Source organism: Musca domestica, unplaced genomic scaffold (genome assembly GCF_030504385.1).
Source record: "Musca domestica strain aabys unplaced genomic scaffold, Musca_domestica.polishedcontigs.V.1.1 64, whole genome shotgun sequence".
Taxonomy (NCBI): Eukaryota; Metazoa; Arthropoda; class Insecta; order Diptera; family Muscidae; genus Musca; species Musca domestica.
This window is the reverse complement of record NW_026712373.1, coordinates 3540608-3683231: the sequence shown is the minus strand read 5'-3', so window position 1 is coordinate 3683231 and position 142624 is coordinate 3540608. Positions and strand designations below refer to the sequence as shown.

Here is a 142624-nt window from a genome sequence, read left to right as displayed (position 1 = left end):
TCTTCTTATCGGCCACTAGTGAGTTATCTTCATTGCACAATGGGTGGATTTTGTCTAAGAGCGGAAAGGTGTTGAGACAAACATGGATGAATTTTAAAAATAATTAGATTTTTTAATAAAAAAGTATTTTGTAAGAGAGGCAAAGCTATACACGCCGCAAACACAAAATGCAATAAGATAAAAATAATTTTAAGGGGGGGAGTTAGGGCTTTTCAGTGGAAGCTAAGGGCTTTCAGGGCCATTTCAGCGGATCAACGAAACTCCAACCGAATACATTTGTTGAATTTTGTGATGCACAATCAGAGCTCCTAACACGAACTAAGCTAAAATTGAATTTTTATCGGAATTTTGTGAAGGACAACCCTGGAGTAGCTAAATCGAATCGGTGATTTTTAAATTACATCCCATGTCATAGATCTTCATGGTTTTTTTTAATGAACCGAAATATCTGCAATCCCGAAGTAGGGATAGGGATTTTTTGGCAGTTTTGGAATTTAATCGAGCTTCAAATATTGTGGACCAACTAAATTTCAATCGTGGATTTTTCATTGGAATTTTGTGGTGGACCAATCGTGGATTTCGAAAAAATTTTAAAGAATTTTGTAATGCATCAACAAACTTCCAATAGGAGATTATAAAATATCTCATATCTCTCTCATGGATCTCATGGGAATTGTGATCAAATCTTTGTTATGGACATTTCGTAATGGGCGAATAGAGCTTCTGTCCTTAGTCTATTATGAATTGAAAAATTGAATTTTGTTAGAGTTGTGGCAGTCATGTCATGGGGGAAATTTTATCAGAAATCCACAAAATCCATAAAATTCTCCCGATATTCGGTTTTTTTTTTATTGTTTTAGCTACTTATTCATCGATTTTTTTTAGTTTGAATATTCTAATGGCTTATGACAAAAGTTACCTGTGCAGGTCCATATCGTTGTATAGTCCCTAATATAACAGCAACATTTGGTATTTTTAAGATTTAACAGATTTCGTTCTAAATGGTGGATAGTATTCAAAGTAAACGTGAATTGTTAGAAAAAAAGTGTTCATGATTTTTATTAGATTTTTTAATCGTGAATTTCATAAAAATCATGAATTTAATCGTGAATTTTTAGAAAAAAATTTTTATTCGTGTATTTTTATTAGTTTTTTTAATAGTGGATTTTTGTTAGGTTTCTCTAATCGTGGATCTTAATAAAAAAATATTTGTTGTTGCAAAATGGTCAGGCTTAATCCCTTATTGTTGTTTAAAAAAAATAAAATCGTTAACAAAAATATATTAAAGTATTTTTTACTTTAAAATTTTTTTTTATTATAAAAACTTTAAAACTTTTTTTCACTAATCATGGATTTTTATAAAAAATGTTATTTTATAATTTTTTTGTAAAACTTATAAAAAAAATGTTGAAAATATCTCTTAAGAATTTATAAATAATAAAAATTTTTAAATTATTTAATTATTTTTCTTTTAATTGTTGAAAAGGAATTTTTCATTTAAAAATTATTATTATAACAATTTTTTCTATAATCATCAATTTTTATGAAACATTGTTCTTTCTGGATAATTTTTTATAAAGAAAAATATTTTTAAAGATTTTGGTATAAAACAAAAAATTCAAAAAAAAAAATAAAAATAATTTTTTTCAAAACTATTTTTAAGAATTTTCCTTTTATAAATATTTTTTTACAAAATATTTTAAAAGCCATTTCCTTTAGTTCTGGATAAACTGTTATAACAGTTTTTTTATAAAGTCATGAAATTTTATAAAGAATTCTCCTAATTTTTGTAAATAATTTTTCTGTTATAAATAAGTTTTACTAAAAATATTTCTATATTCGCAAATTTTTAGTTATACACCTGTTTTTTGTACAGAATTTTTTAAAAATATTATAAAGAAATTGTTCAAAGATAACTTATAGCGGATTTTAATAAAGATTTTTTTTATTTTAACGATTTTTATCCAACTTCTGTTTTAAATTCCTCATAAAGAAAATATATTTTTTTTTACTTTCGGTATTTCAAAAACATTATATATTTTTCGTTTTTTAAACAATTTTACTACAGAATTTATTTTATAAATCGTGGATTTTTCAAAGAACTTTTAATTTTTTTTTAAATTTCGTTCAAAAGCTCCCATCAATAGCTCAACTCTTCCAATGTCAATAACTCGACTGGACATAACAAGATGTAGATGGATTACATTATTAAATGACTGCTAATCATTGATTGTCAATTCTTAAACCCCAGGTCCTTAAAGAAAACATTGTGAAAGATCCATCTTTAATATATCAAGTAGTCCTTGAGACAGTATTCTTTAGCAACACATGTTTATTAGCTCGACTGAATTTTAAATATAATAATATAAATAATATAAAAAACTGTAAGTTTGGCCGGGCCGAACTTTGACTACCCATTTGGAACGAATTTGGCAATTATCAAAAAATAAAATCCTTTAAAAATTTTGTTAAAATCTTAAAGTACCGAATATAGTCCTCATATGAGGTTTCATACGACGACGTGGACCTGCATAGGTAACTTTTGTCATAAGCCATCACAATATTCAATGGGAAACTTGAATAAAAAGTTACGTGAATAATGTCGCTAAAATCATCAAACTACCGAATATCGGGAGGTACCGCTATATGGGGGCTATACGAAGACTTGGACCTGAACAGACAATCCCTGTATAGGCTTTGTAGCATCCATTACGAACTTCAAATACCAAATTTGAAAGAATTCCGGCGAATAACGTCGCTAAATCATCAAAATACGAATATCGGGAGGGTGACACTATAGGGGGCTATACGAAGACGTGGATCTACACAGACAATTTTCTCTCTTGTGTTGTAATATCCATTTCGAACTTCAATACCAAATTTGAAAAATACCGGTGAATAATGTCTCTAAAATCATCAAAATATCGAATTATCGGGAGGGTACCGTAATATGGGGACTATACGAAGACGTCGACCTGTACAGACAATTTCTGTTTTAGGCTTTAGTATTCATTACGAACATCAAATACCAAATTTGAAAGAATTCCGGTGAATAATGTCACTAAAATCATCAAATACCGAATATCGGGACCGGTACCGTTATATGGGGGCTATACGAAGACTTGGCACCTGCACAGACAATTTTTAATCCACAATAAATAACCTAACGTAGCATTAATTATTAAAATTATAGAAAGAAATTAAAAGCTATACAAATTATGGATAGCCTTTGGAATCTCGGTAATGCTTTCCGTCCGATCCAGCTTGATATATCTTCAATAATTTTCACATCATTCCTGCTTTATTACAAAACATTATAAACTTAATTTTATCGGGTATGTACAGAAATCCAGGCCATAATTAAAAACTCATATAAAACAGCTCAAATAGCTTAGTCTTCAGTAAAGAACATTTCTAATAGATCGGGCTTTTCACATTGGTCACCCTCCAGACGTATGACCGTTTGCCAGCGAATCAGTGTGGGAATAACCATCAACTTGAGGCGGGCATCTTCACGGAAGGGATTTTTCATGTCTTTCCAACTAAAAAAATTTAAAATTATATAAATATATTAATTGAATCACAGAAGATTAGTTATTTTACCTCACAAAGGTCTATTGCCCACGTCGACAGTTAGGAAACAGAATCATCATCGGCAAATTCTTTGACGGCAGCCTCAACTTGGGGTCCAGCTAATAGAATTATAATATAATTTGTTATTATTCTTATAAATTGAATTTGTTATAAATTACAAACTGTACCTACCCACATTGCAATCGGGACACCAGCTGACACCATTTTCATCCTTCTCACCGGTGAAATAGACAAATAATTTTTGCCACATTTGCTCAGTTCTTCGACGGATTTTTCGAAGCCATCAAAACCTTTGGCATGTTCCACTCGCACCATTTTCCCTGTTGTTAACCTACTTTGTTACTGGATCGAATGGTAAGAATATTTGGTTTTATCTCACCGATAGATTTACTAATCAAGTGATTTTTTTGTTTAACTTTTATTGAGCGAGATAAGGGTATTGATAATGACCGGTAAATATGTTGTCAACAAGGCGTAAACATAAGGTGACCGTGTTGAGTAAAGTGTGGAGTTAGCAGGTGATACTAGGTTTACATTTACTGTGAGAGTTGGTGATTTGTTTTGTGAGACTTTTAAAATTAAAGAAGAAGCTTAATGGCTGGTAAGGAATTTTAATGTAAATCCGACTTTAGAATACTACTTACTTAATAATATGAATTATTATACCCTCCGGTATGGAGAATGGCAGAAGATACAGGTAGATGCATTAACGCTTTGGAGCATCAAAATTTTAATGTTTTTTTGTTTATTGTGTTTTTTTTAACAATTTTTACAAATTTAAATAATTTTTCATTCAACATTTCAATTCCAAATTTAGTTTGACAGTTCATTGTCCCAGCAGCTGTGTTGATGTGTCTACCCATGGTACAATGAAGAGAAGGTAGGTCAACTTTGAAAAAATTGCAAGTATAGAGGTCTACCTGTTTGGCTTGTATTGTCAGAAATAGTATCAAATCAATAACAAAATCAAACAACTTGTTGCATTTATTTGAATAAATAGTTGAAAACCGCGAAAACTGAATAAAAGGTCAACACTTCTTTTCAAAACCAGGTTCTATATATCTCTAAAGGTTTATTTCGCTACAAAAACTCTAGATTTTGTCGAAGCATACGATGAAATAAACATTTTGAAAACATCCGAATTTGAATGTTTTCTGAACAATTTTTTTGTTATTGAAAAGAAAACACATACATAAACAATAAAGATGACATATTAAGCCAAGAAAATAAAAAAATTGAAATCATATGTATCATAGCCCTACCTTGATATCATTGTACCATGTGTCTACCTATATTCTTCTACCATGGTATGGAGGGTATATTAAGTTTGTCATTACGTTTGTAACACTGCGAAATATACATTTTAGGCCCCACAAAGCATAAAATTCTATGTCGATCTAGCAAAGTCCGTCCCTCTATCCGTCTGTGAAATCACTCTTGCTTCCGAACGAAATAAAGTAAGTTGATAAAAATTTACTCAAATGTGTATTATGTCTGCAGGACTTTGATATTGAAATTGGGCCATGTAGGTCGACGTCTTCGTATAGACCCCATGTACCTCCCGATATTCCGTATTTTGATGATTTTAGAGACATTATTTAACGGAACTATTTCAAATTTGGTATTTGAAGTTCGTAATAGATACTACAGCATAAGACAGAAAATGGGCCATGGGCCGTCTTCGAATAGCCCCCATAAAATGGTACCTCCCGATATGCGATATTTTGATGATTTTAGCGACATTATTTAACGGAATTATTTCAAAATTGGTATTTGAAGTTCGTAATGGATGCTACAGTATAAGACAGAAAATGGACCATGTAGGTCCACGTCTTCGTATGGCCCTCATATAACGGTACCTCCCGATATGCGGTATTTGATGATTTTAGCGACATTATTTACTGGAACTGTTTTTTTTTTCGTATTTGAAGTCCGTAATGAATACTACAGCTTATTTTGTTTGTGCAGGTCAAACATGTTCGTATAGCCCCCATACAGCAGTGCTTCCCGGTACTCGGTATTTTGATGATTTTAGCGACATTATTTACCGATTTTTTTTCAAATTTCGCATTTGAAGTTCGTAATGGATACTACAGCCTATGCCAGAAACAGGTCAACGTTTTTTAAACCCCATGGTTCCTCCATATATTCGGTATTTTGATGCTTTTAGGTACATTATAAACAGATTTTCTTCAAAGTTTCGCATTTGAATATTGTAATAGCTTACGACAAAGTTGCCTATGCAGGTCCACGTCGTCGTAAAGACTCTAGTATACGGCTGCATTCGATATTTTAAGATTTTAACAGAATTTTTAACGGATTTTTTTATTTTTATTTATTATTTTTTTTTTCATATTGCCAATTTTTACCAAATGGTGGAGGGTATTCCAACTTCGGCTCGGCCTAACTTACAGCTTTTTTACTTGTTTTAAATATAAAACAGAATCCAAAGTTCCAATTGTTACAAAGAAGAATAGCCAATGTGAATGCAAATAAAATGATATAAATAAGAATGGCTCAAATAGAATGAAAAGTAAGCAGAACTATTAGAATTGCACAGTTCACAAACGAACTACATTGATACGCCAAACAATTTAAAAAAGTTTTTCAAAAATATTTAGATTTTATATGTTTTCTTATAGGACGCAAATCGGAGGTTGTTATGATATTCATTTTTCAACAATTTTTACAAATTTCAATAATTTTTTAATTAATAATTTTTCATTTATCATTTTCAATTCCAAAATCGGTTTGACAGTTCATTGTCCCAGCAGCTGTGTCGATGCGACTACCTGTATTCTTCTACCATGGTTTCATTCTAGTCTAGTTCAGTTCAGCAGTTTATTCACATATTAAATTACGGCTTCCACTGTGCTAAAGATTTTATTAGACGGTATTTTTTTATAAATATGTGCTGCCGATTTTACTATCTATGTGCATTTCAGTTTAATTATTTTCCATCCCACACTTACATTTGCTTTTTATTTCCTTTGATTACATTGTTTTTATATTATGTTTACATCACCACAACACATACTTGAGCGCCATCTACATAATATCCCAAATCAACATTGGTGAAAGTTTACCACGTCAAACAATCGAGTAACATTCACAGTGAATTGATAACTCACTGATTTTTGTTTGCCGGCTCAACTCGATAAAAGTTTTTTCCACAGCGAATCAATCAAACGAGACCAACACATACAGCCCCGTGGAGAAGAAGAAGAAAGAATTACGTGTCATTGTAGTAAACAGGCAAGATTCTAATCGATAATTAGTAGTCAAGACCTGAAAGTGATATAGTTTTTTCTTCGTCGTGGTCAACTGGCGGAGCGACATGAATCGTCCTGCGTCGAAAATCTTCAATAGAACTGCCGGTTACAGCAGTTTGATAACCTTTGCGGTCCTATTGATTGCCTGGTTAGCCGGCTTTCCTCGCGTCTCTTTGCTGTAATCCGGTTCGAGTCGATTATTCATGAATTCGATCCATGGTTCAATTACCGGGCCACAGCCTATATGGTGCAACATGGTTTCTACAAATTCCTGAATTGGTTCGATGAGAGAGCGTGGTATCCGCTGGGTCGCATTGTGGGCGGCACCGTTTATCCCGGCCTGATGATAACATCGGGCAGCATCCACTACCTGCTGCATGCCTTGAACATTCCAGTGCACATACGTGATATTTGTGTATTTCTGGCCCCGTTTTCAGTGGCCTAACAGCTATTTCCACGTATTTGCTAACCAAAGAGTTGTGGTCGTCGGGTGCTGGTCTATTTGCTGCCAGTTTTATTGCCATTGTGCCGGGCTATATCAGTCGCTCGGTGGCCGGTTCATATGATAACGAAGGCATTGCCATCTTTGCCCTACAATTCACCTATTTCTTGTGGGTGAGAGCTGTGAAGACAGGTTCAGTGTTTTGGTCTGCCGGAGCTGCCTTGTCATATTTCTACATGGTATCCGCCTGGGGTGGCTATGTGTTCATCATCAACTTGATCCCTCTGCATGTGTTTGTGTTGCTGATAATGGGCCGGTACTCGTTGCGTTTGTTGACAAGTTACAGCACCTTCTATATCTTGGGATTGATCTTATCTATGCAGATACCATTTGTGGGTTTCCAACCCATTCGCACCAGTGAGCATATGGCTGCCTTGGGTGTATTCCTGTTGCTGATGGCTGTGGCTGCTTTGAAACATTTACAATCGGTGCTGTCGAAGAGTGAATTCAAGAGGCTGTTTATTGTTGGTGGCCTGTGTGCAGCTGCTGTGGTATTCCTCGGTGTGGTGACCCTGACTGTCATGGGTGTCATTGCTCCATGGAGTGGTCGTTTCTACTCCTTGTGGGATACTGGCTATGCTAAAATCCACATTCCAATTATTGCCTCGGTCTCGGAACATCAACCCACACCTGGTTCTCATTCTTCTTCGATCTACACATTTTGGTGTGTGCCTTCCCGGTGGGTGTGTGGTATTGCGTCAAGAAAATCAATGATGAGCGAGTATTTGTGGTGCTGTATGCCATTAGTGCGGTATACTTTGCCGGTGTCATGGTACGTCTCATGTTGACCCTCACTCCTGTGGTTTGTATGTTGGCCGGTGTTGCCTTCTCGGGACTCTTGGATGTTTATTTGAGAGAAGATAATAGCTGTCCTGCAGCAGCAGCCGCCGTGTCGAACAGCGAAGAGAATGATGAAAGTCCTGCGGAGAAGAAATTACTTTACGACAAGGCTGGTAAACTGAAGCACCGTGTAAGCATGATCCCCAACAGCAAGAAGGTACCAATGGTGTGGGCTCCAATCTTCGCAGCATTGTGATCTTGGCCATACTGATGATTCTAATGATGTTTGCCGTCATTGTACCTGGGTAACCAGCAATGCCTATTCCAGTCCCTCTATCGTTTTGGCCTTCCACAACAGCCAGGATGGTTCCCGCAACATTTTAGATGATTTCCGTGAAGCTTACTATTGGTTGTCGCAGAACACCGCTGACGATGCCCGCATCATGTCCTGGTGGGATTATGGTTATCAAATAGCCGGCATGGCAAATCGAACTACTCTGGTGGACAATAATACTTGGAACAACAGTCACATAGCCTTGGTGGGTAAGGCCATGTCCTCCACCGAAGAGAATGCATATGAAATTATGACATCTCTGGATGTGGATTACGTTTTAGTAATCTTTGGCGGTGTCATTGGCTATTCGGGTGATGATATCAACAAATTCCTGTGGATGGTACGTATTGCCGAGGGTGAACATCCCAAGGATATCAAGGAAAGTGATACTTCACAGATCGTGGTGAATTCCGTGTGGATAGTGAAGGTGCTCCCGCTCTGCTCAATTGTTTGATGTACAAGCTGAGCTATTATCGTTTTGGTGAACTAAAATTAGACTACAGAGGACCGGCTGGGTACGATAGAACCCGCAATGCTGTCATTGGCAATAAAGATTTCGATTTAACCTACTTAGAGGAGGCATATACCAGCGAACATTGGCTGGTACGCATATATCGCGTCAAGAAACCCCATGAATTTAACCGACCCGCCCTTAAGGCTGACGATCGTCTTGTCTCGCCGACAAACTTTGTGTCGCGTAAGAACTCAAACCGCAAGCGTGGTTACATTAAGAGTAGACCTGTTGTAGTCAAAGGAAAAAGAAGTCAAAAATAAATAAAACAAAGTTTTTTGTAATTATTTATTTTTCTATAGAATTCTTTTTAATTTGCAACAACAACCACAAAAATGGTAGAATGCGACAGTGCAGTAGGTTTGCCTGACTGACTGAAATAGAATATAATTGGTATTGAATGAAGCAGTGCATTTCTGTTTGCAAGTTTATATGTTATATAAAGAAAAACAAAAAACAAAAACACAAATAAATATTATTTCCAATTATACAATCGATGTGTGTGTGACTTCAATTTAATAAATAAATTAATAAATGAATGAGTTTTTATTCACAAAGTAATAAAATCAAAGATATGGTGTTGCTTTTACTTTTAATTATGGATTAAGTGATAAGAAGTGATTGGCTGTTAAGAATATAATTTTAAAGGAACGCGAGAGCATGACTAATAGGAAAGAGAGGTAAAATAATGAATTTTTCAAAATTTCAGAAAAAATCTACAGGAGGAGTCAAAAATAAGCTGCAAAGAGCGTCCTAATTCTACTTTGGTAAACTCTCGCATTTTTTAATTTTTCTTCAAAGGTAGGTAATTTGAACCCCGATTCCCGGAAAGTGTTTTTTCTTTGGGAACGAACCAGGTTATCCAGATGTCTGGGTTTAAGACCATTCGTAGAATAGTAGTGAAATAACTCACTGACCGAGACTAAACGAGTGAAGCTAGAATATTGGAATTTTGCACGAAGAACAGTCTTGACCTCCCCCACCGGTCTGTCTTTTGTCTGCAGGCAGGTTAAGTTCAAAGATGGGCTACATCGGTACACGATACCCCCCCCCCAAAATTCTACACAAGGAAGTCTCTGTGAGAACTTTACCCCGGAAAAGAATTGTCTATATAGGTCCACGATATATGCGGTATTTTGCTGATTTTAGCCACATTTTTCAATGGAATTGTCCGAAATTTAATATAGCACCCATATAACGATACCCAAGATATTCGGTATTTCCAGGATTTTTGCGGGATTATTCACCGGAATTGTTTGAAATTTAGTATTTGGATTTCGTAATGGATTTTATAGCCTATGACAGGTCCACGTCTTCATATAGTCCCCATATTTGATGATTTTCGCAACAATATTAACCGGAATTGTTTCAAATACGGTATTTGAAGTCTGCAATGGATATTACAGCATATGTCTGTGCAGGTCGTCGTATTGCCCTCATATAACGGTACCTCTCGATATTCGGGATTTTGATGAGCTTAGCCATTATTCACAGGGAAATTTTCAAATTTAGTATTTGAAGTTCGTAATGGATACTACAGCCTATGACAGAGAATTGTCTGTGCAGGTCCACGCCTTCGTATAGCACCCAAATAACGGTACCCCCCGATATTTGGTATTTTGATGATTTTTAACGACATATTCAAAGGAATTGCGTTAAATTTCGTATTGGAAGTTCGTGAGCAGGACCTGTATAGTACCCATACAACGGTTTTCATTAATGTGGTAGTTATCGGATTTTTTTTTTTTTTTTTTTTGAAAAATGTCAAGTTCCTTCCATTTGGTAGTCCAAATGGTATTAAAAGTTCGGCTCAGCCGAACTTAGCTGCTTTTCAACTAGTTTTCATTTACAGCCCTCATAAAATGTGAGTTTATTCATCAATCTATTGCGAAGATGCCTGTATTTTAATAAATAGTTATATGTTGAGAATATATATCCCGATACCCCAATACAACAGAACTAGATCAAATATGCCTGGGTGAGTCTATTTAAAAATTAGATCTACTATATTTATTATTGGGATCTCACATTCCAAAAGTTTTTCTCACAGAGATGACTACATTGGGTCCGAAAAAAAAAAAAACTCGCCACAATGGCCAGAGAAGTTCATCAACGTTTAATTATTTGAATGTAAACTTGAACCTCAACTTCAAGATTAAACATGTGGTCATATTACATTGCATCGCTCTAGTAGAAAGTTACGTCGCCCAAAATTTGTTTACCGAGCGAAAAAAAATCATAGTAAAAATTATTTGGCATCAGCAGATTTTTTTCTTTGAAAGAACTCTAGACATGATGTGATGAGTGATGGCGTCCAACTATTTAGTCTTAATGGAAATATAAGCATGCTAAAGATTAGCCGAAGAATACAGTCTACCTTTAGAAATGGGTAAGTAAACTATACCAACGATTTCTCTTGAAATAAGAATATAAAGACCTTTCCAATTTTTAGCCCAAATTAAGTCATCAACAACACCAATCTCAACATGGAAAACCATGTTATTTTTCGCCGTCATATATCTAGCAGTCGCGGATGCAGTCATCACAAAAATACCCTACAAAAAGACAATTTTGTCTGAAGATAAATCCCTAAAGAAACCGCTGGGTCTAAACGAAAAATCAACAATTAACCCTTTATCTACAGAGGACACAAATGACAGTACAACCGAATTAGCTTCCGAAGAGAGTTTTGAATCGTCTACAGATTCAAAGCTGTCTCTTACCACGGCCGAAGAGGAAAGAATTCTAAAGTTCACAACTTTACCCACAAAGATTTCGGTAAAATTACCAAAGAAATCTCGCTTAAGCAGTAATCGTTTGACAAATTCAACCGAACTTGTTCAATGCACCTGTGGTATTTTTCTAAATTCCCAGTTTACCAAAGGATCCGCAGATCCTCCGCGTGGCGAACCAGTTATATCGAACTTATTGGATCGTACATTTCCCTGTAATGGAATCGGACAGAGGCAGTGTCAAACTAAATGTCTGGAACAGGTAAGACGGCAGGGAGGTAATGAGAACGCATATGGGAAGGATGTATAGCCATGTATTTGAATTGAATCCGCTTCTTAAAAAAGCGAAATGAGTTGTTGCTTAAAACCTCTTACATATAAAAGAAAAATCAAGCTTTCATTAAATCTTCTATTTTTATACCCTCCACCATAGTATGGAGGGTATATTAAGTTTGTCATACCGTTTGTAACACCTCGAAATATACATTTTAGACCCCACAAAGTTTATATATTCTAGATCAGCATAAAATTCGATGTTGATTTAGCGATGTCCTTCCGTCTATCCGTCTGTGGAAATCACTCTAGCTTCCGAAGGAAATGAAGTAGATTGATAAAAATTTACTCAAATGTATATTATGTCTGCAGGACTTTTGGTATTGAAAATGGGCCATATATCTCCCGATATTCGGTATTTTGGCGATTTTAGCGACATTATTCATTGGAATTGATTCAAATTTGGTATTTGAAGTTCGTAATGGATACTACAGCCTACGAGAGAAAATTGTCTGTGCAGGTCCTCGTCTATAGCCCCCATATAACGGTACCCCCGATATTCGGTATTTTGATGATTTTAGCTACATTATTCACCATTTTTTTTTAAGTTTCGCATTTGAATATTGTTATGGCTTATGTCAAAAGTTATCTATGCAGGTCCATGTCGTCGTATAGACCCTAATATAGCAGCTACGGATTTTATTGTTTTTGAGAATTGCCAGATTAATTCCAAATGGTGAAGGGTATTCAAAGTTCGGCCCGGGCGAACTTACAGCTTTTTACTTGTTTTATTCATACCCTCAGCCATATGGCTAGAGTGGGTATATATCGTTTGATACGGCCAAAACCTCATCGAAATAACGGTTTTAGACCGTAGGGTCTTGTAATTTTGACCATGCGAATATCTTTATCTGTATTAGATGAAGTATGAAAATGGAATACTTCGGTCGACAATATCTGGCACTTCATGCACATTTTAACATTTTCTCATATACGAGTAAAGTGAAGGATAATATTACAAGATTGAAGGACATAATACCCAATATACCTAAAATATTTACTTTTTCCATATTTTTTCTGTTTAGATTGCCCGCCACCTGCCGAATTCGGCCAATATTCTTTGCGCTGCCTTGGATCATGATATACACAAGCAGCGCGCATATTTATTCACCAAAAACTGTCAAGATGTTTGGGTCAACACCAATTTAGCTGCCGGACGAGAATATTGTTGTAAAAATCGTGAACCTTATAGTTGTAAAAAATAACACTGCACACAATTCAAAAGCTAAGAATCAAATATAAAATATCAGTATTAAAGAATTAATTCCATTAATAAACAAAAATAAATAAATGAGAGAAGGATAGTCAGGATTAATTCGAGCGTTGTTTAAATATTTCTATATAACCATCTAGTCACACGAAGAAAGATATTACGCTTGGGATATTTGATATTAGAAATGGCATATCTGGGCCAAAGAAAAGTCAGGTCCAAATTCAGGTATTTGAATGCGCCTGCCAACCTCCAACATATAATAAAGGGTAAATTTGTCATTTGTTATTCCATTTGCAACACCTCGAAATATTCGTCGGGGACCCCAACATGTAAAAAAACATTAAGTTCGACCGGGCTGAACTTTTAATACCCTCCGCCATTGGCTAAAAAAAAAACATTTTTATATAAAATTATCTGACAAAGACCTAAAATGGTAAAGACTAGACAAAATGCATTTTGAGCAAATGGTTTGTGTCTACAATACAAAGAGTAACAGCTCATGGCAGAGACATGTTAATATAAAAACCACAATTACAGAAAGGAATAACAAATAAAAATTTGAAAAATCCAAAATTTTGGTTTCAAAATTGTATTCCATAAATTTTCCAGTTAATTGCATATTGCCTTAGCGGTTTAAATCACTTAACATTGGTAACTATGTTGTTACGATATCATGACAACAGAGTTATTTTCAAAGGGTTGCCATATTTTACTCTGTCTTGTCCTATCTTTATACTTCTATGTCTTTGTATCTGAGTTCAAAAGTGTTCTATAAATACCAGTAAGACCGTTTGGATAATGCTGTTAAACTTTTCAAAAAACCATAGATTGGGTGAGGTTATTCTATGGAGGCCATACCAAAACGGGAAAGGCTATCGACAATTGTATACTTCTAGGATTGCCATCAAATTTGAAAAAATTTCGTGGGTATATGTGACTAGGAGTATCAAAATACCGAATATCGGTGGTTATCGTTTTATGTGCGCTATAGGAAAACATGGACCTAGATCAGCCTTGCTCATAATATATGCATTAGTAGTGGTAATAGACTCTCTCGCTCTGCCAAATCAATGGTAAAAGAGAATCGAGAGAGAATACATGTGCCAGATATTCAATGTTCTGCCACCGGATCGAGGACCCAATAAGAACTTCAAGCACAAATTTTTAGATAAATTCGTGGAAAAACATGGCAAAAATCATCAAAACACCGAATATCGGGAGGTACCGTTGTATTGGGGTTATACCAAAATTACCTTTTTTCTTATTTTATTTTTAATGTGTGTCGAAAATGTTTATATACATATGTTTATATGAAAGTAAATGGGAAAGAACCACCAATTATACGTGTTTTTTTTTAATTTTTGGAATTTTTTTCAAAAATGAAATCAAAATTTTTAGAATTTTGATTTTTCTTCACACACAAAAAAAATTAAAATTTGGTGTTTTTCGCATTAATTTTCCGTTGACATGCAAAAACAGGCTGTCAAATAATGAATTCTTGTTTTATTCTTGACATCATTACCCTCAAATTATTAAATATTTACTCTTACATATTGAAATGTCACTTCTTACATACTTCAATAACTATGCGATTTTTTTAAAAAAGCATAAAATCAACTTACCTTTAGGATCGATAAAACCAATCATTGAAATTAATCATTACACAAAAGTTAACAAACTGGCGATTTTTCTCCTGTGTTAAAGTAGACCACACTTGTATTGTTTGCTATTTGAACATTTCCATTTTTATTTTGCTGAGCTTTGTGAGACAGAGATGCACGTATTTCGTTGGTTGACAGCACACACCAACGAACCAACTTCATAACACACGAACACATATACACTTTACTTTTCATTTCTATGTATCGATAAATTCCCGCCAAAATGAACAAATGGTATGCCTTTCTTATGGCAAAAGAAGGAAATGGAAATGCAGATCTTCTTCTTTTAACAACACTACATAAACTTGCAAAGATTTTACTTCCAAGACGTTTTAAAATCAAATAACATAGAATTTTTTTAATAAATTTCAATTTTGTGTAAGGGAAATTGTTCAATTTTCCATATACCTATTATCCACCTATATTAACACAATACCAAAAATGTACCATGAAAGCACTCACTTGAATTTTTTTGCGAATATTTAATATTTAAGTTTAAACATTTTAATTTTAAATTCACTAAAAGTCACCAGAAAGTATTTGCACTTATTTCTTGTAATTTCCATTTTTGTATTCCTCTGTTTTAATGTTTTAAACACCCGTTCGACAAAACACGTCCGTCCATTTTAACACCCGACCGATAACTAATGTTTCGTTTTTTTTTTGCTCTCAAATCTTCTAATGAGATTTTAAATCGGAGTAATAAATGAGAATATTTACATACAAGAGGATAAAGGAAATGAGCAATTTACTTTAAAAACAGTAATGCCAACAACAAATACCAAAAGTTGCATTGCAATATCTACATGACACCCTTTTTCAATAACGAACAAACAGAGAGAAATATAAAGTTTTAGACTTTTCTTTCCTCTCCTATTTTTTAATGCAATGGATGAGGTCGATACATACAAACATGTTCATATGGGCTCATATGGCAACTACTTACTTACTACTTTAAAAGCCGAATAAAATTTTCCTTCAATATTGGTTCAACCCAATTAACAAAACAACCAAAGTTCTACCATCTTCTACCATGAGGGAAAAATCTTCGAAAATATGAATTTTCGGCGGCTTTTCCGGTAAAAATTGCTTAGTAACCTGTACTTCCTCTGTACCTATACTTCTCCTGTATTCCACACATGTATTGTTTGCTATGCAACGTTTCCTCTTTTATTTTGCAAAGCTTTGTGAGACAGAGATCCACGTATTTCATTGAGTGCTAGCACACACCAACCAACAGACTTCAAAACACATACACACATATACACTTTACATTTAATTTCTATGCATCGATAAATTCCCGCCAAAATCAAACAAATTTGCGTCTTTTGTGTTAAAACAAGAAAATAAAAATTATGAAACGGCCACAAGTTAGCAATACAAAAACATGCTTAGATTTGACTTACCACAAATAAATTTCATGTTACCTTACTGTGTGTGAAAATTTGTTGGATTTGCCAAACTTTTTGATGCATTTATTATAAAAAATGCAATTTACAAAACACTCACTTGAAATTTCTGTTAGTATTTGCGATAATCAGTCCAAATAATTTGATTTTTAATTCACTAGAAGTCGCCAGTCTTTTTATTTAATTTTTTTAATTTCACTTTTGATTTGTTAAACATCCGCGTTCGACAAAACACGTCCGTCCATTTCAACAACCGACCGATAAACTAAACTTTTATTTTCTCAATTATTCTAAATGAGATTTCAAATCAGAGCATCAAATGAGAACATGTGCGAACACATGTACGCACATAACTCTTCAAGAGGATAAAGGAAATGAGCGATCTACTCCAAAAACAGTGAAGTCTACACAAATTGTTAAAAGTTGCATTGCAAAATCTATATCACACTTCAATGTAAGAAAAAAATCTGCAAAAGAGAGCGATTCAAGAGAGAAACATTTACAGCTCTTTTGCTGAGAGTTTGCGAATTCTTGCCGGACAATCATTTGCAACTCTTCTTCCTTTTAAATCAGCGGTGCTCAAGAAGAAATATCTCTTTTCAGTCAAATTTCTCTTTGCTTATTTAAATCAAGAACAAAACAGTGTTAAGTCATTATTTATACAAATATTTTTTATCCATTTGCTTTATAAATTATTTTGGCAAACATTCGTGTTTAAAAACAATTAAATAGAACCGTAAAATATAAAGAAAAACAGAATTTTAATTTTCTCCTAAATTATCTCTTTTTTCTGTTCATGTTCTAGAACACGGTTTTGAGCACCGCTGTTTTAAATTCACCGGTTATGTGTTTTTTGCGCAAGCAATTTAAAAATATTTTTATTTAGAGCAGCCCTGCTCAAACCCGTGTTCTAGAAAATGAGCCAAATAAGAGATAATTTAAGATAAAATTAAAATTCTGTTTTTCTTTATATTTTACAGTTTCATTTAATTGTTTTTAAACATGAATGTTTGCCAAAATAATTTATAAAGCAAATGGATAAAAAATATTTGTATAAATAATGACTTAACACTGTTTTGTTCTTGATTTAAATAAGCAAAGAGAAATTTGAATGGAAAGAGATATTTTTTCTTGAGCAGAGCTGCCGATAACTAACGTTTAGCTTTTTTCTCAAATTTTCTTATTGAGATTAATAAATCAGAGAAATAAATGAGAATATTTATATACAATGGGAAATTTACTTTAAAACAGTGATGGATGTCAACAACAAATACCAAAAGTTCCATTGCATATCTACATGACACTTTTCTTTAATGGCGGACAAACAAAGAGACATTTAAAATGTTTGACCTTTCTCTCCTCTCCTATTTTTTAACGCAATACAAACATGTTCATATAGACCACAACATCACATTAAGGTAAAATTGTAAGGATAGATGCTTTGCGAATGCAAACCTCTTTCAATTAAGTTTGAGAGATCGCACATATTGAAACATCGTCGAGAAAGGGCAGGTAAACGTTGCCAAACTTCAAAAAAGTGTGTTAATGAAAATTAAATAATATTTGCCGTCAATTTTGGTTCAACAAAATTTAAAAAAAAAAACAAAGTTATACTATCTTCTACCATAAGGAAAAATCTTTGAAATTTTGTATGTATGGCGGCTTTTCCGGTAAAATTTACTTAGTAACCTGTACTTCCTCTGCACCTATACTTCTCTTGTATGATTGTATTCCACATATGTAATGTTTGCTATACAACGTTTCCTATTTCATTTCGCAAAGCTTTGTGAGACAGAGATGCACGTATTTCGTAGTGTGGCAGCACACACCAACGAACAAACTTCATAACACAAGCACACATATACACTTTACACTTCTTTCCTATACATCGGTAAATTCCCGCCAAAATGAAACAAAGTTGCGTCTTTTGAGTTAAAACAAGAAAATGAAAATTATGAAACGGCCACAAGTTAACAATACAAAACATACTTAGATTTGACTTAAGACAAATAAGTTTCATGTTACCTTGCTGCGTGTGAAAATTTGTTGGATTTGCCAAACTTTTTGATGCATTTACTATAAAAAATGCAATTTACAAAACACTCACTTGAAATTTCTGTTAGTATTTACGATATCAGTCCAAATAATTTTCTTTTTAATTCACTAGAAGTCGCCAGTCTTTTTGTTTCATTTTTTTTATTTTCACTTTTGATTTGTTAAACATCCGCGTTAGACAAAACACGTCCGTCCATTTCAACAACCGACCGATAAACTAAACTTTTACATTCTCAATTCTTCTAAATGAGATTTCAAATCAGAGCATCAAATGAGAATATGTGCAAACACATGTACGCACATAACTCTTCAAGAGGATAAAGGAAATGAGCGATCTACTCCAAAAACAGTGAAGTCTACACAAAATGTTAAAAGTTGCATTGCAAAATCTATATCACACTTCAATGTAAGAAAAAATTGCTAAAGAGAGCGATTCAAGAGAGAATCTTTTACCAATCTGAGCCAAATAAGAGATAATTTAAGAGAAAAATAAAATTCTGTTTTTCTTTATATTTTACAGTTTCATTTAATTGTTTCTAAACATGAATGTTTGCCCAAATAATTTATAAAGCAAATGGATAAAAAATATTTGTAGAAATAATGACTTAACACTGTTTTGTTCTTGATTTAAATAAGCAAAGAGAAATTTGAGTGGATTGAGATATTTTTTCTTGAGCAGAGCTGCCGATAACTAACGTTTAGCTTTTTTTTCTCAAATCTTGTTATTGAGATTAATAAATCAGAGAAATAAATGAGAATATTTACATACAAGAGGATAAAGGAAATGAGCAACTTACTTCAAAAACAGTGATGCCAACAACAAATACCAAAAGTTCCATTGCAATATCTACATGACACGTTTCTTTAATGGCGGACAAACAAAGAGACATTTAAAATATTTGACTTTTCTCTCCTCTCCTTTTTTTAACGCAATACAAACATTTTCATATAGGCCACAACATCACATTAAGGTAAAATTTTAAGGATAGGTGCTTTGCGAATGCAAACCTCTTTGAATTAGGTTTTAGAGATCGCACATATGGAACATCGTCGAACAGGTAAAAGTTGCCAAACTTCAAAAAGTGTGTTAATGAAAATTAAACATTATTTGTCTTCATTTTTGGTTCAACCAAATTAAAAAAAAAAAAACAATGTTCTACCATCTTCTACCATAAGGGAAAAATCTTCGAAAATATGTATTTACGGCGGCTTTTCCGGTAAAATTTACTTAGTAACCTGAGCTTCCTCTGCACCTATACTTCTTTTGTTTGCATGTATTCGACACATGTATTGTTTGCTATGCAACGTTTCCTCTTTTATTTTGCAAAGCTTTGTTAGACAGAGATGCACGTATTTCATTGAGTACTAGCACACACCAAAGAACAAATTTCATACCACAAGCACACATATACACTTTACATTTCATTTCTATACATCGGTAAATTCCCGCCAAAATGAAACAAATTTGCGTCTTTTGTGTTAAAACAAGAAAATGAAAATTATGAAACGGCCACAAGTTAACAATACAAAAACATGCTTAGATTTGACTTAAACAAATAAATTTCATGTTACTTTGAATTTTTTTGAATTTGATAAATATTATTATGCAGTTATTAAAACAAACTGCAATTTACTTTAAAACACTCACTTGAAACTTCTGTTAGTATTTGCGATAATCAGTCCAAATAATTTTCTTTTAATTCAGTAGAAGTCGCCAGTCTTTTTGTTTCATTTTTTTTTATTTTCATTTTTGATTTGTTAAACATCCGCGTTCGACAAAACACGTCCGTCCATTTCAACAACCGACCGATAAACTGAACTTTTAAATTCTCAATTCTTCTAAATGAGATTTCAAATCAGAGAATCAAATGAGAATATGTGCAAACATATGTACGCACATAACTCTTCAAGAGGATAAAGGAAATGAGCAATCTACTCCAAAAACAGTGAAGTCTACACAAATTGTTAAAAGTTGCATTGCAAAATCTATATCACTCTCTAATGTAAGAAAAAGTTCTCCAAAGGAGAGCGATTCAAGAGAGAAACTTTTACAGTTTTATTGTTGAGAGTTGGCAAATTCTTGCAACTCTTCTTCTTTTAAAATTGTATGGTCAATTAAAAATTATTTTGAAACTAAAAAGCCAAATTGTTTTTTTTTAGTGCAAAAAGAGAGATCGTGCTCAAAGTAAAATCTTAAATTATTCCTTTTTTGGCTCATTTCCTCTTTATTTTTTAATAAAACACAATTTTCGCGAGCTTTGTTTCTTTGTATGGCGTATTATTTTTAAGAGAATAAAACCACCTTCCCTACTCTCGCAGTAAAAAAAAAAAATCTGGACAATTCCTGCAGAAAAAGAAACCGAGCAAACGACAGATGGTAAAAATAAAGTTAAAAAGGCTTTTACTTGTAAAAAATGAGCATGTGAAAGACATTAAATTCGGCAAGCAGATCATGTGATACCTCCAAGGAGGTATGTTGCTGCTTCTTTTTTGCTTTGGCTACAACTGTAAAAATATTTTTGTACTTTTCAAATATCGGATCTCAGGTGGTACCCATCCATATAAAATGGTCAGAATGGTCTTATTCGAAACAATTGACTCAAGATGAGGTACACTCTCTTAGACGGGAGTGTAGAGTAAGAGGAATTGTAGAGTATTCCAAATTTTCACGATCAGGACAGCAGTGGGGAATTAGTTACTTTTATTCAACAGATGGCGTTGGTTGTGGAAAAATATGTTATGTCACGATATCGATATTATGTTGTAACTTAACAGAGCTGACGCATTTTAAGGGTTGTTGGCGATTTTTATCGATTTATATCAAAGTACAAGGAAATGCTCTGGAATAGATATTTGAGAGCATATCTATCATACCTTATTTTTTCCGCGTATTTCCGCCATTTTTCGGCGATATCGGAATAACATATTTTTTTTTTGTAAATTTCCATTGCATTTCTGTTATGTGGTCTGCCATCTATTACCTGATAGAGAAAGTAAAGCCCATATGCATTTTGTCCAATCTTTGTAGTTTTATGTCTTTGATTATTTTCATCCCTTTTATAGCAGTGAAATATAAACTGCCGAATTTCGTTTTCTCCAATGAAAAATATTCGTTGTCCAGCAGTTTTTAAACAAACAAAATGTTCGTGTTTTCTTGCCAAAGAAGTCAGCTGAAAATGTGCACCTTCGGTTGGCCACCAGAACTCAAGCGCCGACCATGGTCGCTCTCCGCTCAACCGTGGCATCAGAATGAATGGCGAAAATATTCTGGAGGGTGTATTAAAGCCTTGGGCACGAAAACATTTTGCTCGCAGACCTTGGAAACTCCAACAGGGCTCAGCACCATCGCAGTCAGCACGCACCACTTAAGAATGGTTACAAAATGAGGTTTCTCGCTTCACTTCCAGCGCACAATGGCCACCAAAAACTCCGGATACCAATCCGTTGGACTATTGTGTCTGGAGTATTTCGAAAGCAAGATTGGCACTAAAAATACCAAAGGGTCGATAATCACCAGCAAGCAAGCGCTTCGCTGGGAATGGGCCAAAATACTGCAGAGCAACATTCGGGCAGAGTTTGACGGCCGTTTGAAAGCCGTTTGAAGGCTATAATTCGTGCCAAAGGTGGCCAATTCGAAAAAATCTAAACTTATTTTAAAATTTTGTTGCTATTTGCGACATTTGTTTAATAACAATAACATTTAAAAAATGTAAAAACTATGGCGTTTGACTTTGTTGCAGTTTTTTATCTCCCTGTATACACTTTGTGGGGTCGAAAATGTATATATTTCGAGGAGTTACAAACGGAATGACAAACTCAATATATCCTCCATACTAAATGGAGTAGCTTTTATTCAGCAATTTTCCTGCCTCCCTTTGTAAAATAATTGTGCACATTTTTGGTTCCATATAGATATTTAAAAGAAAACCCATATATTTATTTGCATTTATAAAAATATTTAATATAACTAAAGAACTTAAAACTATTTATTTATAAACTAACTAAAAATACTCTGTTTTGTTCGTAGCAAATGTTTTTTTTATGAACAATGATGTTTCTTTGATGAAAACAAACCTGATGTTGCAATGGAATGAACATAAGTTTGTATTTTTAAAACAAAAAATGGGCAAGATGGAAGTGTTAGTAATTCTAAACAAAAAAATGCAGGTATACTATAAACAATTTATGTTTTTAAACATTTGAGTTGGGGATACGCACAAATAGTTACATATATAAATAAATAATTAAACTAATATATGTTAACGATGACAAATCGAAAAATGACATATTTGTAAAAATTTAAAAAAATAAACAATGTTAGGAGTGAAGATGTGAATGAAGATGAAATGCGAGGGGGTTAATTGTTGTAAATTACATAAAACACAAATCCAGTTAAGGATTATGTCTCTTATTATATAGACATCATGGATTAAGAAAAAAGAAATTATAAGGGCTTGAATACCATTATAAAAATGTATGTAAACCCTTACAATTTCCCTCAATTAAAAATAAGTTATTCTTTTTTTTATAAAAAAAATTAAAGCATAATTTAAATTAAATGAGATTTAAGTAAACAAACAAACATGGTAGAACACCGATGAACAAATATTAGGGGGGATGGATAATAACTATTGGTTTGTGGTAAAGTATTTCATTTGTATAACAAATTCATGTGGTATTGTTGATTAGGCACTTATGAGGTTACATGGAGAATTAGTCGTTGAAAAATTTCTTTTTGGCCGTTGCAGTCTCAAAGTTAATGGTGGAAAGTCTGCAAATGAAATTGAGAGGTATGTTATATTATTGATTTTAATTTGTGTTGTTTTGAATTTACCTAGCCATTTTCGGTGTTAAATACGATGTGGAATTCAAAGTGGTTTTTGTTGTAACATATGTATCATCGGTATTATTGCTTTTGTTTGCATTTTCATTATCACTATCCGCTTCGTCATGATTGAGGGAATGTTTTGTGGGTGTGCACTTTTCGGCTTTAATTTTACATTGTTTGCCTGCTGCGTTTCATCCATTTCATCGTCGGGATTCTCATTCAGCGGCCATATACGATTCCGACAATTCGAGGTACAACCACAATTTACCGTACATTTCTGATCGAGCGAATTACATCCGCAACGCTTGTTGCGGCAGTCACCACGGCATTGGCAGCCCTTGGACTTCCGCTTGTGCTGACCCTTGCCAGACGTTTTTGCAGCTCCTCCAAGTGTTCCTGAATGAGTGGAGTCAATGGAGATCTGTTGTTGGTCTTCATCCATATTGTGGGAGATGTCTGATTGGGAGAGGGACTTGGAGGATCTAACACCGGTCCGCCGCACGTTCTGAAATCAAGTCGTACCTTTTGTGATCACATACATATATTATTTTATTCGATTTGTTAATTTTTTGATGGGAAATGGGAGGGAAGGTAGATTTGTTTGGAAGGTGGAAAGAACAAGTGATTGGTGGTGGTATATATTGCATACTTACATTTGGACGTTTTTTGCGTACCATCGGTGTCTTGGACCAATCGGGATCATCAGAACTACTTCCATCCACTTCATAATCATCACTATCTTCGATTTCTTCTATATCTTCTTCTTCCTCTACTTCTTCTACGTCTTCGATAGGCTAAAGGAGAGAAATGAAAAATATTGAGTTGGTTATTGGTTAAAATATTAGTATTTTGCGGCGATTGCAAATTATGCCATAAAATGTGCAGATGAAATGAAATTAGCTTTAACAGAAGTGACAGGGCGGACTTTCACGTGTTTTCTGAACATAAAAATAAAATGTTAGAAAAATCGTTGAAATAAATTGTGATGTGAACATTATTGTTTAGTGTGTAACCAAAACCTCAATTGAGTTTGTTGTTTATTTTTTTAGAAGAATACTTTGTTTTATTTAAAAATAAATATTTTGTCTATTTTTTTTTTATCTAAAATCGCTGACTTGTTTCACAACTTTGACAGATAAAAGTATTGAAAATTGTCACCCTTCGTGGGTCTTGTGTTAGTTAAAATGTTTATATGTGTGAAATTTAAGAGCGTTTTGTTTTCTTTGAGCGTTTAGTTTTTCAAAATCTTGAACCCTATGTGGGAGAGGTGCCAGAAGGAGTGGGCCTATATATCCCATCTTCACAGCAGACCTTGTGTTAGTATTTCGAATTTTGGTTATTCAAAACTTTGACCCTTTGTGTTGGAGTTACCAGATCTCTACCATCTTTATAACAGATCTTGTGTTGATGGAAATATTGAGATGTGCCAAGTCTAAATGGAATCGGATGTTTAATTCGCATTTTATGAGCTTCATGAATTTTCAAAATGTTGGCCTTTTTGTGGAGGAGGTACCAAAAGCAATGGTCCGATCTCTACAATCTTCATAGCAGATCTTGTGTTAGTAGATATAATGGGATGTGCGAAATTTGAAGAACACCGGATGCTTATTTGGGAATTTATGATCGTTTTGCTTATTCAAAATGTTGACCGTTTGTGGGGGAGATACCAGAAAGAATGGTCCGATCTCTACCATCTTTATAGCAGATCTTGTGTTGATGGAAATATTGAGATGTGCCAAATCTGAATGGAAACTGATGTTAATTTCGTGTTTTATGAGCTTCATGAATATTTTAAATTTTGACCCTTTGTGGGGGATGTACCGGAAGAAGTGGATCGACATATTCCATCTTCACACCAGACCTTGGGCTAATAAAAATATTGTGATGTGTGTAATTTAAAGACAATCGGACATTTACATCCCATTCTATAAGAGTTGTAATTATTCAAAAAGTTCACCTTTTGTGGGGCACCGATATTGTCCATTTTTGCACCTGACCTAGCACTGATGCAAATATTAGGATTTGCAAAGTTGGAGCAAAATGGGATCATCCTTTCTCTTTCTGTGCAGTAAATTATTTTCTTTGAAAATGTTGACATTTTGTGGGGGAGGTACTAGAATGATACTCCCTTTGAGAGTTATCGTTCTCATCAACCAGACAGACAGACGGAGGGAGGGACATCGCTAGATCGACTCCAAATGTTATGAAACGTTTTTGGTCCAAAGGGTCTAAAACACTTATTTCGATGAGGCACGTTTGGCCGTATCAAATGATATATACCCTCTGTGGCCATATGGCTGAGGGTATACAAATAAAAATCCGATACGTTTGGCCAGGTAAAATAACATATTGCTAATTCGTATTAAAACTCAGAAAAAGATTTAAAGTAGTCAGTCAACCAACTAGTAAACCCTTAACCCACATTTATATTTGCGTTTTCTTCAGATTTCTACGTTTGAATTTCAGTCTCCATAACATTGTATTTTTAAATATATATTTTTTGTTCCCCAAAAAGGGTTTTTAATCAAGTTGTTTCAACTCCTAAGATACCACATAATAATAATGGAAGTACTCAAGAAAAGCTGCGTTAAAATACATACATAAGTTTATTAACACCTGGCATAAGAAGTTTTCACGCCCTCGTATGTTGACGTTTAAAAATTAATAAACAGAATTAGCGATTGTCAATTAATCTACAATATTGGCCTGATAACACTATTTCAAACACCCAAACCTATTTATCGATGGGGAAACACACAAGAAATACAAAAATGCTATGTAAGCTTATGTGCTATTCATCACGTTTCTTGTTTGAAAGTCACTACCAAATGGTCTTTTTCTTCTACCTTTAATAATTAACTTAATAGATAGATAAGAAGTTTTTGCATAAAACTTAATATTCTTTTCAGTTTTTTGATTCACTTGACTAATGAAAATATACTGCGTCAATCAAGTCAATTGCATAAGTTATTTAAAGTACAATAAACCTAACTGTCTGTCTTCCTAATCTATTTTTTTATTTATTTTTTTTTTTTTTTGTTATCACATATATTTTTGTTTACAATACAGCTTTTTTTATCAAAAAAAAAAAAAAAAAAAAAAAAAAAAAAAAAAAAACTACGTCTGTCGAGTATTTGTTTTTTATCAATACTTTTAACAGAAATTGAATATGAATGGCGTTCTTGGTAAAATAGATTTCAATAGCTTACATTACCAGGAAACACAAAAAGTTATATATGAAAACAAATTTTGTTAGATTGAAGAAATGTTGTATAGAAAAGAGATTGCTTTGCGAACAATTAAGGTATTTTGTGATATTAAGAAGACGAAAATTGAAAAATTTAATACAAAAATGGTACTGAAGAAAACCCCTAAGAAAATTTTGCAGGTGAGAAGCCAAAAATAAGACATACTCTTTAAATCCCACGGCAAAGTTTTGGATTAATTGCGAGCGCCATTATCAATTAAAAAACGACCTCTCAATATAAACAAAAAATCTTGGATAATAACAAAGCCTCAGATATGATGGATGAAATTTCATATTTCCAATTCATATGAAAAGCTAGCTAGGGAATTGATTTTTGAAGATCAAGTAGGCAGCATTCAATTTATATTAGAAAAATTCAGAAGCATTCGAATTGCTACTTATAGATGTAGTAACATTGAAATCTTATTTGCACCTTCCTTTTTTCCAATTTTAACTAAAAAAGCGGAATTATGGGACGAGGAAAGTGTTACTGTCTTCTATTCGCCGGTCTTACCAATTTTTGGGCTATGTTATCTGGGAATGGCGTTTCGGAACTAAATACTTGGTATTTTCACTTATTCGGTATGAAGATGTCTTACACACCACTGTGATTTAGGTGAATCCAGGATAAAAAATTTAATTACTTAAAAATGAAGTGATACTTTTTCAACTTCTCTTGAAACAGTCCACTTAGTGAGAATGTGGCTTGAGAGAGAAATTTTGTTCCCATATATCATCAACATCCGAGTTGAGAGCAAGTCATTTTCTTTATTACACAAGGCTTCTATAAATGTTTTTTCTGACGCAGCTCTAAAATACCACTACTACATGTTTGTACCACCCACCTTGAAAAGGAGGGTATATTAACTTTGTCATTCCATTCGTAACATCCCTAAATATTCGTCGTAGACCCCATAGAGTATATATTCATAATCAGCATACAATTTTAAGTCGATTTAACGATGTCCGTCTGTCTGTTAAAAATCCATAAACCACATTATTTGACGTAGAGTTTCAAAATTTGGAAGAACAATTTGTATTTTGTCAAGAATGGTTGGTATTGAAAATGAGATATATCGGTCTACCTTTTGATATAGCTGTCATATAACGGTACATCCCGATATTCGTTATTTTGATGATTTTCGCCACATTTTTATTCTCGGATTTGTCTAAAAATTGGTATTTGTAGTTCATAATAGGTTCTAGCTCCGGTGGCATTGAATATTTAGGTCAACGTTTTCCTATAGCGCACAAATAACAATACCCAAATATTCCTTATTTTAATAATCCTGTTTCAAATTTGGTATATGACGATGCTTAAAGTATAAAATATTCAAAAACCCATAAACTGGCTGAGGCTGTTGCATGAGGGCAATACCAAAACAGGTACCTACATAGGTAATTTTCGGGTACAGAGTATCGGGTATCTACGCGAGCTTGAAGTACGAATATGAAGTAAATCCCTTAACAAATGTTCGCATATCATCAAAACACCGAATATCGGAAGGTACCATAAGATGGCGGGCATCATTATACCGTTTTTGTTGTTGGTAGAAGAAAAAGTGGACCGATATATTTCATTTTCACGTTTACTCCAACATAGAAAAATTTCGGGATGATGAAAATTTCAAGCAAATTGGACTTTGATCAATTATTGTTATTTAAGATAGTTATAATTATTCAAATGTTGACCTTTTGCACCTAACTTAAGCCTTATCTAAATATTAAGATCTGAAATATTTCGGAAACTACCTTAAACCAATATGTGATTTGTAGATTTCTTTTTTTACATTTTTATCCGAAAAAAGGAATAGATATATACTCTTTTCAAACTTGCTCTAACAATATTAGAATGTGCGAAGGAAATTCGGACACTGATACGAAAGTCGATATTATTTAAAATGTTGACTTTTTGCAGTGTTGACTTTTTGCAGAAGGATTGGGTCTATTTTTTCGCATCTGAGCTAAGCCTTATCTAAACGTATAAGATGTCCTTTTTTGATCTAAGTTTGAAATATTTCGGGAACTACCCTAAACCAATATGTGATTTTTAGTTTTTTTTTAATTAATTTTTATCAGAAAAATGGATCGATACGTACTATTTTCAAACTTTGGCCTAATAATTTTAGGATGTACGAAGGAAAATCGGACTGATTTCAAATGATGCGCGAGAGTTGTTACTGTTAAAAATGTTTGTAGGGGAGATTAAGAAGGATTCGACCTATTTTGTTTGTTTCCGCATCTGAGCTAATTCATATCTAAACGTCTTCGCTCAGTATAAGATGTGCTTTTTTGACACATTAGGATGCACCAAGTTTGGATCAAATCAGCCAACCATTTAAAGAGTCATGAAAATGTCCTGAAGGATTTTTTTTCAAAACAGATGTTGGGCATATAAAATGATGTACAGCCCAGCCCCTTCTGTAGCCATAAAGCTGAGGGTATTATGAGATAAACGATTTGCTAAAGTGCTGATTTAATTTAATTTTTTACAGCTTGGCATTAGAAATACAATTCCATCCAATTTTCTCAGTCTCTTTTATGTAAAAGTTGTGCAAATAAAATAAAGCTTAAACTTCGAACATGAAGACATTCAGAATTTTATCTCAGATGAAAAGAAATTAACTTAGTTTTTAAAATGTACAACAGATATTTTATTTAAATAATTTAGAAAAAATATATAAAAATACAAAAAACCTTTTTTCAATTTTAGCCAATTTTTTAAATAATTCCTTTACATAGGCTAGTTAATTCATACAAAAATATATATATTAAATGTTAATAATTTTGTCTATAATATTATTTTATTCCCCAATATTATTGTTGCATTTCTGGGACGGCAATCAAAATCGCATATACAAACAAAATCGCATATACAAACAAAATTGTAAAGTAATGATTGATTAAAGTTATCTATTTTCGTTTTGATTTGATTTGTGATTTTGATTTCCATCACCGCCAAGATAACAATAAAAATCCACAATTAGAAAAACAATAATACAACAAATGTGTTTATATGACCCAGCCAGCTTAATGACGCCCTCAACTTTTTTTGGTGAAAATGAATTAAAAAAAATGCTTTTGATGTTTGACAAATGATAAAATGCATTAAAAAAGCAAATATAACAAATTTTGGTTAATTATAGAGTATCAACAACAATAAACAGCACTCAAGAAACATTGTTTTTTTTTTTCGTACAAAAAAATACTCACATCTTTTTCTATTCACCGCATGATGTCGGAGAATTTTGTAAAAACTGATAAAAGCTATGGAAGATAACAACAAGTCCAGATAGTATTGGAGGGGATAGAGTAGTGGGAGTAAAGTGCAATAGGGAAAAGAGGAGAAGAAGAAGAAAAACGGAAGGTAATTGCAAAAGAATATAAAGAAAAGAAGAACATAAGAGAATTCTACATTAGTTTGGATATTTTCGATATTGTTTTTATCTATTTTTGTTTATCTATTAAAGTATATATATTTGTTTATCTTTTCTTTTAGAGATATATACTACCTAGGCACTTACTAACATTCAAAAATAGACACATATAAACAATAATATTTACCTTGGCAGAAGATTGACTTTCTTTTTGGCCGGCACCGGCGCATGATTCATTTCGGCACGCAGTTGTTTGTAATTTTCCAGTTCAATCATTAGAGATTCAATTTCTTTTGTTGTTCCTCTTGGAGTTTAAGACGTTGTTCTTGTTCGGGCGTTAAGGCCACTGAAATCTTTTCTTCATATTCGGCAATGGCTTCTTCGTGTTCAAGCTTCATTTGTTTTATAATCTTTTGGGCCTCGTTGCAACGATCATCGGCGGCATGCAGTTGCGAGCGCAAATCTTCCAGGGCCAGGGCATGTTCACGTCTCAGCTCGACCATGGACTTGAGCAAATGCTTGAACACGGCCCGAGCCTCAGTCAAGCTTTGGGCACTGTCCGCCAGCGTTTGTATGAGTTTGTCGACATCATTAGCGCATACCTTCTGCTGGAGGTCGGAGATTTGGGCGTTTCGCATATCCAATTCCTCCTGCAAATTGGCAATTTCCAAAGCGGCCTGAGAGTGGGGCTCGGGGGGAGGTTGTTGTTTTTGCAACTCTCCCAAACGACTGCTAATTATGCCACGATCATCCATTAATTGTTCAAGTGTACGTTCAGCATCAATAAGGGATATAATTACCTCGAGTTCGCGCTCAACGCAAGCTATGACCTGGTCAATCTTCACGGAAGCAGCGTTGGCGTCTTTAGCGGATTGTAATTTTGTCTTTGTGTCTGGGCCACCTTTTGTCTTTCGAGAGCATCTTTGAGTCTACAGAGAGGGGAGAAGAGAGATGGGGAAAATGGACAGTCAGTCATCATCACATGGATACTAGAAAGAAATACAAGGTAAAAGGGATTGGAATTGAAACTCACCTCTTATTTATGGCCATTGCTTCTTCACATTTCCGCTTCAAGACATTACGCTGTTTGTTGTGCAGAGCTTCCTTGCGGGCCATTTCGTTTTGCATTTTACGATCTTTATTTCGCAGCTGCATCAATTCCTTTTCACGCATCATTTTGAATTGTCTAAAGTTTTCGGCCTCTTGGCGCATGGCCCGTATGAGCTTAACTTTTGATTCTTTCATAGCTTGAATTTCGGAACTGAGGTTTTTAATCTTTTGGGTTTCTTTTTCACGTATCTTCAACAGCTTAGCCTGTTGTAGATTTTTGCGTTTCATTTCACCAATTTCATGTTCAAGGGCCTGCAGACGTTTGCGTCTTTCTTCGGCCAATTTGGCAGAGGCATTCTCTTTGACATGTTTCAACTTATCCAACAGCTCAGCCTTTTCATTTTCCAATTCAGCAATTTTCTGTTCACATTCCTTGACTTTTTCCTCAATGTCATCATCCAGTGTGGAAAATTTACTAAAGTTACCAGCCATCCGCTGTTGAAGCTGTTCTTTGAGGCTAAGCTCGCGATTGATGCGTCTCAGCTGTTCATTGATTTCCATTTGTTTATTTGTAAACGCCTCTGTACGTTCTTGAACCAGGGCATGCATTTCGGAGGATGAGGCCAACGAGCCATCAGCATCCTCATTATCACCATCCATATCACCATTAACCGATTCCCCAATGGAGGAACGTTTCTTGTGATCCATTATTTCGGTTTGTGTCTTGACCAATTCCTCGTCCAGACTCTCAACCATTTTGCTTATGCACATCACCGTTTCCATTAGCTTCTCCTCATCCATCGAATGATCTTTACATTTAATTGACACTTCATGGAAGTACGATTTCATTTCATCTGTTTTGGCCTTTAGATTGTCATGGGCAGCCTCGGCAATATGAGCCCGCATTTCATGCTCTGTCACATCGTGCAGGGTCATTTGCCATTGTTGTTGCAGTGTGCGATATTTATCTTGTAGTTCTTTGTATTTTCTATTCTGCTCTTCCGACGGCATAATCGTGGGCATTGATGCAGCCATCAGGGGGACAACGGGTGGTGTTACGCTTTCCAGCTCAGTGGTCAATGAACTGGTCATTGTGCCACCCTTGGTAAGCAATTCCAGTCGAAGTTTTTGAATGATGCCTTTGAGACGATTAATTTCCGCAGCATGTGGATCTTGATTAACAATCGGTTTATTTTTGATTTTACGCGCCCGATCGGCATATCGTAAGGTACTTAGAGTTTCGGCAACATTGTAATCAGCCGGTGAGACACAGGCTATCATAAGGGTTACGGAATTTCCACCGAGTGAATCTTGCAGCAGGCGGGTTAATTTCGAATCACGATAGCGTACAAAACCAGCACCTTTGCCATCTATGCGGGGGGAATAAGATTGGGGAGAGAGAGGAGAAAAAAATGCATAAGTAATTTAGAATATTTAGAATTTGTAAAATTCATGGAATTTGGAAGTATGTATTTTTTAAGAACTATAGCCGCATATTTTTAAAATAGACATTTTTTAAGGTTTCAGAAAAAAGTTTTAGATTTTCAAAAATATTAAGCTATATGGCTACAGATGGAATATAACATTTGATACGGCCAAAAACCTGATTCATCGAAATAACGGTTTTAGACCCTACGTCTCTCTCTTTGGATCAAATCCGTTTCAGGATATATGGAGTCGATCTAGCAATGTCCGTCCTTCTGTCTGTCTGATGGTTGGTGCGGACGATAACTCTCGAAAGGAGTATCTGATTTGGTCCAAACTTGGTACATCGTAATAATATTATCAAACTTAGATCGAGTTGGGAGATGGGGAATATCGCTCCACTCCTTGTGGTACCTCCCCCACAAAATGTCAAAATTTTCAAAGAAAATATTTTACTGCACAGAAAGGGAAAGGATAATCCGATTTTGCTACAACTTTGCAAATCCTAATATTTGAATCAGTTCTAGGTCAGGTGAGAAAATGGACAATATCGATCCATCAAGTACCTCCCCCACAAAGGGTCAACATTTTGAATAATTATACCTCTTAAAAAATGTGATGTAAAAGTCTGATCGTCTTCAAATTACACACATAACAATATTTTTATTGACCCAATGTCTAGTGCGAAGATGGCATATACCGGTCAACTCTTCCTGGTATCTCCCCCACAAAGGGTCAAAATGTTGACCATGAATATCCATAAAGCTCATATAACGCGAAATTTACATCCGATTCCATTCAGAGTTAGTACATCTCAATATTTCTTTCAATAGAAGATCTGTTATAAAGATTGTGGAGATCGAACCATTTTTTTTAAACTAACCCACAAAGGGTCAGCATTTCGAATATCCATGAAGATTAAAAAAGCGAAATTAACATCCGATTCCATTTAGACTTTGTACATCTCAATATTTCCATCAACAAAAGATCTGTTATAAAGATGGATCACACCATTTCTTCTGGTATCTTCCCCACAAAGGGTCAAAGTTTTGAATAACTAAAACGATCATATAATCAGAAATAAGCATCCGGTTCTCTTCTTAGTTCACACATCCCATTATTTCTTCTAACATAAGATCTGCTGTGAAGATGAAGTATATCGGTCCGCTCCTTCTGGTACATGCTACACAAAGTGTCAACAATTTGAATATCCATGAAGTTAAAAACGCGAAATTAACGTCCGATTCCATTCAGACTTGGCACATCTCAATAATTCCATCAACACAAGATCTGTTATAAAGATGGTAGAGATCGGACCATTCTTTCTGGTACCTCCCACACAAAGGGTCAAAGTTTTGAATAACCAAAACGATTTTAAAATCCAAAATAAGCATTCAGTTCTCTTCAAATTTCACACATCCCATTATTTCTACTAACACAAGATCTGCTGTGAAGATGGAATATATCGGTACATTCCTTCTGTTACCTCCTCCAAAAAGGGTCAAAATTTTGAATATCAATGAAGCTAATAAAACTCGAACATTAATATCCAATTCCATTCTGACTTGGTACATCCCAATATTTCCATCGACACAGTATCTGTTATAATGATGGTAGAGATCGGACCATTCTTTCTGGTACCTCCCACACAAAGGGTCAAAGTTTTGAATAACCAAAACGATTTTAAAATCCAAAATAAGCATTCAGTTCTCTTCATATTTTACACATCCCATTATTTCTATTAACACAAGATCTGCTGTAAAGATGGAATATATCGGTCCAAACCTTCTGGTACCTCCCCCTACAAAGGGTCAAAATTTTCCATCAACACAAGATCTGTTTTAAAGATGATAGATATTGCACCATTTCTTATGGTACCTCCCCCACAAAGCTTCAACGTTTAGAACATCCATGAAGCTAAAAAACGCGAAATTAACATCCGATTCCATTCAGACTTGACACATCTCAATAATTCCATCAACACAAGATCTGTTATAAAGATGGTAGAGATCGGAACATTTCTTCTGGTACCTCCCCCACAAAGGGTCAAAGTTTATATCATATTTATTTAGGTCCGATACGTAATGGACAATATGGGTTCATTCCTTTGTAACCTACTCCATAGAAGGTCAAAAATTTGAATAATAATAACACAAGTCAAAATATATTTGAGTAATCGAACATTGGCTGAGGTTATACATCAGTTGGCTAAACCGACTGATACTTTTTAAGTTGTTTTCATTATTTAATGAGGTACCCTTATGTAAAAGATGTACCAAACCGTCAACGGACAGACATGGCTAAATCGACATAGAATTTTTCGTTGATCATGAGTATTTATACATTTTGGGGTCACCATTTTCGAGGTTTTGCAAAGAAATAATTAAAAAAAATATTAGTTTTAATTTACTGCCAGAGCCAAAATAACTATCACAATCAATCCTCATATTATTTGCTAATATTTTGCATAAAATTATGTTTTCACTGGGCAGTGAAGGGGAACAACCATTTACCCATTTAAGTAACTACGCCTCAAGACACGATTTCAAAATTAGTCGGGGCATAGTAATTTGCATGTTCAATTCGTAAATACTGAGTAAGAGGGAATCGAAAGAAAATAGGTACAGTATAGTGAATTTAACTGATTTGTTCCATAAAAACCAAAAACAAGTTAGAAAAGCAAAATGTAAAAAAACGCACGTTGAACAATTCGTCATACAATAATTATTTCTAAATTAGTTGATGTGTGTAACAAACTAACTAAGCAACCAACCGACCGTCCATCCATCCATGTTATTGAGCATTTTTTTATTGTTTTAACTTATTTCCAAGTAAATTAAAGTTGGAAACAGGTCTATACTATTGCATGTTTGCACAAAAAAAAAGTAAAACAAAAATTGTTTATGTACATATATATTTTTTTTCATTTTAATTTCATTGTTTACGTCAATATACAGACAACACAGCACAGTACACTAATGTAATGACCAAAAACACAGCACACAGCGATTGTAAAATCACTCAAGCATCAAGTCCATGATGTATGAAGAGTAAAATTAACAGCCAAACGAACGATCAGTGATGTACCCTATATGTCGTCTAGGTGGATCGTCATTGTCTCCATAGACAAATGGAAGTGTTGTAAATACAGAAATACAGTAGTGTTGTAAAATTGTAGCATCATAACATTTAACGATTCAACCTTATGTTACAGGTTTATAAAAATAAACTAAATTAAAGAAACTAAGCAAAGCCATGGAGAAATTATAATAAGAAAACCAAAACTTAGTGGTTTTGTGATTAACAAAACACGGCTTACGAATTTATATCCCAACTATCATACAGAAAACAAGTAAAAAATCTGTTTGTTCGGCTGGACCGATCTTTGAATAACCTGGACTATTTGGAACGATTTTCAAAGAAAAAAAAATCCGTTAAAAATTCTGTTAAAATCTTAAAAATATCGAATGTAGCCGTTATATTAGGGTCTATACGAGGACTTGGACCTGAATAGATAACTTTTGTCATAAACAATTACAATATTCAAATGCGAAACTTGAGTAAAAAAATCGGTGCCGTTATATTTGGGCTATACGAAGACGTGGACCTGCACAGACAATTTTCTGTCATAGGCTGTAGTATCCATTACAAACTTTAAACACCAAATTTGAAACAATTCCGGCGAATAATGTCGCCAAAATCATTAAAATACCGTTATATGGAGGATAAACGAAGACTTGGAACTGCACAAAAACTTTTCTGTCATATACTATAGTATCCATTACGAACTTCAAATACCAAATTTGAAACAATTCCGGTGAATAATGTCGTTAAAATCATCAAAATACTGAATATAGGGGGGTACCGTTATGTGGGGGCTATACGAAGACGTGGACCTGCACATGCAATTTTCTGTCATAGGCTGTAGTACCCATTACGAACTTCAAATACCAAATTTGAAACAATTCCGGTGAGTACCGAAAATCGAGAGGAACAGTTATATGGGGGCTATATGAATACCTGGACCTGCACCGACAATTTTCTGTCATAGGCTGTAGTATCCGTTACGAACTTCAAATACCAAATTTGAAACATTTCCGTTGAATAATGTCGCTTAAATCACCAAAAACACCGAAAAAAGGGAGGTACCATTATATGGGGGCTATACCAAAACGTGGACCGACATCACTCATTTTCAATACCAAAAGTCCTGCAGACATAATACACATTTGAGTAAAATTGTATAAAGCTACTTCATTTCGTTCTGAAGCTAGAGTGATTTCCACAGACGGACGGCCATCGCTAAATCGACATAGAATTTTATGCCAATCAAGAATATATATACTTTGTGAAGTCTAAAATGTATTTTTCGAGGTGTTACAAACGGAATATTATTCATATTTCATATTTCAAAATATTATTCATATTTCAGTATGGAACAACAATCGAACTTTCTTCAAGAATGAACCAGCAGAATAATTACTTTAATTTTAAAAAAATGTATTTCTTCCTCGTAATTATTCTTTGGGCAATATTTTACAGCACATTATTTTCGAGCTTTGTGCTACCTAACTAAACCTAGCTGTTCCATAAATTTACCAGTTGGGAACGGAAACATTTTTATTTCAATTTAATTGAAAAAAATTGTGCAATGATTCAACAAAGATTTCCCCACATTGACATGGTTGGGTGTCTTTGACATTTTAATAAAAACAATTTAATTTAATGAATGTTTTATTTTATATAATACTAAAAATACCCTCCACAAACTCATTAATAGTTTCGAAACAGGTTTGCATTTAATCTTTCACACGATTCTTGGAATAATGGTATCGCATTAGCAGGAACTAAACGAATAATTTAATTTAACTGCATAGTATCTAGAAACAACTGATTGAAACAAAGAAATAATGTTTGGTCGTGAAATACTTTATAAAAATTTTTCAATTGTAAGTCATTTGTATTGAGCAAAAAGGAACGAATCCGCTTGCTTGAGGTGATCGACACTTTGGTATTCTTTAGTGCCAACCTTACGTTCCAAAATACTCCAGACACAGTAGTCCAACGAATTGAGTTCTGGTGGCCAAACAAAGTGCACATTTTCAGCTGACCTCTTTGGCAATTAAACAATTGTTTACAAACTGCTGCACAATGAATGTTTTCTCATCGGAGAAAATCAAATTCGGCAGTTCACTACTTTCGGCCAAGCGAAGCAACTCTTTAGCTCTTTTGAGTCTATTTTCTTTCCGTCGTGGTGTAAGTTCTTGCACTTTTTGGAATTTCAATGGTTTTGCGTCGAGCTCATTTTTTACGATACGTTCAGCTCATGAGCCATTTTCGGCCACTGCGACGCGAGTTTCGATAAAGACGCTTTTTTTACTTTTTAAACCATTTCTGTTGATGTTGCTGTTTTCTTCCGTCCACTTCCTTGACGTCGGGCTACGCTACCAGTTATCACGGTAACGAGCGATTTTACGAGACACAAAAGATTTATTCACATTTAAATGCTGGAGTGCTCTAACGATAGCCACTTGTGGTTTTCCAGCCAAATATAAAGAAATCACACCATCACGCTTGAATTCCATTACAAACAACTTTTTTTCCTGAAAATTCTCACAATATCGGAACACTCCACCAAGGGTCAAAATTTTGAATAACCATGAAGCTCATAAAACGCGAAATTTACATCCAATTCCATTCAGACTTGGTACATCTCAATATTTCTATCAACACAAGATCTCTTATAAAGATGGAAGATTTTCTCCACAGGCATCTTAGATAACGATAATTTCAAATTTATTCCAAACATTTATTGAAGAGGTTTTCATTTCGAACTTCGTCACTTAGGACAATGCTTATAGTGTGTGAAGGAAATCAAAAGATGAGGCCTTGAAGATAAATCCCTACAAACCATTTCAGAACTAATTCAAGAAACCTTCGTTGGACTAGCAAAATGTGTAGGGCAATATTCTAGGGCAATATTTTCGCCCCACTAATTCAATTTAAGCGCAAAGAAACACCAAACGGAGGGTTTAATGTTTAACTACCAAATGTTGGAAAATATGGCTATATTATCGAAATACCAAATATTAGAAGTTTCATTAGACGTGGTATATACCATAATATGGAACTATAGGAATTTAAGATATACTACTTGTTAGCAAGAGTAGGGCTATATAACACCAAATCCTGCATTGTGGAATCGGATAAGCGACTGTAACATAACAGGTATTAAACCCGACACTGAATATTGGAGTCCTCTAACATTATAATATAATGACACGCTCGAAAGCTTTGCTCAAAGAACATATAACCAAAAAGGCGGGAATGAAATCTAGTAACAATATTATAACTGAAATAGAAGCAGAAAATCTAGGCCTATTTCCTACTCGATTTGTCGGGTTAGTCTTTTAAGACAGCGGCAAATTTGTCGGGTTAGTCTTTTAAGACAGCGGCATTAAACATGAATTTGTTCCTTTAATCTCTTAAAAATGGTAAAAATAATAGATTCATGCAAGTAATTGTAGTGCTGCCTTTGAAAAAGAATTAATTTTTTACATAAAATTTGTGATACATAAATATACATAAAAATTGTGATGCCAAATGATGTTAGAGTAATTTCTTTGAAGCAATAACACCTGTTGGACTATCGTAAACTGGATATGATAAAAAAAACATTTCAACGAAACACCAATTTCCTTTTGCATTTTACCCCTTTTATTTGTTGCACTATTTGTGTACACAGAAAGAGCGGGTCAGACAATGTCGCAATCACCTATAAGCATATATCTATGAACGTTGCCCCCACGGGAAACAGCTGTACAAAACATTAACAGGACCTTCTTAAATATTAAAAAAATACCAACTGCCTTCTTTATAAACACACCACCACCTGCTCTTTAAAAATAGTGAAATCTAATAGAAAATCTTATAACACGGACTGACATGTGCCCCAATACTCAGCAAAAAATGCTTGACCGCTTTACAAAACAAAAATCAATCAATCTTTAAAATACCAAGCATTACCGAATATATGTCACTTAATGATGTATCTCTCCAAATATCTTCCAATAATTGAACTTCTGCCAAAAAAAATGGAAGAAGAAACAACCTCGAAAAAACTTTCTGACCCTATGAGAAAAAATGATTTTAATTTTAAATATACACCAAGAGATGGCACATGTTCCTTGGTATATAGAACGGACACAATCGAGCTGTATAGAAATATACGATTTGGCAAACGTATTCCCACGCATATATATGTATATGTTGATATGAAATAAATTAATATACGCACAAATGCTAATGTAAATTGCGGTAGAACACCCCTCTTTGCACAACAAACACGTGAGTCATTTCAAAGAGTTAGTCGATGCTGCTGATGCTGCTACTGGGTGCTATTAGGCGGCTGACTAACTTTGTTGTGTCGTCTGTATTTTTTTTTATTCTGAATATTAACTTTCAAATTTTTGAATTTAATTTGCACTGTAGCTTCAGGGAAGAACCAGCAACAACTAACTGATTGGCTAATTAGAATCCCATGAGCGGAAAAAATACCACAACAAAGCAACTTGTTTGCAATAATTCACATAAATTAGTATGAGGGGGTATTAAGATCAAAAGTCAATTTGTGGAAAACTCATGCATAAAATAATAGTATTTTAGCCAGTTTTTATAAATAACCAAAACATTTGTAGACGTAACTAATACTGTGACAATAATTCACTAATAATGTTGGTTGTTTTTGTTTGAACAAGTGTGTTGTTGTTAACGTATTGAGGGCCATAAGTAATGGAAAAAGTAAATATGTACCCGGCAGAAAAAAAAGAGTGTTCGATTTGTGATCTTATCAGCTAGAATTGGACTCGTTATTATAATAAGTATATGACAACGAAGAGTAGAAAGAGGAAAAAAACAAAATATTGTTACTATCAACAAAAAAAAGTTACTATATGTGATCATAAATATAAAAGAGGAAAATGTTTGTACGTTTGTTTGTTTGTTTGTTTGTTTGTTTGTTTGTTTGTAATTTATGGACTCGAAAACTGTTGAATAGATTTTTCTGAAAATTTCCATATATACTGCAACATCGCCTGAAAGTAACATAGGCTATATACATTTTTGAATTTCCACTTGGAACTGGAGATATAGCATCAGAATCGGAGGTACCTCCCAAAAATTTAGATTTTATATGCACATATCTATTGATCGGTTAAAGATACAGTCTCCAAATTTGGAATGTGTAACGGAATTTGGAACAAAAATAAGTTTGCTAAATTATATTGTAATCGGTTCAGATTTGGATATAGCTCCCATATATATTTTCGACCGATTTCGTTCATTTGATGCCTCAAACACAATATGAATGTTCGATTCCAATGAAATTTGGAATATGTGACGGGATTTGATCCGAAAATAAATTTGTCAAATTATATTGAAATCGGTTCAGATTTGGATATAGCTCCCATATATATTTTCGGCCGATTTCAAGCATTTGATGCACCAAACACGCTATGTATCCCCAATTTCAATGAAATTTGAAACGTGTGATAGATTTTATCTAAAAAATTGATTTCCCAAATTATATTGAAATCGGTTCAGATTTGGATATAGCTCCCATATACATTTTCGGCCGATTTCATGTATTTGGTGGACCAAACACGATATGTATTGCCAATTGTAATGAAATTTAAAATAAGTAACGGAATCGGGAGCAAAAATGAATTTTTCAAATTATATTGAAATCGGTTCAGATTTGGATATAGCTCCCATATATATTTTCGACCGATTTCATGTATTTGATGCACCATACACGATATGTATGTTCGATTCCAAAGAAATTTGGAATATGTAACGGGATTTTGATTAGAAAATAAATTAGTCAAATTATATTAAAATGTGTTCAGATTTGGATATAGCTCCCATATATATTATCCGCCGATTTCACATATTTGATGCACATTTGACAAATTATATTCAAATACGCTCAGATGTGATTATAGCTCCATATATATACTCAGCCGATTTCACATATTTGATGCACCCAAAGCGAGAGAGACAAAATCTGGCACCAGCAAAATTGCACAATTATATTGAAATCAGTTGAGGTTTGGATATAGCTAACATATATATTTCGGCCGATTTCATACATATCATGCACCAAACACGATATATATGACCGATTCCAATGAAATTCAGAATGTGTGGCGGAATTTTGTTATAATAATAAATGTGATAAATTAATTGGAAATTAGTTAAGATTTGGATATAGCTCCCATATATATATTCTCGGCCGATTTCACATATTTGACGCACCAATTTCAATTAAATATGAAAGGTGTGGCGGAGTTTGGTGTAAAAGTAATTTTTTTTAAATTATATTTAAATCGGATCAGATTGGGATATGATTTTAATAAGAACCATTGACCCACAACGCCTTAGGCTAACACTAAAAAACAACACAACATTTTATTTGAAATACGCTTATTACGGCGAAGTATCTCGAATTCACTACTTGCAATAGAAATGCCACTCTACTTAAAAAAATTGCAGTTTCCTGCACGCTTGGTATTTGCTATGAAATAAATAAATCCAAAGGACAAACCCTTCGTGTATGCATGTCAGGTTACTGCTTTTGTAATGATTTTGTTTATTAACGCATTAAATTAGTGCAATATTTTTTTTAATTTTTAAATTTGTTTTTCTTTATCCAACATATATTCGTAAATAAAATTTTGAATGCATATAAAATTAAAAGGGGTAGCGAAGCGCACCGGGTTCAGCTAGTGTGATCATATATGTATGCCACATACTTAAGTACATATATATGTATGTGTTCTTTATCTTTACACCACACATGCTGCTTAGAAGAGTTGCCTTTGCCTTTTCTTCTTTCCGCTTGAAAAGTAAACAAAGTTTGCAAGTGCTAATTGACCAACACAGATTAGCCATGATATATGTCTGTATTTGCATGTGCCATAAATGGTAACACCTACAATAGCTATGGCTTTAATTTCAGCCAACGTCAGCTAGATAAAAAAAAGCAATTAAGCACCTAAATCTTAAAGTTGTATGACGACTTTGTGGTTTTGCACTGCACCACAAAAGATATAAAGAAAATTGGCGAGCTGAGTCGAATTCAGCAGAAGCCTACACTCACAATCTAACTATTTTTTGGTAGCAAGATATTCATTATTTATCATTTTTTCTCATCAGTCACAAAAGACTAGTATTTAAAACCATCATGAATTCCAGTAAAGGGTGGCTACAGGTTTTTTTATCTTCCATAGAAAATATAAATTCCGATTGTAGGGTAAGTGTACCAGTAGTCGGCACTTTTAGGATTTTCGCGTTTTTAATCGCTCATCATTCTGAGTGGAACTATTCAATTATTACAAAGTTAATTTATTCAGATTCGAAATTTTGTATAGCTTTTGCAATCATAAATAAATTTTTAATAACTTTTTATTAAATTTCATAAATTTGTAGATTTATTAAAACAATGCTTTTTTGCCAGTAGTCGGCACCACTTGCCAATTGTCAGTATGGCATGTTCCAACAGTCGGCATATTAATTTTTTGTAAGAATAATTAATAATAATAATAATAAATTAATTCATTAAAATATAATATTTTTGTTTAGTTAAACTGATTTGACGTCTTTATTGTACTTTTCTTAAGAATATGAATTGTTGAGGACCTTCACAGACAAAAATTTAATTTTTATTAGAATAAATCATCCTTTCTTAGCGAAATTGTACACAAAGATAGCTGACAATATATTTGAAGTAAACAAAATACATTTAGTTATAATAGTTTCATTTATATGGGCTTAAGAATAAAAAGTGCCGACTACTGGGACATGCCGAACTTAGGCACACTTACCCTACTTAAAATCGAAAATTTGTCCTAATTTGGTGGGTGTGAAAAAAAAATGTAAAAAGGATGATATGAAGGGTACTTCTTCATAATTGGTGTTTACACTATTTTTGGAACGACCAACGCTAAACATTATGAGATATGTGATATTTTTTAGAAAATGTTAAAATGTGCGTGAGGTACCAGATATACTCGACCGAAGTATTCCATCTTCATACTTCATTTAATACAAATATCAATATTGGTATGGACAAAATAACAATGAAATCGACCATTTATATCCAAAATTATGAGAAATAATAAATTCCGTTTGTGGGGGAGGTCCCAGAAGGAGTGGACCGATACAATCCATATTCACACTAAACATTGGGTTAATAAAAATATTGTGATGTGTGTAATTTGAAGAGAATCGGATGCTTATTTCGGATGTTATGATTTTTGTGGTAATTCAAAACGTTCACCCTTTGTGGGGGAGGTACCAGAAGGAATGATCCGATCTCTACCATATTTATAATAGATCTTGTGTTGCTGGAAATATTGAGATGTACCAAGTCTGAATGGAATCGGATGTTAATTTGCGTTTCATGAGCTTAATGGATATTCAATATTTTGACCTTCTTTGGGGAGGTACCATAAGGAGTGGACCGATATATTCCGTCTTCACACGGTTAATAAAAATATTGTGATGTGCATAATTTGAAGAAATTCGGACACTTATATTACATTTCTTGAGGGTTATAATTATTCAAAATGTTGACCCTTGATGGGGGAGATACGTGACCTAGAACTGAATATTGGGATTCGCAAAGATTGAGCAAAATCGGATATCCGTGTTCTTTCTGTGCAGTAAGTATGTTCTTTGAAAATTTTGACATTTTGTGGTGTAGGTACCAGAAGGAGTGGGCTGATATTGCCCATCTCCGAACTCGATCAATGTTGGACAATAATATTACGATGTACCAAGTTTGGATTGAATCGGATACTGCCTTCGAGAGTTATCGTGCTCACCAGCCAGACAGACAGACGGACGGACATCGCTAGATCGACTCATAATGTCTTGAAATGGATTTAGTCCAAAGAGACCTAGGGCCTAAAACCCGTTATTTCGATGAGGCACGTTTTGGCCGTATCAAATGATATATAGAGGATATATAGCCATATGGCTGATGGTATAAAAATAAATGATTTTTCTCAAAAATATCTGTTGCTCCTCTAAAAACTTTTGTTTTAACAATCCAAGATTTTTTTGAAATCAAGTATTTTAATACAGATTTTAGATTTTGAAAATTATCCACACATATATAAAGAACCATTAGCTATCTAGTGTCTCACTGATAGATCGATTTTGAAGATATGACTTTCTCTATCAGATACTTCCACCATAAATAGTATAACTTTCAATAAACTTATACCAATCTTGAAAATCAATGGTTTTGATAAGTGATTCTCTCTTTGTTATGCAAAGGTCATCACAACATTTGATAAACCCAACTGAATATCGGACGTATAAATATCGATTTCTGTTTTGAATTGCGAGCAAACTCTTTGCGAAATCAATAATAACAATGCCATTGTTGTAGGGTATTGAGGTATCAAAATAATGAATGACAACTTTGTTTTGAATTGCTTTTCTAAACAATACATAACCAGTTATCAGCTTCCGCAAGAATAATACCCCAATATATAAGAAGATTAGTGATTTTTGTCTCTAAACAAATCACAAGTTTTTAGATTTATGTTTTTTTAGAAGTTTTAACTCACCTCCCAATGCTGAAATGACATTACCCAAGGCCAAGAGACCTTGATTGATTTTAACGCCTTCTTTAAAGCGATCACCGGTGGCTCCAGTCTTTTTGGAACGTTCTGAACCAGCCAAATCGACCAAATGAAATTTGGAGGTGGTAACTGCTCGCCTGGAAAAAGAAAAAAAAAAAACAAAAACAATTGATAAACATTTAAAACACAGACGCGCACACGTACGCACACCTTCACATCAAACAACACACACAACTACAAGCACATACATATAACCTAAACTTGTGCAAAAATATAAAGCGAAATAAAATTGCCAAACAACAACAAACAGATAAGAGAACAGCAATACTTACGATTCATCTTTTTTGGTTGCCTGCAGGGTAACAGTGAAAATGGCATGTGACCGGGAAGACGCCTCATTCATGGCCGTCGAAGCCACTGCTCGACCCGACGAACCACGCACCAGACAATCTGTTGTCTCCTTGGCCGAGTGGACCTGTTGCTCTGTCAGGCCCACCATTATTATGCCGCTACGGTCTTCGCGCATATCAACAATGCTCTCATCACGAGGTTTACTCGACAGCAAATCAAATAGTTGTTCCTGATACAGTTCCATAAACGAACATTTGATAACAAATTCATATTGATCGGATAGTTTTTTAATGCGTTCAAAGATATCGTGCATAGCTCGCGGTATAACACCAACATTTTCATCCAACTCCCCATCGAAGGCTGTGCCCATTGTATGGGTTTTACCAGAACCAGTCTGGCCATAGGCCAATATTGTGGCATTGAAACCGCTAAACAATTTATCTAACATATCCGACACAGACATGTTGTACACCTGCTCCTGGGTGTCACGCCAATCGAAGACAAAATTAAAGGAGAACGCATCACTGTTATTGACCACCACCTGATCTTGGCCATCGACTTTTTCCACAGCTACTTGACAGCCGCGATTGACCTCAGAGGGCACCAACGGACGTACCCGTAAGGCCACCCGAACACTTTCCAAATCGCCCATTTTTTGTGGTGTTAGCTGGCTAACTGGGTCTGTTGTTGCAAAACAAACGTTGTGACCTGTAAATTTGTTGAAAAAATAAATCAATAAAAGCCCTTGTAATTTTTGTTTCTTTCATTTTGGCTGGCCATTCACTTACCCTTCCTTTATAATTTGCTTTTTTGCGTGCCACTACTCTTTGCTTGGGTGTCTGTCTGTCTGCCTGTGATGATGATGGTGGTGGCTAATAGTTTTTCTTCTCTCGTTGCCCTGCGGCGGTGGCTGCTGCGAACAGAAAAATCTTCTCTTGTGTGCGAAACAACTTACAAAACACTAATGACAATTTCAATGCGAGATCGACACCTCTTTATAAAGATAACACTTATATTTTTTTTGGCAGCAGGTAATAACTAATACACAACATATGAAACGCGACGCGGCGGCACACACAGTACACAAATCTATATTACACCAAAAACAACAAACGAAATCTCAATAAAACTCATACGCGGAATTTCCTTCTTTAATTAACAAATTCCACGAACGTGCAACAAAACACCAACAAAAGAGCGTGCAAAGGAATTTTTCTTCTATTTTTCCGAACAATTTTCACTTGGGTTTTTGTTGCATTCGATCAAAAGTACGTTAGTTTCCCGCTGCGTGTGCTTGTCCGTGTATAATCTGTCGCCGCGGCTTGAACCGTTTGAATTCAAATACATAGGAATGTGTAGGTCGACATTTTATTAATCGTCGATGATGTCGAAAATCGCAATGGTGACATTTTGTAATCGATTTTCGATTTTGATTACAGCTTGTTGATAGTCTTTTAATTTCTAAGCCAAAAACATTTGTATTTTTAAATAATGCTCACCGAAAATCATAAAATCCCGTGGATTACGTAAGCACAACATGCTAAGAAATTGTAAATGATGTTGAGGCAATAAAGGAAGTTTGTAGAGCGACAACTATCGATGACAGCAATATTTTTGAAGAATGTAAACGTTTTTACCACGATAACGGATTTACCCTTTATGATATCGAAGAAAATTGCAAAAATAGCAGATTTATGCAGGTTCTGGAACAGACCCATTATAAGAGAGTACCTGTAAATGCATCGGCGCTTGCATGGTAGAAGAATATAGCTAGACGCATCGACACAGCTGCTGGGACATGGAACTGTCAAACCACTTTTGGAATTGAAAATTTTGAATGAAAAATTATTTAAATTTGTAAAAATGGTTGAAAAATACGAATTATAATAACCTCCGAATGACATTGTATAAGAAAACATATAAAAATCTACTTATATTTGAAAAAACATTTAAATTTTTTTGACATATCAATGCTCCCAAGCGTTCTGCCATGGGCGCTTGTAAACATTAAATATGTTAATAAGAGGATATCGACATTCGGCAAAAAGGGGAAATGTAAAAGATTCGGAACAATTGCAATACAAGTACACAGTCCAACCGTTTACAATTGTTTGGGTTTACATTTACATTAGTGAAGATTATCCACCAGAATTTAAAAAACGTTTACACTTCACCGGATTTAGCAAACACTGTGGATTTGAATGGTCAACTCTATTGCATATACGTCAAATCATGGTAGAAGAATACAGGTAGATAAATTATTATAAGCTTTATTATACGACACGATTTGGCGGAGATACTCCGATAATCCATTAATGTTTTGAGGGTTTTCCCCAAAAAATTTATTTTTAAAAAACATAGAATTTTAAAAATCAATGCTTCGAAGAAACTTAACATATGGTGGGCGTTTTAATAATATTAACCAAGGTTACCTTGAAATTTCATTATTACACCGTTTGGTTCATATTTCTGGAAAAAAAAAAATCTAGCTATTTTATTAATCTCTCGCCCATTTTGGCTCATTAGTACAGCAACATTTTAAAATAAAATATCTTACAAATGTGTCGTTTCCCAATTTTATTTATAATAATATATATAAATTATAATTTTTATTTTAAAAAGTAAGGTAGATTTTATTCTATTTATTTTCGAATCGTTTCTACCATTTTAGTTACATTTTAAACACTTCACGTCCCATAAATCATTAATCAGTGGTAATCACAATAAAGTACTTGAATGTAAACATACGATTACTTTAGAACTATTTTCGATTCCTTCTTCACACACTTTTCGCAGTTGATTGATTCCCTCGGATGACAGCTGTGTGACGCGCCAACATATCTGTCATTTTCTTTTTTTAACATTGTCACGCACCACCAGGATTTCTTCATTTTGTGTTAATAATATAATCCTCTTCCTTGCAAGATTATCACAAAATGTGAATTGGATAATAAATTAAACAAAGAAGAATATTGTGTACAAATAAACGACATTATTGAAATATATAAATAACTTAAAATTGTGTGTGAAAACTTCGATGAAAAATTCAACGTATTTTTGGCTTGGTGTTGGTGAATGCATGTAAAAGATCGAACGTGTGTGTGTGAGTGTTTGCATTAAATATTGTAATATTATGAAACAAAGATAATTAGCTATATTTACCTGGTAAGATTACATATTCTTAAAGATTATAAGGTCGAAATCCTTATAGGTACTTGGAAAAAAATACATATTTCCTAAATAGCGAGGGATTTTTATAAGAATATTTCCATTGCTGAGATTTTTACCTAACACTCTCTCTCTCTCCCATCATTAAGGGGTGTTTTTATATTGTTGTTGTTTACATTGCCGTTGCCATTGTTTTTTTTGTTGCTTGTCTTCTCTCTTTGCATTTCTCTTCATTCTGACATCAGTGTGACACTCAATAGCAGATAGCAGCTGAGGTGGTTTGGTTCGTCGTTCTTATTGTTTTATTTGAGGTGTGAAGTGTTGGCAGCTGCTGCAGTTTTCTCTAATAAAAAATAGAAATCTAAATACTATACTGTTGGAATTACACAATAAACTATACATTTTCTTTATAAATACAGAACTCGTTGATGAAATAACAGTATTTTGTTCCGGTATATTTTGTCTAAGATTGCCTACGAGATCGCACCGACGCACACGGCCGGTTTGTTATTCCAAAGCCAAACAGCATGGAAGGTTAGTTTTTCCTGTTATCTGTTTAACAAAAAGAAATCAAACATATTATTTGCCTTTTTTATTGTTTTGCAGCTCGCCAGAATAATGCTGCAACCGAGGCCCGAGATGTTTTGACCAAATACTTGGAACTATTTCAGCAAAGCAGCATTGACTTTAAATACCATTTGGCTCCAAACAGTGTAATCGATTGGTATGGAAGAACTGTGCGTGGTGCCAATAAAATTCATGATTACTTAAGGTAGGTCGTGTAAAGTTTTGCTCCTTAGAGTGCAATAAGAGTATGCAGATCTATGAACTAATAGCAAAAAAATTAATCCAGAGGTGACATGAATGATGCTTTGGGACCACAATAGATTTGATATAGTTGCTAGTTAAACTTTTTATCAAGACAACAAATATTACCGATACTCTACATTATCAATTTCAGATTTCATTAGAAATTATATATGCTAGTTCTAAGCTTCGAAAGCGATAATCAAATTTGTATGTGCATGACTTTCACAGACGTTTTAAATCGTAGTCACTAGTTAAGTAAGCTTTATATTTGTATGAGTTCAGCTTTGGAATTCATACATCATTGGATTAATGTTTTCTAAGTCAAAGGACAATTACCGACCTTATCTGAGGATATGGATAAAGAATGATATCCTAGTCCTACGCATTTTGCTCATTTTACTACAGCTATTAAAATTATAGGTTCACCTAACGTCTGCGGAAAGAAAGATAAATTAATGTTAAGAAAGTAATACCCATATTTTTTCTAGAATTCCCGGACAAGGAGTGAAATTTATTAACCTTTTGATTTGGAACGTAGACACCTTCAAAAGAATTATTATTTTAACGTAGACATCAATGGGTTGTGTTTATTTGCATTGGATTTTTGCGAATTGAACTATGCAGTCGATAATCCCTAAACTATACACTCAAAACCTTTTATATTTGAATCGCGACTTGTCATCCTCACTTTGGTAAGGCTATTATTGCAAGGACAACATCTCTAAATATCAATTTCGCATTTGTCTAAAGATAAAGCTTGAAATTGATGGCTACATCAGGGTGACGGCCTGTCAGGAAAGGCTCAAAACATCCCAGGAGAGATGCTGAACGGGCCTGTTCTGAACGCCCACCTATAAAGTAAGCCCCTGTTTCTGATGCTTTTGAGGGAGAAGGTGAGGAATGCGGGAAACCCGATGTGCTATAACTATAGAATATAAAGAAGTAATGTTGAAGAAGTACTTCAAAATTCTGCCACTAAAAACAAGGCGGATAATTCATTGCCTCTGAAGCAAAAAGCGCTGGATGCGGCCGTGCCACTGATGTCTCCAAGCCCCAAAGTGTCATAGTAAATAAAAAATCGGGTAACTGCTCCCGCAATTGTAACTTCTGTTGAGATAGCTATGAAGTTTATTATTGTATGAGCAGGAATTGTCAGATAACGACAGATTGTCTTGGCTCTAACCAAGTGTCAAATAAGGAGGGGGTCTATTAAAGGTCTACTAAGTCTGAAGTAGGTGGGCCATTCGTCGCCAGTTTTAGACGTCCTTCAATGGATGATATATTAAATTAAGATCGGCATCGAATCCGCTCTATTTGCAACGAATTGGTTGGGCTTTCTTATGGTGGAGGTTATTAATGTCCCCATTTTACCAGACACCTTTGCATAAATGTTTTGCCTGCCGAACAATTATGTCACCACCTTGGCAGAATTATAATATTATATTTTTTTTTAAAAATACCGTTTTCTTTCAGACATGAAGTGAACAATCAATTTGAACATACCGAATTTCTGGACGCAGAGGTATGCGGTCCCATCGAAACAAAAACCAGTCACATGCGCACGTAAGACCGTAATTTTATCTTTTAAACCTAATACTTTATTAACCCCACCTGTATTTTCATTACCAGGAAAGTAATTTCGACCAAGCCGATCGATCATGTACATCCTATCAATCGAGTACCAGATATGGTACCATTAAAATCCTATGCCGACAGTGATGTTGAAGATAATGAACAACCTACGACGATATCATCGTCGGCAAATTTATTTGGTGCAGGGGCCTACATACACACACCGGAAAAATGTAACACCAGTACATTGGAAATTGGTAACCTTACGCCTCCATCAAGTGCTGTAAAGGAGCATGATAGGAAATCCGAGGATGAAGAAATCGATAACAACGAAACAATGATGCGAAGACATCGCTTAAAACGCACACATTCGGGTAATTTTAGTTATCTAAAACGTTTACCCACAGCACCGTCTACCAGTAAACGGAATAAAAATATTGAAGGTGGCGTACGTACCCTCTTGGATGATTCGTCCAGTGAAGAAGATGAATTGGAAGTCATGGAGGCATTGTACACTCCTCTGCGTTATTTAGAAGTGAAGGGTGTAATGCGTTTGCGTAACAATAATGTAATGGCCAAACAACGTAGTGCTCTATGGCGTGATCGTTCAGAGTTAGAGACACGCGTACGCATTTCATATCGTCGCAAATTGGAAGATAATCAATTGCAGTTTGCCTTGATAATATATGAATCGCTAAATGGTTCAATTGTGGCAACTACTCCAACTCGTCGTAACTTGATGTCACAATTTGCTCTGACGGCCGATGAGGCCCAGACAAATGAGACACAAACGCAACACATGGAGGAAGAGCATATTGAGGAAACTGTTATAGAACCTATTGCTGGTGGACAACTACCATCGGACGCTACAACAACATTGCTTAATGATGAAGATCCATTGCAGGGAGGGCATACCTCATTGGAGGATTTGTCGGTTGCCAATTTACGAACACCCACGAAATTTACCCATACTCCACCTGCTACGCCAAAACGTAAACCCCGTTCTTTGATGGGTACTGCTTCGGGCATGAAACGTTTAAATAACTCACCTCAAGCTCCACCCGCACCCAAGCGTAGTGCCGCACGCAGTTTGAGGTTATGATTTCACTTTTTTTTTAATTCTTTTAATATTTTATGGTCTCGTTTAACTGCTCAAATTCTCAAAGACTTTAGTTTTAGAGTTAGATTTTCTTTGAATAGGTTAATCAAATTAATTTCCAGTGGTTGCATGTTGTAGATTATGACAAGTTTTCGTTAGGGTCATCCTGCACACAAATAAAACTATTTTTTTAAAGTTATTAAATAATTATTAGAATTTAATATTAGTTCCAATTAAAATTCGAAAAAAACATATTTGTAAATTTTGGGTTTTAAGGAGGAGATAAAATGATACCCAATGCAAAATCCGGCAATATTCCTCTCTACAAAAATAATAATTTATATATGTTTACATTCGAAAAAAATGTGTATTTTAAAAAGAGGGAAATTAGATTTTTCCCAAAAAAACTTAATGCCAATTGTTTTCGAATTTTAGTTGTGGATTTTTATTCATTTATACAAAATTTTAAGGTCGTGAATTTAAAAATATATTTCGATTCGAATGCAATGATTTAGCCCAGGCCAAATACATAGCACATAGGTACATATATGTATCCTAATTTTAAATCCTTTCATTCGAATCGAAATTTTAGTGGAAGCTGTTAGATATTACATTTTAAAAGTGTATTTCTTAATTTTATTAACAAATAACTCTCTTCAGCATTTTCCCTTAAGAAGGGAACATGTTGGATAGAGTTACCTCCAGTATAGAGATCTAATGTTGTTTAAAAACTACTCCGTAAGTTCAAGATTAAGTGTAGCGGACATTAAGACATGATTTTCCCCAAAGAAAAATAGAAGTACATTTTAATGCCTCTTATTTTTCTTTCATAAATTTCATATTTATTTTTTTGATTGCAAATTATTAAGTATGTATAATTAAATACATAATTTTTATCAATTGTGTCATATTCACAAAAAAAACTTGTCATATCTTACAACTACTATGTTTTTTTATAACCAAACAAACCCAGTAGTACTTGGCAATAATATTTTATTTTTTATGCATCTTTTTTCTATACTGAAAATTTCTTTATTTTTTATAATCCTTAAATACCTTTTGTTTTTTTCCTTATTTATAAAAAAATCATATCTAAACTGATATTTCCTCATATATATATTTAGTATGAAACGATATTTTCCATGCATTTATTTTTTTGATCTAGTAGTTGTTTTTAAAAAAGTAAACTTAAGATTGAAAATCTTCAATCATATTTTAAAGAAATAAATTTATAATTATATTTGTTATAAATCCATTAATACAAATATTTTTATATTTCATTTATTTTACAAAAAATATATATATTAAATAAACGAGCAATTATAAAAAAATATAAAAGTAGAGGATTTATTAACCGATAGAGGATTTATTTCAAACATTCATTGCCATTCCATCAAGCTGTAATCGTGAATTAAAAAAACAAACAAATGAACGATCTTCAAAATAATTGGACGATTTATAGAATGTTTTTGAAAGCCAGATTGCAGATTTTGAAGAACATTTTTTGATTTTTATAAATAATTTTGGGAAAGTTCAAGAATTTTTTTAATAGTTTTAAACAGCTGCTATCAACATGATCAGTTTTAGGAAAGTTTGTGGAGATGGAGATATAGATATTGTGGATTTTTAAGAATTCTTTTGGAACGAAATCGTGGATTTTTATAAAATATTTTTGAGACCATCAAATCGTGGATTTTTATAAAATATTCCTGAGAGACCATCAAGTCTTCAATTTTTTTTAAATATTTTTTAGATACCATCAAGTCGTGGATTTTTATAAAATATTTTTAAGAGACCATCAAGTCGTGGGTTTTTAGAAAATATTTTTGAAAGATTTTATAAAAAAAATTTTAAGACACCATCAAATTGTGGATTTTTATAAAATATTTTTGGGAGACCATCAATTCGTGGATTTTTATAAAATATTTTTGAGAGACCATCAAATCGTGAATTTTTATAAAATATTTTTAAGAGACCATCAAATCGTGAATTTTTATAAAATGTTTTTAAGAGACCATCAAGTCGTGGATTTTTAGAAAATATTTTTGGGAAACCATCAAGTTGTGGATTTTTATAAAATATTCCTGAGAGACCATCAAGTCGTGGATTTTTATAAAATATTTTTTTTACTCTACACCACATTGTGGTGTGCATCTGTTTGTAACAAGAAGAAGGAAGCGAGAAGACCCATGGTTCCTTTTGATCATCCATATAGAATCGCATTCTGAGTCGATTTATATATGTATGTCATTCCGCTTATCTAATTATTTTTTGTGAACAAAGTATAGGTCGCATTTATTAACCAGGCGCAAAGAAATTTTGAACAAATCATTTGTTTGGCCCAAGGGCTCACCCTATTTAAATTAGTGATACTCGGTCCAAATTTAGATATTGTTCCCATATACAGGGTGAGATGAAAGGACTGCAACCATCTTCAGACTGCTGTCATTTCTACGCTACTCGTTCGACAACTGTTAAAATTATTCTAGTGACAGCTCATTGTATTGTTTACAAGCGTACAAAAGCATTTTGGAGAGAATTTTCCACAAAAAATGTTATTCGTGATGGAATTCAAGCGTGATAGTGTGATTTCTTTACATTTGGCTGGAAAACCACAAGTGGCTATCGTTAGAGCACTCTAGAATTTAAATGTGAATAAATCGTTTGATACCGTGATACTGGTAGCGTAGCCCGACGTAAAGGAATTGGACGGATGAAAACAGCAACATCAAAAGAAATGGTTGAAAAGTAAAGAAGCGACTTGATCGAAACCCGCGTCGCAGTGGCCGAAAAATGGCTCGTGAGCTGAACATATCGCATTATTCCATTCGGCAAATATTGAAAAATGAGCACGGGGTAAAGCCATTGAAATTCAAAAATGTGCAAGAACTTACATCGCAACAGAAAGAAAATAGACTCAAAAGCGCTAAAGAGTTGACCGAAAATGGTGAACTGCCTAATTTGGTTTTCTCCGATTAGAAAATATTCTGGAGGGCACGCAAACATTTTGACCGCAGACCTTGGACATTCCAACAGGACTCAGCACCATCGCACTTAGCACGCGCTACCCAAGAATCGTTAGAAAATGATGTTCTCGCTTCATTTCTAGCGCACAATGGTCACCAAAGTCTCCGGATACCAATCGGTTGGGCTATTGTGTCTGGAGTATTTTGGAAAGTAAGGTTGGCACTAAAAATACCAAAGTGTCGATCACCTCAAGCAAGTGCTTCGCCAGGAATGGGCCAAAATATCGCAGAGCAACATTCGGGCCGTTTGAAGGCCATAATTCGTGCCAAAGGTGACCAATTCAAAAAAAATCTAAACTTATTCTAAAATTCCCGACATTTTTTGCTTTCATTCAATTCAATAGTCATGTATAGAAGTTTTTTGAACCGTCCATGGCCCTGTCGGCTAGGTTTCTGTACTAATTGAAAATAAATAAAAATAAAATAAATAAAACAAAATTTAAAAAAAAATGTAAAAAGTATGGCTTTTAACTTTGTTGACTTTTGTTTGTTTTTTTACCTCACCCTGTATATGCTTCACACGATTTTAACTTACCAAAGTCATAACATGTACTCTATAGCAATGGCATTTAGTTTGAAAGGTCACCATAGCCTTGATCGTGAATTTTTAAGAATTTTTTATGAGTGAGATGTTCAAAAAATATTTTGAAAATTTTATTGAAAGAAATATTTGTTTTCATTTATTTTATTTTACTTTATTTATAGCCTATGGTTGTTAACATGTGGAAATTTCAACTAAAAATACACTAAAGTACATAAATACAAAAATGATACATATGCTATGTTAGAACAATGACTATGTATAATATTAAAACAAATATATTTTCTTTTTTTTTCTAAATTTCTAAAGTAACATGTTACGTATTGGGGTGGACCAATGTAAAAACAGCTTTACAATTTTGGAAATTTTTTTGCGCGTTTCAGAGGTATTTGTAATGTTTTGTTATTTAGGTGTGTTTTTTTTTAAGATATGTATATATTTTTATGACACTATATATATTTTTACGAACTTATAATTATTATTTTTTAAATTATAATTGTATTAAATACTGATATGATAACAAGATATGTGTTGAGACAAAGAAAAAACACGTTCATGATTTGGAAGGTAAACTTTGAAATTTTAACTGGACAACATTTAAAAGGACATTTTAGTTTACATTGAAAATTATTTTTCACAATCTTCACTAAATTATTTTTTTCTGGAATTATTAACAACAAAATTGCCAAAGAAATTTGAATCTACATTTAATAATTTTTAATTGATGCCACTACAATGTCATGATGTGGCATTAAATTTTTCGACTTTAAACTAAATATTTTGTAATTATTATATAAATGCTTAAGAAAATAATTAAAAAACAATTACTTAAATGGAACAAATTACACGTTAATTATTAAAGTAAGCTGGATAATTATACTTGATAAATTGTGCTATTGTCGGCATCGACCGGTATTGGTTTGACAATGAAACGTCGACGATCCGCCAGGGATAAGGGAGCCACCGCAATGTCATCACTGTTCTCTGCATTGGTTGATAGCTAAAAAATGGAAAAATACAAAAATTAATAAATTTCCAAGTTTTTTTAATTATATTATAAAGTAATGTTACGATAGTAATAGATAGAGAAGTAAGATTGTTTTTAATAGATATCCGAATAATAATAAATTCCATGAATACTCAATTTTGACCATTTCCACATCAAATTCATGCAATAATTTTTTAATTGAGATCCAAATAAAATTTTTAGAATGTTATATAGAACACGCAAGATCATGCAAATTTTGGGGAGTATATATATACAGTTGAATTAAAGAATTTGTATTTTACTTTAAATATGCAACAATAACTTATATTAACACACTTTTGAATATTAATTTTGAATTGAATGCGAATAAGCATTTCGCTTGGCTTTGTTTGGAATAAAATTGGTTATAAAGAAAGCATTTAGATCAAAAGGACAGTCAAGCTGAATTTAGTAGCAAACCATACGTATGCAGAATGTTGTATTCCAACCATTTCCGGGAAACCAAACCGTTTTATTAGTATTATCAACCTTGACCAATTTAGCTTTTTAAATACCATACCCAAAAAACCCAATCTAATGAAGAATTATTGTATTTAATTACGACTTTATCAAATCGTGGGAATAAATTGGCCATTTTTGCAGGTAATTTACTTGGATTTTTTCATCCAAAACGTAAACATTTCTTTGAAGGTCATTTTCGTTGAAGGTTGTGCAAAAACGTCATGGAATTTTTTGGGGGGTTTTTCATCTCTTTGCCAAAATTTGTATTAATAAATCCATTGCACATACACAAATCAGAGATGGGAACTTTTTTTTTGGATTTTTAAGAATAATTATTTTATTTTATTTTTTTGAGCGATTTCTTAAAATATTTTCCGAGGGGTTACCTAGGCTATAATCGTGGATTTTTTTTTTTTGAGATTTTTAAATTTTTAAAAACTATTTTTTTAGAGGCCGCCATGGCTATAATCTTAGCAATTTTGAAAACAGGTTTTCAAAAATTTTTTAAAGCATATTTTTTAAATTTTCATTTTTTTCCTAAATATTTGTTGGCGTCTCCTTGTAATGTTGGATTTTTTAAAAATATTTATTGAGATTTGGAATTTTTTAATTTTTAAAAACATTTTAGATTTTTTTTAAAAACATTTTTTATGACCCAAATTTTTTAATTTTCTTTTTTTTCTAAATATTTGTTGGCGTTTCCTTGTAATGGTGAACGTTTTAAAAACATTTATTGAGATTTGGAATTTTTTAAAAATACATATATTTTGGGATTTAGATTTTTTAAATATTATTGAGATACAACCAACGTTATAATTGTGGATTTTTAAAAATAATGAATTTTATACAAATATTTTTTTTTTCAAAGATTTTTAATGTTTTGATATTTTTTGAGATATCAAAATTTTGGATTTTTTTTAAATATTGAATTTCAAACAAATATTTTTTAAAAGATTTTGAATATTTGTGATATTAAATTTTGTTATTTATTGTATATTTTTTAATTTTGAATTTTTTTTAATATTTTTTGAGATGTTGTTATTTTTAAAGCTACCAAAACAATAAACGTAGTATTTAAAAAAAAAGAAAAAATTACAATTACTGATTATTTAAAATATTTTGAATTTTTGAGGTGTTACCTAGGCTATAAACGTGGATTTTTTTGTGAGCTATAATTTTAGCAATTTTGAAAACAGTTTTTGAGATTTAGAATTTTTTAAAAACATTTTTTATGACCCAAATTTTTTAAAGCATTTTTTTTTAATTTTTAATTTTTTTCTAAATATTTGTTGGCTTCTCCTTGTAATGGTGGATTTTTTTTAAAATGTTTATTGAGATTTTTTTTTAAAATATTGAATTTTAAACAAATATTTTTTAAAAATTTTGAATGTTTGAGATATTAAATTTTGCTAAATTATGTTTAAAAATATTTTTTAATTTTGAATTTTTTTTAATATTTTTTAATATTTTTTGAGATGTTGACATGTTTTCTTTTTAAAGCCATCAAAACAATAAACGTAGTATTAAATAAAATTAAAATTACAGATTATTTAAGATATTTTGAATTTTCTTTAATATTTTTTTAGGTTTTGACTTTTTTATACCCTACAACACTATGTGTTGGGGGTATTATAAGTTTGATTGGGCCAAAAATTATGTAACACCTCGAAATATTGATTTCCCACATAGGAAAGTATATATGGATCTTCCTAGCTCGCCGAGTTGAGTCGATCTAGCTATGTATGTCCGTCCGTCCGTCTGTCCGTCTGTCCGTCTGTCCGTCTGTCCATGTTAATTTGTAATCACTCTACAGGTCGCAATTATGGCCCGATCTCCACGAAATTTAGAATGGAGGTGGGGCTAGGGTCAGAATAGAACCCTATTTCTTTTGGAGATGATCGCATAATATTTAGGGGTCGAAATGGACCAAAAACTGAAAAAATATCGGATTTTGCAGTAGCTTTACAGGTCGCAATTATAGACCAATCGACGCGGAACTTCGCATGTAGCTAGAGTTTAGGGCGGGGAAGAAGCCTACCAATTTGGGTGGTCATCGGATAATATTTAGCGGGTAAAATAGACCATATCTTTTGTGTTGAAAAAATTCAAAATTTTTCATTAAACCGCGAATATTTTAAATCCCGGCGAAATCACAAAGCCATGACATGGTTACTTCTGACCTTTACATTGATGTTAACATCCAACAAATCGGATATATAGCGAAATATGTGCGATATATATGTCTAACAAAGAAGATATGCTTGAAAGATCTCTTATATGTCGAGAACGGCTGAACTGATTTCGACAGTTCTCATTAATTCAGAATGGCTTCTTGGCAGGAAACAAAAAACGTCTAAAAAATCGCATAAAAATGTCTCTCTAAAGATGAAAATATTGATTTTGTAAAATTTTCTCATATTTTTTCAATTTTGTCATATATTTGGCATATTTTCATTTTGAATTAAACATTTGGTAATATTTCTACAGCTAACAAAACTAAGTAGTTAGGATATCAGGATATCATATACAGATCGCATTTATGGCCCGATCCTTACGAAATTTTGCATGGGGATAAGATGAGGGTCTGAAAAGAAGCCTACTCTTTTTGGAGATGATCGCCATATATTTAGGGGTTGAAATGGACCAAAAACTGCAAAATTGTCCGCAGGTCGTAATTATCGTCCGGTCCTCACGCATATTTGAGTGGGGGTTACCGGACATTGCAAAAGCCAAGCAGTTTTGGATGGCCATCCAAAAATATTCAATGTGTGAAGGAGTTTGCCAACTTTTGTAGACAAAATACGAAAATGGAATGGACCAGCGACATCTTCCAATAAATTGGAAATAAGCAAATTAGTTAAAGTTGCTATTATTCGAAAATTAGAGAACGAAACCTGATGGTTTTCTTTTATTATTTGTCACAATATCTTGTGGAATTCTTTCGAGTATCTCGTCTATATAAACTGTATCGTTTATTATAGTGTTGTAGGGTATTCAACGGTCGGCCCCGCTCGACTGTAGCCTTTGCTTACTTGTTTTTAATTTAAAAAAATATTTTTAAGACTCTAAATTCTTTTAAGAAGCCACCATGTTTAGAGGTGTAACGAACGAAGTGGAAAACTAAAACAACGCCCACTAAATATTGCCGAAAAGTAGACATATGTATTAAATACAGCTCAGAAATACCTTTGCCAAATTTTATCGAGATCGGTTCAGATTTGGATATAACTCCCATATATCTTTATTTCAAGTTAATTGTACACCAAATGGGTAATACAAGCCCTAATTGAAAAGATACAAATGCCTTGGCAAATTTAGTCCTTTGGACTTTAAATTATAGTTATCTTAGTAGTTAATCTTAGCTGGTATGATATAATTCTAACAAATTCGCCAGAAAAAACGTTTGTTTGTCATGTGAAGCTTTACTAAATATGCAAAGTGGTGTAGGGTATCATAAAGTCGGCCCAGCCCGACTTTAGGACTTTCTTTACCCGTTTTATTTTCCAAATCGTCTGAATGTCGGTATGTATTACGATTCAATAGGCGTCGTGGCAATAGTTTAAAAGGGAGCGTATACGTTACAGAGATCGGATCGGCATTTCAATAAGTATACGTACTCAATGACTACTTCTCATTAATAAAAACTTAAAACATAATAATAAAATAAAATGATTCATAAAAAATAATATTAATAAATTGTTGCATATTTAAATAAAAATACCTTAAAGAAAACAAGTAATAATAATACAAAAAATTCTTACTTACTCATGGGTAATTTCAATAACAAAAATTAAATGCGTGTTAACCCATCACAACAACAACGACAACAACAATTTACTCAGTAGTTTGTTTTTTCGTTTTTGTTAATTCATAAAAAAATCATTATTGTGCGGATACAATTAAACGATCAATAAAATAAAAAATCAAATGGTTGTGGACACATTTTGAATGCAAATCACAAAATATCTAATGAATGGCTGGCTGGCTGACTAACACAAAAAATACAAAAAATGTTCGATATTGCATTTTAATTTCAAAACAAGAAAAGAAAATGTATTTTGGCAAGAAACAAAACATCTTTAAATCCCGATATCTTGCAGATGGTGTTTTAAACTAATTTAATTGGGTGTAAGGACTTCTATGTGTTTGTGTGTATTTTGCATGTGTATGTAAATAGTTGCATATTATTTCTTGTGTGTGAGTGTGCGGATTTTAATTCACTTCACTTCCATCAACGCTGCCAATGGAAGATATCTACAAAAAAAGAACAAAACAAAAGAAAAAAACAAAACACAAAAAAATACATGTAAAATTTTATAACATTTTTACACTCATATATTTACATATGTATAGATTTTTTATGTATATACAAAATATCAATTTATATTTATATACATAATATATAAAATTATGGGAAAATAACAAAATAGAAACCAATACGAAAATACAGATTGACGTTTAATCTGGTTTTTTTTTTGATCCATGGTATATGTTCCAATTATACATTTAAGGTTTCCGTCACAATTTCCCACTCCTACCAAAAATGTACAACAAAGGGCCATATTCCGCACACCGATTTGCATAAAATTTTATTTTTGATGTTGCCGAACTTAACGATTTTTATGCACCCTGCTTTTGATATACACAAAGATTTTCCTGAAAGGGTTTAGAAAACGTGTGTCTTTGTATGAAATCCGTCCCAGATCCAGTCATGCCCAAACGTCAAAATTTTGCATTTTGGAAGGTTCTTTTTTGTATCAAACTAGTGTGAATATTGAAAGTACTGGCACACTCTATCTCGAACATATAAAAAAGAGTGAAATAACAGGAATCAACGCCCAGACGAAACGACTGACTCTAGAATCTTGAAATTTTGCACGAGAATCAGTCTGGTGCGTAGGCGTGTAATAAGGTTGAGTTTTGGAAATTCGTACTAAAAGAATACGAAAAGAACTAAAATGTACTAAAAACAATTAAAATAGTATCAGTCGGTTTTACCGACAGATGTATACCCCCAGCCTTGAGTTATGATTATTTTGAATGTTGACCTTTATTTTCGTTTCTGACTTAAGACTTGTAAAAATATTAAAACGTGCCAGATTTGGCCTATATCGACTACTTCCTTTACTTAATATGAGATATGTGCAAATTTTTGAAAAATGTGAAAATATCCGTGAGGTAACAGATATAGCGGACCGAAGTATTCCATTTTTATACTTCATCTAATACCGACAAAAATATTGGTATGTACAAAATTTGAAGGAAATCGAACATTTATATCCAATTTTATGCGAAATCATAAATTTCGATGAATTAAATATTCATATCAGTATTCTGGTTAAAAGAAATATTTAAATAAAGCAAGTTGTAAAGAACAAAACATTCAAAACTTTGGCCCTTTGTGGGGGAGGCACAAGAAGAAATGGTCCGATCTCCATCATTTTTATAAAAGATCTTATGTTGATGGAATTATTGAGATGTGCCAAGTCTGAATGGAATCGGATGTTGATTTCGTGTTTTATGAGCTTCATGGATACTCAAAATGTTGACCCTTTGTTGGGGAGGTACAAGATGCAGTGGACCGATATTTCCCATCTTCATAGCAGATCTTGTGTTAGTAGAAATAATGGGATGTGTAGAATATGAATGGAACCGGATGCTTATTTCGGATTTTATAATCGCTTTGGTTAGTCAAAACTTTGACCTTTTGTGGGGGAGGTGCCAGAAGAAATGGTCCGATCTCTATCATCTTTATAACATATATTGTGTTGATAAAAATATTGAGATGTGCCAAGTCTGAATGAAATCGGATATCAATTTCGTGTTTTATTAGCTCAATGGTTATTGAAAATTTCGACCTTTTGTGAGGAAGGTACCAGAAAGAGAGGGTCGATACTTCCCATTATCACAACAGATCTTCGTTAGCAAAAATGTTTGTATGTGTGAAATATAAAGAGAACCTGATGATTATTTCGGATTTTATAAACGTTTTGGTTATTCAAAACTTTGATACTTGGTGGGTGAGGTACCAGAAGGGATGGTCCGATCTCTACCGTCTTTATAACATATCCTCTTTTGATAAAAAAATTCAGATGTGCCAAGTGTAAATGGAATCGGATGTTAATTTCCCATTTTATGTGCTAAATGGATATTCAAAATTTCGACCTTTTGTGGGGGAGGTACAAGAAGGAGTGGACCGATATACTCCGTCTTAATACCAGATCTTGGGTTAATACAAATATTGGGATGTGTGAAATTTGAAGACTATTAGAATCTTACATCATATTTACGTTATAATTATTCAAAAAATTGACCCTTATATTATTTTCATTTTCCATTTTCGCACCTGACCTAGAACTGACGAAAATATTAGGATTTGCAAAGTTAGAGCAGAATTGGATTATTGCTTCCCTTTCTGTGCAGAAATTTTTTTTGTTTGATAATTGTGACCTTTTGTGGGGGAGGTGCTAGAAGGAGTGGTCCGATATACTCCATCTTAAAAATTGGGATGTGTGCAATTTATAGATAATCGGACTCTTACAACACATTTTATGAGAGTTAAAATTATTCAAAATTTTGACCCTTTGTGGGGACGGTACTTGATGCAGTGGAACGATATTGTCCATTTTCGCACCTGACCTAGCTCTTGGAATCGGAATACCGTTTCTCTTTCTGTGCAAAAAATATTTTTTGAAAATTTCAATCTTTTGTGGGGGAGGTGCCAGAAGGAGTGGACCCATGGTACAATGAAGAGAAGGTAGGTCAACTTTGAAAAAATTGCAAGTATAGAGGTCTACCTGTTTGGCTTGTAATGTCAGAATTACTATCAAAACAATAAAAAAGCAAACAAATTGTTGAATTTATTTTGAATAAATAATTTGAAACCGCGAAAACTGAATGAATGGTGAAAATTTCTTTTCAATATCATGTTCTATATATCTCTTATGGTTTATTTCGCGACAAAAACTGTAGATTTTGTCGATGCATTCGTTGCAATAAGCATTTTGAAAACATCCGAATTTGAATATTTTCTGAACAATTTTTTATTATTGAAAAGAAGACACACACATAAGCAAATGAAGTTGACATATTAAGCCAGAAAAATAAAAAAAATTAAATCATATGGTAGTTCTGCCCTACCTTGAATTCATTGTACCATGAGTGGACCTATATATTCCATCTTCACTCTAGACCTTGGATAATAAAAATATTGTGATGTCTGTAATATGAAGGCGATCGGATACTTACATCACATTTTATAAAAGTTATAATTAAATGTTGACCCTTTGTGGGAGAGGTACTTGATGGAGTGGACCGATATTGTCCATTTTTGCATCTGATGCAAATATTAGGATCTGCAAAGTTGGAGCAAAATCGGATTATCCTCTCTATTTCTATACAGTAAATTATTATCTTTGAAAATGTTGACATTTTGTGGGGGAGGTGGACCAGAAGAAGCAGACAGAAATATTCCATCTCAGAATTCGATCTAAGTTTGATAATAATATTACAATGTACCAAGTTTGGATCAAATCGGACACTCCCTTTGAGAGTTATCGTGCGTACTAGCCAGACGGACGAACATCGCTAGATCAACTCCAAATGTCTTGAAACGGATTTGGTCCAAAGAGACGTAGGGTCTAAAACCGTTATTTCGATGAGGCGCATGTTGGCCGTATCAAATGATATATATCCTCTGTAGCCATATGAGTAAGAGTATAAAAAAGGTAGAGGAAATATTTATCAAAAATAAGGAAATATTTTAGCGTCTTTTCGGCAACAATGATTACAGCATTTTCTCGATGAATAATCGAAATTGAGGTTTTTTTGGTGACTTATATAAAAATTAGATGAAGAATATTTTTGTATATTTCGTCATTTGTATAGAATGATTCTTTGTAGGAGAATAAATACAAGATTAATTCACAAAAAGTATGAATTAACATGTGTTTTGAATGTTTATGGATATCTGACGTTTAGGTAAGGTTTGGATTTTTGAAGTTTTGTGTAGATCTTAAGTAGAATTTTATTTTTTTTTATTATGTTTTAGAATATTTTGTCTTGTTATGAATTCTAAACCATATTTAAAAAAAATTACCAAAAATATCCTTAAATCCTCGTATTGTTATCAGAAATATTGCCGAAGCTACTATATGTCTAAAATTCAAATACTCCAAGGAATCTTAATCCGAATATTAAAAAAAAAACGGTGGAACTTGCTCCCCAATCTACTTGGCGATATAAACTTTATATTTGTAACCATATTTGGAAAAAAAAATGGCCACAAAATACCCCTTTAGTCCCCGTATTATTATCAGAAATATTGCCGAAAACATTATATACCTAAAATGAAAGTTATCCGAGGAATCATCATCCGAAAATTTAAAAAAAAGTTTAGGGGTGGAACTAGTCTCTCCAATCTACTTTAAAATTTAAAAAACGTCGATACACGTGTCCTCTATCTTTTTTTTTCATTATCAACGTGTTTTTCCTTTTCTTTTTCTCATCAACATGTTTTTCCTGTAATTATTAAAATTTTTGAATTTTGTAGCACAGTGGTATTAATCCTTTTCAATTCTGAAAGAATATTCAGATTTGTCCTTTCATATCAGATGTAAAATTCAAGTGAAATCACTGGGTACTGTCAATAACTATCAATGTCGTTGTCTGTAGGATTTTGTTCCATAAGCTTTCTTACTTATTTAAAATATAACTACAAATATTTATATCTAAATAATAATAAGTCCCTTCACCTTGTGTTTAAAAGATTTCAATCTACAAAAACCCTACCCCATTTATAAACTATAACAAAATACATAACCAATTTGTAAACATACAAATTCCATTGACGATACATATTTTAGTGTATAATATATAACAACATACAAAAAATAATATATAACACATATTTCAACAGATATAAACAATAACAATTAACAAATAATATAAAAAACAAAATACAAAAAAATAAGTTGTTCGTCTATTTTACAGATATCGTATTAGACTAGTATCGGTTTTATACGCACCAAAAGACATTTGCATTGGTTCTCATCATAATAGGAACCGGTTGTACAATTCTCAGGATGTCGACAGACACAGCGGCACGAATTCTCATCCCAATCTTTGTGTTCCAATTCCAGGCACTTGTCACGAGCCTCTGTGTTTGTACAGTGACAGCGACACTCGTCATAGGTTTGATAGGCATTGCAATCCTGGAGGGATAAGAAGAGGTGTATGAGATTTATTTAATTCATTTGAGCTAAAATTGCTAAAAAATAACCACATTCAGAAATTTTTTTATTGGAAATTTTTGTGTACTTGGAAAGAGAGAGAGAGAGTAAGTAAAGGAATCTACTTTTCTCTACTCGCCCATAAACTCAATTATATGTATAAATACTACGGTATCCCGAACACACAAGCCAACATTGTTCTGTCATTAATTTTTAAATGTCTGATTTTGTGTTACATGGTGTATATACAGGGTGAGATAATAAAACTGCAACAAAGTCAAACGCCACAATTTTTACATTTGTTTTTAAATTTTATTGAATGAAAGTAAAACATGTCGGAAATAGCATCACATTTTAGAATAAGTTTAGATTTGTTCGAATTGGTCCTCTTTGGCACGAATTTTGCCCTTCAAACGGGCAATGAAACCGTCACACGCTGTCCGAATGTTGCTCTGCGGTATTTTGGCCTATTCCCGGCGAAGCGCTTGCTTGAGATGATCGACACTTTGGTATTTTTTAGTGTCAATCCAGCTTTCCAAAATACTCCAGACGCAATAGTCCAACGGATTGGTATCCGGAGATTTTGGTGACCATTGTGCGCTGGAAATTAAGCGCCAAAATGTTTGGGTGCCCAGGGCTTTAATACAGCCTCCAGAATATCTTCCCGATAATATTTGGCATTTATTCTGATGCTTTGGTCGATTAATACGAGCCTAGAACGACCATCGGCTGTTATGGCGGACCACGCCATCACCATGGCCAGCGCTTGAGTTCTGGTGGCCAACCGAAGGTGCAAATTTTCAGCTGACCTCTTTGGCAAGTCAACACGACCACTTTGTTAGTTTACAAACTGTTGGACAACGAATATTTTCTCATCGGAGAAAACCAAATTCGGCAGTTCATCACTTTCGGCCAAGCGAAGCAACTCTTTAGCTCTTTTGAATCTATTTTCTTTCTGTTGCGGCGGTGCAAGTTCTTGCACTTTTTACAATTTCAATGAAATGAAATATTGCAATATGTTCAGCTCACAAGCCATTTTTCGGCCACTGCGATGCGGATTTCGATCTTCTTTACTTTTCAAACCATTTCTGAAGATGTTCCGGTTTTCTTCCGTCCACTTCCTTGACGTCGGGCTACGCTACTAGTAGCGAGCGGTAACGAGCGATGATACGAGACACAAAAGATTTATTCACATTTAAATGCTGGAGTTCTCTAACCATAGCCACTTGTGGTTTTCCAGCCAAATATAAAGAAACACTATCACGCTTGAATTCCATCACGAATAAATTTTTTTTGGAAAATTGTCATCAAAATGTTTTTGTACGCTTGTAAACAATATAATGAGCTGTCACTGGAATAATTTTAACAGCTGTCGGACTAGTGGTTTAGAAATTACAGCAATTTGAATTTGGCAGCAATTTAAACTTTTCTCATCTCACCCTGTATATTGGATACCTACTGAAAGTATTCCACTGCTAGAAGACCTTCCATAGGCCCCATATACACTTGTAGATCTAAACATAATTTCCTACAATTTGTAAAAAAAATTAAACTCACCGTCGGCTTAACCCGACAATCACATTTACACTCCAAATGTTGTTCGACGGGTATTATATCCAAACCGCAAAATTTCGCCCCGTGTTCATAGCAATAACGATAGACTTGATAATTGACAATTTCGGTTTTAGTCGGCTGACACGACATCCAGGGGGTGTTGCAACAACCACCGCAACGCTTCACACGAGTACACCTGGGGAAAAAGTTATTTTTGGGATTGATGGGTGCCAGATCAACGACGGTTGGTTCGGGTATACAACTGGCTGACTTGGCTCGGACAAAAGATGCTGAAATTTGTTAACAGAAAAATTAAGTTCTAAATAAAATATATATAGGATGCAAAAAGGATGTGGTATTATTTACCTCTTTCAACATTACGGCGAAGGTTTTCTGTAAAGAAATATGAAATGGGGATTAGAGTTGTATGTTTTTTTCTTGTGAAAATTATTTCCGACCTACCATGTATGCCCAGTTTTGGATCTATACTGTCGGGATCAATAAATTTTTCTATGAATTCCGAAATATCGGTAATGTTATTTAGTTCACGATAAAAATCCATTGGAATCTGAAAATTAAAAGAAAAACATAAAATAAAACTCTTGAAACAAATCAAAATTTAACAAATCTTTCTTTCATTCTTTGTCTGAAGGCCATTAAAAAAATTTCTTCGGAAAAAATTTTAAAAATGTTTTTAAAAATGTTTTTATACCCTACAACACTATGTGTTGGAGGTATTATAAGTTTGATTGGGCCAAAAATTATGTAACACCACGAAATATTGGTTTCCCACATAGGAAAGTATATATGGATCTTCCTAGCTCGCCGAGCTGAGTCGATCTAGCTATGTATGTCCGTCCGTCCGTCTGTCCGTCTGTCCGTCTGTCCATGTTAATTTGTAATCACTCTACAGGTCGCAATTATGGCCCGATCTTCACAAAATTTAGAATGGAGGTGGGGCTAGGGTCAGAATAGAACCCTATTTCTTTTGGAGATGATCGCATAATATTTAGGGGTCGAAATGGACCAAAAACTGAAAAAATGTCGGATTTTGCAGTAGCTATACAGGTCGCAATTATAGACCAATCGACGCGGAACATCGCATGTAGCTAGAGTTTAGGGCGGGGAAGAAGCCTACCAATTTGGGTGGTCATCGGATAATATTTAGCGGGTAAAATAGACCATATCTTTTGTGTTGAAAAAATTCAAAATTTTTCATTAAACCGCGAATATTTTAAATCGCGGCGAAATCACAAAGCCATGACAAGGTTACTCCTGATCTTTTCATTGATGTTAACATCCAACAAAACGGATATATAGCAAAATATGTGCGATATATATGTCTATCAAAGAAGATATGCTTGAAAAATCTCTTATATGTCGAGAACGGCTGAACTGATTTCGACAGTTCTCATTAATTCAGAATGGCCTGTAGGCAGGAAAGAAACAACGTCTAAAAAATCGCATAAAAATATCTCTCTAAAGATGAAAATATTGATTTTGTAACATTTTCTTATATTTTTTCAATTTTGTCACATTTTTGGAATATTTTCATTTTGAATTAAACATTTGGTAATATTTCACCAGCTAACAAAACTAAGTAGTTAGGATATCAGGATATCATATACAGATCGCATTTATGGCCCGATCCTAACGAAATTTTGCATGGGGATCAGATGAGGGTCAGAATAGAAGCCTACTCTTTTTGGAGATAATCGCCATATATTTAGGGGTTGAAATGGACCAAAAAACTGCAAAATTGTCAGCAGGTCGCTATTATTGCCCGATCCTCACCCACATTTGAATGGGGGTTACTGGCATTGCCAACTTTTGTAGACAAAATACGAAAATGTCCATTCCAGTGACTTTTTGGAGAATTCACAAATACAGGAAAGACACACTTCTGACTATGTCGTTAACGCTGATTTCGTTGAAGAATATAGTCAAATGTCTGTATCTCATACAGATGCATTTCAGACAAAAACCAATAATATATGTTAAGCTTTTGCCACTTCTGAGAGATTATAGGTCTTGGGGAAATATTGATTCCAGATCTAGGAAGACCATTTAAGTGCAACATCTACCAATAAATTGGAAATGAGCAAATTAGTTAAAGTTGCTATTATTCGAAAATTAGAGAACGAAACCTGATGGTTTTCTTTTATTATTTGTCACAATATCTTGTGGAATTCTTTCGAGTATCTCGCCTATATAAACAGTATCGTTTATTATAGTGTTGTAGGGTATTCAACGGTCGGCCCCGCTCGACTGTAGCCTTTGCTTACTTGTTTTCTTATAGAATAACTTTTTCTTTCTATAGAATACCTTTAGAACATCTTCCTTCTATAGGAGCCCTTTAGAAGGTTATCTCTAAGCGGATATTTTTTTTGAAAAGGAAGCTTTACCTAAGGCATTTTATCTATGAACGATTTGCAGAAAACCTCCGTTTAACCTGTATTTATATTTTTATGTGCCATGGCGTAATGCGTATAAAATTCTACCCAACTTCATTTATTTCCCAATTTTACAATATTATAAAATTTTTACAATCAAAACAAGTAAGCAAAGGCTACAGTCGAGCGGGGCCGACCGTTGAATACCCTACAACACTATAATAAACGATACTGTTTATATAGGCGAGATACTCGAAAGAATTCCACAAGATATTGTGACAAATAATAAAAGAAAACCATCAGGTTTCGTTCTCTAATTTTCGAATAATAGCAACTTTAACTAATTTGCTCATTTCCAATTTATTGGTAGATGTTGCACTTAAATGGTCTTCCTAGATCTGGAATCAATATTTCCCCAAGACCTATAATCTCTCAGAAGTGGCAAAAGCTTAACATATATTATTGGTTTTTGTCTGAAATGCATCTGTATGAGATACAGACATTTGACTATATTCTTCAACGAAATCAGCGTTAACGACATAGTCAGAAGTGTGTCTTTCCTGTATTTGTGAATTCTCCAAAAAGTCACTGGAATGGACATTTTCGTATTTTGTCTACAAAAGTTGGCAATGCCAGTAACCCCCATTCAAATGTGGGTGAGGATCGGGCAATAATAGCGACCTGCTGACAATTTTGCAGTTTTTTGGTCCATTTCAACCCCTAAATATATGGCGATTATCTCCAAAAAGAGTAGGCTTCTATTCTGACCCTCATCTGATCCCCATGCAAAATTTCGTTAGGATCGGGCCATAAATGCGATCTGTATATGATATCCTGATATCCTAACTACTTAGTTTTGTTAGCTGGTGAAATATTACCAAATGTTTAATTCAAAATGAAAATATTCCAAAAATGTGACAAAATTGAAAAAATATAAGAAAATGTTACAAAATCAATATTTTCATCTTTAGAGAGATATTTTTATGCGATTTTTTAGACGTTGTTTCTTTCCTGCCTACAGGCCATTCTGAATTAATGAGAACTGTCGAAATCAGTTCAGCCGTTCTCGACATATAAGAGATTTTTCAAGCATATCTTCTTTGATAGACATATATATCGCACATATTTTGCTATATATCCGTTTTGTTGGATGTTAACATCAATGAAAAGATCAGGAGTAACCTTGTCATGGCTTTGTGATTTCGCCGCGATTTAAAATATTCGCGGTTTAATGAAAAATTTTGAATTTTTTCAACACAAAAGATATGGTCTATTTTACCCGCTAAATATTATCCGATGACCACCCAAATTGGTAGGCTTCTTCCCCGCCCTAAACTCTAGCTACATGCGATGTTCCGCGTCGATTGGTCTATAATTGCGACCTGTATAGCTACTGCAAAATCCGACATTTTTTCAGTTTTTGGTCCATTTCGACCCCTAAATATTATGCGATCATCTCCAAAAGAAATAGGGTTCTATTCTGACCCTAGCCCCACCTCCATTCTAAATTTTGTGAAGATCGGGCCATAATTGCGACCTGTAGAGTGATTACAAATTAACATGGACAGACGGACAGACGGACGGACGGACATACATAGCTAGATCGACTCAGCTCGGCGAGCTAGGAAGATCCATATATACTTTCCTATGTGGGAAACCAATATTTCGTGGTGTTACATAATTTTTGGCCCAATCAAACTTATAATACCTCCAACACATAGTGTTGTAGGGTATAAACAGTTTAAATAAGCCAAGTAAACATGGCGAGACAAGTGCTTTGATAAATAATACAACAGCACTTCACATAACTTATGTATTGTTATTATTACTCATATACAGTGTTTCTGTTGTTGTTGTTGTAATTGTTAATATCACAATTTCCGTTCGAAAAAATAAAAACAAAAAAATATGTATAAACAAATATTTGTTTGCATTTTTGTGATATTATCCTGATCTTGATATTTTTCTAAAAAAGACAGACAGACAAACAAAAGTAGAACATAAAAATTTCCAATTAAAAATAGTTTTGTTGATCTTCCAAGCCATTAACGGAAATTATGATTAAGGCCAAGTCTCAAAAAGAAGATTTCGTGGAAATGTGATATTCCATTGAATGTAAAAGAATTTAATGGATATATGGATGTGGCATATGGATATGGTATTTACTTTTAAAATCCCGCAATTATTAGGTTTGTACGTTTAATTTCCCAGTAAGAATCTACTCAGTAAGAATCTACTGAGAATGAATACGATTTCTTCTCTCGAGGTAGAAAAAATTGCAAAAAGTAAACGAAGAGCATCTTAAAAAAAAACATTTATAAGATAACAGCAATTCTTCACAGCAGAAATATTTTGATGAGGTTTATTTGATCTGCAACAAAAGTCTATTATTCCTGCATTTCCAATTGATATAAGCCTAGACAATGGTGTTCCCCGGATGTGCAATTATTTAGCTGAATTTGATACCTAAATTAATAGCAGGAATACCTTCACAGCAGAAATATTTTGATGAGGTTTATTTTATCTGCAACAAAACTCTATTAATCCTGCATTTCCAATTGATATATGCCTGCACAATGATGTTTACCGGTTGTGCAATTCTTTAGCTGAATTTGACACCTAAATGAACAAAATAGCTCATCAGCCGCTCTTAAATTATTTATTTTTTATCATGCCTCTCTATGCCATGCCATATGTCTAGAGAGGGTATATATCATTTGATATGGGCAAAACGTGCCTCATTGAAATAACGGTTTTAGACCCTAGATCTCTTTTGACCAAATCCGTTTCAGAACATTTCGAGTCAATCTAGCGATGTCCGTCCGTCTGTCTGTCTGTCTGGTGCGAACAATAACTCTCAAAGAGAGAGAATCTGATTTCGTCCAAACATGGCACATCGTAATATTATTATTAAACTTAGATCGAGTTTGGAGATGGGCAATATCGGTCCACACCTTCTGGTATCTCCCCCACAAAATGTCAACATTTTCAAAGAAAATAATTTACTGCACAAAAAGAAAAATGATAATTCTATTTCGCTCCAGCTTTTCATATCCTAATATTTGCATCAGTGCTACATCAGGTGCGAAAATGGACAATATCGGTACACTCCATCAAGTACCTCCCCCCACAGGGGCAACATTTTGAATAATTATAACTCTTATAAAATGTGATGTAAGAGTCCGATTGTCTTCATATTCCACACATCCCAATATTTTCATCAACCCAAGGTCTGGTGTTAAGATGGAGTATATCGGTCTACAAAAATATATTTTTGCACAGAAAAAGAAAGGGTTATCCGATTTTGCTCCAACTTTGCAAATCCTAATATTTGCGTCAGTGCTAGGTCAGGTGTGGAAATGGAGAATATCGGTCCACCCCATCAAGTACCTCCCCCACAAAATGTCGAAAATTTCAAAAAAATATTTTCTGCACAGAAAGAGAACCGATAATCCGATTTTTCTCCAACTTTGCAAATCCTATTATTTACATCAGTGCTAGGTCAGGTGCGAAAATGAACAACATCGGTCCATTGCTTTTGGTACCTCCCCCACAAAGGGTCAAAATTTTGAATAATTATAACTCTTATAAAATGTGATGTAAGAGTTCTTCAAATTACGGAAATCACAATATTTTTATTAACTCAAGGCCTGGTGTAAAGGTGGAGTATATATGTTCACTCCCTTTGGTACCTCCCCCACAAGGGTCAAAATTTTGAATATTCATAAAGCTCATAAAGCACGAAATTAACATCCGATTCCATTCAGACTTGGTACACCTAAATATTTCCATCAACACTAGACCAGTAATAAAGATGGTAGAGATCGGACCATTTCTTCTGGTAGCACCCCCACAAAGGTTCAAAGTTTCGAATAACCAAAACGATTTTAAAATCCGAAATAAGCTTCCGATTCTCTTCATATTTCACACATCCCATTATTTCTACTTACACAAGATATATTGTGAAGATGTAATATATCGGCGCACTCTTTCTGGTACCTCCCCCACAAGGGTCAAAATTTTGAATATTCATAAAGCTCATAAAGCACGAAATTAACATCCGATTCCATTCAGACTTGGTACACCTAAATATTTCCATCAACACTAGACCAGTAATAAAGATGGTAGAGATCGGACCATTCCTTCTGGTACCTCCTCCACAAAGGGTCAAAATTTTGAATATCCATGAAGCTAATAAAATGCGAAATTTACACTCGATTCCATTAATGTTTCCATCAACACAAGACCTGTTATAAAGATTGTAGAGATAGGACCATTCTTTCTGGTATCTCCACCATATAGGATTCAAGATTTGAAAAACAAAACGATCAAAGAAAGCGAAATAAGCATCCAACTCTCTTCATATTTCACACATCCCATTATTTCTACTAAAACAAGATCTACTAAGAAGGTGGGATATTTCGGCCCATATTTTGAACATCCATGAAGCTCATAAACGCGAAATTAACATCCGATTCCATTTAGACTTATATATATATCTGCTAATTCCTTCTGGTATCTCACCCACAAAGGGTCAACATTTAAAATACCTTTATCTGTCATAACTTGCGAAACAAGTCTGCGATTTTTTACAACTTGCTATATCTTAATATTTTTCTCAACCGGAAACCTGAGATGAATATGAAATTTATGATTTCGCATAAAATTGGAAATATATGTTCGTTTTTTTTTTTTTTTGTAATGAAGTATGAAAATGGAAAACTTCGATCGACTATATCTGGACATCTCACGCAGATTTTAACATTTTCTAAAAAATATCACATATCTCATATAAAGCGAAGGAAGTAGTCGATATAGTTCAAAGCCTGTTATGTCATTATATTTATATCATATTTATTTAGGTCCAATACGAAATGGACAATATTGGCCCATTCCCTCGGAACCTACTCCATAGAGGGTCAACTATTTAAGTAATCATTGAGTAATCATTACGGATATTGGCTGAGGGTGTAAATCTGTCGGCAAAACCGACCGACTAAAACTTTTAACTTGTTATACCCTTCACCATAGTATGGAGGGTTTATTAAGTTTGTCATTCCGTTTGTAACACCTCGAAATATAGATTTTATAGTCCACAAAGTGTATATATTTATGATCAGCATAAAATTCTATGTCGATTTAGCAATGTCCGTCCGCCTGTCCGTCTGTGGAAATTACACTAGCTTCCGAACGAAATGAAGTAGGTTGATAAAATTTTTCTCAAATGTGTATTATGTCTGCAGGACTTTTGGTATTGAAAATGGGACATGTAGGTCCACATCTTCATATAGCCCCCATATAACGGTACCTCCCGATATGCGGTATTTTGATGCTTCTTAGAGACATTATTTACCGGAATTGTTTCAAAATTGGTATTTAAAGTTCGTAATAGATACGACGGCTTGAAACAGACGATGAGCAATGTAGGTCCACGTCTTCGTATAGCCCCATATAACGGTACCTCCCGATATTCGGTATTTTGATGATTTTAGCAACATTATTCACCGGAATCGTTTCAACTTTGGTATTTGAAGTTCGTAATGAATACTACAGCCTATGACAGAAAATTGTTTGTGCAGGTCTACGTCTTCGAATAGCCCCCATATAACATTACCCCTCGATATTCGGTATTTTGAGGATTTTAGCGACATTATTTACCGGAATTGTTTCAACTTTCGCATTTGAAGTTCGTAATGGATACTTCAGTCTATGACAGAAAGTTGTCTGTGCGGGTCGTATAGCTCCCATATAACGGAACCCCCGATATTCGGTATTTTTATATTTTTAGCAACATTATTTACCGGAATTATTTCGTATTTTGTATTTGAAGTTCGCAATGAATGCCAGAAAATTGTCTGTGCAGGACCACGTTTTAGTATAACCCCATGATACCTTCCTATATTCGGGTTTTTTCCAAATTTTTACCAAATGTTGGAGGGTATTCAAAGTTCGGCACGGCTTTACTTTTTTCTCCCAAATTTTATATTTGCAGACTCATGTGCTAGCACACGGTTTTGAGCAGGGCTGCTTCAAATCACATATTCTTTTCTCATACCATTCCTCTAAACTGATGTTTTGATTGATCGATCAACAAAAAACTTCGACTTTGACCCTAGAATATAATTTCTACAAAATTTTGGCATTTTAATTTTTGGTGGATTCTAAAAAGTTATGTTTCTTTGAAAAAAATTCTCTTCCCATAATTGTTTTGATGTCTCTCTTCCTTACTTCCATTGAACCGTATAATCCGTCACTAAATACAAATTAATGTTAAAAGCTTTGATGTCCACCCTCATCTCGAACAAGACAAAGCAAATGTTTTCGGTGTTGTTGTTTTTTTCATAATCTGTTTTAAAAATAGCTCAAAAGCCACTTTTTTATAACAAAAACAAAAAACACAACGTCACAAAAATGTCACTAATTAATGATTGTTTATATGGCTGTAGGTATATACATCCGTACACATGTAAGCAGACAGGTATATCTGAGTGTGTGTGTTTTTTTTTTTAAAGAATTCCAGGTGATTCATCCAACAACCGCACACATCGTTCTCTGATTATGGCCATACGGGCATAGAGACAACGATCGTCGTTGGCTTATTGCCGTCTAACTGAACAAATAATTATAATATATGTTGTTGTTGTTGTTGTTTTCAGTTTCAGTACTATATTTGACCCAAAGGCACGAGTTGAATGTTTGAATGAATGAATTTAAAGTTGTTGGCGCCGCTTATGAATATCATCAGCGATTAGTTCCGTACAACAGCAAGAACATTAAGAAGATGAACCGCATGTAATTTAAGTGGTTAGGAAAATGTATGCTTAATTTCGAGAAGATTTTTATTAGGGTGGAATTAAAATAGAAGACTTGGTAAATACTTTAAACATTCCGAATAAGTGTCTCATACTGATAAAGGGTGATTTTTTAAGCTATTATCTTTTTGGCAACACTGGAGCCTAGATTTGTTCATTCTCACTAGGGGGCAAAATTTGCTTGCGAGCAGGATTGCTCGAAGAGTGGGAGTTTTTTATGGAGTCTACTCTTTTGTCTTACGAGGGAGCACTCCCGAGTCACTTCTGTTTGAAAAATTAGAGTGGGAGTAGAATCACTCAAAATAGAGCAAAAGTTTGCTCTAAAAGTGTAAATCTGTGGTCTAAAAGTGTATCCTCAGCCATATGGCTAGAGAGGGTATATATAATTTGATACAGCCAAAACGTGCCTCATTTAAATAACAGTTTTAGACCCTAGGTCTCTTTGGACCAAAATCCGTTTCAGGGCATTTGGAGTCGATCTATGGATGTACGTACGTCTATCTGTCTGGCTCGTTGGTGCGCACGATAACTCTCGAAGCGAGTGTCCGATTTGATCTAAACTTGGAATATCGTAACATTATTATCAAACTTAGATCGAGAGCGGAGATGGGCAATATCGCTACACTTCTTCTGGTACCTCCCCCACAAAAAGTCGAAATTTTCAAAAAAAAAAAGTTAAAAAGCAGTAAGTTCGGCCGGGCCGAACTTTGAATACCTTCCACCATTTGGAACGAATTTGGAAATAAAATCCTGAAAAAATTTGTTAAAATTTTAAAAATATCGAATATTGCCGTTATATTGGTGCATATACGACGTGGACCCACACAGGCATTATTTGTCATAAGTCATTACCAAATTCAAATTCGGAACTTGAAATAAACGGTGAATAATGTAGCTAAAATCATCAAAATATAGAATATAGGGAGGAACCCTTATATCTGAGCTGTGCGAAGACCTGAACCTGCGTAGACAATTTTTTGTCATAGGCTGTAGCATCCATTACGAACTTCAAATACGACATTTCAAACAATTTCGGTGAGTATTGTACCTAAACTCGTCAAAATACCGAATATAGGGAGGTACTGGTATATGGGGCCTATACGAAGACCTGGACCTGCATAGACAATTTTCTGTCTTAGGCTGGAGTACCCATTTCGAACTTCAAATACCAAAGTTGAAACAATTCCGGTGAATAATGTTGCTAAAATCATCAACATACCGAATATCGGGAGGTACCGTTATATGGGGGCTATACGAAGACGTGGACGTGCACAGTCAATTTTCGGTCTTAGGCTGGAGTATCCATTTCGAACTTCAAATACCAAAGTTGAAACAATTCCGGTGAATAATGTTGCTAAAATCATCAAAATACCGAATATCGGGAGGTACCGTTATATGGGGGCTATTCGAAGACGTGGACCTGCACAGACAATTTTCTGTCTTAGGCTGGAGTATCCATTTCAAACTTCAAATGCCAAAGTTGAAACAATTCCGGTGAATAATGTTGCTAAAATCATAAAAATACCGAATATCGGGAGGTACCGTTATATGGGGGCTATACGAAGACGTGGACCTGCATAGACAATTTTCTGTCTTAGGCTGGAGTATTCATTTCGAACTTCAAATACCAAAGTTTAGCCTTCTATCTCAATTCGTTCGAGACAGACGGACATGGCTAAATCGACTTGGAATTTTACGCTGATCAAGAATATATATACTTTGTTGGGTCTGACATGAGTATTTCGAGGAGTTACAAACGGAATGACAAAGTTAATATACCCTCCTTAGTATGGTGGAGGGTATAAAAAATATATATCACTACACAGAAAGAGAAAGGATATTCCGATTTTGCTCCAACTTTGCAAATCCTATTATTTGCTTCAGTGCTAGGTCAGGTGCGAAAATGGACAATATCGGCCCATTCCATCGAGTACATGCCCCACAAAAGATCAAAATTTTGAATATTCATAACTCCTATAAAAGGCTCTTTTTTAAGAGCCAGATTATCTTCAAATTTTGCACACCCCAATATTTTTATCAACACAAGATCTGGTAAAAAGATGGTATATAGCGGACCACTCCTTCAAGTACCACTCCCACAACGGGTCAACATTTTGAATAACCATGAAGCTCACAGAACGCGAAACGAGCATTCGATTATTTTCAAAATCGGCACATCCCAATATTTCTACCAACACAAGATCTGGGGTGAAGATGGAATATGTCGGACTGCTCCCTCTGGTACCTCCGCCACAATGAGGCAAAATTTTGAGTTTCAAAACGCTTGTAAAATGCGAAATAAGCATTCGGCTCTCTTCAAATTTCACACAACTCAATATTTTTTACGATACGTATACGAAGTGGACAATATTGGCCCACAGCTTTGAAACAATAACAGTTTTCGGCCTCAAATGCGGTGCCACAGGCAACTCATAACAATGGTCATATTGGGAAGCGAGTGCGGTGAACATTTAATTTCACGTTCCGCCTAGATCGTGCGATTTAACGCCATTAGACTATTTCTTTCTTAAGCTCATGTCTCATTAAAAGACAAACATGAAGTATTTATTTGTGAAATATCGGCCGAAATGTTGAAAGAAGTATACCAAAATTGGACCAAGCGGATGGATCATTTGACTCGCGGTCAACATTTGCATGAACTAATTTTCAAACGTGAATTCAATGGACGATTCTAATAAAAATTTCATGATTTTTTCCGAATTTTAAGCGTTTTTTTTTTAATCTTTTCTGGAGCTCTTAAAAAATAACCCTTTACAAGGATTCTAAAGATCTTTCTGGGGATCATTTGAGTCGCGGTCAACATTTGCATGAAATAATTTTTAAAGTGAATTCAATGAACTTTTTCCGAATTTCGTGCGTTTTTTAATCTTTTCTGGAGCTTATAAAAAATAACCCCTTGCAAGGATTCTAAAGATCTTTCTGTGAATATAAGGCCTTCCTCTTCGGACCTTATGTTACGTGAAGGCCTATGAATAAGCCATGTTTTTTCTTCAGGATTTTAGAAGATGCTTTCAACACCAATCCGATCTAATGAAAAAAAAAATAAAAAAAATATAGCCACTTGTCATTCATGTTCATACAGAAAATACACCCGAATGACGCTTGAAAATAATTGTGTATTCAAAATGATAATTGACATATTATCACGTAGCAATTGGCGATTGTTCTTGGTTAGCAGCTGCTATTGCTTACGGCTTACATGGGGGTGATTGTGTAAAGAAGCGCCTAGAGAATACAAATTATGAATTTATTGCTATTATTTTTTTGCATTCATTTCACTTTTTTCCAATTTATTTGTTCTCTATTTATGACTCACATGTCAATGAAATGGGAGGTGTTAATTAGTTTGTTGTTATTTTTGTAATTGTGCCGATAAACTATTAAACTATTAACAAGTATAATTTAATTATTGAATTGTAAATATTCGAACGGGAAAATAATATCCTAAATTAGCCCTATAGGAGAAACCACCACTAATTAGGCCGAAAAAATGTTGCCAATGAAAATGCTGAAAATATCCAAAATGTTTTGATGAAAATTGGAAAGGATTGAACTTCTTAAGCCTTCCGCCATGTAAAAACTTGGCTATGTCCAAGATCTAAAAAAATTTAAGGTTTCGTTTTAAATAAGGTATCTTAAATAATTTTTACAAAAAATGTTTACGACTGAAAAATCGAAATACCGAATAACAGGTGAATTGTTTGGAAATTGTTACCGATACTTCCAAAATGCGGAAAAAAAAATACGATTTTTGCGCGAAGTAAATCAAAGCACAGATAACTGAAAATTTCGTGTTAAAGTTAATTTGGGTGGGCAGATACCACTTAAAAGCCGAAAATCAAAAAGCACCTTCGTATGGAGGCTACATCAAAAAGAGGACCTAAAGTTAGCAATTCAATACCTTGAAAAAAAATTCAAGATACCTGCTAATTTTCAATATTTTGGAGATTTTTGATCCAATTTTGAATTTTACTATTTAATGTTCTTTCTGGATAAACTATTTTATGACTGAAAACCCCGAAATGATTTTTCGAAATTTGAACGAAAACCTCCACGTAGTAAACATAAAAATTGGGCCTACCTTGAATCATTTTGCTTGGATTAAATCTAAGAACAGAGAACTCGAAATGTTATGCCGCACCAAAATTTATGCCGCACATAAGTTAGGGTAAATAAAAAACCTGAGAATATTGCAGTACTCCAAAATTTCAAAGCTCTATATTAAGTGCTGCTCCAAATATTGAGGATCCACTATGTACGAATTATATGAAAATGATTACCTTTTCACCAAAAGGTCTTCGTTTTGAAGTTCACCTATGAGGATATTAGTTAAACCATTGTACTATGGGTCCACATCCGATTTCTTTGTTGAAAAATATTTTATCGTCTCCATATGTAAACCCTAGATAACAACAGTGACATCCACATCAAATTTCAGGGTTTCCTTCTCTCAACTGCAGACACCAACAGAGACCATAACATTAAATTTCGGGATTTCAGACAATACACAATTTAGTACCGCTTAGTAATTTTCGCACAATTATAGTACACATTTTCAAAACAATCTCCATATCTCAAACTCAAATGCAAAGAGTGACCTTAGCATCAAATTTTAGGATTTCAGCTTATAAATTTCCCCCTTTACCAAATATAGTACCATTTAGTACAATTATAGTACGCATATTCAATACTAGCACCTTCTCTCAACTTTAGATACCATCAGTGACATCCTTATCAAATTTCATGATTTCAGCTCTATCCATTCAGCCAAAACCCAATTTAGTACTATTTAGTACATTTCGTACAAGTATAGTACATATTTCAAAAACCACCTTCATATCTCAATTCCAGATCTCTGCTGGCAATAATATCAAATTTGAGGATTCCGGTTCTATCCCTTCAGCCAAATACCAAATTTAGTATCACTTAGTACTTTTTGTACAAACATAGTACGCATATCCAATACCACCTGCTTCTCTCAACTACAGACACCATCAGTGACATCCATATAAAATTTCATCATTTCAGCTCTACCCATTTACCCAAAACCAAATTTAGTACGATTTCGTACATTCGGTACGATCATAGTAATTATTTTCAAAATCACCCTCATATCTCAATTCCAGATACCAACAGAAACCTCAATATCAATCTTGAGGATTCCAGCCCTATTCCTTCTCCCAATGACAAATTTAGTACCATTTCGTACTTTTCGTACAAATATGGGACGTATTTTCAAATCCATCTTAAAATCTCAGCCTTAGATACCAACAGTTATCTAAATATCAAAATATAGAATTTTATCTCTATCCCTTCAACCAATACCAAATTTAGTACTTTTCGTACAATTATTGTACACATTTCCAAAATCACTCTCATATCTCAATTCTAGATACCAATAGAGACCACAATATCAAAATTAAGAATATCCGACCTATCCCTTCACCCAATACCGAATTTAGTACTTGTCGTACAGATATAGGACGCATTTTCAAACCACCGCCAAATCTCAAACACAGTTACCATCAGTAATATAAATATCAAATTCCAATTGTATATCTATCCCTTCATCCAATAACAATTTAGTACTATTTAGTACTTTTTTTCCAATTATGGTACACTTTTTCGAAACCACCATCATATATCCAGGCTGCACATGCCAAATGCAACCCAATGCCAAATTTCAGATTTGAAGCAATATCTCTTCACCCAATACCATATGTTACCAAATATGGTACTATTTAGTACTTTCCGTACAACTTTAATACACATTTCCAAAACCATATCTTTATCACAAACCTACCACCAACAGGGACCCCAGTACAAATGTCATCCGTTCCCCCTAAATTCAATTGTTCCTAATTTAGTACCATTTAGTACAGTTCACACACTTAGTACACAGTTCCAAAGCCACCTTCATATATCAAACTTTTATTCCAAACATGCTTCCCATACCCAAATTCAAGTTTTTAGCACTATTCGTTCACATAATACCAAATGGTATAATTTAAAAGTTTAGTACTATTTTAGAAATTTTCGTAATATTAAAGTTCGAATTGCCAAAAAAATCTTTGGTACATGTACTTTATACTTCATCCGCAACTCTCATTCCAAATTGTAGAATTCTTGCTCACTTCGTTTGTCCAATACAAAATCTCTTCAAAATTAGTACCATTTAGTACAGTTTGCACACTTAGTACTCATTTTCAAAATCACCTTCGTATTATCAAAATTACTTTGGAACCTTGTTTCTGGCGCCAAATTTCATGTGTGGTCTGTCCGTTCATATAATACCAAATGTTACAATTTTAGAAGTTCTGTATCATTTTAGAACTTTTCGTAATCTTAAAGCTCGAATTCCCAAAAACCCTTTTGTATATCTATTCTGCACTCCATCCGTCACTCTCATTTTTATTCCCTCACCTTGGAAAGGTGGGAATATTAACTTTGTCATTCCGTTTGTAACATCCTTAAATATTCGACGTAGACCCCATAAAGTATATATATTCATAATCAGCATATAATTCTAAGTCCATTTAACGATGTCCGTCTGTCTGCCCGTCTGTCTGTCTGTCTGTTGAAATCACGATACAGGCCACATTATTTGACGTATTAGGTGAGCAATTTGTATTGTGTCTAGGATGGTTGGTATTGAAAATGAGATATATCGGTCCACGTTCTGGTATAGTCCCCATATAACGGTACCTCCCGATATTCGGTATTTTGATAATTTATGCCACATTTTTTTACGGATTTGTCTGAAAATTGGTATTTGTAGGTCATAACGGGTCCCTGTGCATGTGGCAAAACATTGCATGTATAGGTTCACGTTTTGGTATAGCCTCCATATAAAGGTACCTCCCGATATTCGGTATCAAATTTTTTGCCACATTTTTTTATGGATTTGTCAAAAAATTGGTATTTGTTGGTCATAATGGGTTCTAGATCCGTTGGCGAAACATTGCATGTATAAGTCCACGTTTTGGTATAGCCCCCATGTAGCGGTACCTCCCGATATTCGGTATTTTGATGGTTTTTGTCACATTTTTTCAAGGATTTGTCTAAAAATTGGAATAAGTTGGTCATAATAGGTTCTAACTCCGTTGGCGAAACATTGTATGTATAGGTCCACGTTTTTTTATAGCCCTATATAGCGGTACCGCCCGGTATTCGGTATTTTGACGATTTTTGCCACATTTTCCCACGAATATGTCTAAAAATTGGTATTTGTCGGTCATAATTGGTTCTAATGTTTCCATTACCCTATGTTGGAGGGTATTAAAAGATCGGCCCGGCCCAATTTAATTTTTTTTTTTGATATATTTCTGATATATTTATAAGAGTAATACAGTATAGTTTAGTTAGTTTATATAGTTTTTCTAAGTATCTGACGTGAGTCGTAAACTTGCTTTATATTGCCCAAACAAACGTCCACTATTTGGTGTCCTTGCAAAAAATATTCAATTAATTTGCGGAATACCTGTGCAGCTTTAAATTTGAATTTGAGTGTATTGAAATGCTTATACCAGTTGAACGAAATAGAAAACTGCGTAATATTATAATCCACTTATTTGCAATGATTCTTTAGTATCTCTTTATTTACATAGAAATGCAAATAATGACAAATATCTCTATATTCCGAAAAACATACACTTTCTTTTAATTAAAAACAAATAAACCCCGCTTAAAACAATTAAATTTAATAAAAATTGGCAACTTAATTAAGTCAACACTGCCGAGATAACACCGCCAGATAAGAACGGAAGAAAGCGAGAAATTTTGCGTCATTCGGATGTGGCCAAAACACATTATTTACATTATTCACCTTCTCGCGATTGACTCACAAGAAATGGTAATTAAAAACAAGCTGTTGCTAATCTCAACAAAATCCCTTGGCCAAATATTTGAAAAAAAAAAATAATTGTAGTTTGTTTTTAATTTGTGTCGCCAATAAATATTAGTTGTTGTTTTAGTATTTTTTTTTTTTTGAGTCGATGACAAACTAAACTTTCCCATGATGCAATCAATAACCAGCATTCCACTAAGGATGCTCAGTATTCTACATGCATTCGAATCAGTTTTCAATTACAACAAAAACAAAAAAATAAAAATCAACAAAACACTTGAATTTGTTGCGGTTGTTAGGCGTTGCAAATTCTATGGAATTTTAAATGGGATCAGTCAGCCAGCCAGACAGACAGACAGATGTTTGGTCAACAGCTGGCCAACCAAGGCAGGGTTGGGTATTACACAAGCCACAAGTGGCATTTTGTTCGTTAAAAGGTTAAATTAATGTGCAATATTTACATTTACGCTAATTACCATGGTGAAATGCTTGATCATGATTAATATGACGCAAAATAACGGAACTTTATGTTGAAGAGGTCAACATGGGTAAATGTTTTACGCTAAAACATAGATTTAGAAAAAATGTGGTTGAAATTAAAAAAAAAAAAAACGATTATAGGTCTTTTTGATTTGATACAGCCGAAATGTATCTCATCAAAACAATGATTTTAAATCATGTGTCTCCTTGGTCAAAATCTGTTGCAGAACATTTGGTGTCGATTCACGGATGTCCAATGGCGTCCCTGACTAGCTGATGCACACGATGTCTCTGGAATTATTTCAACCAAATTAAGATCTAGTGCGAAGTTTTGCAATATAGACCTCCATCTTTTATTCCCAACAAATCGTTAAATTTTTAAATAGTCATTGAAAGTTTCATAAAAGGTTTGAACACCCGTACATTGTAATATTTATCTGGAACTTGTGTCACGATCGAAAATCGTCAATATCGACAAACTACATTTTCGAGGTTAAAAATAGTGGATTTTTTTTAAATTTTCAAGTATTTCATTCAAGAATATCCCGACTGACAAAATCTTGAATTTTCTAGGAAAAAAGTCAATTATTTTAAAATCTAGTTTTTTATAAGAAAAAAAATTTCAAGGATGTTTCTGCCAAAAAAATCATGGATTTTACAAGAAGTCGTATACTGAGCAAAAAATCTCAGAAATTTACGGAATCTTTTCAAGAACATTCTGAACTGAATTTTTCAAGCAAAAAGGACATCTAGGAAGAAAAAAAATTAAGAACATACTAGGCAAAACATGGTTTTAAAAAAATTCAAGGATATCTGAGCAAAAACTTTTGGATTTCTCAAGGATATCCCGACAAACTAATTTATCTGACCAAAAAATAGTTGATTTGTCAGGAAAGTTGTGGCTTTTGAAAAAAAAAAAAAAACAATTTTGTTTGAAGGACGTTCTTGCATTTTTCAATGATTTTTTAAAGATTTCCTTATCAACAAATCGTGAATTATTCAAGAAAAAGTTTTCAAGGACATACTGACAAACAAATTGCGGAGTTTTTAAGAAAAAATTGCAAAAAAATTAAGAAATATTTTAAAAGTATCAGCCGGTTTATGCCGACCGATGTATACCCTCAGCTATTGTCCGTTTATTTAAATATACTTTGGCATCCGTATTTATTATTCATCACGTTGAGCATTTATGGGGGAGGTTTCGAAGTAACCTCCTCTCTTATATATGTCTGATATAAATATTACTACGTGCCATATTCGGGCTATATCACTTAATATGAAAAATCTGATAACTTTTAGAAAATGTTGAAATGTGCGTCCAGATGTAATGGATCGAAGTATTCCACTTCATATAATACTGATAAAAATATTAATATATGCAAAATGTTGAATAATTGTAAAACAAAATTGTAACTTTTTTTGGGGGAGGAGTTATCGGAGGGAGTGGTCAGAAAAGTTCATTCACACCAGATCTATTGTTGAGAGAAATATTAAGATATACCAGGTTTAAATGGAATCGTTGAATTGTTTCGTAAGTGATGAGAGATTTAAGTATTTAAAATTTGTAATTGTTTATGGGGGAGGTATCGATATCCATCATTTTCAAACCCTATATTGTGTTACTAGAAATATTGGGATATGTGGAATTTTTAAGAGATTTATGAGAGATATAATTATTCAAAATTTTGGCCCTTTTGTGGGAGAGGTACCAGAAAGATTGCAGCGATATATTCCATTTTCACACCAGACCTTGGGTTAATAAAAAATATTGTGATGTGTGTAATTTGAAGACAATCGGACTCTTACATCACATTTTAGAAGAGTTATAATTATTCCATATTTTGACCTTTGCCCTGACCTGACCTAGCACTGATGCAAATATTCGCAAAGTTGGAGCAAAATTGGAACACCCTCTCTCTTTCTGTGCATTTTTTTTTTTTTTGAAAATTTTGAACTTTTGTGGAGAGATACCAGAAGGAGTGGACCGATATTGCCAATCTCCGAACTCGATCTTAGTTTGATAATAATATTACGATATTATAGTGTGCACCAACTGACGGACGGACATGGCAAGATCGACTTCAAATGTCCTGAAACGGATTTTTGCCAAACAAACCTAGGGTCTAAAACCTTTATTTCGATGAGGCACGTTATGCTTGTATCATATGATATATACGTTCTGTAGCCATATGGCTGAGGGTATAATAAATCTAAAAAAATACCAACGAATTTAAAGAAAATTCTTGAACATCTTGAACAAAAAATACTGGAATTTTCAAGAAAAACTTTTAAATCCATCAAAAAAATTCGAGGACAATCTGATATGAAATCGTAAATTTTTCAAAGAAATCCTCACCAAAAAATGTATTTTTCAAGAAAATAATTCAAGGACAAGCGGTCAAGAAATCGTTGATTTCTGAAAACAAAAATCCAAGGACTAGCTAACATAAATATGAAGTGTTTTGAAGGTAATATATTCAATGACATAGTGGATTTTTTTTTTTGTGAAGATATGATCAAATGATCGTATATTTGTTAAGAAAACTTTTTTGTGAATTTCTCAAGAAAAAATTTTCACGGACATTCAAACCAAATATTCGTGGATTTTTCGTAAACAAATTTTAAGGACATTTTGACGAAAACTCGTAGTCTTTTGCAAAAAAGTCTTTTCAAGAATATCCTAAATCGTGGATTTTTTTAAGAACAATCTGTCCAAGGAAATCCTGACAAAAATTGTATTTTTAATAAAAAGTCAAGTAAAAGAAGAACAAACAAAATTACAAAGAGATCTCATGTCATGTCAGTCAATCCCCTGCATTTTGGAGAAAACAGTTGGATATCATCTCACGGTAGCTCTAAGCATTCACAGTTATATTACACTTAGCAGCATTTTTGAAGAAGTACGAACCAAACTTTTTTGTGACTTTTTCTGAATGCATTGGTAGCTTTTGGTATGCTTCTGGCTGATCTTCACTTCAAAATCTAAATTTTTTCTTTTTGAGTAAAAATGACCTGGAAGAGGCGCATGATGAACTTTCTTAAAAGAGCACGCACTTTTACAGTGAAACAAAACGCGCAGCGTGCATGAGTTGTTTTAACCAGAACTCAGTGCTGATGAATTTCATTACTTGGTAATGGAGTTTGTAACTTATTTTGCTTTGACATTAAAACTCCATTGTTTTCATCATCTGGTAATATGTGATTACGAATTAATCCCGTCATTTGAAGAGTAATTTATAATGGCAAATCTGGTTGGATTTATCAAAGGCAAAAAATATTGAGATTTTTTGCATGAGCTGTTTTAATCAGAACTCAGTGCTAATGAATTTCATTACTTGGTAATGGGGTTTGTAACTTATTTTGCTTTGAAATTAAAACCCCATTGTTTTCATCATCTGGTAATATGTGATTACGAATTAATCCCGTCATTTGAAGAGTAATTTATGATGGCAAATCTGGTTGGATTTATCAAAGGCAAAAAATATTGAGATTTTTTTTTCCGGTAAAAAAAGTACACAGTGGTTTTTCCATAAAAAGCTATTACATTGTCGTTTTATATGCTCCCTGGGAGCTAAACAAAATCCATTCCTTGGATAAATGTCCATCTCCGTTCGACAACATAAAAGTTGTTATTTAACACCAAAATTCCACAAAATAAAAAAAAAAGAATTACGACATAAAAATGTAAATTTCCCATCAAAACGTTTAAGGCCAAATGTGCAAATGGCCCATTCAATGGGCATAAAACCGAGTACAGGATGTTTATATTTAGTGTTCCTTCCCTACGGCAATAGTTTTTTTATTCTCTGATTTACACACACGCACGCACTCGCAATTTAAATGGAGTTTAATTTTAATTGTAATATTTGTTGTTGCTCTTTTTTAGCTTGGCATTAAAAATAAACTTAAATGCTTCGTCAAAATTATGATTATTATTACCGATTCGTGTTAGTTTATTATGACACGTACACGGTGAGGGATGGGGTATATTAGTGGGGGTCGGTTCAAAAAGTTGTATAAAATATGCTAAATATGAAGGACATTTTTCTATAATTTATCTAAAACGAGGAGCATTTCAGTGACCTTCCATAGGTAATTCTAATTGGTTTTTGTAGATCTAGTGGATGGACAGAAGATGAAGACCGTTTTTAGAGGCATTTTATGGACGAAAACTACCAACGTAGACGTTAACCAGGGGCCGGGTCCCTTCCGACATAGTAATTCTGTATAGTGGCCTCCTATTAAAATACGTAGCATTTAACCAAATAGTAAACGTTTTGGTCAATAGATTGTGTCAAATCAACTAAAAATAGACATTCGATTTTTACCTCAGATCCACTTCTAACAAAAGGATTAAAAAATCAAACATGTAAAGCGAAGCACACTTTTCGGCACCAAATAAATAAAAGCCTATCCAAAAACATTATTTCAAAGTCGAAAATCGATTGTCTAAAGTCGATATTCGAAGTCGCAAATCAATCATTTGAAGTCGATTTCGCGTTTTTTCAGTAAGAAATTCGTTTTGGTTTTCTTAATCTCGAAGTCAATTAAATAAAAGTTGAATTATGCACCCGTATAAACCACCTTTAAGGACTTTTATGCATGTAGTAAACCTTCAAGCCCTTCCTTGAAATAGACGTTTTTAGGGCCTTTAAAGGATAAAGACGATCTTGAATGAAGATGGAAGACCTTTAAGGCCACCTATAGAAATAGAAGAATTGTAAGTTCTTCTATGGCGATTGAAGGCCGGTAAGATCTCACATGGACTTACAAGGCCTTTAAAGTCTACGATGGAAATGGAAGACAGAGAATTTCCATGTCTTGTATTGAAAAAGAAGACTTCTCAGATCTTCATTGGAGATAGAAAACCTCTCAGATCTTCTACGAGAAAAGAAGACTTCTCAGGTCTTGTATGGACATGGAAGACCTTTCAAGTTTTCTATGGAGACAGGGGACTTTTCAAGTCTTTTATGGAGACAGAAGACTTTTCAAGACTCCTATAAAGTCAAAGGATATCTCAGGTCTTCTATAGATACAGAAGATCTCTTAGGTCTTCCATGTAAACATAACACCTCCCAGGTCTTCTCTGGAGTTAGAAGCTCTTTCAGTTCTTCTATGGAGACAGACGACATTTCAAATCTTCTGCGAAGACAGAAGACCTCTCAGGTCTCATATAAAAATAGTAGACCTCTCAGGCCTCCTATGAAGATAGGAGACTTCTCAGATCTCCTATGGAGACAGGAGACCTCTCATATCTTCTATAGGGACAGAAAACCTCTCCGGTCTCCTATGAAGACCGGAGACCTCTCAGATCTTCTATGGAGACAAAAGGCCTTTCAGGTATCCTATGACAGAAGACAGAAGGCCTCTCCGGTCTCCTATGGAGACAGAAAACCTTTCAGATCTTCTTTGGAGATAGAAGACCCCGTAGGACATCTATAGAGACAGACGACCTCTCAGGTCGTCTATACAGAAAATAGACCTTTCATATCTTTTATGGAGTCAGAAAACCTCTCAGATCTTCTACGGAGACAGAAGCCATCTCAGGTCTCCTATGAAGAAAGGATACCTCTCACATGTATTTTGGAAGTATAATACTTCTCAGGTGTCCTCTGGAGAAAGGAGACCTCTCATACCTTCTATGGAGACAAAAGACCTCTAAGGTCTCCTTTGAAGACATAAAACCTCTCAGATCTTCTGTAGAGATAGAACACCTCTCAGGTCTATAGAGACAGAAGTGCTCTCAAGTCTGCTATAGAGACAGAATACCTCTCAGGTCGTTAATGGAGCCGGAAGACCATTTAAGTATTCTATGGAAACAGGGGATGAAAGATCTATCAGTTCCTCTATGGAAGCAGAAGACTTATCATGTCTTCTATAGAGATAAACACCTTTAAAGCCCTCCCGGATAATATGGTGTATTCTATAGAGCTTAGACCTGTGTAAAACTGTCTTCTATGAAATAATGGACTTCCAAAATCTTTAGGTCTTCCATGAAAGCAACAAAAGAGCCATGCGGTCTCCAAATTTCTATGCAAGCTACTTTTTCAAAAATATGCCATGTGCAAAATCTATAAAAAGGAACAAAAACAAAAATTAAATATTTTTCACTTACCGGATCTGTTTCGTATTCTCCCAAGAGTTTTACATTTGTTGTATCTGTATCGTTGGAATCTTCCACGCTGCCGGTACCAGCACCAGCTCCACCACCACCAGACGCATTTATATCCTCTTTTGATTTATTGTATACAAATCGTTCATTTACACCGACGGCTGCATGGGCCACCAGAGGACCCAGGAACAGCAAACAGCCGAAGGCGAATAGCAACGGTAGCTGGTGGTGGCGTTGTTTCATTGCTCTGTTGTATGGTGGTGTTGCAGAGCCTGATCGTGATGGAGAATACCAATGTTTATGGTTTATTTGAGACATAATAATATAGTGTTGTTATTTGTTTTGTTGCTGCTGCTATTGTTGTTGTTGTTGTTCTCCTGGATGATGTTGCTGGTGTTTTAATAATTATCACAGTTGTTTGTTTTTATGGTTGCTGTTGGCTGTTGTTGTGCTTTTTTTCGTTTGTTTTTTTATTTTCTTTTGTTTTGAGATTCTTCTCGTATTTGCTTATGGATGCATGTAACAACAAATAACAAAAGATCTGAAAATAAGCAAAAAAATAAAAAAAACAACAAATAATTATAATGTGTGCGTACATACTGATGTATGGAGGGGGGATAAGAAGGTAAATTGCGTAGGGGGGGAGGGAACACTGATTATTGAAGTCTTGAAAGATTGCACTGGGAAGTAACCTAAGTAGGGCTGCAATGTCAAAGATATAAAACTATAAAGTCTGAACAGAAGGCGTAGCGCATATTTGTTTCGATCGGGCAATGACAGAAATTGACTGGAAGAATTAAAAAAATCTGAAATCGAACGCAAGTAAAAAGGCACCTAAGTTTGTCCGGGCCGAACTTTTAATACCCTCAACCATTTGGAAAAAAAAACTTGATATTTTTTTAAAAAATGGAAATGTGCTATTCTGAAATCGAACGCAAGTAAAAAAACACCTAAGTTTGTCCGGGCCGAATTTTTAATACCCTCAACCATTTGGAAAAAAAACATGACAATTTTTTAAAAAAAAAATGGAAATTTATTTGCTAAATGTAAACCGTTTTATGGGCACTATACGAAGACGAGGACCGGCACAAGCAAGTTTCTGTCATAGGTTATAGTGTATATTACGAATTTCAAATACCAACTTCGAAACAATGCCGCAATGTCGCAAAAATCATGAAAATACCGAATATTGGGAGGTACCGCTATATGGGACCAATATGGATAGTCTATAGTACCCATTACGAGTATTAAATACCAACTTTGAAACAATTACGGTTTATAATGTCTTTAAAATCCAAAAAATATCGAATATTGGCAGGTACGATTATGTGGGACCTCTATGAAGACGTAGACCTGCATATGTAATTTTTTGTCATAGGCTGTAGTACCCATTACGAGCTTTAAATGCCAACTTTGAAACAATTCTGGTCTATAATTGAAGCAATTCTGGCAAATAATGTCGCTAAAATCATGAAAATTCCGAATATTGGAAGGTACCGAAGACGTGGGCCTGCTTTTTTGTCATAGGCTGTAGTACCCATTACGAGTCCTAAATACTATCTTTGAAACAATTCCGGTTTATAGTGTCTTTAAAATCTTAAAAATATCGAATATGTAGAGGTGCCGTTATATAGGGGCTATACGACGACGTGGGTCAGCATAACAAATTTTTACAGCCTCAGCCAAATGGCTAGTAATACCCTTAGCCATGTGGCTAGAGAGGGTTTATATCATTTGATACGGCCAAAACATGCCTCATCGAAATAACGGTTTTAGATCCTAGGTCTCTTTGGACCAAATCCGTTTCAGGACATTTGGAGTCGATTAAGCTATGTTCCGTGCGTCTGTCTTGCTGGCTGGTGCGCACTATAACTCTCGAAGGGAGTATGCGATCGAGTCCGAACTTGGTAAATCGTAATATTACTATCAAACTTAGATCGAGTTCGGAGATGGGCAATATCGGTCCATTCCTTCTGGTACCTTCCCCACAAAATGTCAATATTTTCAAAGAAAATAATTAACTGCACAGAAAGAGAAAGGACGATCCAATTTTGCTCCAACTTTACAAATCCTAATATTTGCATTAGTTCTAGGTCAGGTGCGAAAATGGACTGTGTCGGTTCACCCCATCAAGTGCCTCCCCCACAAAGGGTCAAAATTATGAATAATTATAACAACTATAAAATGTGATGTGAGGGTCCAATTACTTTCAAATTTCATAAATCACAATATTTCAATTAACTCAAGGTCTGGTATGAAGATGGAATACATCGATAACCTCCTTCTGGTACCTCCCCCACAACGGGTCAAAATTTTGAATATCCAAAAAGCTCTTAGAGGCGGAATTAAAATCCGATTCTCTTCATATTTCAAAATCTGATTATTTCTACTAACTCAAAATATGCTGTAAAGATGGTATATATCGGTCCACTCCTTCTGGTACCTTACCACAAGGGGTCAACATTTTAAGTATCCATGAAGCTTATCAAACGCTAAATTAACATCCGGCTCCATTCAGACTTGGTGCATCTCAGTATTTCCATCAACACAAGATATGTCATAAAGATGGTAAAGATACGACCATTACTTCTGCTACCACCCCCAAAAAAGGGTTAAAGTTTTAAATAACTAAAATTAATATAAAATCTGAAATAAGAATCCGATTCTCTTCGTATTTCATACATCCAATTATTTCTACTAATACAAGATCTGCTGTGAAGATGGAATATATCGATCCATTTCTTCTGGTACCTTCCCCACAAAGGGTCAAAGTTTGAATACCCATGAAGCTAAAAAAACGCGAAATTAACATCCGATTCCATTCAGATTTGGAACATTTCAATATTTCCATCAACACAAGATCTGTTGTGAAGATGGTAGGGATCGAACCATTTCCTCTGATACCTCCTCCACAAAGGGTCAATGTTTTAAAAAACTAAAAGGAATATAAAAACCAAAAACCAAAATAAGCATCCGATTTTCTTCGCATTTCATACATCCCATTATTTCTACTAACACAAGATCTGCTGTGAAGATTGGTAACTCCCCCACAAAGGTTCAAAATTTTGAATATCCATTTAAAACGGAAAATTAACATCGGATTCCATTCAGGCTTGGTACATCTCAATATATCCAACAACACAAGCTCTTTTATAAATATGGTGGAGATCGGGCAATTTCTTATGATACCTTCCCCACACATAGGTTTCAAGATTTTGAAAAACAAACGCGAAATAAGCATTCAACTCTCTTCAAAATTCAAACACACAAACATTTTGCTAACGCAAAATCTGTTGTGAAGCTAGAAGATATATATCATCTGTCAACCCCTTCTGGTACCTCACCAACAAAGGGTCACAATTTTTCTTGTAACCGATTTCGGGTTAGTTGTGCACCAAATGGCCACTATAAGTCCAAATGACCTGAATTTTGGTACATCTGACCGAATTCAGTCTAGAAGCAAGTATATCGAATTTGGAGAAAATCGGATCAGATATAGCTATAGCTCCCAAATATCTCTTTCATCCGATTTGGGGTTTTAAGTCCCTCACATGCGTAATATGCACTCCACAACAATGATATTTTGTACCAAATTTCGGATACATCCCAGAAATACCTCTGTCAAACTTTATCAAGGTCGGATCAGATTTGGATATAGCTCCCTTATATATCTTCAACCGATTTCGGGTTAATTGTGTGCCAAATGGCCCGAATTTTGGCACATCCGACCGAATTCAGTCTAGAAGCAAATATATCGAATTCGGAGAAAATCGGATTACATGCGTAATATGCACTCCACAACAATGATATTATGTACCAAATTTCAGATCTATCCCAGAAATACCTCTGTCAAATTTTATCAAGTTCGGATGAGATTTGGATATGGCTCCCTTATATATCTTTAACCGATTTCGGGTTAGTTGTGCACCAAATAGCCAATATAAGTCCAAATGACCTGAATTTTGGCACATGCGATCGAATTCAGTCTAGAACTAAATAAATCATCAGAAAATCGGTTCAGATATAGCTGTAGCTCCCATATATATGTTTCATCCGATTTGGGGTTTTAAGTCCCTGATATTCGACAACAATGATATTTCGTACAAGATATCTTATAGAGCTCAGAAATACTTTTTCCAAATTTTATCGAGAACGACTAAGATTTGGATATACCTTCCATATATATCGTTAATCCGATTTCAGGTTTATTCTGCAAATAATGGCTAATATCAGCCAAAATGGAGTGAATTTGGGGACTTACGTTTCCATTTTGTGAAACTCGAGTCCGATATATATTTCTTTTAATATTATCCTATCATGCACTCTATAGCCGTGAAATTTCATGAAAATCGATTCAGAATTTGATATGCGTCCTATATATTAGTTCCCTCTGAAACCAAACTATAACTGCTGTAAAGCCAAATTTTGATAGTTGGTATGATCTACTTTAAATAAATTCTTTTTTTTTTATGGGAGCTCTATTAAATATGCATAGTGGTGTAGGGTATCACATAGTTGGCCCCGCTCGACTTTTGACTTTTCCTTACAGGTTTTAAATAATCAAACATTGGCTGACGGTATACATCTGTTGGCAAGACCGACTGATACTTTTCAACTTATTTTTTTAACATTTCAAAATTTTCCCTCCCCTTACCATACCAACCTCGTAGCGGTATGCAAACTCACCGAAATTAAATATTTGTTTACATGTCTATGAGAATGCATTAGCATGTTTCCGATTTAATCCCTCAACTACCATCTATAATTTATGATAACTTGACAGCTATGTTGATGGATACATTTTGGAGGAGATTAGGCGATGATTTTATTTTTGATACAGACAACGAGGTTGCATGCCGCTGCGTTGTTATCGTATAACATTTATCAGTCATAAATATATCAAAAGATATGAAATGCAAGAGAGTGTGGGAGATAACCCAACAACAGGTGTTGTTGTTATTATTGCCAAGAGTCGTCACCTTCGGGCGACTTTTTGGAGTTAAGAAAAAAATATATTTATAATTTGTGACTAAGCTTTATGATTACTTTTTTTCCACAGAGTGGAATTTTAGTTCAATTAACTAAACAAGGGCTGGGTGGATGGACGCAATCATTCGTTTTTTTTAATTGGTTGGTTGGTGGTGATTCTTTGCTTTTGACATTGATACAATATTTAGTTCGTTGTTGTGTCAGGCCCTGTTATCATTAAGGTTAAACAAACTGAATTGATTGCGAAAGCAAACTAAAACAAAAATACGAAGAAGAACGTCAAGCACCAATAAAAAATTATGTGTTGTAAAGTTACAAATTTATTTGCATTCAAACATTGCCCTGCGGCCTGTTGTTTCTTTTTCTTCTGCATTTTCAACTTCTTTTCTGTTTTTTTGCAGTGGCACTGTTTATTATTGTCGCTCCTTTTGCTGCAATCAATTCATTTGTTAACATAAAGCAGATACATTCATGTTGCGCCGCTGCTGCTGCTGTCGCCAGTCGCCGCCATTCATGCGAATGCAAATATCTCAAGGGCACAGTGGTGAAATTTATTTGCCATATGGGCTATGGCCATTGAAATGTGTATATACCTGTGTATATACCTGTATTCTGATAGTTTTGTGGATATTGAATAAGTAAATTGCTTTGATAGCTGATCGATGGAAACTGATAAAATAATTCGTGGAACGATTGTAACTCTAAAGGTCCTTGAAAATTATTTTAAAAAAATCTTCTGAAACTTAAGATCTGTTATCCTTTAATAACTTGGATTTTGAAAAAGAAAATTTTGAAGACACCAATGATGGATGAAATTAATTTTTTGGGCACACATTTTTGTGGCGAAAGGTGGATTTTTATAGATATATATTTTTTTAAATTCAACCTTTTATACCCTCCACCATAGTATGGTATAATTTTGTCAGTCCGTCTGTAACACCTCGAAATATACATTTTTTAGACCCCACAAAGTATATACAGGGTGAGATAAAAAAACTACAAGGTAAAACGCCATAATTTTTACATTTTTTTTTAATTTTATTAAATGCAAGCAACAAATGTCGGAAATAACATCGAATTTTAGAATTGTGGTTGTCCGTTTTTATACCCTTAGCCATATGCCATAATTTTAACATTTTTTTAAAATTTTTTGGAATGAAATGTCGGAGATAGCATCAAATTTTAGAATAAGTTTAGATTTGTTCGAAATGGTCATCTTTGGTACGAATTATAGCCTTCAAACGGCCAATGAAACCGTCACAAGCAGTCCGAATGTTGCTCCGCGGTATTTTGGCCCATTCTCGACGAAGCGCTTGCTTGAGGTGATCGACACTTTGGTATTTTTCAGTGCCAACCTTGCTCTCCAAAATACTCCAGACACAATAGTCCAACGGATTGGTATCCGGAGATTTTGGTGGCCATTGTTCGCTGGAAATGAAGCGAGGAACCTAATTTTGTAACCATTCTTGGGTGGCGCGTACTGAGTGCGATGGTGCTGAGTCCTGTTGGAATGTCCAAGGTCTGCGGCAAATATGTTTGCGTGCCCAAGGCTTTAATACATCCTCCAGAATATTTTCGCTATAATATTCGGCATTTATTCTGATGCCACGGTCGATTAATATGAGCGGAGAGCCACCATCGCCTTTTATTGCGGCTCACACCATCACCATAGCCGGAACTTGAATTCTGGTGGCCAACCGAAGGTACACATTTTCAGCTGACCTCTTTGGCAAGTAAACACGATCATTTTATTGTTTACAAACTGCTGGACAACGAATGATTTCTCATCGGAGAAAACCAAATTCGGCAGTTCAACACTTTCGGCCAAGCGTAGCAACTCTTTAGCTCTTTTGAGTCAGAAAGTTTATTTCTGGTGTAAGTTCTTGCACTTTTTGAAATTTCAATGGCTTTACCCCGAGCTCATTATTCGATATTTACCGACTGGAATATTGTGATATGTTCAGCTCACGAGCCATTTTTCGGCCACTGCCACACGAGTTTCGATCAAGTCGCTCCTTTACTTTTCGAACCATTTCTGCTGATGTTGCTGTTTTCTTCCGTCCACTTCCTTGAAGTCGGGCTACGCCACCAGTATCACGGTAACGAGCGATGTACGAGACACAAAAGATTTATTGACATTTAAATGCTGGGGTGCTCTAACGATAGTAGCTACTTGTGGTTTTCCAGCCAAATATAAAGAAATCACACTATCGCGCTTGAATTCAAAAATGCTTTTGTACGCTTGTTAACAATATATAGAGCTGTCACTGGAATAATTTTAACAGCTGTCGGACGCGTGGTTTAGAAATGACAGCAGTCTGAAGTTGGTTGCAGTTTTTTCATCTCACCCTGTCCTATCTGTCCATGGAAATCACTCCAGCTTCCGAATCAAATAAGGTAGGTTGATAAAATTTTACTCAAATGTATATTATGGACTTTTGGTTTTTAAAATGGGCCATGTAGGTCCACGTTGTGGTATAGCCCCCAAAAAACGGCACCTCCCTATATTCTGTATTTTGATGATTTTAGGTACAATATTCACCGAAATTGTTTAACATTTCTTATTTGAAGTTCCTACTAGGTATTACAACCTGTGACAGAAAATTGTCTATGCAGGTCCACGTCATCGTATATCCATTATATAACGGTACCTCCCTATATTCGGTATTTTGATGATTTTAGCTACAACGAATTTGTTTTATGGCTTATGACAAAAGTTGCCTATGCAGGTCCACGTGGCTACATTCGGAATTTTTAAGATTTTAATAGAATTTTTAACGGAATTTATTTGCTGAAAATTGCCAAATTCGTTCCAAATGATAGATGGTATTCAACGTTAGGCCCGACCGAACTTACAGCTTTTTTACTTGTTTTATATTTACGGATTTCGGTCGACGGTTAGAATACCAGACATTACCGAATTGCTCGAACCTTAATCTGAGAGAGAATATTTTTTTCTGTTAGTTCTATGATTAAGAGATCTAGCTTCATTCCTTTCCCTAACCTAAGTCGCAACTTTTATGAGACGGTTTTTTGTCACATCATTTGTGCATAAGTTCCACTGTCGACAAACTTTTATCCTTTGTTCGGGACACATTTCTTTTTAATTGGCCATATGCAAAAGTATGCGTGCAATGCCAGCTATGAATGTAAAATACATTGTTTATTATCTGCATCTTCATCATCGTCATCATTGGTGTTGTTGCTTTTTTTTCTCGCAATCATATTGACTGACAATTAATTATGTTTGAGATGCAATGTGCCGCACATTCATTAAATGTGAAAAATACATTGGGTCGGTTCGGGCTTCATTGAGTCAAGATTGGAGATCCCAACTATTTTTGAAAGAAATCAATTTTAGGAAATTTTGGAGTCGATATATACCAAAACTTGGGTCAATTGCCAAAAATGAGCCAGCTTAAAATATGGCAATCAAAGATAATTGGTGGAAAGCGATTTATATTAAATTATAGGCTTCCATGCACACATAAGTTATTTCCAAATTAAAAAAATACACTTTCAATAAGGATCATTGGTGGTATGATTTACTTAACCCAAATCCCCGATACAAACATACATTTGTTACAAAAACTCTGCTAACTATGTAAGGTTATGTAGGGTATCACATAGTCGGCCCTGTGCGGCAATTATCCTTTCTTTCAATGTAATTGAAAAATTCCAAAAGCAAATATAAACACATCTCCAAACAACCTACTACTGGTATGACTAACCTCATGTCCACTTCTCTATTAAAACTTCAATAAAAAATCAAATTGCCGCATTAATTTATATTTTTCTGTCATTTTTCTATGCCGGCACAAAAGTTTATCTATTAATTAAGCTAATCGCTTGAGTATTTCCTCATACCATATAAGGTTAATGTTAGATTTTCTCTTTCTTCCCTGATTTTTTTCCATAATGTAATCCTCCATTTCAAATAAAAAACCGAGAACATTTCTACATGGACTTTTGTAATAATATTTCTATTAAGATCTTCCTAAATGTTTTTTTTTATAATTTTATTGTTCTCCTTCTTATTGTTGTTGTTGTTAATGCCTTATTAATAAAAACTGAATTGGAAAGTTCATTCTCCATTAAAAATTCTTTCTTCCCGGATTTTCCCGTAAAGTAAGAAAATCTTCAATTGCACTGGTAAATAAAAAATCAAGAACATTTCTTCTTGGACTTTTTGTAATAATATTTCTATTATGATCATCCTAAATATTTTTTTTTATTTTTGTAAAGCATTTCATAATTTTATTGTTCTCCCTCTTATTGTTGATGTTGTTGTTGATGTCTTATTAATAAAAATAGTAAGCCAACACATTGGAAAGTTTATAAATCCAAGGCGAAGACAGCAGCATCAATCTAAACATATCACACCATTTGAAAAAGAAATGCATGAAGTTTAATTGCATGGCGTGTGAATGTGTGTGCAGTTTGCCCATTGTTTACAAACAATAACCCCACCAAAAATAGCACTATCCATCTCTCTATCACACTATTTTAGTTCTCTTTCCAATGATTTTGGTTTTTGTTTTGTTGCTGTTATACCCAGTTAGTCTGGTGTTGATTTGTTGACATTATTGCTGTTTTACAACAGCAACAACAATCATTTTCTTCCCCACACATGCATGTCATTCAATTTCATATTTCTCCCTTTTACAACTCTCACTCTTTCCATCATCTCTCTCTCCACCTCTCCATGTGTAACCCAATCAAACAGCTGTCTTTTTTTTATTGTGGGGAATAAGATGTTTGTTGTTGGTGTTGTTTATGTTATTACCAGACACATTTCTATAGGAAAGTCAGCACAGCAGTGAATTAAAACAGAGATGTAAAATATTTGCAAAATAAGTTCAGTTGTTTATTTGTTTAGTGGGCAATGAAACTACAAACAAAAAAGCAAAGAAAACGCGGGTTTTGTTTATTGAACTGCTCAAGAAAATGAAAACTCCATCAATTTTGGCTTGCATCAAGACATTTTATGGATAGGAATATTGCATTGGCTTAATGGATTCCATTATTATTGTTGTTGTTGTTTATATTTAGAGACAGTGTATGATAGGTCTGGAAATAGTATTGAACTGGATTGTATAATGGAATGTGTGGTGTGGTAGGTAAAGCCTATCAATAATCTGCTAACAAGAGAAATTAAGTTGTACTATTTCGTATAGGCATTTCTCAGTGAACATACAATTATTACAGGAAGGAAAGATTAAATTAGTAAGGAAAGGGGAAATGTAGGGAGGGACCGACTGTATGATACCATACATCACTATGGATATTTAGCAGAAATTGTCGTAAAATACGTACGTTTATAATGGGAAGTGGAGTGAAATAAATCATTCCAACTATGGTCGTTATTGAATACGTATTACGACTGTGAAACAAAATTTAAATTTGGAAGGAACAAATATATCTTAGTTTAAATCGGTTTCCACCTAATTTATGGGGGGGAAATTAGAATTCGTTCGACCGTCCGCCAGTCTGTGGAAATCAGTCTCTCTGCCGAATGAAATGCAGTATGTTGATAAAAATTTACTCAGATGTGTGTTTAGGTCTGCAGGACTTTTAGCATTGAAAATGGGCAATATAGGTCCTTGGTTTTGGTATGGACCCCATGTAACTGTACCGGCAGATTTAAGGTTTTCCGTTGTTTTAGTCACAATTTCAAACCGAATTTGCTGTAAAGTGGCAGCATGTGTTTCCATGATGTAGGAAACATCCTTGCAGAGAACTGTAGATATAGATCCAAGTTTTTTTGTATAGACCCCATATAACTATACCTCGAGCTGTTCGATATTTTAATGATTTGGAACGGAATGTTTAAATTTGGTATTAAGAGTTCTTAATTCTCCTAATGTTCTTAATTCTCTTCTTAATGGGTACTCCTTTCTATGACATAAAATGTTCCGTACATGTCCACATAGCACCCATATAACGGTACCTCCCTATATTCGGTATTTTGCTGATTTTAGCGACATTTCAACAACAGAATTTTAACAGAATTATTTCATACTTGGTATTTGGAGTTCGTAATGGGTACCACCTCCTCTGGCTGGTCATAGGTTGTAGAAGTCCACGGTTAAGTGTATGCCCCTTAAAACTTTATCTACAGATATTCGGTATTTTGATTGATTTACTTGTTTGAAATTTGGGATTCGGACTTTGTAGTGGGTACTACATGATACGACAGAAATTTTGCGGTAACGGTACCACCCACAATTTTCAATTTTTTTGCCACAACTTTACCAGAATTATCTCAAACTTAGTATTTGATGTTCGTAATAGGCACCACCTTATATGGCAGATAATTGGCTGAATAGGTCCACGTTTTACTGTATGTCTCATATGACTATATCTCCAGATATTCGGTATTTGGATGATTTTAGTCACACTTTTCATCGGAATTGTTTCAAAATTGGTATTTGGTGGTTCGAGATGGGCACTACCTTCTATAATAAAAAATTGCTTAAAGAGTTCCACATTTTCCTATAATTGTACCTCCTTCATATTCCTTATTTTTACGATTTTTGACACAACTTTCACGAGAATTATTTCAAATTCTGAGTTGGCTGTGGGCATTGGTTCCTATGGCAGAGAATTGCCCTTACAAATTCACGTCTTGGCGTAGCGCCCATGTAACGGTACCCCAAATATTCGGTATTTTGATGATTTTAGCTTCATTTTGAACAAAGTTACCTCAAACTTGGTGCTTGGGGTTCGTAATAGACACCTCCTTCTCTGGCAGATAATTGACTGTACAGTTCCTTTAGTTTAAGTTTTCCTTTAGACCCAATTAACCGTAAGACCTGATATTCGGAATTTTTAAAATTATAGCGGCATTTTTCAACGGTATTTTTTACACTTTATCAAGTTCCTTCCAAATGGTGGAAGGTATGTATAAGAAATTCTGCCGAAAGCATAGCTACTTGTTTATTTTCTTACTGTTATTGTCGTATTTTCTTTTCCATACTTCTTTTTTAAGTATCACTCTTAGCTCTACTAATCGTTCCTCTTACTCACTCGTATTTATAATTACTGTCATGCATTACGTGCATTGGATTGTAATTTACGAATGGGTGTAAATGGAATATTGTAAAAAAATCGGAATTGGTATTCTCGAAAGTTCCATGTATAGATGAGGAGCTATAAATACGAGTGAGTAGAAGATCATTTTTATACTGAATAAAAATGAATAGCGACATCAACAACCGAAAAATATTTTGGCCGAAACACATTTTCTTTACCTAGCAATCTTAGCATTCCCATTGTGATGTAAATAATCGTTCCTCTCACTCACTCGTATTTATAATTACTGCCCGCTTTGTTGTTTACATGCATTGTTATGTTTGTATCTCATTGACAAATGAGCGAATAGGGAATATGGTAAAATCCAGGATTGGTACCCTCAAAATTTCCATGTAAAGATGAGGATCTATAAATACGAGTGAGTAGAAGATCATCCTATCAGTATAGTATTGAATAGCGACATCAACAACCGAAAAATATTTTGGCCGAAACACATTTTCTTTACCTTAGCTTTCTCATTGTGATGTAAATAATCGTTCCTCTCACTCACTCGTATTTATAATTACTGCCCCCTTTGTTGTTTACATGCATTGTTATGTTTGTATCTCATTGACAAATGAGCGAAAATGAAATATGGTAAAAATCAGGATTGGTACTCTCAAAATTTCCATGTAAAGATGAGGCCCTATAAATACGAGTGAGTAGAAGGTCATTCAGTCAGTATAGTATTAAATAGCGACTTAAACAATCGAAAAATATTTTGGCCGAAACACGTTATCTTTATCTAGCAGTCTTAGCTTTTACATTGTGATGCCATTAAGCGTTCCTCTCCTTCACCCGTATTTATAAATACTGTCCTATTTGTTGTTTACATGCATTGGTATGTTTGTATACGTTTGTATGCTCATTGACAAATGGGTGGAAAGTGAATATTGTAAAAAACCGTCAAGAATGGCAACTTGAAGTGTCCATGTATAGATGAGGACCTATAAATACGAGTGAGTAGAAGGTCATTCAGTCAGTATAGTATTAAATAGCGATTTAAACAAACTTTTTGGCCGAAACACATTATCTTTATCAAGCAGTCATAGCTTTCACATTGTGATGCCATTAATCTTTTCTTTCACTCACTCGTATTTATAATTACTGTCCCATTTGTTATTTACATGCATTGGTATGTTTGTATACATTTGTATGCTCATTGACAAATGGGTGGAAAGTGAATATTGTAAAAAACGGATTGGCATTTACGAAATGTCCATGTATAGATGAGGACCTATAAATACGAGTGAGTAAAAAGTCAGTCAGTCAGTATTGTATTGAATAGCGACTAGAAAACGTCGAAGCGAAGAGATACAGTAAGAAGCTGTGTACAAAGTAGACTGTGAGCTGGGTGAGGTAAGGACCTGGAATTAGTGAAGAGAGCCTTGTAAGAGTCGTAATCTAAACGTTTTCGTTTTTTTGTGTAACCCAACAAATATATACCACATACATATATGAAAACATTTTCAAATCTAAAAGCGTTATCTTCAATTTCAAGTGCATCGGTGTTTTTAAAGTTTCCAACAATACGTGTGTTTTCTATTTTTAGCTCTTTTTGCATAATCTGCTGGATTTTTTCCTTTATTATCAAAATATTAAATTTTGATGCACAGTGTTATTTTTTTTACAAAGCCTCATGAAAATTTCGACACTTGTCGAACTTATGAGCACTGTAACCTATAATTGCCAGGAATTCCAAAATGAAAACAAATTTTTTTCCATTATAAATCACCTTTAAGGTACTATCGCCTGACCACCAACGCCAGCAATTGTCAGTTCCACATTTTCTCATTGCTACACAGCCAGCCCATAAAGTTTTCAACATTAACTTTCTAAAATATTTTGAATTTCAAATGGGAAAGACTAAAACTTTCCACAACGAAAAAAACAAATCCATTTCCATGCCAATTGCAATTGGTTGCCACTTCAGTGTTTTGCATTGACTTTTTTAACACTTCGGCATTTGGCGTTTGGCTTATCTGGCGCCAACGTCATTCATAATTAATCTGCCCGCATTATTGCTGCGAAAAACAACAACAACAGCAACGACAAAGACGAAGAAATTACAAATATGCGCTATGCGAACATAATAAATAGTTTCAATATTTTCCAATGGACTAATCTTTAAATGTCAGGTTTAAATCGCACAACTGTGGCCATTTCCCGGCATTTAGTTTGTCGCTTCGACAGCTACTGCAACCAGTGGGCAGGCACATGTTATAAGTGTCCCACTAACATGGCAGACGGCCTGATCCATCAGAACATGACAAAGTGTCTCATCACAAATTATCGATTTGCACTAATGGTGCATGTAATTGCAAGTTGTGTGTGGTGCGGAGTGAGTGAGTGAGAGAGGGAGAGAGAGTACAGTAGTTGGTAAAAGTATGCGTACATATATGATAAAATTGAGCGTTGAATAACTAGTTTAGATGTGTGTGTGTGTGTGAGTACTGTAGGACTTTTGGCATTGAAAATTGGCTATATTGGTCCACGTTTTGGTATAGCCCCCATATAACTGTACCGACAGATTTAAGGTTGTTTGGGCGTTTTAATGACACTCTTAACCCAAATTTGCTGTAAAGTGGCAGTATATGTTCCCCTGCATCCTTGCATGTAACCCATATAACTGTCCCTCCCCATATTCGGCAGTTTGACGATTTTAGCGACGCCATTCACCGGAATTGTTTCAAATTTTGTATTGCAGGTCTTCGTCTTCGTATAGTCCCAATACAACGGTACCTGCCTATATTCAGTATTTTGTTTATTTTATCGACATTATTCACCGGAATTGCATCCAATTTGAAGTTCCTTGTGGGTAGAACAGCCTCTGCAGGTCCAGGTCTTCGTATAGCTCCCCATATAACGGTACGTCCCTATATACGGTATTAATACCTCAGCCATATGGCTACAGAGGGTATACAGGGTGAGATGAAAAAACTCCAACCAACTTCAGACTGCTGTCATTTCTAAGCCACTTGTCAGACAGCTGTTAAAATTATTCCAGTGACAGCTCATTATATTATTTACAAGTGTACAAAAGCATTTTGGTGAGAATTTTTCAGAAAAAAAGTTATTCGTGATGGAATTCAAGCGTGAAAGTGTGATTTCTTTATATTTGACTGGAGAACCAGCATTCCAGCATTTAAATGTTACCGTGATACTGGTAGCGTAGCTCGACGTCAAAGAAGTGGACGGAAGAAAACAGCAACATCGGCAGAAATGGTTCGAAAAGTAAAGAAGCGACTTGATCGAAACTCGCATTGCAGTGGCCGAAAAATCGCTCGTGAGCTGAACAAATCGCAATGTTCCATTCCGCAAATATTGAAAAATAAGCTCGGGGTAAAGCCATTGAAATTCCAAAAAGTGCAAGAACTTACACCGCAACAGGAAGAAAATGAACTCAAAAGAGATAGAGAAACCCGCGTCGCAGTGGCCGAAAAATCGCTCGTGAGCTGAACATATCGCAATATTCCATTCGGCAGATATTAAAAAATGAGCTCGGGGTAAAGCCATTGAAATTCCATAAAGTCCAATAACATACACCGCTACAGAAAGAAAGTGGACTCAAAAGAGCTAAAGAGTTCCTTCGCTTTGCCGAAAGTGGTGAACTGCCGAATTTGATTTTCTCCGCCCCGATGAGAAAACATTCGTTGTCCAGCAGTTTGTAAACAAAAAAAAAAGAAAAGAATCGTGTTTACTTGCCAAAGAGGTCAGCTGAAAATGCGCACCTTCGTTTGGCCACCAGAACTCAAGCGCCAGCCATGGTGATGGTGTGGTCCGGCCATAACAGCCGATGGTCGCTCTTCGCTCGTAATAATCGACCGTGGCATCAGAATAAATGCCGAATAATATCGCGAACATTTTCTGGAGGGTGTATTAAAGCCGTAGGCACGCAAACATTGTTGCCACAGACCTTGAACATTCCAACAGGACTCAGCACCATCGCACTCAGCACTCGCCACAAAAGAATAGTTACAAAATCAGGTTCCTCGTTTCATTTCCAGCGCATAATGGCCACCAAAATATCCGGATACCAATCCGTTGGACTATTGTGTCTGGAGTATTTTGGAAAACAAGGTTGGCACTAAAAAATACCAAAGTGTCGATCACCTCAAGCAAGCGCTTCGCCGGGAATGGGCCAAAATACCGCAGAACCACATTCGGGCAGCGTGTGTCACCTCAAGCAAGCGCTTCACCGGGAATGGGCCAAAATACCGCAGAGCAACATTCGGGCAGCGTGTGACGGTTTCATTGACCATTAGAAAGCCATAATTCGTGCCAAAGGTGACCAATTCGAACAAATCTAAACTTATTCTAAAATTTGATGCTATTTCCGGCATTTTTTGCTTTCATTCAATAAAATTAAAAAAAAAAATTAAAAATTATGGTGTTGGATTTTGTTGCAATTTTTTATACATTATTTACATCTGTCGGAAAAACTGAACAACATTTTTTGGGGAAATCCCATCATGCAGCACACACTTTTGCCCCTGTGTGTATTCTGGCAATGCATTTTTATGAATGAAATGATTGTAAGCATTCGTTCGTTATCACTCGATTTGCATGAAATTGGAAACTCAGAACAGAACCACCACGAACAGCCAACAAACATTGAGTTGCACAAAAAAAACAACAACAAAAACAAATATAATATTAAATCATAATAATGTGTGGCTACAACAAATCGCGCACTGACCTATAATAACAAACTCTAAAGGAAAAAAATTATATTTTTATAATGTCGACACAAAGATAATGAAAGTAAAAATAAATTATTCAAATGAATCGTGGAAGTTAAGCTGTTGTAACGGAATTAGAATAGTTCTTTTTTTTTGAAATATTAAACCTAAAAAAAATCTCAAACCCATATTTGTTCGATATGCAGGTGCTAAATTCGCAATAAAAAATAAAGACATATTTTTGTAATCACAATTACAACTCGTGTTGTGATACGTCATACATATTATTCGCATTTCGTTGTTGTTTCCTTTATTTTCATTATTAAAGCAAAATTCTCACATTTCATTTTCATCCCAATCACGGGTGTTATTAAGTGTTACAGGGACGTGGTGAAGGTGGGAATTTCTATGCTATTTAATAAATTTTATGGGAATACAACCACACCGCCCCTTTTGTCTTTTGAAATCAATCGTGGGAAGGTGACATGCTTAACTTTAGCCCATGTTTGGCTACGCCTCTGTGTCGCATATATGACTCAAATCACTTCTGCCGGTAATACCCTTTTTAATGTCCAACTTAATACCTAATTTGGGTAAACTTGATGCGTCTTAAAGGCTGAAATACCAAAAAGATGATGCATTCGGGGTTCTTTCAATGGAAATTACTTCAAAAGAGAGTATGAGCCTCACCTTCGTGTATATTCCTCGAAGTGCACAAACCAATGCTAAAAATAAATATTTTTTATCTCTTGACACAAATACATAATTCATAAAAATTAAAAATGCAGAAGACAGTGGGAAGGATAATTTTTGATGAGTTCCGTACTTTTTATACCCTCAGCCATATGGCTAAAGAGGATATATATCATTTGATACGGCCAAAACTTGCCTCATCGAAATAGCGGTTTTAGACCCTAGGTCACTTTGAACCAACTCCGTTTCAGGACATTTGGTGTCGATCTAGCGATGTCCGTCCGTCTGTCTGGCTGGCTGGTGCGCACGATAACTCTCGAAGGGAGACCTAACATCGTACATCGTAATATTATTATCAAACTTAAATCGAGCTCGGAGATAGGCAATTTCGGTCCACTTCTTCTGGTACCTCCCAAACAAAACTTCAAAATTTCCAAAACACACTTTTCTGCACAGAAAAGGAAAAGATAATCCGATTTTGCTCCAACTTTGCAAATTCTTATATTTGCATTAGTGCTAGGTCAGGTGCGAAAATGGACAATATCGGTGCACTCTGTCAAGGTACCTCCCCCACAAACGATCAGCATTTTTTAATTCAAAGTTGTATGCGTTACGTAACGTCTCTCTCACTCACTCGTATTTGTAATTACTCTCCCCTTTATTGTTTACTTGCATTGGTTTGTTTGTATATGTATGCATGTAGATAAATGTTCGTCGTTGACATATCGTTAGAATATAGTAGAATCTCAAGCGGGGGATTATCGAAACTTCCACACATAGATGAGGAGCTATAAATACGAGTGAGTCGGGGGCCTGTTAGTCATTTTAGTATTTATACTTGCAAACGTAAAAATCTCAAGACCTTCTTACAACAGTATCATAAGCAGTATTGGATAAAATCTCAGGCCCCGTTCGAAAGTCAGCTACTTCAAAAAAACATCAAATTTACAAAAATTTGGTTCGCGAATCCGACTGTTAGACTAATATCTCTTATTCGAGAAAGATAACCACACATAATGTAGCATTTTAGAATAGATAGAGTGTCACAAATAATTTGGTATACTTTTTAGGGTCCTACAAATATAGGCCTTTTTCGACTTTTTGAGGAGTTTAAAAAAAATCGAGTCGAAAAAATTGATAATTTTCATGTAACGCCAGAACCATGTGACCACTTGTTGGATATGTATTTTCATTACCTTTCAAAAACATTTATTCTATTGCGATTTAGCCATGTCCCTACGTCTGTTTATCTTCTTGTCCGCCTGTGGAAATCATTCTAGTTTCTGAACGATATGAAGTAGATTGATGCAATTTTACTCAAATGTATGTTAGGTCTGCAGAACTTTTGGTATTGGAAATGGGCTATATATGCCCACGAATTTGCTGTAAATTGGCAGCGTGTGCTCCTTGAAAAGAACTGTCCATGAAGGTCTATATTTTGGTATAGTTCCAATATAACTGTACCTCCAAAAATTCGGCATTTTGCTGATTTGTGTCACACTTTTCACCGGGAATACTTCAAATTAGAAATTTGAAGTTCCTAATAGGTAATACATCCTATGATAAAATTGCTCATACAGGTCCACGTCTTCGTACAGCCTATATTCGGTATTTTGATGATGTTAGGGGCATTATTCATTATTCGAAATTATTTCAAGTTTCATATCTTAAGTTCCTAAAGGGTAGTAACGTCTGTGACAGAAAATTGTCTACACCGGTCCACGTCTTCATACAGCCCCTATACAGTGGTACCTCTATATATTCGGTTTTTTGATGATTTTAGCGATATTATTTTCCGGAATTATTTCAAGTTTCGTATTTGGATATAGTAATGACTTGAGGTAAAAATTGCATATACAGGCCCACGTTTTATAACGGTAACTCCCTATATTTACGAATTTCTTTCAAATGGTGGATGGTATCCAATGTTGCTGCTTTTTTAATGCATGTAACAACATGTAAATTAAAAAAGTGAGAGCCTTTGTTGGAATTTGACGTTTACGATTGTGTTTTCAATTGTCTGTATAAATCATAGAACGAGAATTAGATAATGTACATTTATTTATTTATGTTCTTTCATTTCCATAAAAATGCACTTCAAATTTGCGCAGTAAATAGGATACTCAAGGTACGGAAAAGAGCTATGAGAAATGATTCTCAGAGAGAAATGTGAGAATAGAATTCCACACGGAAATTCATTATTGGGCTGATAGCGTTTTTGTCCCGACATTAGAGTAGAAAGCATAACTTTTTTTGAGCGGCCCTGAAATTTCGAATATGAAATTGGTTGATTTTTTAAATCAATACCTTGGCTTTATTAAACGTTTTCAATATTTTCAAATTATACTTTCTTTTTTCCAAAGTTTTTTGCTTTATGTTTGAGGCTCCCACGATTTGTGGCCTATCTCATACTATTATCAATAAATGTCTTCTTATTTTTTTTTTTAAATTTAGAAAAATTTAATATTTTAACTCAAAATTATCTTTATGGCTGTCACGAGCCATATTCCAACTACCAAATAAAACAAACTATCAAACACCACACACAATGGGTTAATTACCAAACCCTTACCACAAATACCCAACCGGTTTGGTAACAACAAAACATTGTGTCGTTTTGTTGTGTTTATGAATGCACTTTCCTGTTGTTGTTGCTATTTTGGATATTTTCAAAAGGGACTTTTTTCGTCTGTTTCATTCTTGGCGCTCCCACTCTCTCTCTGTGTCGGTGCTCTCCTGCTCAATCACTAATTAAAGGTAATTTGTATGCTTAATGCGTCACAGGTTTGAGTTAATATATTCCACAACGCATGCCATCCCAAAAACAAAACAAAAAACACCTGGGACCAAACGTATGAATTACTCTCCCGATCTCTGTCAGGCTTAAAGACTTCACTACAAATTGGTTAAAAGAAGCAATGAAGCAATGCTCTGTTGCCAACAACATCACTTGTTAGAATACAATTTATGAAGGTGTAGAGGGCAGAGGAACAGACGTAGACGGCATACGTAATAAGTAAAGTCAACCATGTACTACTCTGTTATTGATAAAACATCCGGTAAAACATTGGTGGCTTCATTTCATAAAAGTTCCACATAATGGCTCCGCCTACGCCTGCATTGGTCGGTCGAAACTTGTTTTATTTTATTTACATTTTTGTTTTGTTTCAACGTATTTGTTTAATTTTATTTTTTTGGTTTCAAATGTGGTTTTTCATTGTTGTTGTTAGTAGCAAAAAAAAAGTTAATTAGAATTGGTTTCGTCTAATTTCATCTAAAATCTGAATTTATTTAATTGTAGGTTTTTGTTCAATATCTGCTCTACATATTTCGTATATAAAAGCCAAGTTTCAAACAAAACGAAAAAAAATTGTTCGCTAGCAACGATGCGACAAACGACAACGATGACAAACGTCATGAACTGCTATACAGGTGTTTTTTTCTTTTTTTGCATTCTGTCTCAATTTACGCCAGTCTATTTTAATTCATTGGAAATTGGTATGAAAATTGGGAAAATCCTGGTATGTATTTCAGAAAAGGGCTTGGAAACCAAAAGTAGACTGGGAACAAGTAAAAAACAGCTAAGGCCGGGCCGAACTTTTAATACACTCCACCATTTGGAAAAATACTGTTTATGCAGGGGGGAGGGGGGGTTAAAAAAAAAACTGCAACAAAGTGAAACGCCATAATTTTTACATTTTTTCTTTTAAATTTTATTAAATGAATTTTGCTTTCATTTCATGTCGGAAATAGCATGAAATTTTAGAATAAGTTTAGATTTGTTCGAATTGGCCACCATTGGCACGAATTATGGCCTTCAAACGCCCAATGAAACCATCACTCGCTGCTCGAATGTTGCTCTGCGGTATTTTGGCCCATTCCCGGTGAAGTGATTTCTTGATCGGCACTTTGGTATTTTTTAGTGCCAATCTTGCTTTCCAAAATACCCCAGACATAATAATCCAACGGATTGTTATCCGGAGATTTTGGTGGCCATTGTGCGCTGGAAATGAAGCGAGAAACCTCATTTTGTAACTATTCTTGGGTGGCGCGTGCTGAGTCCTGTTGGAAAGTCCAAGGTCTGCGGCCAAAATGTTTGCGTGGCCAAGGCTTCAATACACCCTCCAGTATATTTTCGCGATAATATTCGGCATTTATTCTGATGCCACGTCCGATTAATACGAGCGGAGAGCGACCATCGGCTATTATGGCGGCCCACACCATGACCATGACCGGCGCTTGAGTTCTGGTGGCCAAGGGAAGGTGCACATTTTCAGCTGACCTCTTTGGCAAGTAAACACGATCATTTTGTTTGTTTAGAAACTGCTGGAAAACGAATGTTTTCCCATCGGAGAAAACCAAATCTGGCAGTTCACCACTTTCGGCTAAGCGAAGCAGCTCTTTAGCTCTTTTGAATCTATTTTCTTTCTGTTGCGGTGTAAGTTCTTGCACCTTTTGGCTTTACACCGAGCTCATTTTTCAATATTTGCCGAATGGAATAATGCGATCTGTTCAGCTCACGAGCCATTTTTCGGCCACTGCGACGCGAGTTTCGATCAAGTCGTTTCTTTACTTTTCGAACCAATTCTGCTGATGTTGCTGTTTTCTTCCGTCCACTTCCTTGACGTCGGGCTACGCTACTAGTATCACGGTAACGAGCGATGGTACGAGACACAAGATATTTATTCACCTTTAAATGCTGGAGTGCCCTAACGATAGTAGCCGCTTGTGGTTATCCAGCCAAATTTAAAGATATCACGCCATCACGCTTGAATTCTATTACGAATAACTTTTTTCTGAAAATTCTCACCAAAATACATTTGTACGCTTGTAAACAATTTAATGAGCTGTCACTGTAATAATTTTAACAGCTGTCGGACGAGTGACTTAGATATGACAGAAGTCTGAAGTTGGTTGAAGTTTTTTCATCTCACACTGTATATGGGAGTTATATCCAAATCTTAGTCGACCTCGATAAAATTTGCCAAAGAAATTTCCGAGCTCTATAATAATTGTCGAATACATATTACGAAAGTGAGAGACTTAAACACAAAATCGTATGAAACATGTATATGGGAGCTATATCTGAACCGATTTTCACCAAATTTGATGTACTCGCTTCTATACTGAATTCGTTCAGATGTCATTTAAACTGATATTGGCCTTTTGGTGCACAATTAACCGGCAGCTATATCCAAATCTAAACCGACAATTTGACAGAGGTATTTCTGATCTGCATCTGATATCTGATACCAAACATCATTTTTGTGTGGTGCACATTACGAATGTGGGCTAGACTCAATTCGGTGGGATGCAACAAAATTCAAGTCATTTGGGCTGATATCGACCATTTGGTGCACAAATAACCCGACTCAGAAAGTGGTTCTATTAAGATCCTCACAACCAAATATGGGTCTATCTCGCTTCCTTCTTCATGTTATAAACAAATGCACAAAGACATAATACCCTTACCACTATGTGGTATAGGGTATAAAAACAAAACAAAAACAGCGAAGTACATTTAGTTATGGGATGTGCCTTCCCGTGAACTGGAAATGTCATTTTGAATATCAAAAAAAAAAAAAAAATATATATATATATATATATATATATTTAAAAAAATATATTCAACTTGCGCTATTTGACTCATCTCAAAAATGAACAAAAATATCAAATAAATGAAAACAATTTGTTGGATATATATGTGAAAAATTCTGACAGACAGCGGGCATAGCCCAGGGCTGTATTTCTATAGTTTTACGAAGCTGTTCTATCTCTTTGTTGTACCATGACTGTTGCATGGCCTGATTCAAGGTAGATCTACCTTGACCTGATTGATATTGTTTAAATTTGCTCAGTAATAATTGCAAACTCTCAGTAAATTGTATTGCCAATTCGTTCTCATTTACTGGACTTTCCGCGTTATCAACCAACATGCAGCAAAAATTTTAACAAATGGTTATAAAATATTGAATAATAAAACGCATCCCTTGTTTAAAAAGTTATATTTAATTGCACGTGTCATTTTAACCAAATTCCACTTTTTTGCGGAACTCGAACGCATAAAGAAATGCTATTTTTATAGAGGGTGCTTACAATAATTTTTTTATTTCCTTTTTTTACACATTTTTAGCCCAATATTTAAACATACTGCCGTTAAACTTTTTAAATGTAAGCCCTTTTATAAGGTTCGAAATTATTTTGAATTCTTATTATATCTATTTCATGATTCACTTTTTTGCAATTTTTATTTTTCCAACACTTTTAATACCAACCTCGCTAAAACAGGTAAATTATTTTTTTTTCATTTGATTGACATGGCATTTACGATCAATATAATAACAATTTGCTTTTGCTGCTGTTCAAACATGTGATTGTTGTTGTTGTTTTTGCATTATTATAATATAACAAATGCTTGGCTTAAAGGTCGTTGGAATATTAAAATTCATAACAAATCGCAGTTCAAAATCCCAATGTAAGTACATAAGATACCTACCCCACTATGTGGTTGAAATTAATTACACAATATCAAAAATTGACAGCAAAAAAACTTTTAAAACGGAAACTAATGAAAAATTAAACTTTTCACGAACTTATCATTTGGTATATCAACCAATATCTTTCATTAAGATCTCTTAGCACATTATTTTTTTGTTTTGTTTTTATTTTATCATTCAGTTGTGATTTTTTCACTTTTTTTCTTACATTTATTTTCTTGCAGAATCTTCTTCTCTTTGTGCAATTTTAGTTGCGCGTGTGCGTAAGTGTGTTTTACTAATGATGTTTCATTTCATATATATTTCTTTGTCACAAAAATCTCAATGAATTTATTTCTTCTTTTTTTCACTTTTCGTTCGTTACGCACGTTTTACCGTTTGACGGAGCAACTTTTCACGACTTCACGGTTTCAAGTTTTATTCTCAACTGTCTGAAGTAAATACAAGTGGAGCTACTTTTAAGCAAGCCAACTGAGTCCCACTGCTGCTATACGATACAAAAAAAAAAAATAAAAACACTCTCACTCTCCAATAGAATTATTCTCTGTAACTCTGGTGTGTGGTCTTGCATTGATCATCGTATCAAAATAACGGTTAGCCAAATTCTCTACTCTCATTCAATGGGTGTTTTGTGTTAACAGCTAACAATATCAGTCATTACTCTTTTCACTCATCGTACTCACATGTGACTCACCTGTTGTCAATGACATGGCCAGGTTGGTTGGGTGGTGGAGAATTTAGTAATTGTAAATATTTTTTGAGAGACCATAAAGTCTTCAATTGTGGACTTTAAAGAAAATATTTTTTGGATTTTTCAAGAATATTTTGGAAGTCTTGAATCTTTAATAATACTTTTTGAGATGCTGTAATCCTGGACTTTTTCAGGGATATTTTTAAAGCTATAACGCTAAATTGTTTAAGAATAGTTTTGAAAAATTGTGAAGCCCACAAGCGTGCATTTTTAAGAATATTATTAAGAGACCATGACCTAAAATCGTAGATTTATAAAGAATAGTTTGAGAGACCTTTGAAAGTCTATAATCATTAATATTTAAAAATATAAATATTATTCATAATAATCGTAGTTAAATAAATATACACACATTAATTATTAAGGACTTTTTAAGAATATTTGTTATCTATTTTCTTTGATCTAAAAACGCGTCGCAGTGGCCGAAAAATGGCTCGTGAGCTGAACATATTCCAATATTCCATTCGGAAAATATTGAAAAATGGGCTCGGGGTAAAGCCATTAAAATTCCAAAAAGTGCAAGAACACCGCAACAGAAAGAAAATAGACTCAAAAGAGCTAAAGAGTTGTTTCGCCTGGCCGAAAGTGGTGAACTGTCGAATTTGATTTTCTCCGATGAGAAAACATTCGTTGTCCAGCAGTATGTAAACATACAAAATGATCGTGTTCACTTGTCAAAGAGGTCAGCTGAAAATGTGCACCTTCGGTGTGGGCCGTCATAACAGCCGATGGTCGCTCTCCGCTCGTATCAATCGACCGTGGCATCGGAATAAATGCCGAATATTATCGCGAAAATATTCTGGAGGGTGTATTAAAGCCACGGACACGCAAACATTTTGGCCGCAGACCTTGGACATTCCATCGCACTCAGCACGCGTCACCCAAGAATGGTTACAAAATGAGGTTGCTCGCTTCATTTCCAGCGCACAATGACCACCAAAATCGCCGGATACCAATCCGTTGGACTATTTTGTCTGGAGCACTTTAAAAATACCAATGTGTCGATCACCTCAAGCAAGCGCTTCGCCGGGAATGGGCCAAAATACCACAGAGTAACATTCGGGCAGCGTGTGACGGTTTCATTGGCCGTTTGAAGGCTATAATTCGTGCCAAAGGTGACCAATACGAACAAATCTAAGCTTGTTCTAAGATTTGATGCCATTTCCGACATTTTTGCTTTCATTTAATAAAATTTAAAAGAATAAATGTAAAAATTATGGGTCTAAAATGTATTTTTCGAGGTGTTACAAAGGGAGTGACAAACTCAATACTATGGTGGAGAACATACAAAATATTCGAGACCATGCCAATGCACTTTTTAGGAAACTTTTGAGTATCGTTAATAGGATATTGATATTAGCTTACATCAATTTGTATCGTATTTTTATAATTTTAAATGTGAGACCTTTGATTTAGGTGGCCAATTTTCTAACTTGAATATCCAACATTCTGACTCGACTGAAATTCTTATCCGAACACATCAGTCTTTGTATTCAATGTTTGTTTGTACATTTTCACATAGTAATGTTAATACATAATATTGGAATAAAGGATCATAACCTACCTCAAGTATTGCATGTGTGTGGTCCTTCATTTCATTTTGATGCGTTTTGATTGAAATGTTGTTGATATAAAAAATGACCAAATTTATGCTGATATAAAATTGTATCCGAAATATGCATGTGTATATTGAACATTTCTCTAGAATGATTGAAATTAATATGAAAAGTGAATATAAATTTAATTACCTACCCATAATCCGGAAACGTCGTGGGTGTATAACTCCAGATTGGTTTCAATCATAATTACGAAGGCGAACTATCAACTTTAAGGCTGTTTTCTGCTACTGCCTTACTTATAAAAGCCCTTGGCTCTGCAACTGATGCTTATTTTGAAGTAGTACTGACTCGCTTCGTCAGATACACTCGCTAGTAGTAGCCAGGGAAAGTGTATATCTTATAAGTAAATAAGTAATGGATTTGTTCGCCTCCGAATTTTGTATCCAACGGCTATTCAATGACTGTCGCCTGTTACGCATCCAATTACCTATAGTTTGGCCTCACCACTAGTGTATAATTCAGAATTTTCGGAAGCCAATATATTTTTTGGTTCAGCATACTCTATAAAAATCTCTTAAATTAGATTAATTTAAAATAAAAACCGATTTAAGCACAGATAAGTTATTTACGTTTAGGTCACACTCAACCGGAAATGTTACTACGCCTAATTTTGGCGCCAAATCAGTGGATACGTTTGCGTAGACTATTGCAACGATAATCGGGTTAAATACGATACTATCCGCAATAACACATTATAAGAAAATATTCAGCTGACTTGCTGCATGTACTTAACGTTGCATAGGCCACTAACAGGCATTTGACAAGTGCAGTTTCCCCACATAAGCCTGGATAATAATGCAATATATGAAATTATTTACACTGATGTTAAAGTGGAAATTGTTTCCTTAAATTTATTATTTAAAGCGGAAGAAAAACATTTTTTGTAAGCCGTACTTTCATTAAATTTCCAAATGCTTTACTCTAGCCTCTACCATTAATGCATCAAAAAGTCGATAACACCAAAATCGATTACTCAACTCGCCATCAACAATCTTTACTTGCTGGCCATAGTCGATCTAGCCATCCCTTACACTTATTTACGGGCAAAATAAATACAAGAAAAAACATATTATTAACAAGAAAATCAGTTGAAAAATTGCTTTTTGCCATAAAATTTGGCATCAGCTTTACTTAATACAATTAAATTGTTATTAATATTTAAGCTTAGAAGCAATAAAATAGTCGTGTGCAAAATCAAACAAGCAGAGTAATGTTCTGACAGTGTTTCTGGCAGCAGTGAAGTGAATGAAAAAGAAAATTGTTTAAAAAGAACAGAAAGAAAGTGAAGAAAAGCAAAGAAAATATAATATAACAACACAGATTTATTAAATATTTGTTAATATAAACACTTTTGAGTGATTGGTCATGGGCGAACATACGAAAAGTGCCTCTACAGCAGCTCAAAGTGCAGCGGTCCTAGCGGCAGAGGCAGAATTGCACCAGCAGCAGCTACAACAACAACAGCAGCAGCATCATCATCAGGCGACTACAAGTGGGAGTGCTGGCTTAACTTCCTCGGCAGCAGCAGCAGCGGATGCAATCAGAAGTAATGCATTAACGGCCAAGGATGCGCGAGAATTACAAGAAATACGCAATTTATTATGGGGCCCAAATATACGGCTGGATGTGTTTCGACGTTGGTCTCAAGGTGGGTGTGGGTATACGAAAAAATAACCATCATCATCATTCTTCTTGTGGCATTTTCGTGAAATTTTATGCATAAAATTGAAAGTGTTTTGATGCCATCGGTATTCTAAAATACCCTATCCCCCCACCCTTCCCTTCCCACTGGAGGTGATGTCAAAATATACTCATTGACACCTGCGGTTACATTGTATTTATTACCCTCACTCCTTCGTACCTTCATTTATGGCTTGCAATTGAAACTTGTGGTGTACTTTTGTTTTCATTTCGATTTTATGGAAGTGGGGGGTTATACGAGGAGGTTGGATATTGTTGTTATTTTTAATTTTTTTTTTTTTTTTGTTTAAAAATAATTGAAATTCCATGCAAGATGAGTCATATGGCATAATGATGCCAATGCAATTTTTCTGCCCGTTTCCACCACCTCCCCATATGTGAATGTTATTTTGTTGTGTTTAAGTGTGTGCGCCCTAGAAATTGACCATATTGCCGCTATTTTGTAATTAATATTACCGGCATAAATTGTTTTTGAATTAAAATACCTCTATACTTTGTTCCATAAATTAATATTTTTAGGAAATGTGTACCGGCGGCTTATAAATTCAAATTTTGGATTTTCAAGGTTTGGAACACCCATTCTTTAAAGCATTTTAAATGTATTTTGCCCCTTTTGTTATAGCCCTCATACAGATTATTTGTATATATTATATTTTGTAATCCTAATGGGTATAAGACCTTATCGAAAATTACAGTCAGTACAGTATATTCCCCATTTTGACATAGCCCCCATATAGAGATACTGACTGGAGACATAAGCCATTTTTATGTAAATAGGCTGCAAGTTGATCTTTGGTGATTCCAAGTCCGTCATCAAAGTAATTACCTATAAGTTTTATGGAATAGTTGCTGCGATGTGTGAAACTTTTTTCCAACTGACTATTCCCTTCTTTGTTATTAAAATACATATTATTCCAAAATACTCTTAACTCATTTAAATTATTATTTTTTTCATTTTAATTTTTTTTTAATAAATGTCTATCTTTCTCTCTCTTTTTTGACTAGGTTTTGAATTTAGTGATGTTGAACCTTCAGCTTTGGTACAAAAGCAAGGTGGTCCATGTGCTGTGATTGCTCCCGTGCAAGCCTACATTCTAAAGATCCTTATTATGGATACACCTGGTCATTTTCTAAAGGATGTAAGTACACACACACAAATATGACTTGCCAACAGCTGATCTGATTAACAATTCATTCTATTTTTTTTTCAGTTAACACCCGATAAATGTAAAAGTCTACTAATACAAGCCCTCTGTACCATATTAAGTAAATGTAAAGCACAACGCTTGCGTTTAGTTACCTTACCTGTTGATCAGTGTTCCGAAGCCAAAGAAACGCCAGCAGCAACGGATGTAGACAATGATATATGTGATGATGCGGCCAATTTAAATACAATTGATCCAGCAGCAGCGGCATCATCAGCTGGTGGTGGTTCTGATTGTGCCGGTGCTTTATCATCCGCATGTCTCACAGCAGCGGCCGATGAAGAAGTTTCACCCGAAGAATACCACAAACGCCTACAAGTTATACATTTCAATAGCATTGAGGAGCTGGAAAGATATTATACGCATAATTTCGATGTATTATCTGCCAAATATGGGGTTTTACTATTCATGTATACGGTGTTGTTGACCAAAGGCATTGAGAATGTCAATTCAGAGCTATTGGATACATCCGAGCCTTTAATACACAATACCTATGGTTATGGGTCACAGGCTTTGATAAATCTCATGTTGACTGGACGTGCTGTGGCCCATGTTTGGGATAACGATCAAGATGTGGGCGGTTTGAAGCTGCGCGGTATTGATGAACAAAGTGATATAGGTTTCATTACATTGATGGAACAAATGCGTTACTGTACCGTGGGTTCTTTCTACAAAAATCCACGTAATCCTGTTTGGGTTATGGGTTCGGAAACTCATTTAACTGGTGGGTATAAATATACCAATTTTTACAACAAATGGTAATTTTTTTTTAATTTCTTTATTTTGCAGTGTTATTTAGCAATGAAAAAAGACTCGTCTCACCAGAAACCCCATCGGAAATAGCCCGGCGTGTCTTTAAGTCATATGATCCAGATGGTAATAATTTTATACCCACACCAGTTTTGCAAGATGTCTTGGCTGCCTTGGATTTAGTCAGTGAGGCTGAATAGTAAGTTTATGAGATAATTTTATGGAACTTGAGACAAACGATTTTATTGTCTTTTAGTGTGGAGATAATGCAAAGACGCTTAGATCCCGAAGGTTTGGGTATAATATTACTAAATGCATTTATGGATGAATTTTTCCCCCAAGAGAAACGTTCAACACCCGACACCTTTGATTTGATGCATTATAATGGTATACCAGGGTCAAATGAGGGCAATAAGGTGTGTAGACCTGTCCATTGAGGGGGACTATCTTTAAACATGTATTTCTTTTTGTCTTCCTTTTATAGGTTCGTTATTGTAAAGGTTCTGCCATACTATTGGAAACTGATTTGAAATCAGTTTTTGTATCCAATCCATTAATGACATGTTTACAAACAAAATGGCCAAATATTGAAATGAATTGGCATGACATGAGAATACCATCAATGAATTGACCACATCATTGAAATGAGAATTAAGTAGCCTATCAAAGATTCTAAAAAAGGAAATAACAGAAGAGTACATATAAAGAGGATATAACTAAATAAACATCGCTATACTACTACCACTACTCGAGGCCTATATACAAATACACACACACATACAATTCTAGTTGAAGATAAGTTTGATTGTGAGGAAATCTGGAAACCAGAACAAAAACCAATTCATCAATACAACAACAAAACCAATAAATAATACCATAAAAAGCAAATCCAGCAAACAAATGGAAAACATGAAAAATACAAAAAAAAAATGATGATTTATGTAGTACTTGGAATTAGTACGTTTTTATGATTTATAGCTTTACATACATAGATATTTTCCCCGCCACAAAAACAAACACTTCCACACTTTGGCCAAAAAGCAAAAGTAATGTTCAACAAAATTGGGCATGTTCTCATTACAACTGCATAGAAACTGTACTACACACAAAATTGTAATTTTAAATAACATATAAACCCAACCTAGGACAGTGGGTAACAGATATGGGAAATGGAAATATGTGTCAAGGAGTATAACAGGCTCACATCGGCCCCCATTGGCTATTCCTTGAAGTGCCATTGATGGCTTTATATCGTTTTCAGTTTGTTGAAGGTTCTATAAAGCACATATCCTGATATTGTGTTCTTGATTTGTTAGACACTGTCTTTAGGAAACAAAATAGAAAGTAGCTGCATCAAAAGAAAAAACTTTATATCCCATCAAATAATATACCCCTTTACAAAATATTCCCCCAACTCTTTATTAGAAGAATAAAATTTCATTTTGAGAAACAAAAGTAAACACAAAACTAACAAAACCACTTCCAAATTTAAACATACATTTTAAAACTTAGAGTATTGTAACTCGAAAACAAAACAAAAAAAAAAAACTGAATTTGAATACCCGCCATTATCATTAACAGATTATATATACTTTAACTATTAGGTATATATAAATCTAGATTTGTAAACAAAAAACAAATATGTATCTATTATTATTATTATTAGTGATTATAATTTGTTGTTAATTAATTGACAAAACAAAGAAACAAAAACTGAAAACTAAGTAAAAAACAAAAGTAATAAACACACCCCTAAAGTATTTAATTATAAGCTGTTTGCTATTTTTTTTCATTTTGGATTTTCAAAAATGGTTTTCTCATTTTTTTTTTTGTAATGTATATTTATTTGTAAAATCTAAAACGAACAACAAACAAAATACCACAAAACTAAACAAAGAGCTCTCACACCAATTAATTAATAAAATGAAGAAAACAATTATATATTAAAAATGTCATTAAAACAGTTCAGATTTACTTTAGCACTTTAACAAAAGATTAAACAAAAAAAAGAAGAAAACAAAAAATGAAACTAATAAAAGAACAAACAAAAAGGTAACATCTAAAATAAGAAAACTTAACAAAACTCAAGTTTGTTTTACTACGAAATAGTGATTTGAATTTTCTAAATTTGTGTGAAACAAAGATTTGCGGTACTTACCTGGGTCTTTTTCCAGTTTGGCTGCATTGAATTTCCTCTCTTGATTTTGGAAATAAAAACAAGATTGCGATGTACGATTCAATTTTTCTGATTCGCTTTTCGACTTTCCATTGGGACTCCGATCGGGTTCAATGCTTGACAAGACATTGGCGAACGCTTTGACAGACTAAAGGCCAAATCAGAATGGACGCGTAACGCGTTTTTTATATTACGTATAGTTGATAAAACAAAAACTTGGGCTGGAAAGTCGATTCGTGATCTCAAAGGGAATTTTGAGCCGTGCTCTGAATTGGCGGTTTATGGAGTCTTTGGATTTAGTAAAATTATTTTTCTAATACTTAAGGAAAAATATGATTTCAATTTTTCAAATATGATTTTTTTGCCAATGGAGTCGATTATGGGTTAATGCTCCAATTGAAGGGGAATTCCGTTGTTGGTGTAGTAGCAGTTTGTATTCTGCTAATCTGGTTTAAGCTACAGGTTTAAAAATTCGGCTATTTTTACGGGGTGTAGCCAGAGATCTTCTGCAGTGAGTTGGGTAGGTTTGGCTGTGCAATTAAAAAGGTGCAGCGTACTGTGTGGGCCTGTATCACACGCCGGACCGATGTCAGGCACATCTTCATAAATCGTGGCCAATACGAATTGAGACGACTACACCATCCTGAACGTAATTGGTCCAAAACTACCATGGTTTGTCTAGGCAGCTGGCGTTCTTCAGCTACAAATGGACTCCGAGGATGGCACTCATCCTGTAATTGCTGATAGCATCTGCGACTGCATCGGTATGAATGCCATTATGACCTGCATAGGCTTCTTGATCTAGAGGTTCTTTCTTATAGCGTTGGACCTGACACGCCTGGGTGGGGGGAGTTGTATCCACCATGGTGGATATGATTATGCTGACGTAAGGGAAGGACTTCCGCCTCCTTATGTAGATGGTCCACTGGTGTCATGAGGAGGCACCCTGTCCCAGCATTCTAGCAGATCTGGATGTGCTTTTACTGCGTAGCATTAGTATTCACAGACCGCTGGTGTCGCACAGCTGAACACAGACCGACCTATCGCGTTATAAGAGGTCAACAAGGTTTCCTTGTCCGCACCGCAAGTGCTGCAGGCTAGCGCCTTGAGGACCTTGTTCCTACTTTTCATTTTGCAGCAGATAGCTGTGGCTTGCGCGGACGACTTGAACATGCTGTCGAATGTGACCCCTAGAATCTTGGGGTAGTTCGTGGTCGGTATTAAATTTCCCTTTACCCGCACATTCAGATGTGTTCTCAACAGGTATATAGTGAGCGACTGAAGCTTTGATGATGTTTCCGAAAATCTTTCAGCTACCCGAACATCAGAAGGGTTGGGCAGTCCTCTGAAGCGACAGCTGGTGAATTTCCTGGACTCTGGTCAGTGAGCTTTCCCATGGTTAAGGAAAGTGCGGCGTTCAGATGTTATGAGACGATTATCGGGAGATGGTCTGAGGCAAGAAAATGACGGGTTGTCAAGTCACTTCATTTATCAGACCGGGTGAAACTATGTTTAAGTCTGGCAAACTGTGACACTCTCCACTTATTCGGGTGGGGGCATTCTCGTTAACCGTGCAGAATGTGGAGCTGACAATTTTCTCTGTCAGCGCTGATTCCCTCTGGTCATTACCTATGACGGAATGCCACAAGCCATGGTGGGCATTAAAATCCCCTATTACCACGCGGTTATTGGCTACCAACAATGGTTTAATATCGGTTCACAGCTATTAATCGGCGGGATATACTGACTACTACCCCCATACATTCCATGTATCACACGTGTTCCTAATTAACGTAAATTCACTGGTTATATCTGAAGATCTGTGGCGCGCTCTATCCCTTTTTTTTACATTACGCTTCATACTGTAAAGCTCCGATCGGATTCCAATGTTCTCGGAATTATTTATTTTTTTCCTCTTTTCTGCAGATGTTTGTATTTTTTCTTTTAATTTCATTCTATTGCAATTTTTGATATTCTCCCTTTGGTGCTCCCAAAGCATCCGAAACAGCAACTTTTGTACTTTGCATTAAATATTGTAACGCCCTGTTTGCTTTCCAATTTTTCGGGATTTCTTCAATATGATCTGTTTCCGCCTTTTTCTGCCGATGTTTCTGATTTTTTTTTATTTCATTTTACTGCAAATTTTTTTCGTAAATTCTTTCATTTCTCCATTAAATACCAATACGATTTCCTTTCAGTTTCCTCTGAATTGAGAAGACATCCTCCTTTACCTTTCCATCAGCGGTAATACATTTCAGTTTATTTCATCCATTATTGTATCAATTCATTCATAAATAATTTTTATGGTTTAAAGATCTGTATATATGTGGTCTTAAAGTCTAATGCTAAAACATTCAAGTTACTTAAATCATAGTATAGTATATTTAATTAAGCATAGTTTTCTTTTGCTAACAAAACAAATTTGAAGTTTTGCGATTTATTTTACTTCTAATGTTCGCTGGAAAGCCGCTAAAGCCATAGCTTTAAGTTTGTCACTAGTAACAGGAATATTACGAGAAATGGGACACTCTCTGGCTGGTAGGCCGCACAATTGCCGGCGCAGTTTTAGATCTTGTCGGGCACTCAATGCCCTGCTATTCAAGCCACATGCATTGGCAATCAGATTGTTGCGTTCCATTTGCAACTTACGTTGAGCCACTTGCATACAAGCCAATGGAGGTAAGCTATCAATGTTTATGATCTCCTCTTTTGGAGGTTTAATTTCTAGTTTTTCCTCTTTCGGCTTGATGTCTGAAGTGCTGTCATCATTCTCCGCAGGGGTCTGGGAATCTTCGTCCAGTGTGGATAATGATGAAACTTCATCTTTGATTTCAGATTTAATTGCCGCTTCCTCCTTGAGTTCTGTCTTGATGCTGTTTTCCTCTTTCATTTCTTCTTCCAACTGTTGTTTGGCATTGTTGAGCAATTGTTTGGCATATTCCTCGCCAGCCATACGCATAGATATGCCAATATCCAAAATAATGCGATGTGGTTGCCATTTTTGTTTGGCTGTGGTTGTGGGACATGAAGGCAAACGTTTAGTTTCAGCAATCAAAGATGACCAGTCCACACCCAAAGCATCGCCAACACCTAAATTAAATATTAAGAAATCAATTGGTAACTCCACAATATGTTTTATTTACAACTTACCCTTGGCCGCCCTTTCCTCTTCCAATTCTCCATCGGATATTTCTTCAAAGTCCATAATTTCATCATCTTCTCCCTTTTCCTCTGCTGCTTCCTTGTCAACGATTTTAGTTTGTGAATTTGAGTCTTCATTATCAAGTTTTGCTTTCTTTTCAGTTTTGTTTAAAATATCATCGTCACTGTCACTAATTTCACTTAACTCCCCGGATTTCTTCTCCTTTTCGGTTGGTGTCTCTCCGGGCACTTGTTGTTCAGTTTGTTCTGGTGCCACTTCGGCAGCATTATTGCCCGTTGCTGCCTTATCTTCAGTTTCTCCTACAATCTCTCCAGCTTCGGGCTTATCATCACTTCCTTGGCCAGGTCTAGCTGCCCCAGCCGATTGACCCAAAATGCTGGGATTTGTGGTACCACTAGCAGCACTTTGAGCAGCAGCCTTGGCAGCTGCCACAGCAGTATTTGCTGCGGCCAATGCTGCCTGTTGCTTTTTCAAAATATTCGGATTAGTGTAGGTCATATTACGTTTATTTGGGAAACGTGGTGAACCCTCATGGAATCCGCCACCGGATGTTGGCAAACTTAGCAAAGCTGGTGGATGATGAGCTCTAAAACCATGGATACCTGGTACACGTTCACCATGTATTATGTGGCCACCTCGGCGATAGCCTCCTCGTCCACCACGCTCACTACGTGGATGATGCATCATGGGGCCAGGTGGACCTCGAGAATAGCTAGGAGGTCCCGATGGTTCTTCTCGCTCGCGCCAGTCCCAAGGTCTTCCGCCGGGTGCCAGTTTTTCGCGTGACTCCGGCAAATCACGTTTGTCATGTTCCAACCAGGCATCACGGCTTGATTCTGGTTTCTTGGAAACTTCAATTTGTCCCTCTTCAGCATCCCAATCGGTTTCGGATTGTGGTCTTTGTTCGCGAACCGAGGGTGGAGGAATTTTTCCAGGCAAAACAGAGCCAGTACCCCTCTTCGGTCCACCAAAACCACGTCCCGATGAATGAGATGATGGGCCTGGCTCATCGTTGGGCCACTCGCGTGGACTTCCCACCCATTCTTTGCGCTTCCAATCTGATCCAGGGCGTCCAGCATAGCCCCGCTCACGCTCCCTGGGAGGTGGTAAACGATCACGTTCTTCTGGATACAAATGTTCCGGTTCCATTTCACGATAGTCACGAGGGTCATGCATTTCTCGTGCTCTTATTTCTCGTTCCGAAAGCCATGGTTCACGGCCACCTCCGCGTCCTTCCTCTATGAAGGGTCTCTTGTAGGCGCGTTCACGATCATCTTCAGGATATATATCACGGGGATCGGTACGCATGCGACTTCCACTTGATCCAGGATATTCCGAGGGACTCATTTCGCGGCGACGTGCAAGGTATTCACGTTCACGCAACAACTCTTCACGTTCCAAAATGGCGCGGCGCTCACTTTCTGTGGAAAAGAACAAGATTTTAAAAAATTATGTTTGCCTAAATATTGAGGCAATACTTACCCTCATCATAATCGTCTCCACGATGCTTGCGCCCATAGCCATGATCATAGGGATCAATATCTCGTTTGGTTCTTTCCAGCGAACGATCGCGTGGCTCAAAACCACGACCACCCATATCACGTTCCGGACCCCGGGCCAACAACCGTTCACTCATAGGCTTGCCATACTTCTCTTCCTCCTCCCGACGTAATTTTTCACGTGCCAAACGTTCACGCTCCCTTTGACGTTCCTGGCATCTGGCCAATGCCTCGGCCCTTTCCTTATCACGTGCAGCTTCACGTTCGCGTCTTTCTCGTTCTCTGGCCATATCTTCGTGGCGCATCTTCTCGTGTCGCAAACGTTCACGTTCAGCGGATGGTGTGCGGTCACGAGTACGCGTCTGAATTATAATCTTCTCCCGCGACATTAGCTGGTGATGTACCCGCGGTGGGGTCTTCTGTCTATTAACATCCTGGTGTATGCGTATTTTTGTAATTTTGGTAGGCGAACGACTGCTGCGATGATGATGCTCACGTTCACGCTCCCGCATAGCACGATGTTTTTCCTTTTCCCGTTCACGCCGCTCCTTACTGGCTGCACGCAGATGTTTACGTTCGGCCAATTTCTTCAATTTAGCTTGCGTGGCCGGTGACAATGCCCGATGGGAATGACCACTTAAGGCTGCCGCAGCGGCTGCAGCTTTTTTCTTCAACTTTGCCTCTTTGAGTTTACGTTTCAGGTGATTGCGTTTGGCTTCCAATTTCTTTTGGCAACGACGCTCCTTCTCCCTCTTGTGGCGTTCATCTCCGCTCGAACTGCTGGAACGCCTGAGGCCCGGTTGACGAGATTTCTTGTGGCGATGCCTACGCTCATCTTCCGAGCTGTATGAACTAGAGGAACCGGACTCACTATCGCTGCTACTGCTGCTGCTTTCACTGCTCGACTCGGCAGCTTTTCGGGCCTTTTTATATCTACGCAATGCTTCCTTTGATTTCTTGTCCATTTCTAATTAATTAAAATAAAATTTTAATATTTGATACTTTTTGCGTTGCTTTGTAACCGATAAGACAACAAAGCCGGATGATTTGTTTTCGACTGCGGCAATTCTTTAAAACATGGGCAACGGCCTGCGGCGGCTAAAATTGGTCGCAGCAGAAAAAAATGGAAAAAAAATACATTATAAAACAATTAATAATATAAATACATAATTTTTTATAATAAATTAACTTACTTAATAAATTTTTTACGAAGACTTGTCCAATCACTGGCACCTCGCTTATAACTCCGTGTGGGTGATCACATGTTGTACCACGGGGGTTTATTACTTACGGTCTTTATACAAATATGCTCAGAATGTGATACCAAAGCAGTTAAATTAAATTCCTAAGCTGTAAAATTAATAAATTTTTAAATTATTATTGTTCAAATAATATTTACCGCCATTTTGGATTTTTTCCAACCAATTTAAAAACGTTCCAAAAATACTAACACGAAAAGGCAAAAGGAAATATCGTTGAAAAACAAGTACAAAACAAAATCATCGACATATTTTGTTTACGAATGAGGGTGATGCATAATGATGGACTAAATGCTTTGTTTACGTACACGATATGAAGAAATGCCATATGAAAAAGTGGGATATATAGGCCGGAGAATTCGACTGAAATGATAACTGGAAAAATAAATGTTTTTTGTCATAAAAAAAAGATTTGTGTCGTTTCAGTGGCTTTTTAAACACTTCCAATTTTATTCAATTAATATAGGGAACTGTAATTCTATGTTTTATCATCAGACAACAAAGTTGGCAATCACTGCGAAACGATAACTCGAGTTGTTGTTAGTCACCGCCGTCTTTAAATTTATATTCAAACTATAGATATCTTTGGAAAATTATAGTTTTCACTATTGCTCTGTTCCACAACTTTAAAAGTTTAAAACAAATTAAAACTTTTCACTGCAGTTATAGATTTTTTAGGTGTGGACATGGTACAATAAAAATGTAAGGCAAAGCTTTCAGTTGATTGGAAGAATCCTACACTGCAGGGCGCGCATTGGATGTATTAACCAGTTTTGCCATGGAATTGAAAGAATGAAGTGTTTGAACCGTATTTTTGAAAGAAGAATACAATCATTTCATTCATTTTTCGAGCTATTAAACTCATTTTAGAAATAAGGGAAAATATGAAAAAATATATAAAAAAACTTGTTGCATATTATTTTAAATAATTCTGGCAGGAAGCGGACAAACTTCATGGCTGTATATCTGAAATTTTACGAAGCTGTTCTACCTCATTATTATTAGCATCTTGTACGTATTCCTGTACTTTTTACCATTACCGCACTTTATAAGCCTTGTGTTTGAGATCATTGTCTTGATAAAAATAATAATCTTCACCAAGGTGGAGCCTTTCCTTACACAGTGGTAAAATTTCTTTCGACATGTTAAGGTACATAGTCTGATCCATAATACCCTCAATTAAACTCAATGCACCAGATCCAGAGGCTGAAAATGAACCCCACATCTATTGGCCCACCACCTTGCTTCACTGTAGGCTTCATATTTTTGGCAAGGAGCCCTTCATCTGCCTTTCTCCATACATAAGGTTAGCCATCTATACCAAAAAGGTTGAATTTGCTTTCTTCCGTGAACAGCACATTCTTCCAAAATGAAAAACCTTTTTATATGTGCTCCTTGGCAAATCGCAATATTACTCCTTGATTTCGCTTGCTGATTAAAGGTTTATGTCTACCTCTTCTTCCATTGTAATTCGACCTATGCAGTATATTTCTTATAGTTTGAGGCAACATACTTTTCCCAAATCCTTTTCAGCAATTTTTGCGAGCTTCGGTGCACCCAAAAATGGATCCTTTCTCATCACTCAGGATGAATATTTTATTATTTGCCGTTTTTGACTAGTTTTCTACACATCCATCTGCTTTGAACCGTTTTATGATTTACTGAACTGTAGATCGTCTTCTATTAGTAATCTCAGATATCTTACTTAGCGATTTATGGATTTTGTAATGTTTAATTACTAAATTTCTCATTTCAGCAATGGTTTGTCCTCGTCTTCCCATTTCTTATTTTTTTAATATTTACGTCAGTAAATTACACAACACATGGAAAATTGTGATAAATAAGCTTTTAGGGACTTCCCCAAATACATTTTCCAACATCCGCGTGAAGTTGGACGCAGTTCGAAACAGGGTTGCCGTACGAGTTTAGCTTTTGCTTAGAAATTTGGTGAGTTTTAGAAAAAAATGCCATTATTTTGTTAAATAAATAAAAACTGTAAACTTTTGTTCTACGACTAGTAGTAGTACCCCATACACTAATAAGAAAATATAGGTTTCTTCTGGTAGTGAATTTGATAACAATCATATATTGCATGAAAGAAAATTGTTTGCTACGAGTTTCGCTTGGAGCTATGGTACATCAAAACCAAAAAATAATAATTCAATTTCACCACATCAATGTCACAACGATGTGATGTGACATTTTGATGAAATGGCCAAAAGTACAACCTTCCCAATTATAAATGCTTAATGATTTAACACATTTAACGGATCTCACACCAATCGCATTGACATAATGTCTGAAAATATACTATTTCCGAGAAAATGTGTTAGATACGAAGGAAGAAAATACAAAATCAAATATTTTCCCAATATTTAACACTTTGCCCATCAATTTATTGTTGAATTCAAGGTCATGCAAATCAAGTATTGGCCAAAATTTCTCATTGGAAATTTCGCAACATGCCGCACAGTTTTGCATGCAATGCCATTTGTCAATTTAATAAACAAAATGTTGTGACAAATTATTGAATGGCTACGATAGATGGAAACTGAATTAAATTCAATGAGCGGCGGGTCCATGAAATCGCCAATGTCACATAGAAACCTTCATGCTCCATTGCGGGCAATGGTCAACACGAGCCACATCACCATCAGACCGGGCAATTTTAGTCAATTGCGTTGTAGGTACATGATGGTGCACAGATAGTTTTTCGGTGGTGTTGTTGGAAATCCGTTTTGCGGCACAGAACCAAGAATCGATCAATAATTGCAATTTCACAGCAGTAACATTTTATTTGCAATGACAAGTTGTTTTTCTTTTTTAAGTTTTCACGTGAAATCATTCGTTTGTTACGTGATTTGGGAATGTTTTGCATTTTAGAAAGGGATAAATTAGGTCATTCCTTTTACAACAAAGGTCTATCAAAATGGATCTTTTAAATAAGGAAATATTCACAAGACGGTATTTGTGGAGAGTCGTGTTAAGGTGCAAGTACATAAAAAGCTTGAAGTCATGGCTAGGCATATTAATGCCAAATTATAATGGAAAACGACGGTAGGATTTTAGTGCGGCTATGTTATCCCTTTATGAAATGTCACAAAATATGCCGGTATTTGTGGAGAGTCGTGTTAAGGTGCAAGTACATAAAAAGCTTGAAGTCATGGCTAGGCATATTAATGCCAAATTATAATGGAAAACGACGGTAGGATTTTAGTGCGGCTATGTTATCCCTTTATGAAATGTCACAAAATATGCCTAGCCATGACTTCAAGCTTCTTATTTACTTACACCCTTAAGTCTTTGGTGTACATGAGAAAATTATCTTTATAACATTTACAGTAGTTCCAAGCCAAAATCGTACACTTAGCAAGCAATTTTCTTTCATGCAATATATGATAGTTATCAAAATCACTACCAGAAGAAACCCATATTTTTTATTAGTGTAATGGGTACTAGAACTAGCCGTAGAACACACCTTTACTGTTTTTATTTATTAAAGAAAATGATGACATTTATTCTAAAACTCACCAAATTTCTATGCAAAAGCTAAAGTCGTACAGCTTACATTTATGCGGCAACCGTATTTCGAACTGCGTCCAACTTCACGCGATTGTTGGAAAATACATTTGGGGAAGTCCCTAAAAGCTAATTTATCACAAATTTCCACGTGATGTGTAATTTACTAACGTAAATATTAGAAATAAAAAATGGGAAGACAACGAGGACAAACCATTGTTGAAGTGAGAAATTACGTAATTAAACAATACAAAAACCATAAATCGCTAAGTGAGATATCTGAGATTGTTAATAGAAGCCGATCTACAGTTCAGTACATCCTAAAACGGTTCAAAGCAGATAGATGTGTAAAAAATAAGTCAAAAACGGCAAATAATAAAATATTTACCTTGAGTGATGAGAAGTATTTTTTACGGCAGATCAAAAAGGTTCCATGTTTGAGTGCACCGAAGCTTGCAAAAATTGCTGAAAAGAATTTGGGAAAAGTATGTTGCCCTCAAACAATAAGATATACACTGCATAAGTCGAATTACAATGGAAGAAGAGGTAGATATAAACCTCTAATCAGCAAGCGAAATCAAGAAGTAAGATTGCGATTTGCCAAAGAGCACATATCAATAGATTTTTCATTTTGGACGAGAGCAAATTTAACCTTTTTGGTTCAGGTGGCCAACCTTATGTATGGAGAAAGGCAAATGAAGCGCTACTTGCCAAAAAATATTAAGCCTACAGTGAAGCACGGTGGTGGGTCAGTAATGGTGTGGAGGTAAATTTTCAGCCTCTGAACCTGGTGTATTGCATTTTATTGAGAGTATTATGGATCAGACTATGTGCCTTAGCATTTTAAAAGAAAGTTTGCCACTCTGTAAGAAAAAGCTCGGCGAAGATTAATATTTTTATCAAGACAATGATCTGAAACACAAGGCTTATAAAGTGCGGTTATGGCTGCTATATAATTTTCCCCACTTCATGGATACACCAGCCCAGAGTCAAGACATAAACTCCATAGAGAATATGGAAAAATCCGCCAGCATACCATATTTTACAAAGAAGACTTGAAGAAAGCTTTGTTGGAAGAATGGCAAAAGTTGAACCTAGCATTTGCGAAAAAATATGTTAAAAGTAGGCCAAATAGGCTACAAATGGTAAAAATGTAAGGGAATATATACAAAATATGAATGTTTAACTTATCCCATAGGCACGATTTTTGAAAAAAAATCGTTCCATCCTTTCCTCATACTTGATCTTGTGTTGGTTGAAATATTGGGATGTGCGAAATTTGAAGACAATAGGACGCTTATTTTACATGTTGCAATAGTTATTATTATGCATAATGCTGACCCGTTGTGGGGGAGGTATTATTAAAAATTTTGACGTTTGATCCGGTCTTTGATCTTTGTGATCCGGTATATCCCTTTTTTGTAATGGATGTGCGAAATTGAAAGAAAATCTGATGCATTTTTAGCAGTATATGAGCGTTTTAGGTATTCCAAATATTGGCAACCTTTGTTAAAAGGTATTCAAAGGAGTAGTCCGATATATCCCATCTTCACATCAGATCTTGTTTTGGTAGAAATATTGGGATGCGCGAAGTTTGAAAATAATCGGATGCTTATTTCGCATTTTATGAGCGTTTTGGTTATTCTAAATTTTTTAACTTTTGAGGGTGGTCCGCTGTACTCCATTCCGATTTTGTAATGGGAAAAAATATTGGTTTGTGTGAAATTTAAAAAGAATCTGCATTATATTATTATTTTATGAGCGTTTTAGATATTCCAAATTTGGACCCATTGTGTGGGAGGTACTAGAAGGAGTAGTACGATCTTGTCCATTCTTGCACCCGATCGTCCGGTAATGCAAATATCACGATTTGCAAAGATTGGATTATCCCTCCTCTTCCTATGCGGCAAATTATTTTCTATGAAATTTTTTACCTTTTGTGGGGAAGGTACCAATAGTAGTGGACCGATATTGCTCAACTCCGAACTCTATGTAAGTTTGACAAAAATATTACGATGTACCAAGTTTGGATCAAATCGGATACTCCCTTCGAGAGTTGTCGTGCGCACCAGCTAGGTAGACAGATAGACGGACGGACGAACATAGCTACATCGACTCCAAATTTCGGATTTGGTGCAAAGAGAATTAGGGTCTAAAACCGTTATTTCGATGAGGCACATTTTGGCCGTATCAAATACCCTCTCTAGCCATATGGCTGAGGGTATAAAGGAACCTAAGCGTATGTAATTGAATGGCAAGAGTTAGTGGATTTCGGAGCCCATTAAAATTTCAATTTTGGGTCCCATTAGGATCAAAAGGTCAAGGATGGGCGGGCGAAATGTGGGAACCAAAATACCAATTTCCCTTGTCATGGTCGTATGTTGTGTTTGTCGTTTTTGAGTTTATTTCCGTTTTCAATTGTTCGACCCCAAGAGCTGATAAAATATATGTGCCTCGACTGAGGTTGTTGGAACCTCATCGTAGCGCTGCATTAAGCGGCAAATGTGGGCCATTGAATTAAGGCAGTCTGTAATTTTAGAAAATTTATTTTTAAATATAGGATTTTCTTCAATAAATTTGAAGCGCCAAATTTTTTTATGGCTATTTTGTCTACCAAATTCGAAGGATTCACTTTAAATATTTTTTTAATTTAGTTCACTAAACTTCCATTTTAAACATTTGCCAAACGAAAACCCCAAACTAAATCAAACAACTAGAAGTGTACATTTGTCATCATCCATTAGCTTCATCATAGCCAGGCATTTGTTTGTCGACAAATGGCGTCAAGTTATGTCGACATATGGTCATAACTAATGTTATGCATTCTTGAGCACTTGCATGCCTATTAAGAACAAATTGCTTTGGTCTTCCGAAAACCCCACAACAGCAAAAGGAACGAGAAGATACGAATGCCAAAATATGCTATGCAATCTGATGCAGTGACCATAATTGTCAACTGGTGGCGTCATTCTCAAATGTACGGAAAATTGTTCCAATTGGATGGCGTCTAATAATGACTGTATTTTTTGGTCGAATGTTTTTTTTTGAGATGTAGTAGCATCAGCATGTGCGAGGCATCATTAACAATTCATAAAACGCAAAGCATGTTGGAGTGGAAATGTTGGAGGAGTGGGGATATTTTAATAGTTGATATTTCACTAATCGGATATGGGTACAAGAGTTTTTAGCTATTATTTGTGATCACTTTTTTAAAGAGGAAAAATAGCATACTTTAAAATGGCCATAACTCCTCAAATATCGACATTTCGGGCTTTTTAGCTATTATTTGTGATCACTTTTTTAAAGAGATAAAATAGCATACTTTAAAATGGCCATAACTCCTCAAATATCGACATTTCGGGGTTTTAGCTATTATCTGTGATCACTTTTTTAAAGAGGAAAAATAGCATACTTTAAAATGGCCATAACTCCTTAAATATTGACATTTCGGGGTTTTTAGCTATTATTTGTGATCACTTTTTAAAGATGAAAAATAGCATACTTTAAAATGGCCATAACTCCTTAAATATTGACATTTCGGGGTTTTTAGCTATTATTTGTGATCACTTTTTTAAAGAGATAAAATAGCATACTTTAAAATGGCCATAACTCCTCAAATATCGACATTTCGGGTTTTAAGCTATTATTTGTGATCACTTTTTTAAAGAGAAAAAATAGCATACTTTAAAATGGCCATAAACTCCTTAATATTGACATTTCGGGGTTTTTAGCTATTATTTGTGATCACTTTGTTAAAGAGGTAAAATAGCATACTTTAAATGGCCATAACTCCTTAAATATTGACATTTCGGGGTTTTTAGCTATTATTTGTGATCACTTTTTTAAAGAGATAAAATAGCATACTTTAAAATGGCCATAACTCCTTAAATATTGACATTTCGGGGTTTTTAGCTATTATTTGTGATCACTTTGTTAAAGAGGTAAAATAGCATACTTTAAAATGGCCATAACTCCTTAAATATTGACATTTCGGGGTTTTTAGCTATTATTTGTGATCACTTTTTTAAAGAGGAAAAATAGCATACTTTAAAAATGGCCATAACTCCTTAAATATTGACATTTCGGGGTTTTTAGCTATTATTTGTGATCACTTTTTTAAAGAGATAAAATAGCATACTTTAAAATGGCCATAACTCCTTAAATATTGACATTTCGGGGTTTTTAGCTATTATTTGTGATCACTTTTTTAAGAGGAAAATAGCATACTTTAAAATGGCCATAACTCCTTAAATATTGACATTTCGGGGTTTTTAGCTATTATTTGTGATCACTTTTTTAAAGAGGAAAGATAGCATACTTTAAAATGGCCATAACTCCTTAAATATTGACATTTTGGGGTTTTTAGCTATTATTTGTGATCACTTTTTAAAGAGATAAAATAGCATACTTTAAAATGGCCATAACTCTTTAAATATTGACATTTCGGGGTTTTTAGCTATTATTTGTGATCACTTTTTAAAGAGATAAAATAGCATACTTTAAAATGGCCATAACTCCTTAAATATTGACATTTCGGGGTTTTTAGCTATTATTTGTGATCACTTTTTTAAAGAGATAAAATAGCATACTTTAAAATGGCCATAACTCCTTAATATTGACATTTCGGGTTTTTAGCTATTATTTGTGATCACTTTTTTAAAGAGATAAAATAGCATACTTTAAAATGGCCATAACTCCTTAAATATTGACATTTCGGGGTTTTTAGCTATTATTTGTGATCACTTTTTTAAAGAGATAAAATAGCATACTTTAAAATGGCCATAACTCCTTAAATATTGACATTTCGGGGTTTTTAGCTATTATTTGTGATCACTTTTTTAAAGAGATAAAATAGCATACTTTAAAATGGCCATAACTCCTTAAATATGACATTTCGGGGTTTTTAGCTATTATTTGTGATCACTTTTTAAAGAGGATAAATAGCATACTTTAAAATGGCCATAACTCCTTAAATATTGACATTTCGGGGTTTTTAGCTATTATTTGTGATCACTTTTTTAAAGAGGAAAAATAGCATACTTTAAAATGGCCATAACTCCTTAAATATTGACATTTCGGGGTTTTTAGCTATTATTTGTGATCACTTTTTTAAAGAGATAAAATAGCATACTTTAAAATGGCCATAACTCCTTAATATTGACATTCGGGGTTTTTAGCTATTATTTGTGATCACTTTTTTAAAGAGGAAAAATAGCATACTTTAAAATGGCCATAACTCCTTAAATATTGACATTTCGGGGTTTTTAGCTATTATTTGTGATCACTTTTTTAAAGAGGAAAAATAGCATTCTTTAAAATGGCCATAACTCCTTAAATATTGACATTCGGGGTTTTAGCTATTATTTGTGATCACTTTTTTAAAGAGGAAAAATAGCATACTTTAAAATGGCCATAACTCCTTAAATATTGACATTTCGGGGTTTTAGCTATTATTTGTGATCACTTTTTTAAAGAGGAAAAATAGCATACTTTAAAATGGCCATAACTCCTTAAATATTGACATTTCGGGGTTTTTAGCTATTATTTGTGATCACTTTTTAAAGAGGAAAAATAGCATACTTTAAAATGGCCATAACTCCTTAAATATGACATTTCGGGGTTTATAGCTATTATTTGTGATCACTTTTTTAAAGAGATAAAATAGCATACTTTAAAATGGCCATAACTCCTTAAATATTGACATTTCGGGGTTTTTAGCTATTATTGTGATCACTTTTTTAAAGAGAATAAAATAGCATACTTTAAAATGGCCATAACTCCTTAAATATTGACATTTCGGGGTTTTTAGCTATTATTTGTGATCACTTTTTTAAAGAGATAAATAGCATACTTTAAAATGGCCATACTCCTTAAATATTGACATTCGGGGTTTTTAGCTATTATTTGTGATCACTTTTTTAAAGAGATAAAATAGCATACTTTTAAAATGGCCATAACTCCTTAAATATTGACATTTCGGGGTTTTTAGCTATTATTTGTGATCACTTTTTTAAAGAGGAAAAATAGCATACTTTGAAATGGCCATAACTCCTTAAATATTGACATTTCGGGGTTTTTAGCTATTATTTGTGATCACTTTTTTAAAGAGATAAAATAGCATACTTTAAAATGGCCATAACTCCTAATATTGACATTTCGGGTTTTTAGCTATTATTTGTGATCACTTTTTTAAAGAGATAAAATAGCATACTTGTAAAATGGCCATAACTCCTTAAATATTGACATTTCGGGGTTTTTAGCTATTATTTGTGATCACTTTTTTAAAGAGATAAAATAGCATACTTTAAAATGGCCATAACTCCTTAAATATTGACATTTCGGGGTTTTTAGCTATTATTTGTGATCACTTTTTTAAAGAGATAAAATAGCATACTTTAAAATGGCCATAACTCCTTAAATATTGACATTTCGGGGTTTTTAGCTATTATTTGTGATCACTTTTTTAAAGAGATAAAATAGCATACTTTAAAATGGCCATAACTCCTTAAATATTGACATTTCGGGGTTTTTAGCTATTATTTGTGATCACTTTTTAAAGAGATAAAATAGCATACTTTAAAATGGCCATAACTCCTTAAATATTGACATTTCGGGGTTTTTAGCTATTATTTGTGATCACTTTTTTAAAGAGGAAAATAGCATACTTTAAAATGGCCATAACTCCTTAAATATTGACATTTCGGGGTTTTTAGCTATTATTTGTGATCACTTTTTTAAAGAGATAAAATAGCATACTTTAAAATGGCCATAACTCCTTAAATATTGACATTTCGGGGTTTTTAGCTATTATTTGTGATCACTTTTTTAAAGAGATAAAATAGCATACATTTAAAATGGCCATAACTCCTTAAATATGGACATTTCGGGGTTTTTAGCTATTATTTGTGATCACTTTTTTAAAGAGATAAAATAGCATACTTAAAATGGCCATAACTCCTTAAATATTGACATTTCGGGGTTTTTAGCTATTATTTGTGATCACTTTTTTAAAGAGATAAAATAGCATACTTTAAAATGGCCATAACTCCTTAAATATTGACATTTCGGGGTTTTTAGCTATTATTTGTGATCACTTTTTTAAAGAGGAAAAATAGCATTCTTTAAATGGCCATAACTCCTTAAATATTGACATTTCGGGGTTTTAGCTATTATTTGTGATCACTTTTTTAAAGAGGAAAAATAGCATACTTTAAAATGGCCATAACTCCTTAAATATTGACATTTCGGGGTTTTTAGCTATTTTGTGATCACTTTTTTAAAGAGGAAAAATAGCATACTTAAAATGGCCATAACTCCTTAAATATGACATTTCGGGGTTTTTAGCTATTATTTGTGATCACTTTTTTAAAGAGGAAAAATAGCATACTTTAAAATGGCCATAACTCCTTAAATATTGACATTTCGGGTTTTAGCTATTATTTGTGATCACTTTTTTAAAGAGGAAAAATAGCATTACTTTAAAATGGCCATAACTCCTTAATATTGACATTTCGGGGTTTTTAGCTATTATTTGTGATCACTTTTTTAAAGAGGAAAAATAGCATACTTTAAATGGCCATAACTCCTTAAATATTGACATTTCGGGGTTTTTAGCTATTATTTGTGATCACTTTTTTAAAGAGGAAAATAGCATCTTTAAAATGGCCATAACTCCTAAATCTTGACATTTCGGGGTTTTTAGCTATTATTTGTGATCACTTTTTTAAAGAGGAAAAATAGCATACTTGAAACTGGCCATAACTCCTTAAATATTGACATTTCGGGGTTTTTAGCTATTATTTGTGATCACTTTTTTAAATGAGGAAAAATAGCATACTTTAAAATGGCCATAACTCCTTAAATATTGACATTTCGGGGTTTTTAGGCTATATTGTGTGATCACTTTTTTAAAGAGGATAAAATAGCATACTTTAAAATGGCCATAACTCCTTAAATATTGACATTTCGGGGTTTTTAGCTATTATTGTGATCACTTTTTTAAAGAGATAAAATAGCATACTTTAAAATGGCCATAACTCCTTAAATATTGACATTTCGGGGCTTTTAGCTATTATTTGTGATCACTTTTTTAAAGAGGAAAAATAGCATTCTTTAAAATGGCCATAACTCCTTAAATATTGACATTTCGGGGTTTTTAGCTATTATTTGTGATCACTTTTTTAATGAGGAAAAATAGCATACTTTAAAATGGCCATAACTCCTTAAATATTGACATTCGGGGTTTTTAGCTATTATTTGTGATCACATTTTTAAAGAGGAAAAATAGCATACTTTAAAATGGTCATAACTCCTTAAATATTGACATTTCGGGGTTTTTAGCTAATTATTTGTGATCACTTTTTAAAGAGGATAAATAGCATACTTTTAAAATGGCCATAACTCCTTAAATATTGACATTTCGGGGTTTTTAGCTATTATTTGTGATCACTTTTTAAAGAGGAAAAATAGCATACTTTGAAATGGCCATAACTCCTTAAATATTGACATTTCGGGGTTTTTAGCTATTATTTGTGATCACCTTTTTAAAGAGGAAAAATAGCCATACTTTAAAATGGCCATAACTCCTCTAAATATGACATTTCGGGGTTTTTAGCTATATTTGTGATCACCTTTTTAAAGAGGATAAAATAGCATACTTTAAAATGGCCATAGCTCCTTAAATATTGACATTTCGGGGTTTTTAGCTATTTTTGTGATCACCTTTTTTAAAGAGTAAAAATAGCATACTTTAAAATGGCCATAACTCCTTAAATATGACATTTCGGGGTTTTTTAGCTATTATTTGTGATCACTTTTTTAAAGAGGAAAAATAGCATACTTTAAAATGGCCATAACTCCTTAAATATTGACATTTCGGGGTTTTAGCTATTATTTGTGATCACTTTTTAAAGAGGATAAAATAGCATACTTTAAATGGCCATAACTCCTTAAATATTGACATTTCGGGGTTTTTAGCTATTATTTGTGATCACTTTTTTAAAGAGATAAAATAGCATACTTTAAATGGCCAATAACTCCTTAAATATTGACATTCGGGGTTTTAGCTATTTTGTGATCACTTTTTTAAAGAGATAAAATAGCATACTTTAAAATGGCCATAACTCCTTAAATATTGACATTTCGGGGTTTTTAGCTATTATTTGTGATCACTTTTTTAAAGAGATAAAATAGCATACTTTAAAATGGCCATAACTCCTTAATATTGACATTTCGGGGTTTTTAGCTATATTTGTGATCACTTTTTAAAGAGATAAAATAGCATACTTTAAAATGGCCATAACTCCTTAAATATTGACCATTTCGGGGTTTTTAGCTATTATTTGTGATCACTTTTTTAAAGAGATAAAATAGCATACTTTAAAATGGCCATAACTCCTTAAATATTGACATTTCGGGGTTTTTAGCTATTATTTGTGATCACTTTTTTAAAGAGATAAAATAGCATACTTTAAAATGGCCATAACTCCTTAATATTGACATTTCGGGGTTTTTAGCTATTATTTGTGATCACTTTTTTAAAGAGATAAATAGCATACTTTAAATGGC

General features: G+C 34.5%; 6 protein-coding genes and 2 pseudogenes across 10 annotated transcripts; 4 read left to right on the top strand and 4 right to left on the bottom strand.

Annotated features, from left to right (window-relative positions):
• Positions 1 to 3391: 3391 nt before the first annotated feature.
• On the bottom strand, positions 3392 to 3954 carry LOC131805900 (thioredoxin domain-containing protein 17-like; annotated as a pseudogene).
• A 2804-nt stretch (positions 3955 to 6758) lies between these two features.
• On the top strand, positions 6759 to 9564 carry LOC131805898 (dolichyl-diphosphooligosaccharide--protein glycosyltransferase subunit STT3B-like; annotated as a pseudogene).
• Positions 9565 to 11378: 1814 nt separating this feature from the next.
• Positions 11379 to 13263, top strand: LOC131805905 (follicle cell protein 3C-1-like). Its single transcript, XM_059129668.1, has 3 exons — positions 11379 to 11382; positions 11446 to 11987; positions 13084 to 13263. The coding sequence occupies exons 1-3, from the start codon at positions 11379 to 11381 to the stop codon at positions 13261 to 13263; spliced, it is 726 nt and encodes a 241-aa protein (XP_058985651.1).
• Positions 13264 to 22291: 9028 nt separating this feature from the next.
• On the bottom strand, positions 22292 to 46667 carry LOC131805904 (chromosome-associated kinesin KIF4-like). Its single transcript, XM_059129667.1, is given in 11 exon segments — positions 22292 to 23167; positions 23231 to 23729; positions 23878 to 24018; positions 30036 to 30061; positions 30094 to 30135; positions 30138 to 30725; positions 30728 to 30777; positions 30882 to 32268; positions 44962 to 45113; positions 45309 to 46035; positions 46116 to 46667. Coding segments are annotated over 9 exon segments (3522 nt in total). The 5' UTR covers positions 45980 to 46035; positions 46116 to 46667; the 3' UTR covers positions 22292 to 23167; positions 23231 to 23264.
• A 1457-nt stretch (positions 46668 to 48124) lies between these two features.
• Positions 48125 to 52580, top strand: LOC101901046 (uncharacterized). 3 transcript variants are annotated; one of them, XM_059129663.1, is made up of 5 exons: positions 48125 to 48430; positions 48915 to 49029; positions 49102 to 49267; positions 50779 to 50868; positions 50935 to 52580. In XM_059129663.1, exons 2-5 carry the CDS (start codon positions 49023 to 49025, stop codon positions 51977 to 51979), a joined length of 1308 nt encoding a protein of 435 aa, XP_058985646.1. In that variant the 5' UTR covers positions 48125 to 48430; positions 48915 to 49022; the 3' UTR covers positions 51980 to 52580. The 3 variants fall into 3 exon arrangements, with proteins under 3 accessions (XP_058985646.1, XP_058985648.1, XP_058985647.1); XM_059129665.1 differs by having other exon boundaries at positions 48125 to 48492; XM_059129664.1 differs by lacking the exon at positions 48125 to 48430 and adding an exon at positions 48705 to 48806.
• A 3059-nt stretch (positions 52581 to 55639) lies between these two features.
• Positions 55640 to 115845, bottom strand: LOC101899266 (uncharacterized). Of its 3 annotated transcripts, XR_009343872.1 has the most exons (8): positions 115415 to 115608; positions 91484 to 92021; positions 68279 to 68384; positions 68183 to 68209; positions 67820 to 68106; positions 66059 to 66244; positions 60798 to 61286; positions 56408 to 56543 (listed from the first exon to the last, which is right to left on the bottom strand). XR_009343872.1 is itself a non-coding variant. In XM_059129662.1 (7 exons), exons 2-7 carry the CDS (start codon positions 91796 to 91798, stop codon positions 56418 to 56420), a joined length of 1047 nt encoding a protein of 348 aa, XP_058985645.1. In that variant the 5' UTR covers positions 91799 to 92021; positions 115624 to 115845; the 3' UTR covers positions 55640 to 56417. The 3 variants fall into 3 exon arrangements, 2 of the variants coding, with proteins under 2 accessions (XP_058985645.1, XP_058985644.1); XM_059129662.1 differs by lacking the exons at positions 60798 to 61286; positions 115415 to 115608 and adding an exon at positions 115624 to 115845 and having other exon boundaries at positions 55640 to 56543; XM_059129661.1 differs by lacking the exon at positions 60798 to 61286 and having other exon boundaries at positions 55640 to 56543.
• A 2942-nt stretch (positions 115846 to 118787) lies between these two features.
• On the top strand, positions 118788 to 123524 carry LOC131805899 (ubiquitin carboxyl-terminal hydrolase MINDY-3 homolog). The gene is made up of 6 exons (XM_059129660.1): positions 118788 to 119433; positions 120492 to 120625; positions 120698 to 121415; positions 121481 to 121640; positions 121698 to 121857; positions 121926 to 123524. Exons 1-6 carry the CDS (start codon positions 119151 to 119153, stop codon positions 122070 to 122072), a joined length of 1602 nt encoding a protein of 533 aa, XP_058985643.1. The 5' UTR covers positions 118788 to 119150; the 3' UTR covers positions 122073 to 123524.
• A 2319-nt stretch (positions 123525 to 125843) lies between these two features.
• Positions 125844 to 129343, bottom strand: LOC101899157 (fl(2)d-associated complex component). The gene is made up of 3 exons (XM_005175341.4): positions 128263 to 129343; positions 126768 to 128201; positions 125844 to 126707 (listed from the first exon to the last, which is right to left on the bottom strand). The coding sequence occupies exons 1-3, from the start codon at positions 129242 to 129244 to the stop codon at positions 126055 to 126057; spliced, it is 3069 nt and encodes a 1022-aa protein (XP_005175398.2). The 5' UTR covers positions 129245 to 129343; the 3' UTR covers positions 125844 to 126054.
• Between the last annotated feature and the right edge of the window lie 13281 nt (positions 129344 to 142624).

Bases quoted from the DNA above. Each gene is read 5' to 3' on its own strand.
- LOC131805905 (XM_059129668.1), top strand. The intron at 11,988-13,083 runs GTAAGACGGCAG...TTTTCTGTTTAG, and splicing joins AAACTAAATGTCTGGAACAG to ATTGCCCGCCACCTGCCGAA.
- LOC101901046 (XM_059129663.1), top strand. The intron at 49,268-50,778 runs GTAGGTCGTGTA...GTTTTCTTTCAG, and splicing joins AAAATTCATGATTACTTAAG to ACATGAAGTGAACAATCAAT. The intron at 50,869-50,934 runs GTAAGACCGTAA...TTTCATTACCAG, and splicing joins AAAACCAGTCACATGCGCAC to GAAAGTAATTTCGACCAAGC.
- LOC101899266 (XM_059129662.1), bottom strand. From the start codon at position 91,798: ATGTCTCAAATAAACCATAAACATTGGTATTCTCCATCACGATCAGGC. The intron at 68,210-68,278 runs GTAGGTCGGAAA...ATTTCTTTACAG, and splicing joins TCCAAAACTGGGCATACATG to AAAACCTTCGCCGTAATGTT. The intron at 68,107-68,182 runs GTAAATAATACC...AACAAATTTCAG, and splicing joins TCGCCGTAATGTTGAAAGAG to CATCTTTTGTCCGAGCCAAG.
- LOC131805899 (XM_059129660.1), top strand. From the start codon at position 119,151: ATGGGCGAACATACGAAAAGTGCCTCTACAGCAGCTCAAAGTGCAGCG. The intron at 120,626-120,697 runs GTAAGTACACAC...TTTTTTTTTCAG, and splicing joins CTGGTCATTTTCTAAAGGAT to TTAACACCCGATAAATGTAA. The intron at 121,858-121,925 runs GTGTGTAGACCT...TTCCTTTTATAG, and splicing joins GGTCAAATGAGGGCAATAAG to GTTCGTTATTGTAAAGGTTC.
- LOC101899157 (XM_005175341.4), bottom strand. From the start codon at position 129,244: ATGGACAAGAAATCAAAGGAAGCATTGCGTAGATATAAAAAGGCCCGA. The intron at 128,202-128,262 runs GTAAGTATTGCC...TCTTTTCCACAG, and splicing joins TGGAGACGATTATGATGAGG to AAAGTGAGCGCCGCGCCATT. The intron at 126,708-126,767 runs GTAAGTTGTAAA...TATTTAATTTAG, and splicing joins AGAGGAAAGGGCGGCCAAGG to GTGTTGGCGATGCTTTGGGT.